The 118,462-nt window shown below is 42.6% G+C and overlaps 2 protein-coding genes and 1 pseudogene across 2 annotated transcripts; all 3 read left to right on the top strand.

The window, feature by feature from the left end:
- Window positions 1-14,383: 14,383 nt before the first annotated feature.
- Window positions 14,384-15,380, top strand: LOC138788106 (ribosome biogenesis protein NSA2 homolog pseudogene; annotated as a pseudogene).
- Window positions 15,381-37,209: 21,829 nt separating this feature from the next.
- On the top strand, window positions 37,210-67,289 carry LOC138789267 (mucin-5AC-like). Its single transcript, XM_069967871.1, has 34 exons — window positions 37,210-37,282; window positions 38,918-38,995; window positions 41,731-41,793; window positions 42,789-42,908; window positions 43,336-43,395; window positions 43,684-43,945; window positions 44,060-44,174; window positions 47,159-47,249; window positions 47,338-47,444; window positions 48,151-48,367; window positions 49,207-49,332; window positions 49,721-49,838; window positions 50,249-50,387; window positions 52,006-52,116; window positions 52,205-52,278; window positions 53,157-53,290; window positions 54,587-54,751; window positions 54,904-54,998; window positions 55,930-56,056; window positions 56,184-56,439; window positions 56,559-56,611; window positions 57,126-57,226; window positions 58,218-58,369; window positions 58,461-58,599; window positions 58,717-58,827; window positions 58,927-59,106; window positions 59,887-60,126; window positions 62,141-62,297; window positions 62,445-62,576; window positions 64,100-64,253; window positions 64,300-64,371; window positions 65,319-65,356; window positions 65,873-66,370; window positions 67,273-67,289. The coding sequence occupies exons 1-34, from the start codon at window positions 37,210-37,212 to the stop codon at window positions 67,287-67,289; spliced, it is 4,575 nt and encodes a 1,524-aa protein (XP_069823972.1).
- A 584-nt stretch (window positions 67,290-67,873) lies between these two features.
- On the top strand, window positions 67,874-91,757 carry LOC138789266 (mucin-5AC-like). Its single transcript, XM_069967870.1, has 11 exons — window positions 67,874-67,916; window positions 68,805-79,085; window positions 82,863-83,201; window positions 83,873-83,971; window positions 84,473-84,513; window positions 85,350-85,478; window positions 86,535-86,633; window positions 87,121-87,249; window positions 89,004-89,070; window positions 89,672-90,638; window positions 91,366-91,757. The coding sequence occupies exons 1-11, from the start codon at window positions 67,874-67,876 to the stop codon at window positions 91,535-91,537; spliced, it is 12,366 nt and encodes a 4,121-aa protein (XP_069823971.1). The 3' UTR covers window positions 91,538-91,757.
- The last annotated feature ends 26,705 nt before the right edge of the window (window positions 91,758-118,462 follow it).

The following is a 118,462-nucleotide window of genomic DNA, read 5'->3' as shown; positions in this document are numbered from 1 at the left end:
GGACTCCATAGACTTACATTATGAGCCCGATTTATCACATGACACGAAGGGTTCTTCTCCCACCTTGTTCTCACGAATTAATGACAGTGACAGTTTAAACTGTAGCTGTATAGTGTGAGTTAGGGGTCAGAAGTTCTATGTCACTGATCTGTCACTTTCCCTAGATATGATTCTAGATAGCAAGTGCAGTATGAGAGTCTCCACCCCTTCTGCAAAGCCAGAGGCATTATGGGAAATGTAGGCTGCATTAGGAAACTATATGAAAATGGAAAAAGCAATCAAGGATACAGACAGCCCGCTACATCAAATAGAAGTTATATCCAAGGCATACAGAAGAGCCTCTAAATCTTCTTTATATACCCAGTATTACATAATATAAAGCCTATGCTGCAATCAGAAAACAAGCCCTCCTGGACTGCTTCTGTCGATCAGTGCCAGGTAACTGCTACCAAATTAAAAACATTTTTATATCAAGAGAGACATAGAAGCTCTTTACCAGAACATAGTTTTGCCTCTACAGAAATCACTAGTTACACCACATGTAATATTGTGTACAATTTTGGGCATCTGTATAAGAAGAACATGGATGAACCCTGAACTGGAGTGAGTGCTACTCAGGGTGACCAAGGGGTTAAAGTGAATGTACCATCAGGCCCAGGCTTATACACTGGAGGCGGGTCGACCCACCCCCAGTGGGAGGAAACCTCCGCTCCTCTATGATACAACTCCATTGATTCTAATAAAGCTGTGTCATAGAGGGGCAGGGGTTTTCTCCCACTAGGGGTGGGTCCGCCCACCTCCAGTGCTTCAGCCCAGGCCTGATGGTACATTCCCTTTAAAGAAATGGGTGAACTGCTACCCAGAAAGGTTATGAAACTCTGGGTTATTCAGTTTGGTTTCCAAAAAGTTTTATTGAGTTTTAGGTTTTTACCGCAAACAGTTAGATATAAGAACAAAGTTTGCCCATAATCGGCAATGTGTAGCCATAGATCAAATAAATTACTTTTAACACCATGGTTTTGTGTCTAACATTGTATAAATAAACATCATAACAGAAATCACTAATTTACTGAAAATAGACCATCGGCAGAACTAAAGGGCAGACCTAAACATTGTCTGCCTAAATCAACTAACCAGGGTCCCTGGGTTCCATCACCTGGTGGACCCAAGGCGGAAAAAACAACACAAAAAGAGCAGAAGAGAGAGAGAGAGAGAAAGAATGAATAAAAAGGACAAACAAAAAGGAAAAGAAGTAGGAATAGCAAAAGGGGGGGGGGCAAAAAAGGAGAGGGGTCGGTATAGATCCTCGCACCACCCGAGCCCATACAACTCCCGGGGCATCCAAACACGACAACCTTACGTAGAAGGTTGTCACTGACCATAATCCTATTGAATTTAACTCTCACCAACCCCTTTTTCCATGAGGTGGCAATTGCTATTTTAGCCGCTAAGAACAGAAATGATGCAAACTGTTGTACGGCCTTCGACACTCCTGGAACCCTCACAGCAGGGCATGAGAGGGGGACATACGCACATTGCACTGTGTTAAAGAGAATAATAAATTGAAAATTCTTCTCCAAAACCATTTGACTTTCGGGCAGTCCCACCAAATATGGCTCATGCTGCCGATTCCTCCACATTGTCTCAAACATAATGGGGAATAATTGGGAACCATTTTGGCAATGCACACCGGGACTAGATATCATTGGAGTAGAATTTTATAGTTAGCCTCCACCAAAGCCATGTTAATGGAGACCTAGGCAGTGTTGATTGCAATATGTTGCCATTCCCGAGTGGAGTGGGAAATGGAAAGATCTCTTTCCCACTGCGCCATATAGCTCAATTTGTCAGGGGTGTGGTAAAATGGGCATACAGCAGTGACAGATAGTTTTTCCCTAACGGGGTGTTAATGCATAAACCTTCAAAAAATGTGCTAACAGTTACATCTGCACATTTATCTTTCAGAGAAGTTAGAAAATGAACAATCTGGTTGTATCTAAAATGCTCAGCTTCAGGTAATTTATGGATAGTGACAAAGAAATCTCTAGGGCGAATGCCCTGTCTATAAAAAAAAGTTGCCAATCCAGTATAAACCTTTATCTGACCACCATTTAAAGGCAGAGGAGCATAAACCTGGGGCAAATTCAGGATTGGCAAAGAGGGGAGCGTCTGGAGTGTGATCCGATCCCAAAGCAAAGGAACGTTTAAGACTATCCCAAAGAGACAATGTAGAAGAAAGGAGTGGGCACAAAATAGTTGGCCGTTTCTTCATAGGGAGCCAAGGTAACAAGTCCAACGGAAAGGTTGGACAAGCGAATTGTTGTATAGCAACCCAGCCGGGACGGGCAGAGGTACGATGCAGGGAGACGATTGGGGCGAGGTGGGCAGCGTAGTAGTATTTAGTTATGTTAGGTAGGCAACAACGGCGGGGACCCCACACGAAGGCCAAGATCTCCTTTTGTAGACCACGAAGGAAAGAAAGAGGGACATCAATAGGGATGGTATGAAATAGGTAAAACAGTTTAAGAAGCAGGGTCATTTTTATGGCTGCAATACCACCTAACCACGAGAGATTAAGCGTGGACCACAGCTTCAAGTCATCAGTCAGTTTCTTTCTAAAAGGGACGAAATTTGAAGAAAAGAGAGAGGAGAGGAAGGGGGTAAGGGCAATACCAAGATAACCTAGTTTATCTTCTCTCCATCGCATCTCAAAGTTCAACTGAATTAGTTTAGCCGCCACGTGTGGAATATTAATATTCAATATTTCTGACTTACCATGATTAACCCCCAGTCCCAACACTTTGGCAGATCAAGGAGACTGTAGACATTTGGAAGAGAGGTCAAGGGGGAAGTGACTAATAACAAAATATCATCTGCATAGAGCGCGCATTTATGTTGTTCACTATTCACTTCTATTCCCTTGATACTCCCATGTGCCCTAATCAGGCGAGCCAACGGCTCTATCGCAAGGATAAACAAAACGGGGGACAGAGGACATCCTTGTCTAGTTCCTCTTTCTACCGCTATGGCGGGAGAGATGTGACCCTTGATGTTTACCCGGGCTGTAGGGTGGTAATACAGACCTCGCAAGAGAGTAAAAAAGTTAGGTCCGAAACCCCATTTTTCCAGAATGTAAAACAAGCATTCCCAGTTAAAGGGAACCATTCACCCCGTGGCCCCCGTTAGAAACAGACAAACAGTTACATAAAGGTCAATATACTTACCATATCGCTCCCGGTCCCGTCCCGGATCTCGTTGTTGACACGGAGAAATCACCGATTCTTCTTCTCCCGCCCATTATGGTAATGAGCTGAGATGAGTCCAACGTCCATAGGAAACGACGGACGAGTCCAACTTATTCATGAGGTCCTCTTCTCGTCGCCGCCCATCCACGCCTCCTGGAACTTGATTGACGTCTTCAGTCTTCAGTCTCCTCACGAATTCCCGCGCAGGCGCCGTTGCGAAGGTCTCGTCATCTCTTCTGCGCCTGCGCGGTAAACAGGATACGTGCTTGTGACGTTCCTGTGTACCGCGCATGCGCGAAGTCCAACACGTCACTTCAGCTCTGACAATCGGCGCACGCGCAGTAAACATTGAAGCTGTGGAGCGGCTTCAACTGTGAACTGCGCATGCGCCGAAAACGACCGTCACGGCGCCTGCGCGGGATCCGGCGAGAAGAAAGAAGACGAGGAGGAAGAAGACCCGGCGTCAATCAAGTGTCGGAGGCGGGGAGAAGGCTGGACTTCGGGCCGGCGGCGCTCATTACCATAATGGGCGCGAGAAGAAGAATCGGCGATTTCTCCGTGTCAACAACGAGATCCGGGACGGGACCGGGAGCGATATGGTAAGTATATTGACCTTTATGTAACTGTTTGTCTGTTTCTAACGGGGGCCACGGGGTGAATGGTTCCCTTTAAGGAAGTGAAAAGCTTTATGCAAACCTAGGGACAAACATAAAGCTTGTTTGGAGGAGGTCAGAGCCCACTGCGATTGCACCAGGGATATGAGATCTAACACCCTTCTAGTTTAATCTGTCGCCTGCCTGTTAGGGACAAACCCCATTGATCTACGTGAATATACTGTTCTATAAAGGAGTTAAGGCGTGTGGCCATAATTTTAGTGAGAATTTTAACGTCAACGTTAATAAGCGAGATAGGCCCATAGTTCTCGCAAAATAAATTCTCTCAGAAAATTAAACAGTAGAACTAAGTGTGGGGCCAGGACGTCCGCAAATTTTTTAAAATAAAGGCTAGAAAAGCCTTTAGGCCCTAGTGCCGAACCACGTTTAAGCCCTCTAATGGCGCTTTTCACCTCCTCCAGCGAGACAGGGTCCTTCATGATATCTTTATGTTCTGTCGTTAAGTTTGGCAGGGCCAAATCTGCAAATAGGGAATCCGCGATTGGCTTTTGAAAAGCACAATCCCTTTTATAAGGTTTAGCATAAAATTCATGAAAGGCCTTGGGTTATTCAGTTTGTAAAAAAGATTTCTTAATGGTGATTGGATTGCAGTGTACAAATATCTATCCATCTATCTATCACTGCGTCTCTGCAGAACAACTGCGCATGTCCATGTGGCTAGCCAATCAAGTCGCTCTGTATACGTCACAGGGTAACTCGGAAAGTTCATTGGTGGAGCCAACATGTGTTGATAAACAATACTACATGTGTTGCTGTAAAAACTGTTGCTACATTGAAAAAGCCATATACAGATAAATGGACATATACTCAGTCAAGATCGCATTCACACCTCACTCACAGCCTGGCACTCCGATTAACATGGGGGACAAATCCAGCCCGCCAGCACGTAGCCAGCCGAAGGTCAGCCACATACCGGTACGGCTGGACTAAAGAACGTGACAGTGAAGACCGCATGAGCGCCAGCGCCGGAACACCATGTGATCCACTTGACATTCACCCCATGAGGGCCAAGGCTTTGGAGAAACCAAACACACCACCGAGTCGGGAGTGTAGCGTATAAATAAATAATAGTGATGAAAAAGGCGCAACAGTGTGTACAGCAACCAAGTTCTCACAGTCAGATTTTAATGCCACCGTCATCCTGGGTCTTGTTAACCCCATGTGTCCCATAAAAAGATTGCTTGATACTTTACATCAAAATAAAAAAGAAAATAGAATTAGATATACAAATATAAATATATACAGAGCATCATGTCTATACAATGGTCCAATTAACCCTCGAGTATGCAACAACAGAGTACCACAAAGGCAGGAGTAGGGAGACTATCTCAGATACCTCGGTATAATTTTATAGTGAACATTGAGACTCTTTGGCTTAAGGGAATCAAGTTCGTGGATCCAGCGCAATTCTTTCCTCTTAAGTGTGGCTAGCCTATCACCACCCTAGTGGGCATAGGGACCTGATCGATGATCATCACTCTCAGGTCACTTTCATGATGATGCATCTCAGTAAAATGCTTTGGCACAGGGAGATCTATCCGTTGAGTACGGATGGTATACCTGTGCTGATTAAGTCGCGTCTTGGCATCGTGTGCGGTCTCGCCAATATAAAGAAGAGGGCAAGGACACCAGAGTGCGTAAATAATCCATGACGAGTTACAGCTAAGATGTCCCTTAATCTGAGTTGGGGTGGATGAACATATCACCTTTTACAACATGTTTGCAGTTAACGCACCTCTTACATGGGAAGCAGCCATCTTTGAGTGGACCCAGTAAAGGTTGTGTTGAGGGTCTATCCAAATATATACTGGCTTTAACAAGTTTGTCTCTCAAACTAGGTGGCCTTTTGTATGACAATAAAGGTTTATTCTGAAATTCTTCGATATTAGGGAAGCTTCTTGTGAGAATGAACCAATGTTTATGCAGAATCTGTGCTACCTGGCCACTGATACCACTGAACTCTGATACGAAGAGAATTCGCTTAATGTTGGCACGTTTCTGGCTTTTCTGTAGGAGACTGCTACGCTCAATGGGCATAATCTCATCTTTATACTTGGAGGTGATTTTCTTAGGGTACCCACGTGTATGGAATTGTGCAGCTTTTAAATCAATGGCAATACGGGCTTTGTCAGGGTCCTCAACAATGCGTTTTATACGAATGAATTGGCTCTTATACCGAGGTATCTGAGATGGTCGCCCTATTCCCGCTTTGTGGTATTCTGTTGTTGCATACTCGAGGGATAATTGGACCATTGTATAGACATGATGCTCTGTATATATTTATATTTGTATATCTAATTCTATTTTCTCTTTTATTTAGATGTAAAGTATTAAGCAATCTTTTTATGGGACACATGGGGTTAACAAGACCCAGGATGATGGTGGCATGAAAATCTGACTGTGAGAACTTGGTTGCTGTACACACTGTTGCGCCTTTTTCATCACCATTATTTATTTATACGCTACACTCCCGACTCGGTGGTGTGTTTGGTTTCTCCAAAGCCTTGGCCCCCATGGGGTGAATGTCAAGTGGATCGCATGGTGTTCCGGCGCTGGCGCTCCTGCGGTCTTCACTGTCACGTTCTTTAGTCCAGCCGTACCGGTATGTGGCTGACCTTCGGCTGCCTACGTGCCGGCGGGCTGGATTTGTTCTCCATGTTAATCGGAGTGCCAGGCTGCGGAGGTGTGAGTGTGATCTTGACCGAGTATATGTCCATTTATCTGTATATGGCTTTTTCAATGTAGCAACAGTTTTTACAGCAACACATGTAGTATTGTTTATCAAAACATGTTGGCTCCACCAATGAACTTTCCGAGTTACCCTGTGACGTATACAGAGCGACTTGATTGGCTAGCCACATGGACATGCGCAGTTGTTCTGCAGAGACGCCGTGACTGGCGGAAGATACAATCGCCATGCTTTTTTACGTATCTTGTTATGATCGTACTTTATTGCCACACCTGTTAACGTCTCCTTGGTGAGTGACCCCCCGCTGTGTACCCAATTGATGTATTATGAATATATTGGTTATGTACGTTATTATATTACACTAAAGTGGATTTACACTATTGCCACATATGCACATTGAGATAGATATAATCATGGTTTATTTTGAAAATCACTGTCACTATAGTCTATATGGATTTTATACTTTTATTCACTTGATTTATTGATTGTTTGTCAATCATCCTATTTGTATGTGAACACATTTATACTTTGACTTGAGCACATGTTGTTACACTGCTTGATAAAGCTCTCAGTGAGAGCGAAACGTCGCAAGTTTTTTGGGTGAAAATAAAAACCACTTTCTTTTGAATTATCCTGAGTGCTGCGGTTTTCTACCTCTTTATACGTCTGGCACGACTGGTCCCTTGTGCTTACCGCTTGGCACCACTTGTACTATATTTGTGGAGTGCTGCAGGACTTTGCTACTTTATCTATCTATCTATCTATCTATCTATCTATCTATCTATCTAATCTTATAGGTATGGGTACTTAATTAGTTCTAGAGGACATTAATCCAGGGATTTATTCTAAATGTTAAATTTGGAGTTGGGAATGATCTTTTTTTTCCTAATATGAGGAATTGGCTTCTGTCCTAATTTAGTTTTTTTAGTTTTTGCCTTTTTCATCAACATGATAGGATTATATAGGAGGTTGTACATGACAGACCTGTGTTTTTTAACCTTGTCAAGTATGTGACAATGGTAAACATTTTATAAATGTATAATTCATATACATACTATATATTACCCCCTAAGAGTTTAATGTAATTCCTTTTTATAAAGTAGGTCCTTAAAGGACAAATAATTACTCTAGATATCCATCTAAGGGTATAAAAACACACACCGTATACGCAGCGTATTTTACTGCTGCGATACAGCAAATACGCAACAAATACGCAACAAATACGCAGCAAATTTCAGTAATACCTCGGTTTTCGAACGCTTTGGAACTCGAACTGCTTGGTATTCGAACGAAAATGTACCCAGAAGTGTTTGGAATTCGAACTTTGCTCGGTTTTTGAACGTTTTTCGAACGTTTTTGCGAGCGTGGATGGTGGGTTGTACCTGGCGAGTTAAGCAGTAGTGAGGCTTCACATAAAGTACAGTGCTGTATAAGACTGCTGGAGTGCATATACAGTGCAGTAGTAGTACAGGCAGTGCACCACCATCTCCCATACATTACAGTGCTTGGATGGGGGGGGACTATACAGTAAAGGATGGGTGAGGAGTTGGTAACTACTGTACTATAATTGCTGATTCTGATGAACATTTCTTATGTTTAATGTCCTGTACAGTATAGTGCTGTACTGTACTGTACTGTAGTGATTATACTGAGCACTTATCAGTGTAATAAATGAGTATTGTAGGTAATTATTGGTGGCTGCTGGAACCAATTAATCACATTTACATTATTTCCTATGGGAAGACACTGCTTGGTTTTCAAACTGCCTTCCGGAACCAGTTAAGTTCGAGAACCGAGGTACCACTGTAGATCTAAATAACTGAACACAGCATCAAATCTGCACCATCAAATCTGCTGCGTATTTGCTGCGTATCTGCTGCGTATACGGTGTGTGTGTTTGTACCCTTAGGGGGACATTTATTAAGTCTGGCGTTTTTTCTGCCTTATTTTTTTTTTTTTTACGACTTATAAATGTCCCCGCATCGGCGGACTGCCTCTACATAAATCCCGTGCGCTCTGGTGCGCACCGCCGAAAACCTACGCCAGCTGAGGACCGGAGTAGGTTTTCGGCGTATCTTTTGGCGGAACGGATGGTGAATCGCGCGGACTCTGAGTCCGCGCCCTCCGTTCCGCCCCCTTCACACCCCCTCCCCGCCCCCCGGCGTATTTGTCAGAAAGTGCCGATTTGCTAATATTTTATTTGAAAATCGGCCATTTGCGAATAAAAAAATGCGCAAATTGGCACTTTCCGACGAAAATCATCCGTACGCCGGATGATACATGTCCCCCTAAGGGTAAAAACACACACACCGTATACGCAGCAGATCTGCAGCAGATTTGATGGTGCAGATTTGATGCTTTGTTCAGTTATTTAGATCTAATCAGCTGCGTATCTGCTGCGTATCGCAGCAGAAAATACGCTGCGTATACGGGGTGTGTGTTTGTACCCTAAAGGACAACTCCGGCGGGACCTAAAAAAAAAAAAAAACACAGACACACACAGTTCATACTCACCAACCCTGCGGTGACGATTGGCACTTGAATCTCCCGCCGCCAGCGACTCCGTCACCTCCAGCCGCCGTCTTCCGAACTCCCTCACTTCCGGGTCCTTGTAAAGTGAATGGGAGAGAAAAGGCTGCCGGTGCTTTTTCTTTGGCAGGACTGAGCAAGCTGAAAGCCATGTGATGCGGTCAAGCCAATGAAAAGGCTGCTCGTGCGCAAGTGCACGAAAGGGGGGATGGGGTCAGACCGCTTATTTAGACACATTACAAAGTTATATACCTTTGTAATGTGTGTTAAATAAGCTAAAAAAGAAAAACGCTGGAGTTGTCCTTTAACCCCTTAACGACGCATGACGGGTATACCCGTCAGGCGGCCGTTAAGGGTAAACAGAGAGGGCTCCCGGCATGAGCCCTCTCTGTAGCCCGTGGTCCCCGGTTGCTATGTGCAGCCAGGGATGGCAGGTCTTAGCCGCCGCGGCCGGCTAATTAACTATTCAAATGCAGCTGTCAAAGCTGTCAGCTGCATTTGGATAGCATATGTGCCCCCTGTTCCTGGTGTCTAGTGGGGGATCTCCCCCCCTCGCGATACGGTCTCGAAGGGGAGATCCGTTCCCGATCCCGGGAATATGCGGCCAGGATATTCCAGGAAATCGATCTGGAATTCCCTGTTATATCCTGGCCGCATATTCCTGGGATAGCAACTATGCACCCGGGATCACAGGCACCATGATTGAGCGCAGATGCCGTCGGACGAAAAGTCCGACGGTCCGTGCATCTCTACTTATAAGGTGACTGGGCGTATAAGACGTATGTACGCCGGAAAATGTTAACCCCTGCCTGACTGCCCTGCTGTGGTCAGGCAAGGGTTAGGTGCAGCTAAATTAATAAAACAACAAACAGTTAACTCACCTGGGCCCGTTCCCAGCCTCCGCACGTCTTTTTCTCCGCTTCCGTTCCTGGCGCAGTCAGCGTTGCCTGAAGCTCTCCCTAGCAGCCAAACGTCTAATCGGAGACGCTCTGCTCTGCTCCCACTTCACCACTAGAAGTGTGGATCAGGTGCTCTGCTATATTCAAGTCTTCGGCTGTATCTGCCTACTCAAGTGTCCGGAGTTCCTTTTCTCATCTGGGTGTCATTCTGTTATCTCTCCTCATCGCTGCAAGGATTCACAGCAAGTATTACTCTCAAGCTAATCCACCCAGCAACGCTATTTCTCTCATACTCCTACTCCCATCATCCGGCACGTATTCTCACAGCCTATGCAGCACCACTCCTGCTTTATTTGTCAAAGCCTGCTATATACCCGGTTGAATCCGGAGAGACTGTTGCTACTAGTTACCTCATCTATAATAAAACCGCTGTTACTGAACCCTGGCATTGGTGTCCACTAACTGGTGCCCTGACTAGGTGCAGCGAGGAATCGCATGCCCATCATCACCCGCAGATTCCACAGACCGGCCCTACAGCTGTGCTGCCCTCAGGCCTATACCGTGACAAGTATAACCCCAGCAGCTGCCCCGGTCATTGCCCGCTCATAACACCAGCACTGCGGAAGTGGCCCCCAGGGGCCAGGGCATCGCATATTCATTATCCTTCTTCCTCCAAACACAGAGAGTGGAATTGATACTAAAAAGTTATATTTTGGTCTTATCTGACCACATGACCTTCTCGCATGCCTCCTCTGGATCATCTAGATGAGCACTGATGAACTTCAAATGGGCCTGGGAATGTGCTGGTGTGAACAGGGGGACCTTGCATACCCTACAGGATTTTAATACATGAAGGCGTAGCGTGTTACTAATACTAATATTTAATACTGTGGGCCCAGCTTTCTTTAGGTCACTCACCAAGTCTTTCCATGTAGTTCTGGAATGATTCCTGACCTTTTTCGGAATCCCCCTTACCCCAGAAGGGAGATCTTGAATGAAGCCCCAGATAATCATCTTGTTTTTTCTTCCATTTTCTTATAAATGCGTCAACAGTTGTTGCCTTCTCTCCAAGCTGCTTAAAGGGATTGGCCACTTTATAGTAAAATAGGTCAGTACAAAGTATTAGTAAGTATACTCACTGTATATACTGACAGCAGCTCCCTGTGTACCTCAGAGATGCTAAAATCACTATCCCCTCATCCAGGCTGTACTGCCCTGCTCTGTTTTGTTTTAGTCCATAAAATGACCGACATGGAGGAGCATGTGACCAGGCCCTGTCCACTGTGTGCTCCATAGACACATACTGGCTCAGTGGTGGACACTGGGGGGCGGGGCCTGGTCACATGCTCCTCCATGTAAGCAATCTTATGAACCAAAACACCACAGAGCAGGGCAGCTCAGCCTGGAGGAGGGGAGTCTGATGTAAGCTCTATGAGGTACACAGGGAGCTGCTGTCAGTATATACAGTGAGTACACTTACTAATACTGTACTCTGAGCAATTTTTCTATAAAGTGGCCAACCCCTTTAGTTATTGTTCTGTAGCCCATCCCGGCCTTGTGCAGGTCCACAATTGTGTCTCTTGGCCATGTTGGAGAAGTTGGAGTGTGTATGATTGATTATGTGGACAAGTGTATATTATACAGATAACAAGTTTAAACAGGTGCAATTAATACAAGTAATGAGTGCAGAGTAGGAGGAGCTTCTTAACGAAAAACTAACATGTCTGTGAGACCCAGAATTCTTGTTTGTTGGTAGGTAATCAAATACAGTTATACCAAATATTAGGTTTTTGTATTGTATCAAATACTTATTTCATGCAATAAAATGTATATGAAGTCAAAAATGTCCTTTTCTGGAAAAAAGTTAAAGTGTACCTGCGAAAACTGTTATAGACCTCTCCATGCTTTATAGGTGAAATACTTATTTTCAACACTGTACAGTATGTCTGTTTTGTTAGTACGATATTTTAGTTTTGTTAGTACGACATTACTTAAAACCATATCTGCTAGTGGGCACTTGTGGCTGACATTCTTCTATAAGGTGCATAAAATGTTTGAAAATGGTATGGAATAATCAACGTGAATCCTAAAACTTCTGCAAAAGCCTGCCGTAATAAAACTGAACACAAGATGTCAGCAAGACATTACATAAAAAATTACCTTCTTTCAAGGAACTAAACCTACTAAAGCCTATTTGGCTTGTTAAAGTTCAAATCAGTAACCTTTGGCATAAATTAGTTTCTTTCACAATTCTAAATTTATTTAGAGACCAAAATAATGAAAACAATTTGGCTTTCATGAGATGGGGTGAGTTTATATCTAGCTAAAAAAGTCATCCATCTCAGTCTTTACTAGGTGCGTCACTATATGATGTGGCCAGTAGGACTGAATTACATGGTAAAGGTGAGGTGGAAGTATTTATGAGAAGAACAAAGGGGTTTGGCTTCAAATTCTTCCCAGAGGAAGGCCGCACCCCTTTGTTCTCAGGATAAGTTTTGAAATAAACAGCTGGGGGGGGGGGGAGCCAGGGGAGAAACATCAAAATAATGTGTAATACAGAGCTTTCACCGAGGAATCAATGTGCATAAAAAGTCTTGGAAAACAATTTTTTAAAAATAAAGGTACATGCGAAGGCTGGGTTCACACAGTGTAAGACAGCAGCCATTCTGTGACACGGCTGCTGCCTGTGAAGTTCATCCCATCTGGTGCTGCAGTACCGTCTGGATGAACTTCATTTCTTTTTTATTGGAATATCGGCACATACGGGTGTGCCCACATTCCAATTAACCATAGCAAACAATGTAAAGTACAGCCGGAGCCGCACTTTACATTGTCTGCACTGTCAGTTTTCTGTCTGGCCACATGGAATCCCGGCCGGAGTGTACACACGGCCAGTGTTGCAATCTTCAACAACGGCTATTATTAATTGAAAAAATATGTTGTCTGAACTTAGCCTTACACTGTTTAAATTGTAAGGGACCTACATAGTGTTTAATATCCCTTTAAAAATATTGTATCATGTTGGTCAAATCTTTGGATATGATAATACATGTACACTACCTAATGATATAATGTTTACTCATTTATTCCACTAATAGACATGATAACATCTGCAAAAATACATCTCTCTAGACGTGATAAATTATAAATGAGATTGGGAATGTTGGGAATTAAATGTCTGCTTTCCTTAGTTGCTGTGTTTAGTGGAACAAAATCCCCTATGGAAGCTCCCCCTATTAACTAAAACCTAAAGACCCGATTCGAATCACACATCCGTAGAGCTGTCCTCAGATGCACAGATGTGCGTCTGTAATAGTACGCATTAGCATGAATTTATTCATTGGGAATAAGTGATTCGGCAACTACACTGAATGGCTTGTCCGTTTTTTGTTTTTTTCTGCAGCATGGATCATGGCTCCAACACGGCCCTTAACACCTTTCAGTGTGTGTATAGGACCCCTTGAAAAGAATGGGTCTGCATTCTGTCCATGTAAAAGGGGGCTAAGAATGATGCTCAACAATAGAGTCCATTCTCAGCAATAGAGTCCATTAATAGCAGAATTCCATTTAAAAGTTTAGCAAAAGTATTGAAAAAAAAGATGAGAAAATAAAAACTTTTCCTTTTTACATGACTGTGTTGATGAGCCAAGCAACAGACAAAAGACTTAAGATGCTTATGTAAGATGCTGGCCAATGCTGCCTAACAATACTGTAATGTATGATATTTTCCCAGATTTAAAAAAGTGTTCATAGTAGAAAGTGGTGTAAACTGCCTAGAGCAACCAATCACAGCTCAGCTAACAGTAAAAAAGGCACAAATGTTAAAGGGAATGTGTCACCTAGATTTTCTTTCGCTGATTAGAGTCTTATCTGTTTTTTTAATGTGTTTCTATTTTCAGATTGTAATTATTTTATTTCACTTTTTGTACATTGTTATGGGGGCTGCCATATTGCCTGAGCTGTTTTTAACAGAAATGAGTGACATGCTTTACAGCAAGACTCCTGGACATAGACAGCATCTGTCCCATTGTGACGAATGTAAGGCTTTACTGAGCGTACTCTGTGACCATTGAGAAGGTCATTTCACAGGGAGCTTCCACTGTTTTGTATTGATGCTATCAATCTATCGTCACATGTCACTGTAATGCAGTACAGGTCACTTCGCAGCAGCCTCCTCTTATCACCACAGACAGAACAGGAAGTCTCCGCTTGATTTTAGTCCCAGTGGTAAGAATGAAAACTGCAATATTGCAGGATTATTTTATAATATAAATAGACTAATGAAAAATAGAAAAGTCACCAAAAATTCTTAAAAAAATATGTAAAACATTATTTATGCTTTTCCACTACCATCTTGCTCGGTGGCTGTGGTCCCGGCCTCCGGGTTCATAAGTTACCATCTACTGAGCCTACCCGGGATATAGAGACCGCACCAAGGCCGTACGGGAACCGGGGCAGCCTAGAAGAACCGAGCCGCAATGCCTCAGAACGACTACATCGAATTACACCGTAAGTGGTATGGATATCGCTTGGATTACCATGAGAAGAAGAGGAAGAAGGAGAGCCGTGAGGCTCATGAGCGGTCACAGAAAGCTAAGAAACTTATCGGTCTGAAGGCCAAACTGTACCACAAGCAGCGCCATGCCGAGAAGGTACAGATGAAGAAAACAATTAAAATGCATGAAAAGAGGAACAACAAGCAGAAGAATGAGAAGACACCAGAAGGAGCTGTTCCAGCTTATCTGCTGGACAGAGAAGGACAAAGTCGTGCCAAAGTTCTCTCCAATATGATCAAACAAAAGCGAAAAGAGAAAGCAGGTAAATGGGAAGTTCCTCTCCCTAAAGTCCGGCCCCAAGGTGAAACAGAGGTGCTTAAAGTTATCCGCACAGGAAAGCGGAAGAAGAAGGCTTGAAAGTGAATGGTCACCAAAGTTTGCTTTGTTGGAGATGGATTCACACGAAAACCTTCTAAATATGAAAGATTTATTAGACCAATGGGCTTACGTTTTAAAAAGACTCACGTGACTCATCCAGAACTCAAAGCCACATTCTGCTTACCTATCCTGGGTGTAAAGAAGAACCCATCATCACCACTTTACACAACTTTAGGTGTCATCACAAAGGGAATGTCAGCGAGCTTGGTCTCGTCACGCAAGGAGGCAAAGTTATATGGGGAAAATATGCCCAAGTTACAAATAATCCTGAGAATGACGGCTGCATCAATGCAGTTTTACTCGTATAATGTTCTCTTTGGTTGAACATGGACTGGATTCTGCTCTTAACAAGGCCCATATTGGGAGATCACCTACTGCTGAATTTGCTAATAAAGTTTGTGTTGATAAAACATTATTTATATAAGTCATTTTTGATGACACACTCCCTTTAACAGAAGAGTACGTTTTTATGGGTTTGTTCCTCGCCTGGTTCTTCTTGTGGGATAGAGGATCCTCTCAGATATGAGGGCCCTATGTGCATCTGCTGCCTTAATATTGCTATCCAAAACAGTTTCCAATGATGATCTTACTTGGTTAGTGATATTTCTTGAGCTCATTTCCATAGAGAGTAACCATTTTGGCATTCCTGCATATGATTAGACCTACTGTACTCCACCTACTCTAAACCAGAAATTATTTTTGCAAAACTAAGATTTTGCCACATTCCAAATCCATAAAATGCAAGATTCCAAAAAGCAGAAAAAAGAGAAAGAAGCGGCACTCACCAAAAAGTGTTCTTTTTTTATACTTTATTTTTTCAATAATCTTAAAAAGAGATAGAATATAACAAGCAACTTATAAATAATAATATTGCACAAAACAGATTATTTAACAATTTTCCTTTTCCTTTCCCTTTTTCCCACTCCCTATCCCTCCTAAGACCCCACCCCACCCACTTTATCCCACCCTTGGAGAGAGAGAGAGAGAGAGAGAGAGAGAGAGAGAAAGACAGAGGGGAAAAAAAAGAAAGAGTTCCTCTTCCCTCTTTTCTCCTTCCATTAGCTATACACCCTCTCCAATACATGAGCCCCACTGTCTGAAATGTCTATTTAGGACTTTCTGTGACTTTTGCCTTGTGAGTTACTCCTCAAAGTTTTTCATCTTCTCAACTAAGTTCTTCCATTCCTCAATGGAAGGGGCTACCTCTCCGAACCATTTTCTGCATAGAACTACCCTAGGTAAACATATTAGTTTATTTACCAATGAACCACAATTACCATCATTCTTATATCCCCCAAGGAGGAGTATGGGAACTTCTGATCCGAGTGCAGGCCCTAGAACTGCTTCGATATGTCTTCTAACTGAGCACCAGAATAATTGGACGACAGGACAATCCCATAATAAATGAAAAAAATCTAAGTCCTCAAGACGACATTTGGGACACTCCGAGTTAGTACGACACCCCCTTCTGTATAGATCCCTCGGGGAGAGATAGAGTGCCAGAAGAACTTTCAACTGTATTAACCAATGGGCAGGGCTAATCAGCACGTAAAATACATTGCTGACAGCCTTTGCCCAGAAAAGTGCTCTTTAATTCACAAACATTGCATATACAGGCAGGGGGGTAGCGCGAACAGCGTTGCAACACTCTCTATTCTATCCCCTGCCTCTATATGCCATTTTTGTAATTTAAGGACACTTCATGGTGAGTGCCGCTCTTTTTTCTTTTCTTTTTTTCTATTTGGAATGTTGCATAAACCTTTGCTTTTATTACTAATATTTTCTTTAAAATGGTATCCCCGTCTCAAACAATATAGTTAAACTTGTTGGAATTTTTTGCACATACATTTATTTAGCAAACTTGCCTCCTTCTCCTGATACGCTGCTCTTTCCCTCCCATTATTGAGAGATCATTGTTTAGGTTACTGACCACCACTCTGCTATAAATGTAGTGGTCAGACTGATATATCTTCCAGGCTGCTGCTTTTAGAGCAGAGTGGGGGTCGGTAACCTAGACAATAATCTCTTAATAATGGGAGGGAAAGAGCAGCATATCAGAAGAAGAAAAGTTTGCAAAATGAATGCAAAAATATTTAAATTGTTGAGCCCTACAAGTATAACTATATTAGCTGAGACAGGAATCCCCCTTTCAAAGGAAAAATTAAACAAAGATACATATGAGATCCTCCATTCTATACTACAGTAAAACAGAATTAATTGAACAATATACTGCTATAATTACCAGCGAAATAATTATGGGTGTACATAAGCACACCTACACACGTATATGATACATAGAGCACAACATATAAGTGAAGTCTAAAACTGAAAGGAAGCCATTTGCTATGAAGGCATGCACATATCTAATTGACTTTATGGGCTAGGTGCCCACTATGTAAAGATGATTAACGTCTTTCATAATAACGGCCATCAGTGTGCAAATAATTTCTGTTATTCTTGAAATAATGGGCGTTATTTGCACAATGATGGCCGTTGTTATAAAAGATGTACGTCATTTTAACATAGAGTGAACCTAGCAATAAGGCGTATAATTTCAGTTCCATCAGCCATGTAGAGATACTGCAGTATCTTATTCATACCTCAGAAGATGAATACCCGGATTAAGTAACCTTGCTGTTTCACATGTTTTCCTCTGGTCAATGCATAGTATAGATACCTAAAGTAACAAAGTGTTGAAAGTGATGTGACACTGGAACAAGTGGTTGGAGACACTCCCATGATATCCAGGCATGGACAGTGTACCACCTCTTTCTTACTTCACATACAGCAAACAGATCACTGATCTCAGGGAGACAAGACAAAGAAAACACTGTCGGCTGCCGGTTAAAGTGCTCAATACAGTAAAATCCTAGGTACAGTCAACAGTGCCTTCTTCAGCTTCTCTCTCTGAGATCAGTGATCTGTTTGCTATATTGGTCTACTAGGCATTGCTCCATCCTAGTTAGTTTTATTCTCCTTCTCTCCATGTCGCATTTTATGTTTTTCTCCCTTTTTCTGAGCAGCTGGCACTCCCCATCATAAGACCCATGTGACCCAAATTAGCAGGATATACCTGTGCTCACATGTCAGTACCTCCATGTTTTTCCCATTCTGTCTGCAGCAGTGGTGGTGAGTGTAATACCATATTCATACTTGTGTTGTTTGGGGGCAGCCTTCTTCGCCGGTGGTGCTGGCTGGGAATTGGTGGGGCATTTTGGGTTTGGTCCTGTGACATTGGGGTTGCAGGGCCATTTCATGGCGTCCCTTCCCTGCATGTGCACGGTTTGCGGGGTTGGCAGTCGCTGACCGACACGGTGTGGAGTTAGCGTAGGGACCCGTGTGAACCAGGAGACCTGCACGTGGTAGACGGGGCAGTATGGCTTGATCAAATTATATACCAACATCCTGGTGTTGGTTTTTAAAATTAGCCGAGCGGAATTAGTATCTTGCGCGGTAAATGGTGTAAGCGCAAAAAAATCCCAAAGTGCAAAATTGCGCATTTTTGTTTGCATCAAATCCAGAAAAATTGTAATAAAAAGTGATCAAAAAGTCGCATATGCACAATCAAGGTACCAATAAAAAGAACACTTCATGGCGCAAAAAATGACAACCAACACAGCCCCATAGACCAAAGGATAAAAGCGCTATAAGCCTGGGAATGGAGCGATTTTTAGGAACATATATTTGTTAACAATGTTTTTTTACAGGCCATCATATACAGTGAAAGTTATACATGTTATATATCGTTGTAATCATAACGACCTGAGGAACATATATAACAAGTCAGTTTTACCCCAGGGCGAACGGCGTAAAAACAAAACAAAAAAAAAATTAAAAGAAATTCTTTTTTTTTTTTTCAATTTCACCACACTTTGAATTTTTTCCTGTTTTCGCAGTGTACTTTATGAAAAAGTTCAGCCTGTCATTGCAAAGTACAATTAGTGGCGCAAAAAATAAGGGCTCATGTGGGTTTCTAGGTGAAAAAAATGCAAGTGATATGGCCTTTTAAGCACTAGGAGGAAAAAAACGAAAACGCTAAAATTGAAATTGGCCCGGTCCTCTAAGGGTTAAAGTGTCCCTGTCGTTATACCTTTCAAAATCTAAATCAACAGTGGATGTGAAATGAAGCAAGTTTGCAATATGCATTCATTATTATTATTATTATTATTTTTTTTTGTTATCATGCTGTAAAACAAAGCTGAATTTATCAGAAATCCAGGTCCAGTCTCCTGGAGGCAGATTTTTTGTCTTGTGCTGGTTGAAAAAAAGAGACTAAGCACAGGAATTCCGGCCAGTACAGTCACGACTCAATGTGTCCATCAATCACATGACTGCCTTCTCTGTGAGCGTGTTTCACATGGCCTGCGAAACACTGGACTTCCTGTTTGCTGACTCTTTGAGAAAAAAAAGGAAAAAAGTCAGCAAAAAGACAGCGTCCGGAGCCGCATGCTCCATTGTGTGCACTGACATGTACCCTGTGGCCGCTATTCAATGAATAGCAGCTGCAGAAAACTGACATGTCAGTTCTTTGCGGCGCCGCTAGGGGTCCCGGAGTGTATACAATGTGTATACACTCCAGTTGGGAATCCCTCAGCTGCAGCACAATGTAAGTTCCATAGTAATTGCGGCCGTTGTTGCAGATTTTCAACAATGGCAGTGATTACTACGGAACTTACGCTGCAATTTATCATGATTTTATGCTTACAATAAAAGACATAGGGGGAGATTTATCAAAGGGTGTAAAATTTTGAGTGGTGCAAACTGGCCACAACAACCAATCACAGCTCAGCTCACCTTTCACCAGAGCTGAAAGCTGAGCTGTGATTGGTTGCTGTGGGCAGTTTGCACCAGTCTAAATTTTACACCCTTTGATAAATCTCCCCCATAGAGCTTCACAGTAATACAATACTAATAATTGTTGTGTTCTCATCCTCTGTAAAGTACACTATTTTTATATCTTGAACTGAATCAGTAATTTTAATGGAAAAGCACCTGGTAAATTGCCTGGAAAAGCAACTGGTATGCTCTGCCATTGACATTTCTTAAACAAATACAAAGGTCCTGTTCTAAAATTTCCACTGGAAACTACTTTCAAATACCATGAAACAAAGATGGGCTTACATTAAAGGGGTAGTCCAGGGACTAAGTGAAAGACAATGTTTTTTTTTTTTTTTTTTTCCCCTTGGCTAATAGCTTTAATAAAGTTATAGTACATTGTAACATATATATATATATATATATATATATATATATATATATGAATTGTTGCATACTTTGCTACATACATACTCACTTCTATTTAGTTGCAGCAGTAAGGGGGGGCAAGGCCCCCTCGACTGCCTTCAATGTTTGTGTGGTAAACTGCAGGGCTTTGTGATATTTTGGGCAATTATGCATGTGACAAAAGCAAATATTATTTTTTTTAGTTATAACGTGGGAAAAGGGGGCTGATTTAAACTTTTGATATGGAAAGGTTTGTTTTTTGTAGGGCCCTTGGGGGACGCCTATAAGAAATATCATGGTTGCTTATAAGGATCAATGCAGTGATCAATGTTGTCTATGCTTGATTACTAAGGGAGGCTGAAGCCCCTAGTAATCAGGCCCCAAGCCGGGACCAGCGTCATTACTTCGCCAAGACCCGATCCCGTAAGTTTGAGGTATCGGCTTTTCAAGATTGCATCGTGGGAAGCCAATACCTCCACAGGTCACGTTGCTGAGAAATCCCCAATTCTTTTCTTTGCACTCGTTATGCTAATGAGCAGAGATGAGCCTGATGTCCATAGGAAATCACAGATGAGTAATTTCCTAAATAAAAGAAGCAGGAATTTCTTGACAAATTGTCACTGGGATAGAGAGAGTAAGTATAAAAATCTTTATGATGGGGTAGGGTGCTTTTTGCCCTGGTCCCCAACATCCCTTCAAGGTTTGCAATGTGATGCACCTTTCATAACATATAAAAACATTTTTAGTAAATTATAGTACCGGATGACTTAGGCAGCAATCTGAATATAGGCACTGCACTTTATATTCTAGAGACAAATTTATGTTCTCCAACACTGCTTCACAATATTATTAGTTTTCTTTTGTTTTACCTCAGTGCACTAAACCAAGCAATACACATTTACTGGATCGGTTATACTGTGTAAATTTACAAAACCTAAAATAAAAACAAAGTGGAGAAAGAATGGTTATACTTTGCAAGGGTCACTAACTCTTTAAACACTTTTTCATTGGTTTGCAGACAGTTATGTTGAAAACTTGCATACAGTGTGTCAGATAAATTACTAAACAGCATAGAAAGTGTTTGTTTTCTGTACATTACATAAAGCAAAAATCAAACATCTGAAAAAAAAAACAAGAAAAACATCTGAACTTAACCTCTATTTTAACCATATAAAAAGCCAACCTTGGCACAGCACCAACACATGAAAATACTTTGTGGTAGGGGGAGAAAAAAAAAAAAAAAGAGGTACATTGGTTTTGGGGTATCTAGGGCTAACCCTATTCCACCCTAAAATGCTTTGTCTACCCTAGCAGGAGACCCTCTCTGATAGGGAACCTAACCAAATTATTTTTCTTGCATACCCACACAGAGAAAAGAAAAATGAGATGAGTCAGAGGACCATAAGTCTGTACCATTTGCTAAACATTCAATAGGAACTAACAGAAAAAGCTGTAAGCCTTATTGGTGATCCTGTAGGTTATTAAACACACAATGGTACCCGAGTACTTAATACAGCGGGTTTGGACATTGCATTGTTTTGTACAGCTATCCTCTTGGACATTATTGTGCTGCTGTGATATTCCGTTCTGTGTGAAGAATTATTTTTGACTCCATTGTAACTACTTTTTATCATTGGTTTAATTATTGAATAAAGCATTGTATTTTGATTCCATTCATTCCCTAGCCTTTTTGTAGGATATATGCTGTTTAGCCTGGGCGGGCTTGTGGTAGTATAGGAATATATTTATCTTTCCAGTACATTTCGCTTTGAGGTATAGTGCTCACATTTCCTGAGGGAAAATGATGTGAGTATGTGAGATAAATTGTGCACATATAGATCATAGATAATCTTCTGTATAGCCAATTTGTAGCTGAAACTAAAATCATGATATAAGACATGCATATCCAAGATATACAGAAGTGATAGTGTCGGTGTAGCCACTATGTTACTGGTACACAAATATGGCAGATAGAGATTAGAATTAGGGTATATTTGCTGAAAACTATGGTAGGCTGCTCTTTTTCATCCCCGAAGAAAAAAGTATGGGAAAGTATAGATGACAATATAGAGATCAACGTATACATTTCTGCACTTCAGTTTGTCAATGCAAGTCTATGGATACATAGAGCAATACCTTTTTTACCCTAAAAAAGCATATGCTTGACATATAGAAAAACTGTGATATGAATGCACCTATAGGTAACTTGTCTGTGTATTGTCAGCAAACAGGTGAAGCAAGTAATTCCAATAGGCCTAGATCAATAAGGGTTGGTGTATGGTGCAAATCCAATGCCTATAACATTTATACATAATATATCAACCACGAAGTACAGGCATAGAGGCCCTTCTGATATCTGTGAAGAGATCAAGCCATTTGTTTGATACTATGTTACTTATGTGTTTACTAGGTACTACTCCATATCTTGTCGTCGCTGCTAGTAGACTACATGGAACACACAAGGTTTTATAATCTGCAGGGTCACAATGCACCTTGTAGTTTTTCTTCATCGTGAATGTTGTTTTCATGGTACTGATTCATATGGTATTGTACTGGAGTTTACTTATCATGTATAATCCTCTGACTAACCTCCCTTTTCTTTTCTCTATTTTATCAGAGAAAATAAAAGTTATAGCTTAAGTTTCTGTGTGAGATAATGGAGGTAGAAGCAGAGGTCAGCACATCCAGTAAAATCTTTGTCTTTATTTTTCAATCCATTAACCCCTAGACGACCCAGGGCGTACCTGTACGTCCTGGGCCGCCAAGGGAACTTCAGAGCGGCGATCCTTGCTTCTCACCTGGGCCGGGGTTTGCGCCAAAAGCAATTGAGTGCGATCTCATGGATCTATGCAGTATAACTATACTGCATAGATCTCAATCAGAGATCAGTGTACTTATACTAGAAGTCCCCCAGGGGGACTTCTAGTATAAGTGTAAAAAAAAGCCCCCTCCCCTAATAAAAGTTTGAATCAATCCCCTTTCCCCATGTTATAAATAAAAATAAATAAATAAATAAACATGTTTGGTATTGCCGGGTGCGTAATCGACCAAAATATTAATTTATCCCATTCCTGATCTCGCACGATAATCTTCGTAAGCGCAAAAAATCCCAAAGTGCAAAATTTGGCATTTTTTGGTCGCATCAAATTCAGAAAAATTGTAATAAAAAGCGATCAAAAAGTCACATATGCGCAATCAAGATACCGATAGAAAGAACACATCATGGCACAAAAAATGACTCCTCACAAAGCCCCATAGACCAAAGGATAAAAGCGCTATAAGCCTGGGAATAGAGTAATTTTAAGAAACATATATTTGTTAACAATGGTTTGAATTTTTTACAAGCCATCAAATAAAATAAAAGTTATACATGTTACATATCGTTGTAATCGTAACGACTTGAGGAACATATATAACAAGACAGTTTTACCCCAGAGTGATCGGTGTAAAAACAAACAAACAAAATAAATAAATAAAAAAAATGTGTTTGTTTTTTTTCAATTTTACCACACATTTAATTTTTTCTGGTTTCGGAGTGTACTTTATAAAAAAAATACAGCCTGTAATTGTATTAGTGGCACAAAAAATAAGGGCTCATGTAGGTTTCTAGGTGAAAAAAATGCAAGTGCTATGGCCTTTTAAGGAGCAAAAAACAAAAACGCAAAATTTTAAATTGGACCGTTGGCCCAGTCCTCTTAGGGTTAAAAATAGTATAAGGCACATACAAAAATAGTGTGTTTTTCCTATTTTTGTATCTGTCTTATACGATTTTTAATGGATTGAAAAATAAAGACGAAGATTTTATTTGATGTGCTGACCTCTGCTTCTACCTCCATTATCCACTCTTTACTTTAGCCCTAGTTCTTAGCAACTCCACATTTAGGGTGCCTTCACACACAACGGATCCGCAGCAGATTTCACACTGTGGATTCACAGCGAAATCCTCTGTGGATCCAGTTTCAATGCATCCCTATGAGAATGACATCCCACTGTGTGTATGTAAGTTAACCCCCCGGCGGCCGGCGCATACATTACCTCCTCCCCGTTCTGGCTTGCTTCGGGGGTTCCCGGCATCTGTTTGTCCCACTTAGCCAATCAGTGCCCTGCCACGCCGCAGCCACTGATTGGCTGAGTGGGACGTCCTGCCGAGAATCCCCAAAACAAGCCAGAGTGGGGAGGAGGTCATGTATGCTCTGACCGCCGGGGGGTTAAATTACATACATGCAGCGGGATTTAAATCCCGCTGCGAGTATGTATTTTCATATGGATGCACTGACACTGGATCCGCAGCGGATTTCACTGCAAATCCGTAGAGTGAAATCCGCTGCGGACCTGGTGTGTGTGATGGCACCCTAAAGTGTTATTGCCTCCCCCAATCGATATAAGAAGTTCTCAGCACAATTCTTAAGCTTATATTCTGGACATTTCATATCTTGCTGTATAAAGGATTCCTTGGTGGTCTTTCCCCTCAAAAATGCATGTTATTGTTGGTGAACAGTAGTGTAGGGTCAGGACTTAACAGCAGTGGTGTCCCATATCTCTGCCCACATTGGTGACATAGGCCCCACCCCTCCATGAAATCATTGCCATCTAGGCCCCACCCCTTCAGTGGCCATTGAAATGGACTGGCCAAGAGGGGGCAGGGCCTAGGACTCTAGGTAGGCTCATTCCAATGGATGCGGAGGGGGGAGGTACAGACGCTGATGACACCATGGAGGGGTGGGTGCTGATGTGCGCGAAGATATGGGGCACCACGGCTGTTAGGCCTTCCCCCTCCACTGTCCATCAACAACAACGTGCAACACTTACACTTGGTGGGTGGTGAGTTCTAAAAAGACAATGCCCACAGAAATATGAGCTCAGGTTCGCTTCTATTCCTCTGGTTAGACAAATACTTCTTCCACTTCTAGTATATAGAAACATACAAAAAAGAGTGAACTATTTGATCCAAGAATAAGAAACAAATAGGGGATTATCAAGTGGGTACAGTGCAAGCAGCAGCCCGATACTTGGTGATCCTTTGAGATGTATTTAGAAAGTATACTGGGCCCTGACTTGATGAATAAAACAATAATTTATTTATTTTTTGTTTTTCCATGTTAATAACTTAATAAAACAAATTCTCAGTCTCATAGTTTTGGTGCAGATTTACAGGGAAATTTATGGGAAACTTTTTAGTTTTGTTTTAGAACAAGGCTGCAAAATACTGTAACCAAACAAATCTTTGAATGCATTGCACATCCAGTGTTCCTTCTCTGAGTGAATCACAGATGACATTTTCATTTCCAGATCATCATAAAGATTTTTCCCAGCCATGAGTATTGTCTGCAGAAGCTACTAGATAATTCATTTTAGGTTTCTCTATCGAAGATTCTATATAAACTCCCCATCTGTATTGCTTCACACAGAATTAGTGCCCACTTTGATCCCCACAAAGTATGAAGGTCCACTTTTCCCCCATATAGTAGTTAGGCTCCATCTGTGCCCCCAAATAGTAGGCCTTTCTTTGCTTTCATATAGTAGTTTGCCCCCTCCCTTAACACACGTAGTAGTTTGGCACTCTATGGCTTCCCACATAGTAGCTAGGCCCACTCTGCATTTCCACATAGTAATTAGGAACCTCTGTGTTACCATATACTAGTTTTTCCCCTCTGTGCCCTGTATAGTAGACTTGCCACTTTGTGCACCCATATAGCACATTGCATACTCCAGGTCCGTATATAGTGTTTTTCCTTCTATGTGCCCCCATATTGTAGTAAGGCCCACTCTTTGCCCTATATATTACTTAGGCCCCCTCTGTGCCCCCAAACAGTAGTTTGCCCCCTCTTTGTCTCATATAGTACTCTTTCAACTCTATGCACCCCTATGGTAGTATGTTTTTAAAAAACATACTGTATACACTCCGTCCAGGATTTCCTCAGGTGCAGCACTACGTAAGTACCGTAGAAATCACAGCCATTGTTACAACGTCCGTGATAAGTACGGTACTTACGAAGTGTGAACATTGCCTTAAAATGTAACATTATTGTTCCCGCAAACACCAGGATTGCAGATTTTTAAAAAAATATATATCAGAAAAAATTTATAAAAAGCTATCCAAATTTTTCTTTTACACCAATATGATAGTAATAAAAACTAGAGATTATGGCTCAAAAAAAATGACACCCCAACCAGCCCTGTAGGTGGAAAAATAAATGTCGAAACACCCAAAATATTATTTATGGCTGGAAATTGGGGAAAAAAATCCCACAATTTTTTTTTTTTTTTTTTTTTTTGGGAGGGGGTCTGTGTCTATGTAACGCACTTTACAGCAAAACTGACATGATATATTTATTCTATAGGTCAGTCTGAATACAGCGATTTTCAATGTTTACATAGCTTCTCTAATGTTTTACTATTTTTTTTTTAACAGGACAACTTTTTTTTGGCAAAAAGGTCCCAAGACGTACCTCTATCAGCTTCTATCAGCAGCAGGGGGGTGCCTCTATTAGCTGACGCAGTCCCGTTGCTGCGGCGGTTAATTTAACATTTAAATGCATCTGTCAAATGCAGCTTACTGTATTGAGCACTTTAACCAGTAGCCAACAGTGTTTTCTTTTGATTGTCTCCCTGAGATCAGTGATCTGTTTCCTATTGTGTTCAATAGGATTTCTCCTCTGTTGTTCATATGGCAGAATTTACACACAGAATGTTCCGCCGCAGATCCGCTTTCCGCAGATTCTGCTAGAGTAATCCTATAGAAGTCATTGGGGCTTTGAATTTCTGCACGAATTCTGCACCAATTTTCCTCAGGAAAATTTCTTCTTTAATTCCTTGCCTATTCCTCAGTGTGAACATACCCTTACATAGAAGAGTCTTTCTCAAATCAGTTTTTTTAAGTGACAGGGACACTTTAAGTACAATGACCTTCTCACAGTTTTCCATCGGACGGACCTATGCTACTGTATGTTGCAGTTTCCTGCACAGTCTATGGATGGGACCTTTCAGAGAATCTGTCAAAGGGGCTTCTGCATTCACAAGGGGAGTGTACAACTCCAAATCTTCTGCGTATTTTTGTATCATCTTATGCAATTCATACAATGTTTTGAAAACTTTGCTCTTTACATTTGATCTATATCCACATAGGTCAGTTGTGCATAAAGTAAATTTAAACAAACAAGCCACAGACCAAACATCCCATGTCAGTACTATATTCTCATTGTCATCATGATGTATACACCAGCAACATAATCTATCAGCAAATACAACATGGTAAATTGCAAGTGACGTCAATGATGTCTACCTTGGAAATGCAAAGTTGACTTACAGTAGGTGTGAAAAACATAAAAATAGCTTCATCTTTTTAAATTGTTTATTTAAAACATAAAACCTTATTTCACAGATAATACGTCTGGAGATAAGCTTTTAGTACTTCATATGAAAAAGTTAACAGTCTGTAAGTCCATTGATGACACTGTATGAGTATCCTATAGAAGTAAACATAATACATAGAAAACAGAGTATGGTAACTTAAAGGGAAGAAGTATCTAACCTGCTGATAATTCTATATAGGGCATGGGGTGTTGAGAATGAAGGTAAGTTTCTTACCTTCATCCTCTGTACTGTTTCAAATAAATTCAGGGTTTAATCCTTATGCAAATAGGGTGTTTTGGTGCACCGGGGGATGGACTACCTCTATCAGTGCACCGATCTGCCAGGGACTACATGGGAGGGGTCAGCTTGTTAAGGTGGGACATAGAGCAGTTTAGATCCTGATGTGTCTAAATAACAAACATGCCTGGTTCTCTCAGCTGGACAGCTTTTTTAAATGGAAAAGCATAGGCTGTGAAAGAACCTGCCGCACCACTCCTGCTGCGTTCCCGATGCCAGGTACAGATTTCTTCCAGCAGTGCTTTTGATTGTATTGATTGCAATGCAATCAAAGGCACTGCTGGAAGAAATCTGTACCTGACATCGGGAGTGTGGCAGGAGTGGTGCGGCAGGTTTTTTCACGGTGTATCCTGCTGCCTGTGAAACATTATAGTTACTCTTTAAGGCACAGTATTTTTGCTCAGTATTTTTCAACCAAAACCAGGAGCGGTTTGAAAACATAGAAAAGCTTTGTTCACACAGTATTGAAATTTAGTGGATGGCTGTCATTTAATGGCAAATAATTACTGTTATTTCAAAAGAAGGATAGTTGTTTTAAAATACAATGGTGATTACAAGCATAATTCGTTCCGGGACCGCGCTTGTAATCCAAATGTACTCTTAAACCAAAGCAAATTTTCCCATTAGAGATCATAGAAATGCAGACAATTGGTTCTACACCCCAAAAATAATGATTTATTATCCTGAATAACATGTAAAACAAATGAAACAAACATTCAGAAACAGCAGAATATGTGATATTATAAGTTACTGTACAATAATGGAGAGGATGGGAAACACAATGGCTGACAGAGACTGCAGGAAGCATGAAGGAATGAGCAGGACAGATGTGGGCACATACATGCAGCACTCTCTGTCCGTGGAGAGAGGGGTTACAGCTATGAAGAGATTACCTCCACAGTCCTGTCCCCTGATGCAAGCCCTAGCCTGAAGGGGATCTGCTATGATTTGGAAGGTGAGGGAGACTTCCTGGGTCAGAGTACAGGGCTGTAGACCACGCTATGCAGACCGTGCCCCTCCCCCACTCGTGCTCCCCCCCAGTACAGGGAGCTCTTAAACCAAGTTACTCTTAAACCAAGGTACCACTGTAAAGGCAATTATTCGCCATTAAATGGCAGGCATCTACTAAATTTTAACAGTGTGTGACCTTAGCCTTTCTGTGTTTTCAATGTACTCCTGGTTTTAGTTGCAAAATACTGAGCAAAAATACTGTGTGGGAGCATAGTCTGAGATTGTTTATCTGTGCTTGTAGGAGAGACATGTTTGGAGGGTTGTTAAAGGGGTATTCCAGCGGGGGGGGCACTTTTGTTCTGGGACCGGGCGGCGGCTCCCGCATCGCGGCGCTCCGGTGCCGGTTCTTGGCCGCTTCCGGGTGTATGACGCGGGCCCGAGACGTGATGTCTCAGGTCCGCTCAGCCACTCAGTGAAGGAGGCGGGATCAAGTCCGCTCAGATCCCGCCTCCTTCACTGATTGGCTGAGCAGACCTGAACTGGGCACTGGAGCGCCGTGATGCGGGACCCACCACTGGAACCGAGGAGGTGAGTGGATGTCTTTTCCCTCGCCCACCTCCTCCTCGGTCCCAGAACAAAAGTGCCCCCCCATTGGAGTACCCCTTTAATATGCTAATAGCCTAGAAATAAGGCTTCTAAAATTTATTTTGCTGAAAATAAAGATCAACAGTACCACCACATGTGTGATAGGACGCGATGTGAGTGTGGCACTTATTAATCAAGACAATGCAGTAACTGAGGGGTTAAACTTGTGAAAAAGCTCATATACAATTTCTTGGCACTAGATGCACTTAAAGTATGTGAGTGGGCTCATATACTGTAAACTTGGTGTTTGGAAAGAAAGAGGTGTTTGCAATGAATTTTTACCCTCCAAAAAAAAAAAAAAGAAAAAGCAGAGTTTCTTACAGTACATGGGTAATAGGTAAAATTAACTTACCATCAAGTCATCAATGTTTCTTTCCTCTAAGCTATTCTCCTAAGGTTATCTGCCTTACAGTATTAGGCAATGTTCACATGGCGTAAGACACTAGCCGTTCCGTGACCTGGCCAGGTCACGGAACGGCCGGTGTCAGAGAAGATCATTCACTCTCATGATCTTTACTCTTGATGAATTGGGATGCGGGCGCATCCGTGCGCGCCTGCATCCCAATTCGTCACTACACACAATGGAGCATGTGGACGGAGCCGCACGCTCCATTGTGTGAATTGACAGGTTTTTCTGCGGCCGCTATTCAGTGACTAGCAGCCACAGAAAACTGACATGTCAGTTTTTTGCTGTGCCGCTAGGGATCCCGGCCAGAGTGTATACTATGGGGGACATTTATTAGGACATTTATTAAGTCCATTTATTAAGTCCGCCGGACTGCCTCTACATAAATCCCGTGCGCACCAGTGCGCGCAGCAGGAACCTACGCCAGCTCAGAGCTGGAGTTACGTTTCCTGCTTATTTTTCCGCCAAAAAAATGATTAATTAAGCGGACCTTTAATCCGGTGGTGCTTTCATTGGAATTTTTCCAGGATTTTAAGACATTGTGAAGCCAGCCTAAGAGAAGTGTTATGAAATATTGACGGAATGCCTTATCATGAAACCAAATTCTGTAAATAAGGGAGGTCGTGTTACCAGAACATTTAATTTGACAAGGGGTTGCCCACATTTTCCTACAAAGGGACATCACACAAAAAAGAGCAGTTTTTTGTAAAATAGGAGCACTAGCAGCTTCAGTTTTTCTCTTTGGTAAAAAGAATTACAGGGAACAGCCATATTAGATTTTTCTTTTGCTGGTTTGCAGTTATGCTTAGAACTTTATATAAATTTATATAAATTGTAACGAATATTTAATAAATTTCACTCTTACTTCACACAGTTAAAAAAATTTAATTGGATGAAATTAATATTGTAAGAATGTGAGACATCCAGGAATATCTGAGAAACATTCATCAAGGCAAATTAGCTACATTTCCCCAGTTTACAACAATTTTACAATTTCTCATTTTTTGTGTGAGGAGTGGGCATGATTTCAGATTAGCTACTTTTTAGATAATTTATCATGTGCAATTTCTTTTATATTTTTGCTCAAAAAAAGTGCAGCTGTACGCCACAGCTACCCTACTTTTTTACCCAAACTGCTTAAGGAAAAAAATTGTGCAAAACAATTGCACAAGAATTATCAATGCATGTGCACATGATAGTATATTTTGCAGAAGGAGAGCAAGAATATACACAGTGTGTAATAATTGGCACTTGTACAAAAAAATTGCACAGATAATACCTTCCCCCTTAAGTTTATACGGCAATAGCCGTAGCAACCATGGCAAAATAAACTCCATCTGAATGATGCTGCCTGACGAATTAAGATATAATACAAAAGAATATATTAGAAGAAAAAAAATAATCGGATGTCTGTCTTTTGGGCTGTAAAATTATGGCTTAAAAATGGTTCATAAAAATAGTCGCAGATCAACTAAAATGGTCCAAAAACTCCTAATATAATATTAATGGCTCAACTACACATACATACACCAACAATTACAGATCCTATATATACCAAATAGCATAACAAACTAACATAAACCAAAAGAAACTAAAATGCCAGGAAAGCTAGTGCAAAAGAGCAACAGTAATATATGCATGTGGTATATAGGGTACAGTATATCAGTATACAAAATACTGTACCAGAAAAAGTAAAATAATTATTGTCCACACGCAGTCAAATTAAGTATAAATAAGGCCATAATAAGTCCAGCTGCCACTCAAGTCCTTAGCATAGTATCTGTAAAAGCCAATGTAAAGTAAAGTGTGATATGCTGTCTTTTCCCCCGTGAAAATCCTGAGGGAAATTATGTTTTTTTATTACTAATAAAATCCTGAATTTAAAGTAGATAATTCTGTACTGTATAATATTTCTGTGACAGAGAGGAAACCTCCTCATATAAGTAGATTGATTGCAAATCATATCTGTTCCTGTTGGGGAATTAGTGTTATTATGTTCTAAGTGGCCATCAATTCATTGGATAAATGTATTACATTGGTGACGACAGATGATTTCTGGGAGTTTCAGAAGTCTGGTCTGGGGTGATCAGTCAACTGCTACAAGTGTTGTCCTGTATGAAGAGGTTGTATAATAATAATAATAATAATAATAATAATAATAATAATAATATATAAATATATAAATATATATATATATATATATATATATATATATATACAAACTCATCTATTACAGGTGTGTATTGAAACTTAATTAAACTTTTAATAATTTAAAAAAATATTCTGAATATGACAATAATACTGGTTATCACCAGTGATTTTCTGTTACGAATATAATAGTGTGTCCAATGCCCAATATTAATACTATCTATAATCCATCAAGTTTAAAACCATGTTTAACAACTTAGTCCTGCTGGTCAATGACATTATTGTGTCTGTTTCTTAATTCTTCATCTGTGGATGAAGAATTACCTGTGCAATCTGTATTTTTACATAGAGATCCATGTTGAGAAATAAGACCCTGTGTGGGAAATCCTCCACTCCATTTAAACCCTATTTCCATTTACGTATTTGCCTACAATGGAACAAAGTAACGCTAAATTATACCCAGAAAGAGAAGGGAGGCATTTCTACTGTTTGTGGAAAAATGCATGCATAGCAAGATGCACTAGTAAAACCTAATATTTTAACCCTTTTTTTCTGGCAGGTGAGTTTTAAGATTTTACCTTGCTGGTAACAGGGACATATATTTTACCACTCCTAACATGTAGAGATAAAATTTGAGTAAGGGTACAAACCCACTTGACGTATTTGCTGCGTGAATCAGTCTTAAAAATAAGCAGGCAAAACGCAGGTTGGCTTTATACGATTGTTCTGCGTTAAAATACGCAATTGCGTATTTTTGAAGCATGAAGCTTGTTGTTAGCAAAGCATCAGTTGTTAAAGTACGCAATTGCGTATTTTTGAAGCTTGAAGCTACATGCGTTTTTCGCACAGGTTGTTAACAACTGATGCTTTGCTAACAACAAGCTTCACGCTTCAAAAATACGCAATTGCTTATTTTAACGCAGAACAATCGTATAAAGCCAACCTGCGTTTTGCCTGCTTATTTTTAAGACTGATTCACGCAGCAAATACGTCAAGTGGGTTTGTACCCTAAAACATAAAAACAAATAAAAAAGAGCAACCAATCAAGTTCCCATTAAGTTCCCAGTGCTATGGCTACCAATGAATAAATGCCTTTGCGGCTTCGCCCTCATGCCTACTTACTGGGTGCTCAGATGGACAATTAAAGATTAAGATTTTGAATTTGCCACACTGCCAGAGACTGCTGGGCACAGTGTCAGAGAACTGTGTCCGGCAGCTGTGAGGTACCAGGGACAACTTAATCTCCCTTATTGGAGGTGATTGGTCCTCTTTAAGGCTTCCCCGTTGACTTAACCAAAGCCTTTCACAACATTATAGAGACTTGGCTACCAGGGGTCCAGTTTGTGTCTTCAAAGGGTGAAGAGCTTTTAGGGCTCTACTGTAAAACTGTTTTAGGACTATTGGTGACGTTCAGGTTTGGATAGAAGTAGTTAAACTGGATTTCCAGGAGAATACAATTGATAGGATAGGCTCAATGTGTCTATCAGTCACATAACTGCCTTCTCTCTGTGAGTGCTCAGATGGCCTGGGATACACATGACTTCCTGTCTTCTGACTGTTTCCTGTTATTTGAGAAAAAAACGTCAGAAAACAGGAAGTGCAGTGTTCTCCATGATAACTAAAAAAAATAATGAATGTAAATTGCAAACTTGCTTTAAATGACATCTTGTCAGCGACTCACATAGGGATGCAGGAGAGACACAGACAGTGAACCTAAGCTTAGCCCCGCCCACTGTCCCTGCCTACTTGCTCCTATCTGCCCTAAAAGTGGCAGCGGGCAACTGGGCGGCGGTCCCTGGCCTGTATACGTGAAACAAAAAGACAAGACGAACAAACACAATAAGAATAGTCAGCAATCCAGGCAGTGGCGGATTATAATGTGGGCGGTTTGGGCGGCCGCCCGGGGCCCGAGGCTTTGGGGGGGCCCACGCCAAGCCACCCACATTATAATCCGCCACTGACTCTCTGATGTGCGGCTGCCGGGGGTGTCCTCCCGTCCTATCCCCGGCAGCTCTCTGATGCGCGCGCTGCCGGGGATAGAACGGGACACCTTCGGCAGCCGCACATCAGCTGGAGGCTGGAGAAGGAGAGAGGCTCGACGGGGGAACGGACGGCAGGTGAGTTGTGTTGTTTTTTGTTTTTTTTTGTGTTATCTGCTGGTAAAAGGGGGACCATCTATAAGGGTGGGGGGAAGGGGGACCATCTATAGGGGGGGAAGAGGGGGGACCAGCTATAGGGGGGGAGAGGGGGGACCAGCTATAGGGGGGGAAAGGCGGGAGCAGCTATAAGGGGGGGGAGGGGGACCAGCTATAAGGGTGGGAAGGGGGACCAGCTATAAGGGGGGAAGGGGGACCAGCTATAAGGGGGGGAGGGGGACAATCTATGAGGGGGGGAGAGGGTGACCATCTATAAGGGGGAAGAGGGGGACCATCTATAAGGGGGGTGGAAGGGGGACCATCTATAAGGGGGAGAAGAGGGGGAACCAGCTATAGGGGGGGGCAGCTATAGGGGGGAGAGGGGGGACCAGCTATAGGGGGAGAGGGGGGACCAGCTATAAGGGGGGGAAGGGGGACCAGCTATAAGGGGGGAAGGGGGACCAGCTATAAGGGAGGGAAGGGGGACCAGCTATAAGGGGGGGAGGGGGACCAGCTATGGGGGGGAAGAGGGGGGGCCAGCTATAAGGGGGGGAAAAGGGGGGGAACAGCTATAAGGGGGGGGACAGGGGGACCATCTATAAGGTGGGGGAGAGGGGGACCATCTATAAGGGGGGAAGAGGGGGACCATCTATAAGGGGGAAGAGGGAAGAGGTGGACCATCTATAAGGAGGGAAGAGGGGGACCACCTATAAGGGGGGAAAATGGGGACCATCTATAAGGGGGGTGGAAGGGGGACCATCTATAAGGGGGGGAAGAGGGGGAACCAGCTTTAGGGGGGGGGGACCAGCTATAGGGGGGAGAGGGGGGACCAGCTATAGGGGGAGAGGGGGGACCAGCTATAAGGGGGGGAAGGGGGACCAGCTATAAGGGGGGAAGGGGGACCAGCTATAAGGGAGGGAAGGGGGACCAGCTATAAGGGGGGGAGGGGGACCAGCTATGGGGGGGGGGAAGAGGGGGGAACAGCTATAAGGGGGGGAAGAGGGGGGAACAGCTATAAGGGGGGGACAGGGGAACCATCTATAAGGTGGGGGAGAGGGGGACCATCTATAAGGGGGGAAGAGGGGGACCATCTATAAGGAGGGAAAATGGGGACCATCTATAAGGGGGGTGGAAGGGGGACCATCTATAAGGGGGGGAAGAGGGGGAACCAGCTATAGGGGGGGGGACCAGCTATAGGGGGGAGAGGGGGGACCAGCTATAGGGGGAGAGGGGGGACCAGCTATAAGGGGGGGAAGGGGGACCAGCTATAAGGGAGGGAAGGGGGACCAGCTATAAGGGGGGAGGGGGACCAGCTATGGGGGGGAAGAGGGGGAACAGCTATAAAGGGGGGGAGCAGGGGGACCATCTATAAGGTGGGGGAGAGGGGGACCATCTATAAGGGGGGAAGAGGGGGACCATCTATAAGGGGGAAGAGGGAAGAGGTGGACCATCTATAAGGAGGGAAGAGGGGGACGATCTATAAGGGGGGGAAGAGGGGGACCATCTATAAGGGGGGGAAGAGGGGGACCATCTATAAAAGGGGGACCATCTATAAGGGGGGAAGAGGGGGTCCATCTATAAGGGGGGAAGAGGGGGACCATCTATAAGGGGGGGAAAGAGGGGGACCATCTCCTATAGGATTAGCACCCTCCTCTCCTGACATCCTCTGTGCTGCTGTGACCTCCCCTATAAGATCAGCACCCTCCTCTCCTGACATCCTCTGTGCTGCTGGGACACTGGGACCTCCCCTATAAGATCAGCACCCTCCTTTCCTGACATGCTCTGTGCTGCTGGGACCCTGCGACCTCCCCTATAAGATCAACACCCTCCTCTCCTGACATCCTCTGTGCTGCTGTGACCTCTCCTATAAGATCAGCACCCTCCTCTCCTGACATCCTCTGTGCTGCTGCCCGGGGCCCAGGGTACATTTAATCCGCCACTGAATCCAGGTCACAACGGTCGGGCAGCAAAAGTACAAAATCAGGATCCAATAGACGTAGCCAAAAAACAGGCGATAAGGTCAGGGATAGGCAGCAAGCAGGGATGGTCAGAAATACAAAGCAGAAGGGTCAGAATAAACACAATATAGCAGAGACAAACTCAATAACCAGCAAAGAGTACACAGACTGGGGATGTTATATAGAAGGCCAGGGTTCTGGTCTAGAATACAATTGGACTATCCCCTTGATCTCCAACCACAGGCACCTGACCACAAAACACATCTACTGGCCATCTGTCAGTCACAGAAAGAACCAAAACAAGATTAACCATGAAGTTCAGGAAAGAAACCCAACATGTATTACACAGTAGTGGAGTGCGACCATTGATTATGTTAGGCGCCCGCTCAATTAACTGATCCCAATAAATTGGTATAACTCAATAGGAGTTTACAGAAGTGTACAGTGCCCAGTGCATGACTAATATTGACTGTGTCTTCACTGGTCCCACTGAATTCCTATAGACACCCAGTTAATTGGTAAACTGGACACTTGGTTGGCAGCTAAAACAAACAATCATCCACAATCAGCCCTCCTATCCTATCCTATGCTCTCCTCTGTGGTGACAAAAAATATATGTTACATTGATTGGAAAATGAAAGTTTACACAAATCACATGATCTATAAATTGACTTCTCTTTGGGCAAGCCAACATAAAAAAGTAACCTATGCATGTGTTAAAGTTTCTTGAAAAGTGTAAGGAAAATTAAAAGACCTACAAAATCCTATTTTAAACAAACATTTGCGCTTCATCTCATACTATAGTTTGAGGAAAATATATATTTACCAAGTAAACTATGTATTTATCAAACATTTAGGACTTTCTTCCATCAACTTCTCATCACTTCTCAGAATTATTTAAAAAATATACATATATAATTTTTCATCCAACTGCCAGAACACAAACATCCTGGATCCACAGAAAAACAGCTTAGCATTTGACGTCAATAGCCATGTCCAGTCACTTGGCCCTGCCACTGTCACGTGAGTAGAGGCAGGGCTTTTCTCCTATAAGTAGCCCAGCTGAAGTGCAGAAACAGTGCCAGCTCTGGACAGCCAGCTCAAGACTAGAGCTGAGGAAAGCATGGGGATCTCCAGAGGCCTGTGGGCATTGATATGTGCCCTCCTCATAATAAACGTCTGCCTTCAGGCACAAGGTAAGTAGCTTAACTCACTTGCACATATAGGGGGAGATTTATCAAACATGGTGTAAAGTGAAACTGGCTCAGTTGCCCCTAGCAACCAATCAGATTCCACCTTCATTCATCACAGGTTCTTTGGAAAATGAAAGGTGGAATCTGATTGGTTTCTAGGGGCAACTAAGACAATTCTACTTTACAACAGTTTGATAAATCCCCCCCCCCCTAATCTTTTTTAATTATTAAGGCCCTAGCAACCAGTCTGTAGAGATTTCTTATAATCCAGGTTTAGAGACCCCCGACAGATATTAATATTGAGAAAATATGCCAATAACAGATTTCTTCCCTTTTTTTAATCACATAGATTTATTATTATACAAAAATAGAACATATTTATTTTAAATAAGAATGTATTGTCATAGATATTTAGAACGTCATCGAGCAATAGACCGGGGATGGGGAACCTTTGGCCATGCGGCTGTTGCAAAACTACAATTCCCATCATGCCTGTCCAGGCATGATGGGAATAGTAGTTTTGCAACAGCTGGAGGGCCAAAGGTTTCCCATCCCTGCAATAGACTGTTCAACACTAGTATTGTACAGGACTCCCTAGGGCTGCCTCCAACTTCTGCAGTCACAGGGAGTCAATGCCTCTCTGCTCAACACTAGTGAATGAGTGTGTAATATCTGTGTAGCCATTTTGTTAATGTTATTGATTCTCTTTTCCCCCCTTCCCCTTTAAAAAGAGAAACATTATTCACTATTTCACAGACATACAGAGTTAAGGTAGCTTCACATGAACCGGATTCGCAGCAGATTTCACGATGCGAGCTTGCAGCGAAATCCTCTGCGAATCCTGGTACTGTGATTTTCAATGGGGTTACACACCCGTAGCGAAATGTTCATCCCGCTGAGAGAATGTAACGCCGGCCCCTTTATTCCCCCACCGCCTGCAGGATACGTTACCTGCTCAGCGCCGCAGCTGCATCTTAGGGCCCTATTCCACCAGACGTTTATCATTCAGATTATCGTTAAATCGTTCGAATCTAAACAATAATCATTCGGTTGAAATGCAGTAAACGTTTAACGACCAAACGAGAAAGCGTTATTTTTATCGTTGCTCGTTTGCAAAACGTTCACATTGAATAAGACATCGTTTGGTTGTTCGCAGTAGATACGAACGCAATAGCGAAGAAATAGTGAAGAAAAAACTATTGCAAACACGGTCATAAGTAACGATTATCATTCCATGGAAATGAGTGAACGTTTTCAGGTCTTTTGCAATAGCGGTCGTTTGAGATTGTTAATCGTTAACGATAATGCGAACGATATTCGTCCGGTGGAATAGGGCCCTAAAGCTCCCGGCTCCTGTTGGTCCCACTCAGCCAGGTCAGCCATTCAGAGGCTGTGTATCCTGTCTAAATTGCTGAGCGGGCCAGCTACTGTATTTCATTTCTGAAGGCCAGGAGGTTGCCGCACTGGCTGACTGTAGCAACAGAATCTGGGCAACAGTGCTGGAGCCAGGAAGGTAAGTGAATGTAATTGTTTCCGCCCACGCCCTTCCTGGGCATTGCCAAAAAGGGGTCCCGGTCAGAATACCCCTTTAACATTTGTAAATATTGTCATAAATTGTATTTTATTTATTTTAAACAGCATCAAAGCAAATGTCTTCAGATGTAAAAGACTCCAAAGGATCACAACACTACAGTTCTGTCAACCAAGATGCATCAGGTGAGATAATAATCGTCTACATAGAGTTATAGAAAGAGTGAAAAGCTAATAATTCTGCTAGATCTGCCAGATCAGCGCTCGTTTACTGGGCCGATAATCCTTTAGCAAGGGCTGCATGGAAATCATTAGCGATGTTCGTGCAGCCTTTGACCAAACAGTTTACATTACTTCCATTTTTTAAAACGCCAACCCGGGTTCCGCAATTGACGCCAATTTCTTTAAGTGCACTTTGGCTAGCTCTATGCAGTGGAGGGGTGCCCACTGCCCTCAGTGTTATGATATCCCCCCTGTGACGTGGCCAAACTCCATCTAAGGGAGGCATGTCACCGAGGACATATTGTTACACTGGGGATGCTGGGCAATGGACGGCGCCACCGTGATTCTCCAGCCAGCAAGGAGGTGTAATTATATTAATTGAGATTGCGTTTTATACCTATTTTATGTCCATATTTTGTTTTTATTTTACTGTGTGTAAAAATAGTTTACACACCTCTACTTCACATCCTTCTGTTTTCTCATCTAATAATGAGATACCTTAATGTCTATGGAAAGACAGCCGTCTGTGCACACATTGTAGAAGATGTTTGTTTTTACAATGTGTGCACACATAGGCTACAGTATGTTCACACATTTTTTCAGTAAAGAACGGACACTGATTGCAATGGAATGGACGGCATTGTATTAAAGTCAATGCAATGCCGCCCGCTGTGTTGACACAGCGTCATGTTAAGATATGTTAAAATAACGTACCTGCCTATTATTTCCAGATGCTATTCAGTGAACAGCGTCCGGAAATAATAGCTGTTCACACAATGTGCGGTGACCGCACATTACATTGAAGTGAATGGCTAATTGATTTGTGTGCACACCTGACCCAAATCAATAGTAAAAGAAGAATGTTCTTGCAGCCAATACAGAGGTATCGGCTGCAGGAACGTCCTGAATGCAGCCCTGGTGGCTGGCAGTTGTACAGCGTCCGTTGCTATGCAACAGACGCTGTTGAACATAGTGTGAACATAGCCATGCACATTTTTCCAATAGACTTTAATCAAGCATATTATTAGAAAAACTGAAGTATTTTTTCCTTATTTTATGGCCATATTTTGCTTTTATTTTACTGTATGAACCAAGTCTTTCTGCACTTCACATTTTATGCATATTCTACAGGTATATGCCGGCAGGCTGTCAGAAAGCTTTACCTATGTATACCCGATGTTGCAAGTGTCATTGTCAGGATATGTTCACACTACGTAAAACTACGGCCGTTGTTGCCGTAGTTTTTAGTGCAGTGGAACACAGCCTATTAAGCTATTGGATCTCGGTCAGAGCGTACACACATTGTACACGCTCCGGCCGGGATCCCATACGCCGCTGCAAACAAGTGACATGTCAGTTTTCTCCGGCCTTATTCAGTGAATTCCGGCCGCAGAAAGACCTGTCAGTTCACACAGCTTCACTGTGTGCTATGGGAGGTTCTGATGCGGGCGCGCGCTGATGCACCCGCATCAGAACCCTGCGGCCGAAAGATCATCTGGCCGGCACTCAAGTACCGGTCGGGATGATCTGGCAGAGACCGTGGGGTCACGGAACGGCCGGTCTCCATACATAGTGGGAACATAGCCTAAGGCTGCGTTCACACGTTCCGGGAAGTTGTCCGTGCTCACAGATCCGTGCGCACGGACATTTTTAAAGCCCATTGCTTTCTATTGGGCTATTCAGATGATCCGTGATTTCACGGATCCGTGATACGGTCCGTTTAAAAATAGGAAATGTCATAACTCGGAACGGAAGCACGGAACGGATTCTCCATAGAAATCAATGAGATCCATGTTTTTCACGGATGTACACGGATGTCACATCTGTGTTCATCCGTGAAAAACACGGATGTGATGTAATCAATGTAATTTAAAACGCTGTAAAACAGATCCGTGAAAAAAAAACGGACACGGATGAAAAACGGACTGTTTTGCACCGATCACGGAGGTAGCTACTGGACCACAATCACTGAACGTGTGAATACAGCCTAAGTAAGAATAAGAGAAAAGGCATCCGTTTTGCAGCATTTTAATTTACATCAATGCAATGCACTGAAGTCAATGGAATGACGGCCACCCAATGCACAAAGTGTACTATATAACGGATGTTGTTTGCGCAGACATCAAAATAATGATCATGACAATTATTTTAGGATGTCTTTTGGGAAGACTTAAAAATGTATACATAGAAGTAAATTACAAATTTATATAGCTTTCTGAAACCAGTTGATTTGAAGGAAAAAGATTTTCGCTGGATAACCCCTATAAATGCAGTTCTGCTCCGTTACCAGTTACCAGACATGCAGCCCTTTCTTAGAGTCAATATTTGGCTAATACTGACAGTCCTCTGATATATTTCCTTCAGACAATCCTGAGAGATTAGACACCTTTTATCCACCTGCATTACCAGGAAGGAACTGTCTGCATTTTACTATAAAGTATATAGACAAACATGACAAAATAGTCAATAAATATGGAAACATAGCAATTACCATGTAATGTCAAAGACCAAACACTACTGGGTAATGTACAGCTTCTCACTTCTTGTAAATAATGATGATACTATATTACTTATAATAGGTTTTATGACCACCTAGTCCTCTATGAAAAAAAAACTTGCATAATAATAACAATAATAATAATAAAAAAATAATCACAGTTTTTTTTATCTTAATAAAATACTGTATTCCTTCTTAACAGATGAACAATATGATCAGTTCAATCGGGATTATGACTCTCCTGATCTGGATGATGATTTCTCTGGTTTGTGAATTTAATTTATACCAGCATTAGATGTCATATGCACCTATATGAATTTAATTAAAGAGTTTGCAGGGTTGGGGTTGCAGGGCCATTCCAAGGCCCCCCTTCCCTGCTTGCGCACGCTTTGCGGGGTTTGCGTCCACTGACTGACACAGTGTTGTTTGGTTAGGGACTCATGTATATCAGAAGACCTGCACGTGGTACATGAGGCAATATGGTTTGATCAAATTATATACTAACTTCTGATGTTGGTTTATAATGTAGCTGAACAAGCTTTCGTGTCAATCATGGGTGCGATGTGCAGCCATTTCTGTCCTTTAGGCTTGTGTGAATTTAATTAAGTATTGCCCTATTTAAAAAAAAAATGCCTTTTTTTGGCCACGTCACATCTCTATGTTTAGACGGCTGTTATTTTGAGACAAAAATACAACCATGTTTTCGCTTCAAAGCGGCAGCCATTCAAAAAGACTGACTTTTTTGGGCCACTTTACAGCTGTATTTTTGGTCGGCCAATATTTTGAGATGAAAATACGGCAGTATTTTTGCTTTAAAATGGCAGCCGTCCAAAAAGACAGCTAAAAAAAATAATAATTTGTGAACATAGTCTTACGGAATATCTGTCATTATAAATACTAACCCAATTGGTGTGAATTAGAACATTTTTCTCTGGCATATATGTAATTGATGGTACCACCCGTTTAACAGTCAAACATTTGTTCTAAGAATATATTTCAGCTATATACTTTAGGTATCCCCATTCCACTTATTATTTGAGCAGACGCAATAGGCTATGTTGTATTGTCACTGTAAATAGGGTTATTTTCAGAGATAAAAAGCTAAATATTATACACAAACACATATTAATCAGCCTATTCATCTGCATTTAGTTAAAGAAGACTATTTTGCTATGTATTACTCAACATTATTTTGATGGAAAAGGTGTCATTTTTATGTAACACATAGATAAGTATGGCGATCAAATGTTCTTCCTGCAGATGAGGGAACCAGCAAACAATCTGTTGGTGTCCAGCAGCAGAGAAATGATAATTCCAAACAGGATTCCAGTGTTGCAGACAAGACCTGGTACTACAATCAAAGGAATGACTATGATAAGAGTAAGTCATTAACTCAGTAAGTCTATGTTACACTGTGTTACTGTGGGCATCACTCATACTGGCTATAAAATGAAGAACACCTGAAAATAACGATGCATTTCCATAGTGAAATAGTGTTTTAGTAGTGTTTTTTTTTTTTTAGTTATCTTATGCTACGTTTACACAAAGCGATAATTCGCCCAATCGATCGTTTAACGATTTTGAAGCAACAATTTGTTTTTTTTAACAATCAGCTGATGGTTGCCTTCTATTCCACGGGATGATTATCAGCTGTAATGGCTGATATCGGCCGGACACGGCCGATAATCGTTCCGTGGAATAGGGTCTTAACATGCAGCATACTAGGTTTGACGCACTGATGTCTATGTGTTACATTTGTCCCATTATTATACTTAACAGTACAAAAATGTATAATTATCTTATTCAGGTGCTGAGAAAACATCAATGTTCACCTTCATTGCTCCAACAGCCACTCCAGTTCTAAAAAGTAAGCTTTTTAAAAAATATATATTAAAAAATAGTTAACTTTTTGATTTATAGGGTATGTGTATACACCTTTTTAAGATACCTTTTTAATAAGGGCCGTTATTTCATATTGACACCAATGATTATACTAATAACGGCTATTATGAAATAACAGCCTTTATTTGACCTCAAAATGACGTCCGTCCTGAAAGACATGCATTAAAGGGCCAAAAAAGGTGGTGTGTGAACATAGCCATAAGATGTCTATAGACATGGAGAACAGGCTCTGTTATATTGTCTTCTTTCGCAGGTATTGTCTCTGCTCATAATGGTCAAGTCTGTAGTACCTGGGGTAACTATTACTTTAAGACCTTTGATGGAGACGTCTTCTACTATCCTGGAAGATGCAACTATGTGTTTGCTTCCAACTGTAAGAGCAATTTTGAGGAATTTAACATCCAGATCAGACGTTCAGACGTGAGGGGTCTGCCCACAATCAGCCACATAATTATGAAGATTGATGGAGTCTCCATTGAACTTTCCAATGGAAATGTTGTATTTAATGGGCAACAGTAAGTTATTCTTTTCATGATATTTCAATCAATTCTCCATAACTTAAAAAAAAAATAATTATGTAATCAATTTTATGATTTTAAACTATTTGTATGTTTTTTTTTTATTGCAAGGGTTGATCTACCTTACGGTTTCTCAGGAATCCAGATTCTTAGAAGTGGTGTCTACATCAGAGTCACTGCCAAACTTGGTCTACAATTCATGTGGAATGAGGATGATGCAGTTTTGGTAATGTTAAAAAACAATCCTGTGAAGGGCGAGATATTCCCCAAAAAGCTTGTTAGTAAACTTTAAGGGGCCCTCCTGCTCAATCTTCATTTCTGTGGGTCACCACAGACGTAATGATTACCTGGGTATGTGTCACTGTAAGGGTTCATTCACATGTACAGGATCCGCATCAGATACGCATCAGATCTGCAGCAGATTTCATGGTGCAGATTTGATGCTGTGTTCAGTTATTTAGATCAAATCTGCTGCGGATCCGCAGCAGAAAATCTGCTGTGGTACGGTGTGTGTGAAGCTACCCTAAAAGGGGTTTCCAGGCCCTATCCAGAGGCATGGAAAGGGAGCATTAAAAAAAGACCATCCCCTATATGTTTGCAGTCCAAAGGAGGAGCCCCCTTCCTTAAAGTCTACACCGACCTGCTACAGTAATTTGCTGGCCTCAAAAGTCATGCCGCACTTCTCTTGCTCACAACTGGTGAGGCCAGTGATTGGAACTTTCTTTAAAGGAGAAGTTTGCCCCCAAAAAATAAATAAATAATACATTGCAGACAGGGGGACACGGGAACATAATAAACAATCAATACTTACCTATCTCCATGCACCTGTAGCACTGCATGACCAGTTCCCTGACCGTCACCAGCTCCATTTCGTCCCAGGTTTTGGTGTCATCATGACCCAGAAGAAGCCCCCAGTCAGTGACTGCAGCAGTTATGTAGTAGAGAAGACCTGGCACTCAACAAGTTAGTTCTGCTGTTTAATTAAAGTGCAGGAAACATCAGGTACATACAGGACAAGCATGGCCTTCATCAGCCTAGAGGTAGTAGTGACTGCAGCAGTGTCCCAGTCACTGACTGGTTTAGTGGGCATTCCTGAGCCAGGTCATGACTTGGCAGGAGTGGGAGCTGCAGGAGGCTGATGGGGGCTGGGAGTGGTGATGCAGCATTGTGAGGGCACGGGGAGAGGTAAGTATTGATTATTTATCATGTTCTCGCACCCCCATGCCTTCTGTGCATTTTTTATTTTGGTCAGACTTCTCTTTTAAATCGTACCTGAGCCTTTAACAAAAATGCCAGGGTTTTATTTGATTAAAGGGGTATTATAGGCAGAGAAAACTCCTTAACCCCTTCAAGACAGAGCCCTTTGATGCACAAAAGTCCAGGTCAGATTAATGCAATGTTCCTCCCCTTCTTCTAAGAGCCATAGCGGTTTAATTTTTCCACCTACAAGGCTTATTGGGGTGTCATTGTTTGCGCCATGATCTCTAGTTTTTACTAATATCATATTGGTGTAACAGAAAATTTTTTATTGCTTTTTATTCATTTTTTTGTGATATAAAATGTAATAAAATCAGCAATCCTGGTGCGTTCTTTTTATATTTTTTTTCTGTTTACAGCGTTCACCGTGCGGGAACAATAATGTTATATTTTAATAGATCGAACAATTCCGCACGCTATCATATGTAATATGATTATTTTTTTTTTATATTTTTATTTTTATAATGGGCAAGGGGGGAGGGGGTTTATAAGGGGTTTTTAAGGTTTTTTTTAATACTTTTAAAAACTTTTTTTATTACATGTTTGTTTTTTTACACTTTTATTTACTGTAAAACATGCAATCATTAGATTGCATATACTGATCTATGCTATGCTATGCCATGGATCAGTGTTATCGGCGATCTATGTATAGAGCCTGCCTGAGAGCAGACTCTATACATGGATCGCTCATCCGACAGGACAGAGGTAAGGAGCTTACCCCCGCCTGGCGGCACATGCAATCGGGACCCCCGCAGTCCCAATCACTCAGTGACAGATGCTTGATCTGTCACTGAGCACCTTACGGCTGGGTTCACACTACGTATATTTCAGTCAGAATTGTGGTCCTCATATTGCAACCAAAACCAGGAGTGGATTGAAAACACAGAAAGGCTCTGTTCACACAATGGTGAAATTGAGTGGATGGCCGCCATTTGATGGCAAATATTTGCTGTTATTTTAAAACAACGGCTGTTACATTGAAATAATGGCCGTTATTTACTGTTATATGGCCATCCACTCAATCTCAACATTGTGTGGACAGAGCCTTTCTGGGTTTTTAATCCACTCCTGGTTTTGGTTGCAATATGAGGACCACAATACTGACTGAAATATACGTAGTGTGAACCCAGCCTCAACGTTGTCATCGCTGTAGAATGCGGCGTTTGAGGGGTTAATGACAGTCAGCTGCAGGATTGCAGCTGACTCTCATTCCCTTCGTCCCCAGACACTGATGTGAGCGGGATCGCTCTCACTGCATCGGTCCCGCTCACATCAGGAATCCCCAGCAGTGCAGTAACGTATATATACATTCCTACTGCACAGGGTATGTGCAGTAGGAACCTATATATACAGATTGCTGAGGGGAAGGGGTTAATGTTAGTTGCATGTAATAAACAAATTAAAATCTGCCTACACCAAACATCTGGGGAATTTGCGCCAAAACAGATTATAAGACTTGCAAGAAAGTGGGAGTGGACTCACTGGAAGGGGGGGGGGGGTTGAATGTGCAAAACTGCACTACCTTTAAACTAATAGAAGGAGCACTAGATTTTCAAAAAACCTGAAACGCTGTTAGGCTATGTTCCCACAATGTAAAAATTAGGGCAAGTAACGACTGTTGTTGCAAAACAACGACTGTTATTACTGTTCATGGTCATTGCAACAACGGCCATTATTTGCCCTTATTTTTACATTGTGGGAACATAGCCTTAAGGATTTGGTGTAGTGTTGGATTGTCTAGTCTATGGGGGACATTTATGTCGCTGGTCTTAAATTGGGCCCTGCCTGATAAAAAACTTAATTTGATTGACAGTTCAGATTTCCTTGCGCTATCTTTTATAAATGCCCCACATTGGGATGTCTTATTCATACAAATGATTTCATCGTCAAGGTATACTGCTTTGTGGTGACGCCTTTGATTTTACTCACAGAACATTTCTTTTCTTTCACCAGTTGGAGCTTGACAACAAATTTAACAATCAGACTTGTGGTCTCTGTGGGGACTTTAATGGCATTCCTATTTACAATGAGTTTATTTCCAACAGTAAGAAACATTTATATTCTATCCTACAAGTATCATGCAGGCATTTGGTCATGTATTAGATGCATTGAATTGTCTTTTTATTACCTAGATGCTAAAATGACTCCAGTTCAGTTTGGAAACATGCAAAAGTTAAATGGACCCACAGAACTGTGTCAGGACCTAACAATTCAGCCCCAGAACAACTGTACTGACTCTGTAAGTTCTAGTTCAGGCATGACGGGTCATCGGCAAATGCTGGCCCATGAGTCAATCATGTCTATCTATCTCCTATCTCTATCTATCATCTATCTATCTATCTATCTATCTATCTATCTTACTAACATTCTTTACAGAACAATATTAAAACACATTATAAACCCATTATTATATATTAATGTGTCTGCACCAGACTTTTATCTTTTAGTAAGTGTTAATTTTGGTGCATATTTTTTTTAATTGCCTTAACTATTTATATTTCATAAGCTTTCCCTTTTATTTTTTTGCCATATGGGGGAATGCTCTATGTCACTTAAAAGTCAGGATACTAAAACTAATGTGCCAGACTGTGGTGCATAAATCTGCCCCAGCATGTACCACCTTGAGGCTATGTTCCCACTAAGGAATCTTAGCGCAGAATGATGGACGTCTTTTGATAATGACAGCTGCAAATAATGTTAATGATCATCTTAGCAAAATCTTAGCAAAATCAGACAGGTACAGTAGCATCAAAATTACTATAGCACATGCACCACAATAGTAAGTACACCAATCTAAACTATAGCAAAGCATTCTTACTGTTAGACTCCAATAGTAAATCAGGGACATTGTGTACAGGTATCTAATACATATAAAGACACATGTACATACAGATAATATCCACTATGATATCAAATACTATTTGGTATTTTGATTTTATTTGCAGAGGAGACTTTGTGAAGTGATCTTGACCGGTTCTGCATTTTCATCTTGCAACCGTCTGGTGGATCCTACATTATATATTGACGCTTGTGTACAGGATCTGTGCCGATGTGCACAAAATGCAACTGGCTTCTGCCTCTGTAACACCTTTACTGAATATTCCCGTCAGTGTGCTCATGCTGGAGGAACTCCCAACAACTGGAGAACTGCCAAGCTGTGTCGTGAGTTCACTTACATATCATAAAAGTGCTGCTGAATATGGCTAGATAAGATTACAATTTATATAAAAATTAAAGGGACTCTGTACCCACAATCTGCCCCGCCAAACTGCTTTTACTCCAACAACTTTTAAACTTGCAGCCCTGTGTCAAATTGGCGTGGCCTAGAGTACCCTTGCCCTAGGCCTGCAACGCCCCTCTGTCCCTCCTCCCCGTCCTCTTCATTATTAGGAACGCCCCAGGCAGGATTTCTCCTATGCAACACTTGTGTAAACACTGCACATGTGCCTTAACTATCCAGCACCTGTTCAGTGTTCAGGCAAGTGATAAATAGGAGAAATCCTTCTAGAGATCCTAATGATGAAGAAGGCAGGGAGGATGCACAGAGAGGCGGTGCAGGCCTAGGGCAAGGGTTCTCTAGGCCATGCCAATTTGACACAGGGCTGCAAGTTTAAAAGTTGTTTTTCAGCACAATAACTGCATCATTTGCAGAACGGACTCCAGGACAGATCTTGGATTAAAAGCAGCTATCCGAAGGTATAAGCAGTAAGGAAGGGGGGGGGGGGAGGGGGCAGATTGTGGGTATAAGTTGCTTTAACATAGAAACAATATCATATTAAGGAGATATGACTTGTATTTTGAAGCAGTGGCTTGAAATTTAATATATTCAGTATACCATAGATGGTATATATCTATATGCTTCAGACGCTTACACGTGAGAGATGTACTGTAGCTGCTTTGGACTGACCAAATATCTACAAAAATACATGGGCCATTGTTTGTTTGTTTCTTGCTATAGGACAAAAACTAATATTTTTTTATACTATGTTTTTCAATTGCAGCCCTTCAATGTAACTACAATCTTGAATACAAGGAATGTGGAAGTCCATGCCCCAACACTTGTTCCAACCCTGACCGTGCATCAGTTTGTGACAACCATTGCATTGATGGGTGCTTTTGCCCTGCAGGTATATATGATTTTTTGTGATAGTTTATACTGTTACTGTAATGTTGCATAGCTATAAAATCAGTATAAAAACAGTAGTTCAACAATATTTATATTACTTTGGGCTACATAAAAGCGAGTAAAATTTCCTTAATGCTAAAGTGGATCTGTACAGTATGCTGTATATACCAAGAAATGGGAGCTATGGGAGCACCTCTATCCTGGACAGTGGGGTACAATATATTTTTGTTCTATTTCAACTAAAAGGAGAGGTGGTCTGTCTATATGAACTGAGTGATCTTTTTCATTTATATTTCCATCCATGTATATTTTCATCATACATCATCCATATGATCAGACACTAGTGCTATCATTACACACCAATCATATTTCTTTCTTTGTTTGGTAAGGAACTGTTTTTGATGACATCAACAATGCCGGCTGTATTCCCAAGCAGCAGTGCTCCTGTACTTACAATGGACAGGTCTATGCATCAGGCACTGGGTACTCAGTTAAATGTCAATCTTGGTAAGTGCTCTCCATCATACTAGTCTAATAAATTTGATTTTTGTTGTGTATAGGGGCTCCAATACTCAGCTTCTGCTCTACTCTTATAAAGTGGCTCATGCAATTGACATAAATTACTTACATATTGGAAATGATATCAGTAAACAGTGTCGGACTGGCCCACCATAGGACCGGAGAATCCTCTGGTGGGCCCCCAGCTTTAGAACCTGCAAAAACACTGACTGACATGTTGTTTCTCACTGGTTCTTCATTGGTGGGCCCCCAGGATCATTTCCTCTGGTGGGCCCCAGATACCCCAGTCCAGTCCGATACTGTCAGGGAGTATACTGAAATGTTTGTGAAACTTTGTGGCAATGAGCAAGAAAACAAAAGTTTTGTTAACTTACACAAACTTTTTGTCACTTTGTTAGCACTTGTAATGAAGGAAAATGGAAATGTGTAGAAAACAACTGCCCTGGATCTTGTTCCATTGAAGGAGGATCTCATATCACATCCTTTGATAGCACGCATTATGATTTCCATGGTGATTGCTCTTATGTCCTCTCTAAGGTAGGTTAAAGGCTAACAGGGAAGCTGTGATGGTTTAAACTGTAGATACATTTCAATGGCTTTTTTTCAGTAGGAGTTGCTGTAGCTGTTCGCTGCTAACAGTATACACCTTGTATAGTAGTTATGGTTTCTTCCTACTGCTTTCCTTATGTAATAATATGGCAGCAGACAGTATTGTAGTTTTTGCTATCACCTACAATAAACATCAGTGCAGTTTATGTGAACGGAGTGGGAACGCACAGCCAGGGGCGTTACTACCACTATAGCAGCCATAGCGGCTGCTATGGGGCCCCGCCGCAACAGGGGGCCCCATGGCCTGCTCCTGCAATACACTGGGCCCCTTGAGCCGTCATCATTTGCAGCACCGGGTGGCCCTGCTGGTCTCCTGGGTTTTGCAAATGTCCCTTTAACTGCAAGCACTCCTGACCAGAGCTCGCAGTTATGTAGTTATGACTTCACTTGACCGTCAGTCGGGGGGAGGGCAATCAAAGGTTTGCTATGGGGCCCAGCCATGTCGAGTTACGCCCCTGCGCACAGCTGATGGTATAACTTACCAGCATCTGCCCACCATGCACGCTCAAGATGACCAGGGCTTACACCCATCCCATCACGTCTCGGAGGGTATACTTGAAACATGGTAAGCACTGGGGAGGAGAAGACATCAATCGTTCTCTTCTCCCTGTACCACCCCTTTAAATGAACTCATTTATCTTTCTGAAAAATATGACATGTATGACTCTGAAACACATACTATAGAGTTTGCCACTGGTTTTGAATAGATTTAAGATGACTTACCTAGTATTGCTTTGCTTAAAGGGGTACTCTGGTGAAAATATTTTTCTTTCAAATAAACAGGTTTCAGAAAGTTATATAGATTTGTGATTTACTTCTGTCTTACAGTACTTATCAGCTGCTGTATGTCCTGCAGGAAGTGGTGTATTCTCTCCAGTCTGACACAGTGTTCTCTGCTGCCATCTCTGTCCATATCAGGAACTGTCCAGAGCAGTAGCAAATCCCCATAGAAAACCTCTGCTACTCTAAACAGTTTCTGACATGGAGAGAGGTGGCAGCAGAGAGCATTGTGTTGAGCCCTCCTCCTGATGATGCCCATGTGTGGGTGAAACTAGTTGAAGGGCTTTAATGTACTCTCCTATCTGTCCTCATAACAGAGACTATTAGTAATGAATCAGGTTTAGACTGCAGTCAACTGATTACACTGTATCCCAATTAGGGACGTACATATGTATTTTGTAGGGACAGCCGGCATAGGTTTTTAGCTGAGCAACTATACATAACAGATTTATTTTTTAGAGAAAGCTGATTAAAAGTTACTTTTTAGAATATGGGAACCACTTAGGTGCGAGTTTGGGCCCTCTGGCCCTTCTGTGGGTGTCCCTTAGACTGGAGGGAATACACCATTTCCTGCAGAACATACAGAAGCTGATAAGTACTGAAAGACTGGATTTTTAAATAGAATCTGTATAACTTTCTGAAACCAGTTGATCTGAAAGGAAATGATTTTCGCCGGAGTACCCTTTTAACCTCAGGTAATATTTTGTCCTTTTAACACTGTATGAAAACTGCAGCTTATTTTGCATGTTCTAATCTCTCATTGTAGACATGTGGAAGCAACGCATTCAGTGTACTGGGAGAAATTGTGAATTGTGGTCTGACCAGCAGTGAGACTTGCATGAAGAGTGTTACCCTCAGTCTTGATAATGGAAAAGATGTAAGTTACGTAGGTAAATATGGTTATTACACAAACCGTTCACTTGGTCACATACTAATTTTTGTTATATGTTCTATCTGTCTCCCAGTTCATCTACATTAAACCATGCGGCAGTGTCTATGTGAATTCATTATACACACAACTACCCATCTCATCCGGTAAGTTGCATGCTCTAATTAGAAAAGGTGAAAGGATTGCAAAATGTATGAGGGGACATTGCAATCTATTTGATGATTTATCACAAATATATGGGGGGGGGGGGATCCCCCAAACTCAAATGAGTTTACGGCCAGAAAATGCCTTTACTTTTTATACAGTCCTTAGTCCAAAGTAACAAAGTCAATTTTTATGATGTAGTGTAACTATGTTAGAATGTGAATCTAATATAAATGTAGAGGATACCCCCTTGTCATGGTTACCTGGGTCTGTAACCCTGACAAGCGGGCATTGTCTATGTCTAGAGGAAAGAGGGTCTCACTATCATCACACACTGGGATTCTCTACTGTAAGAGCAGTGAGACTACAGAACTCTCTGCCACACAAATAAGTTTAAAGAGGGGCCTGGATGCTTTTCTTGAAAAACATATTACCAGCTGTAGGTACTAGATGTCAATAGGATGTTGAATCAGGGATTTATTCTGATTTCCATATTGAGAGATCGAAAAGATTTATTTTTTTTTTGCTTTTTTCTGGATCAACACAGTAAGGCTTTAGGTGGAACCTCATGGACTTATCAACTATGTCATATGGTTCTATGATAAATGCAGATTTTACTGCAGATTCACTGTACACTCATATGCCCCTTGACCTTTTATTAATCAATGTGATAGTAGCTTCCATGCTCTCATAAAAGATGTCAGTGTTGCACTCTCTCTCTCTCTCTCTCTCTCTCTCTGCCCATGCCGCTACAGAGACCTGGCATCTAGCTACCTTTACAAGTCAACTGGGTGTTGAGGAAAAGCTATGCAGGACAGCAAATGAATCAGCATGCATCTTGTTAATAAGGTCTAGATATATGTTTGTGTTTTCACCACAGCCAGTCTCACCATTTTCAAGCCATCAACGTTTTACATCATTGTGCAAACTAAGATCGGAGTTCAACTTCAGATCCAGCTCATCCCCACCATGCAACTGTACATCAGACTGGACCCATCCTTCAGAAGCCAAGTGTGTGGTAAGTGATGGTGGTGCTAAAGTACCAAAATGAGAACCACTATACAGTGTATTTTAAGGTATACTACTCAGAAACTCAATATCATTGGAAAATACATTTTTATTTTTACTACTGCTATTATGCAATTAACAACAGCAGCGTGTACACAAGTCAAAATAGGCAAATTAAGGTTTTTATCACAAAACTGTGTAGATTGGAAACATTAAGTAGGCACAGTCACTTCTCAAGGCTTTTTAATGTTTTAAGTGGATGGGGTCTCAACAAGTTTGCTTGTGTAATATTTTGTGACTTTTACCGTCTCTGTGCTCGCCCGCATCAGAACTCCCCACTACACACAATAGAGCGTGCGGTGGGAGCTGCACGCTCCATTGTGTGAACCGGCAGGGTTTTTTGCGGCCACTATTCAGTGAATAGCGGCCACAGAAAACTGACATGTCAGTTTTTCGTGGCACCGCTAGGGATCCCGACCATGTGTATACACTCCGGCCGGGATTCCCTCAGCCTGCAGCACTACGTAAGTACCGCAGAAATCATGGCTGTTGTAACAACGGCCGTGATTTCTGCGGAACTTACATAGTGTTAACATAGCCTTAGGATATGTTCACACTACGTAAAAGTAGAAGTTTCCATCCCCAACAACGGCCGTACTTTGTACGGTGTGGAACTGCCTTTTCTTGTATGGGATCCCGGCCGGAGCGTATACACATCATGATCTGTGATACTCTTTTTTTCCTTACCTGTATGCTTTAGGTCTTTAGTGCTATTAGGACAGCATACTGTAGGTGATAAGGAGTAAATGTTTAGCTCAAAGATATATACGTTTGGATTCAGTATTCTCATATACAAAACGCTGTTTTAATGCTGCAACAGCTAAAGCCCATGGGTTCTGCCCACACAGTGATTAATACAGACTCATACATATAAAGCAGCAAAGGTGGGCCAATGGTGGTCTTACTGGTTTACCCAACATTACAGAAGCTTTTTACTCCCCCAATAAGCTAGTTTTACTTTGGGTTGAAGATGTGGCATAGAAATAATGTTCTTCATAAGCAAACCTGAGCCCAGAATAACACTAGAGGTCACTAAATGACTATAGATATGACTAATATGTAAAATCTAAATTATGAAATTGATACGTCTTCCATGCTTGGAAGGGTCTTTTAGTGAAATTTAAGCAAATGTAGTGAGAAGTTTTCACACAAACACTTTTAGGCACATGTTGGAATAACAATGACATTTTGTGCATATCTACTGTTGCATTTTATTACTAATAAATAACCTTTTAAATGAATGCAGGTCTTTGTGGCAACTTCAACAGTGTTCAGGCTGATGATTTCCAAGTACTGAGTGGTGTCATTGAAGGAACTGGCTCATCATTTGCTAACACCTGGAAGACTCAAGCTAGTTGTCCTAATGTAATCCCAACCTTTGAAAATCCATGTTCCCTCAGCATTGAAAATGGTAAGCCGCTCTTTACATTATACAAGCAATCTATGAAAATAGATAATTTCATAACTTGTCAATCAATCTAACAATTTATTGGAGGTGTTTGTTCAAGGCTAGTAAATCTCTCTTGACATCACCATTTAATTATTATTATTATTTTTTTACAGAGAACTATGCTACACACTGGTGCTCAATGATAAGTGACCCTAACGGACCTTTTGCAGACTGCCATGCCAATGTTAATCCAGCCACCTACCAGGCGGTATGTCATTTTATTCATTGTAATTAAAGGTGGCCTTTTTAATTGGAAAAAAACATTTTCAAACACTTCTTAATATTAAATGTCTAAATATTAAATGGATAGCCCCATTAAATTTGATAGGGACTATGCAATGTTTTATTTCCCCAACATATTAAAGCTATGTTCACACATAAAAGAAAATAAAAGGAAGACACAGCTGTAATGTTAAGGTTAAAATATTGCTGTATTTTCAGTATAAGGCTAAGTTCACACAACATATTTATTCAATTAATAACAGCCGCTGTTGCAGATTGCAACACTGGCCATTATTAATTAAATAAATACATTGAATTTACTCTGTATACACTCCGTCCAGGATTCCTCGCGGCTGCACTGAAAACTGACATGTCAGTTTTGTGCGGCTACTATTCGTTGAATAGAGGTTGCACAAGACTGACAGAGCAGACAATGTAAAGTGTGGCTCCGGCTGCACTTTACACTGTGTGCTATGGGTAATTGGAATGTGGGCACACACGAATGTGCCCGCATTCCAATGCGAAAGAAATAAAGTTCATCCGGCCAGTACAGCTGGGATGAACTTCCCTGACACCGGGCACTCTGTGACACGTTAATGTCATACATAGTTGGAATCCAACCTAATAATGTGCTACATTGAAGTCAATGGGAAATTGGACAGCAGTACACACACCGTATAAAATAATGTCCATAATTCATTATTACCATGCAAATAATTTACATTATTTACCACCTGCTTTTGTGCCCTAGCAGTACGATTATCTTCAGTTGTTTGGCTTGGTTCTCTCCATCTACTTTTTGGAAAATCTGATGTAGCCTTAGGTCACACTTTCAAGCACCACTGTATATTATGACCTTGCCAATGTGGCATTCTATTCTACAGTATAGATCTATAATATTGCTTTTTTCCTTACAGAACTGTATGTATGACTCATGTAACTGTGCCAAGAGTGAGCAGTGCATGTGTGCCGCCCTGTCCTCCTATGTAACTGCATGTGCCAAAGATGGAATTTATTTGAAAGGATGGAGAAACAATGTCTGCCGTAAGTTTTTTTTTTTTTTTTTTATATTAAAATCTACTTTTTGTAATTTTACTATTTACACAAGTAAGAAATACAATATACTGTACAATATATTTCAAATGCCATTTTTTTTCTTTGGAACCCACAGAACTGTATACAACTTCATGTCCCAAAACCATGTCCTACAGCTACTTTGTCACTACATGCCAAACCACCTGCCGTTCACTTAGTGAGCCCGACATTACCTGTGACATCTCCTTTGTCCCGGTTGATGGATGTGTTTGTCAAAATGGAACCTACCTGGATGACAGTGGTAGATGTGTTCTTCAATCTTCTTGTCCTTGTTATTACAAGGGTACCGCAGTGCCACCAGGCGAAGTAGTCCATGACAATGGAGCTATATGGTAAGAAGGAACTTATCAGTTCTATCATTTTTTTTTTTTTTAACTCATCAACTCTTAGATAACACAATAATCCTTTGCTTTGCATTTACTAATGTAATAATTCTGGATTTATTTACTAGTACCTGCTCAAATGGAAAACTAGACTGTATTGGACAGAAAACTCCACAGACAGGTAAGAAATCTACAGATTGTCTTACAAAATCACCCCCCCCCCCCTTTCAAAAAATCTTAAAGGAAATCGTAAGTTGTTAAATAACAACAATTTTATGCAAATGTCACAAATTATCTTCTTTAGTTATTCCTAAAACAATCTTCTAACATGGAGGGAGTGTACTAAAGCTCCTATTATACAGGGTGATCAGTAGGAGTAGGCGAGCGCTAACCTGTCGGCTGTAATGGACGAAAATCTGCCAAATATGGCCGAAAATCCCTTTGTGTAATAGGGCCTTAAGATCAGAGTTTCATATGACTGCAAATATAATATGCAAAAACTTTATTAAGTGGTATAGGTCTCCTAATAAAGTTGCCACATGTTGAGCAAAGTAAGAACGTTCTGAATTCAATATTAGAGAAATTCTCAAAACATGAACTGGTAAAGGTTGCAGGGCTACCGTTAAGAAACCATGCTCTAATATGCCACAGATATAAACAATGATCACATTTTAATACATTTCTCTTCCCTATAGCCTGTGCAGCCCCCATGGTGTACTTTGACTGTAATAACACAGCTGCAGGCACAAAGGGATCTGAGTGCCAAAAGAGTTGCCATACACTGGACATGAATTGCGTAAGTAGACTTGTACATTCGAACATTATGACAGGTCACAAATACTGTACACCATTTGTGAATTACAATCATACAATTTTTATTGATCCCTTAAATGGGTTGTTCACCAATTTTATTCCTTCAAATCAACTGGTGCCAGAAAGTGCCAGAGATTTGTAATTTACTTATATAAAAAAAATTCAAGTCTTCCAATACTTATCAGCTGCTGTATGGCCTGCAGGAAGTGGTGGATTATCTCCAGTCTGACACAGTGCTCTCTGCTGCCAACTCTGTCCATGTCAGGAACTATCTAGAGAAGTAGCAAATCCCCATAGAAAACCTCTCCTGCTCTCCAAACTGGAAAGAATATGACTTCCTGCAGGACAGACAGCAGCCGATAAGGACCTGAAGGAGTTTTTTTATAGCAGTAAATTACAAATCTCTGGCACTTTCTGGCACCAGTTAATTTGAAAGTAAAAATATTTGGTGAACAACTCCTTTAAGGACTTATAATGTCTTTTACTTGATGGTTTACAACGTGAACTACTGTATGTGTACTGTAGGTCAGTGTCAAGTAATCCTACAGATAATTGAAGGAGATCGTAAACCATATACATTCAACACTAACACTCAATTAGAATAATTTTTAAAACAGAATACAGAATGTTAATTGACTGTAGCAAAGGGAAATATTATCTATTCATATAAGAAAGGGCAGAGCTGTAGTGCCAGGTACCACCTAAGGATGTGTTTACACATGTTGCAGTTTCATTGAAGTACTTGCAAAAAAATAATTGCAGTACCACAACGACATGACATAGCACCGCAATATAAAATACAGTGTGTGAACACAGCCTTGAGTGTGGGGGATTTGCTGTGTCTAGTTAAACAGCTTTTGAATTCTGATAATTTGTGGGGGACCAGGGAGGCGAGACCCTACGTCCACCAATCAAACCCAGTGATAACCTATAACTGCCTTCTTGACCATATCTATTGGTTTTGTATATTACAGTACAGTGCACAGTGTGTGTCTGGCTGCGTGTGTCCAAATGGCCTGATAGCTGATGGAAATGGAGGTTGTGTGAGAGAAGATCAGTGTCCATGTATACACAATAACAATCTCTATATGCCAGGAGAAACCATCAAGGTCACATGTAACACCTGGTAAGTGGAAAACAATTGTCACGTATAATTGGGAATCACATGTATTTTTTGCACGTGTATTTTTTTAACAATTGTTTTTTCTTGCTGTCAGCACTTGCAAAAACAGAAACTGGGAATGCTCCGATGAACTCTGTATGGGCACCTGTGCTGTGTATGGAGATGGCCATTACTATACCTTTGACAGCAAATCCTATGTCTTTAATGGAGACTGTGAATATACCCTAGCTCAGGTAAGTAGCTCATTTACATTTTAGCCTTGGATCCCACAAGTTGCTTACATTTTGCTGTACTAGGACCCCAGTGTATAATTCTGCTCATTTTCTTCATCTTTTATATATTATACATAGGACTACTGCAGTAGTGACTCCAAAAATGGAACTTTCCGTGTTATAATTGAGAACATCCCGTGTGGTACCACAGGAACCACTTGTTCTAAAGCCATCAAAGTTTTCCTTGGGGTGAGTCTTACAACTTTACAAAACATAGATATTGTGCATATTAGGACAGCATCATCGATAAATCTGCTTTGAAATGTGATTTTCGTTTCCATTTTGCAGAACTATGAACTGATACTGAACGAAGATAAATTTGAGGTTGTCCAACAAAATCAAGGAACATATATACCTTACAAAGTGCACCAGATGGGTATGTACATGGTGATTGAAGCCCTCAATGGACTGGTACTGGTCTGGGACAAGAAAACCAGTATATACATTAAGCTCGAACCAAGTTTCCAGGTAATCTAAATATTAGAGCAATGATGTTACTATGAATAATAGAACATAAAATATGCGAACCAAAAAATAGCACATCGAATCAACCTGAATTAAAGCAGATATCCCAAGATTATAAGGTATTTCATATCGACAGGATGGCGACGACTAGTTGATCACAAGAAGGAAGGTTTAAGGTGTTATCCAGCATTAGAAAAACATGGCCAATTTCTTCCAGAGACAACACAATTCTTGTCTCCAGTTTGGGTGGGGTTTTGCAATCAATTCTATTGAAGTGAATGGAGCTTAATTGCAAACCCCACCTGAACTGGAGAAAAGAGTCATGTTTTTTCTGGAAGAAAGTGGCCATATTTTTTATGCCACATAACCCCTTTAAAGCGAATGTACCATCAGGTGTATTGGCACCGACTTCCCCGCGCCAGCGCTGTTCTATTGATATGCTACGCTTAAAGAGAATGTACCTAATGGTACATTCGCTTTAAATGAATAGAATAGTAGTGTGCTTGCTTGACTGCAGCTCTGTTCTATACTCTGCCTTTGAAACTTCTTAACTAAGCTAAGTTTAGCACTTAGCAGTGTTCAGAATTTCCATACAGAGCGAATGGGGCATTCATGCTGATGTTCCATTTACTTGGGGTACAATTGACCTCACAACCTATAGTCTTGGTATAATCTTTTAAATCCTTACTATTGTTGGAAATAAAGAAAAAAAGAATTGTAATAATAATAAAAACAAATATATCTTTTGTTTTTTTGCCTAAATGAAGTTCATTTTCTGCACAGGGAAAAGTTTGCGGTCTTTGTGGTAATTACGATGGAAATTTTGTCAATGACTACACAACCAGAAGCCTGGCTGTGGTTGGAGACGTTTTGGAATTCGCTAACAGCTGGAAACTATCCCCCAGTTGCTTGGATGCTGTAGGTGTGGGAGACTCCTGTTCATCAAATCCTTACAGGAAGGCATGGTCTCAGAAACAGTGTAGTATCATCACCAGCGATACATTCTCAAACTGTCACTCACTGGTATGTGCAATTTTTTTACGATACCAAATAAATTATTTATGTTTAAAATTGTTTTATTTCTCCCCAACTACAACAGAACTATTAAAAACTGAACAAGAAAGTAGAAATTGGTCTTTCTTGTGTTCAGCCACAACCAGGGCCCTAGGCACTAAACCTGAAGACGCCCCATCTTGGGAAACATGGGGGAGTGTGGTTTTGGCCACATGCATTTCTCTACATGTAGAAACATTGTCTGAATCCCGTTTTTCATGGTTTTTTTAACTGCTTAAAACATAAACAAATTTCCACATTGAATTAATGATTAGAGCAGCCTGCATCTGCTATTGTCTAGATTGGTAGGTAATAGCTAAAGGCATCACATTTAACATCCCCCCCCCCCCCACACCCCCTCGAAAAGTCACCAGACTTAAAGGTAAGTCTGAACAGCAGGTGGGAGACAAAAAAAAATAAAAACCAAAAAAGTTGTTTCCTTCCCCCTGCTCCCTGGTGCTGCCCCCCTGCAAGGGGCTGCCCTAGGCACCGGACCACGGGTGCCTATTGGTAAATACGGCCCTGGCCATAACACAAGAACCTCAGGCCTAGTACTGCGTTGACCCCTCTCTCTTGACAAAACATCTCTGAGCCATTGAACCATGGAATCCACAAGACCTCTGAAGATGTCTAGTAGTATCTGCCACTTAGACATTAACAAAAGATTCTTTTAGTTCTATAAGTTACAGAGTTGGGTCTCCATGGATCTGACATGTTTTTTTCTAACACATACTACAGAAACTCAATCAGATTGAGATCTGGAGATTTTGGTGGGCAAGTCAACCACTTGAACTCATCCAACACATCGTGTTTTACAAACCATTCTTGAACAATTTTTCCCAGTGTAACAGGGTGTGCTATCCTTTTGAAAGAGGCCACTGCCATTAGGGAATATTGTTGCAATGAATCAGGTGTACTTGGTCAAAAACCATGTTTAGGTTAATGATTTGTGTCCAAATAACATCCAAATGAATGCCGGAAGCCAAGGTTTCCCAGCAGAACAGTACAGTAGCATATTGCCTACACAAACTTGCCTTCTTTCCAAAGTGCATCCAGGTCCCCCCAGGGTCACATACAGTTAGAGCTACCTCTTTTTTGTCTGGCGATTTTCACCACATTCCGCAACTCTGGTGCCCAGATATTTCCCACGTCTCCTTGCTCACCTATTTGGCATTCACTCTCAAGGGCAAAGTGGTGTACTCATTAAATGAGTACGTATCCTGTCTGCAGCAGCTGAACAGGCTACATCTCTCACTTACCCCTACACATGCCAAGGGCCAGTGAGCTGCATCCCAGCCTGTATTGCAATCCCCTCTGTGTGCAGATGGTTTTCCAGTGCAGAGAGGATGACAATACAGCATGAGATTCAATAATAATATTAACCTCCCCCCCCCCCACCCCGCGGCCGGTACAGCGTCTGGTAAGACCCGTCCCCACCAATACACCTTTCGACCTGCTGGTAAGCCCCACCCTTTGCAGAAACAAGTCCCCCCCCCCCCCCCACCCCCCCCCCTTACACACACTCTGACCGGTTTCCTCTGGTCTGTGAAAGTTCTTCTGCTCCGGCACCTGCAATTCACAGACTGGGAGTCAAATGTGTGCTGGTCAGGGCTGTCAACGCCTGCCTTGCTCGGGCCCACACATGCGGTCAGGACTTTCTGTGTCTCAACTCTTTTTTTCTGATGAAGAAAGGTTGAGATTTTGTCCAGTATAACAGTGAATAAGACAAAATGCAAACAGCGCCCCCTGGTGTTAAAAAGTATAGACTAGGTTTAAAACACATACGTAATTACAAGATTGTCAGTAAGTCCAGAATCTATTGTTTAAAAAAAAATTATAACGACTCTTTAAGAAACTTTTTGGAAACTTAGTGTCGTAGTCATATGTCAGAAGATTTGATTGATTGATTACACTAAAAAGTGATCATGAATTATTCTGCCATTTTAATGTATTAGGAGCTAAATAAATGTTCTGACTCTTGTAGGTAAACCCACTGAAGTATTACGATGCTTGTGTCAATGATGCTTGTGCCTGTGATACCGGTGGAGACTGTGAGTGTTTCTGTACCGCAGTAGCTGCTTATGCTCAAGCTTGTAGTGAAGCAGGATCATGTGTAAGCTGGAGAACCCCAACAATGTGCCGTGAGTATATTGTTCATTCTGACTCCATTCCCAGAATAGCCTGTATGCCTATAAATAAATTGCATTAGTTACTTATCTTATCCTCATTTCACTAATTATTTTTGTAACTTAGATGTAACACATTTTTTATTCTATTATCCACAACAGCCATTTTCTGTGATTATTACAATCGCCAAGGACACTGTGAGTGGCATTACAAAGCATGTGGTGGTGCCCAATGCATGAAGACCTGCAGGAACCCACGGGGAATCTGTTATCATAACTTGCCAGGCTTGGAAGGTACATGTTTAATAAGGGTCAATGAATTACAGTCTTGGTACTCTACTTTCTATATTTCTATAGCTGTATAGTACTAAAACCTAACAGAAAATTTTTAGATCTCTCAACAACTAAAGGGTTTGTTCTAACGGAGCAGTTTCTGTCCGTCTCACACACCATCTCACACACCGGTCTTAACTGATCCCAAATCAGCGCACAGGCATGCTAGATTTATGTAGAGTTGCATGCCTCTACATAAATCCAAGAACATCTAAGCCACCTGTGCTATGTGTACTGAAAGCTATGTCACCTTGGAGCTGGTGTACATTTCAGCTATAATTTATAGCAACATGACTGACACCAACCAACAAAGCAGAATATTCGCTGCATAATCCTACTGCTAAAATTCTATTTTCCTCTAAGTAACTACATCCATTATATACCAAAAAAGATGACAACAGAATGATACATTTAATAATGTTCTTCATTACATCCCATCAAAATGACATCTTATGCCTCCATAAAACACATATACTAGAGATGAGCGAACCGGGTTCGGGTTCGAGTCCATGTCTATATCCATGTTTTCCACATAGCCTTAGGGCTTTATCCAACTTCAGCAGCCACCGCTAATCAATTGCCAAAAGTTCGGGGTCGGATGGACTTGAGCATGCTCGAAGTTCGCTCAGGCATGATGGGAATTGTAGATTTGTAACAGCTGGAGGGCCTGAGTTTGAGACGCGTGCATTAGATAATAAAAAAAACATACAAGGAGAGGAATCAGGGACCACTTGATAAGTTAAAAAATTATATCACCTATTAGCACAAAATAAAAAAGACACCACGCCAGCGTTGGTCTGTTCACGAAAAAAACCAAAGCGATGTACCAAGTGGTACATTCTAGGGATGGTCCGAACCTGGTTCGGTTCGGGTTCGTACGAACCCGAACTCTCGGAAATGATTCCTGCTATCTGCCCGCTCCGTGGAGAGGGCGGATACAGCGGGAGGACCACCTGGAAAACTGGGATACAGCCATAGCCATAGGCTGTATCCCAGTTTTCCACGCGGTCCTCCCGCTGTATACACCCGCTGCATGGAGAGGGCAGACAGCGGGATTCGGACCATCCCTAGTACATTTGCTTTAACAAATGCCCAGTGTCAAAATAAACGGACCCAGGAACTAGGAATGTAAGCAGATAATATATACAGTGGGGTCTTAATCCTCTCCCCCAGCACTCATTGTATTTTGCTTCTTGATTCTTCAAATAAGCTAATAAGTGATATTGTTGTTGATGTAATATACAAGACACATAAGGGCAGGCACATACATTTATGGTGTAATGTTCTCTATCCCAGAGCTATCTAGAGAAGAAAACTAAATAGCTGACAAAAGACTGTGTTCGCATGCCAACAATTTTGTAGACTTTCAGAAACTGTGGCACAACACAAAAAAAAGTAATTTATGAATACAGGCTAATCTGGTGGCAATCAAAAATTAAAGCCTAAATCAGAATGTGATCTGTTATTGATGTGTATATTTGCAGGATGCTACCCCCAGTGCCCACCTGAAAGGCCCTATTTTGATGAAGAAAACATGGCATGTATAGAAACATGCCCTTGCTATTCACTCAATGGAACAGAATATGCTATTGGTCAGAAGATGCCTCCAGAAGATAATGAAAACATCTGCACAACTTGGTAAGAAAAAATACAGCTGCTGTGCGTAAAGCATAAGTACATCCAGTGCCCCTCTGGCACTTTTCAAAAGTTCAGTTCGCCAAAGTTTGACGCAAAGTTCGTCCGAACATGTTAACAGGTAATAGATTGCAGGTGTTTAGCTGTTTTAGCCGTTCACAAAGTTTGCTCATCAATATTTACTTGTCCACACTTGCTCAATGTCCTCCTTCTCCAGTCTGTGGTGTCCCCTGCAGTCACCACAAAGTCCACTCAGCCAATCACTAACTGAGATGGGACAGTGCTGAAGCCAGTGATTAGCTGGGAGGGCTGTCAGTCCCGATATGAGAGTGACAGCCTGCTCAGCCAATCACTGGCCGATTGAGATGGGACAGCACAGCAGCCAGTGATTGGCCAAGCAGGGCGTCACTCTTCTCACTCTCAGTCCTTGATTGGCTGAGCGGGCTGGGAATGGCTGAGCATCACAATATGCTGTGCATGGGATGCTGTAGCAAATCATCAATCTCTGTAGCGATGTGCCGAGGTTTGTTCCCCTGCCGAGACTGATTTCACATATGTCCAGCATCTCTATGCTATTCTGGCTTTAGACATAGCTGCCAATATTCAAGCTGGTTAGAATGTTAATATAATTTGACAATTTCTGTAGCAATAATAACACATAATAATGAGGCTATTTTCACTCACAATAAAAAAAAATCGTAATTTTAAGTGAAAACTAAAATAAAACAATGCGTAAACAGGCAAAAAAAGTTCTAAAAATAAAAACGGTGTGTAAAGTGTAGGCCAATTTCCCATTAACTTCAATGCAGAACAGTTTTACATTAAAAATACAGTTGTATTTTACTTTTTATTTTACTGTGTGTAAACACAACCTAAATGTCTTTATCTTAATGTCTTTATGTTAATGTTAGCGGTGGCTAGACATCTCCACCACTAATTAATTTCTAGAAGAACATTGGAAGTATGTCTTTTGCAGTACATGTGGCAAAAATTATGGGAGTTTAAAAAAAAAAAAAACTGTATTGTAGAAATATACAAATATATGATGTTTGCCCTTTTCTTTTTCAGCAAGTGTACTCCTAATGGCAGAGTATGTACTTATGAAGGTAAATGCATGTATGAACTTATCAGATGTTAAATGATCTAAGACTAAGTAGAGGAATTGTTTGCTGATTGTCCGACATGCCGACTGCACTCAAAAAGGTTTTTCAATGATTTAAAAAAAAAAAAAACACAACAAAATAAAGTGAAATAAGGCACACAATAATCTAAATGTCGAACAACCTGGAAATTTTGTTTAATTCATAAATTCAATTTTGGCATTCTCTCTGAAATGAAAATTCTCTATACTACTATCACTGGTAATTAATCTAGAACTTATCAAGTTACATTCATAATATAAGGAGATTGAAATGTCTTAAGTCTACAAAAGAATATAAATGACAGTACTAAGAAACAATACACGTTGTAACGAATGATATAAAGGCAAAAGGAGAAATAATATACATCTCCACCTCTGCTTTTACTCTTGAGTCCCATTTTCCACTTATAAATGTAAATGTAGCTGTACTATTTGTTTACATTTGGATGTGCAAAATAATATATTGGCCTTTCTTTTGCAGCATGTTGTGTGTATGAAGGGAAGATATACAGAACATCAGAACTTATTTACAATACAACTGATGGCATTGGGGGATGCATTGTGGCATACTGTATTAACGGAACAATCAAAGGAACCAACAGTCCATGCACTTCGCCTACAACTTCACCTACAACTGTTTTCAGCTTTTCTACTACAACTCCCGTAACAACACCAACAACAGGAACATTAACAACACCAATAACAAAAATACCAACAACACCAACCAAAGGAACCACAACAACACCATTAACAGAAACACCAAAAGGGACAACAACAACACCAACAACAGGAACAACAACAAAACCAACAACAGGAACAACTACTACCACTACAGGAACAACAACAAAGCCTACAACAGGAACAACAACAACAACAACAACTACTACTACTACTACTACAGGAACAACAACAAAGCCAACAACAGGAACAACCACAACAACAACCTCCACCTTTACTACCATTAGCAGCAGTACTCGAGGTAACATTACTTTTTATTTTTGGTTTAGTGCAACATTATGTGGTGCTGATATTATTTTATTAATATTTATGTAGTGTATTCATCCTCTCTGGCACTGTCCCTAAAAGGGTATTCTAGAGAATGTTTTCAGGAAGCAGTTAAAGGGGTATTCCCATCTCAGGAATTGCCTCCCCAAAAAATTCCATGGGCCACAATAATGATTTTCCCAATAAGCATCAATTATCTGAGCTAAACTAGTTCAGAGATATCACTTTCTGAGATGCATAGTGGGCTCCTTGTTTCTATTGGTTATGACCCGTACTGCGATCCAGCAACCCCGGCCATACTTGTGCAGTGTGTGCTGTCATAGAGGACTGCGCGTGGGGGGGGGGGGGGGGGCCACGACAGGGGGGTATACCAGATGATTGCCACAAAAGCCCTTGCTTTGTTGTGATGATCGATAAGAATGAAACAGCTGATGCTTGAAGCTTTTGTGGGTCCTGATGCTGCTAGGAGTGATTTTTAATAGCAGCTATGGGAGTGTGAGTGACCAGACCAGCAGCACTGATGTCACCATCAATTTTGGTTGCAAAATTCTGACCAAAAATACTGTATGGGAACATAGCCTAGGGGTACCTTCACACGTACTGGATTTGCAGTGGATATTATGCTACGAGTTTACAGCAAAATCAGCTGCAAATCCTGGTAGTGTGAAGTTATATGTGGTTACATATCAGCAGCAAAATTTTCATTCTGCTTCAGATATGTAACCCGACCGCTTTAACCCCCCGCTGCCCGCAGCCCCCCCCCCGCTGGCTCTCATTGGTCCCCATCAGTCAATCAGTGCACGGCAGCGTGAAATCCGATGCAAATCCGGTATGTGTGAAGATACCCTAAAAGTTGTTTTACATGGTCATCCTTAGATTCTGTTATGTCATAGAGGAAAGCGAGATATCTACGATGTTAAAGGGGTGCTCCGGGCAAAATTTATTTTTAAATATGTTATTACATAAGAAAAGTTATACAAATCCCTAATACACACTTAATACACACATTATAGGAAATGCACATATAGTGCTATTTCCCTCAATTTAGTAGATCAGGCAGGCTCACTTCCTTAAAAAAATTGTGATGTCACGTCTCAAGTGTAGCTTCCGGCAGGGGGCGCATGTAGAAGTATAGAATTAGAATACATGCCTTCTCCCTCCCTCCCTTTGTCCCATCCCACTGCCTATCTCCCTCCCCTGTCCGGTTCCAGGCAGTGGGGTGAGCGCTCCTTATCTGACCCTCACCCCGCGGCAGAGGCCCCTCCTGCACCTCTTGTCCTCTGAGCCTGTCTCCCCCCTGGGCCTCACCTTCCCCCTGTCCCACATCTAAGCCTGTCCCATGAAGGAGCGCTCACCCGCTACCCAGTCCCGGTGGGGTGAGCGCTCCTGTACCTCCCCCCTGCCCCACATCTAAGCTTGTCCCATGGAGGAGCGTTCACCCGCCACCCAGTCCTGGAGGACACAGTGCCTCCACAGGATGGAGGACACAGTGCCTCCATCTTCGCTGCACCTCAGCGCAGGTTAGCTGAGGGAAGAGCTAAGGGGATCTGCTTGGGAGAAGTAGCGCTCACCCACCCGGTACCGGGCGGCAGGTGAGCGCTCCAGCCCAGGACCGGGCGTCAGTGAGCCCAGTGTGGAGGGGACATGCTTTGATGTGGGGCAGGTACAGGAGAGCTAACCCCGGTGGGACCGGGTGGCGGGTGAGCGCTTCTCCATGGGACAGGCTTAGATGTGGGGCAGGGGAAAGGTGCTGGAGTGCTTACTCCCCCGGGACCAGGCGGCGGGGTAAGCGCTGAGGCCCAGAGGGGAGACGGGCTCAGAGGACGGGAGGTGCAGGAGGGGCCTCTGCAGCGGGGTGAGCGTCAGATAAGGAGCACTCACCCCACTGCCTTAAACCGGGCAGGAGGTGTAATAGGACAGGGGAGGGAGATAGGCAGCGGGATGGGACAGAGGGAGGGAGGGAGAAGGCGCCTTTCTAATTCTTTACTTCTACATGCGCCCCCTGCCGAAAGCTACAATTGAGACGTGACTTCACAATTTTTTTAAGGAAGTGAGCCTGCCTGATCTACTATATTGAGGGAAATAGCACTATATGTGCATTTCCTATAATAAGTGTATATTAGGGATTTGTATAATTTTCCTTATATAATAACATATTTAAAAATACATTTTGCCCGGAGTACCCCTTTAACATGTCTGTTGTTAGGGTTTTTAAGGCCATATTACATTATATATAGCAGTAAGCCGTCATACATACAATAATAATATTATAATATATAATAATAATAATACTTGTCATAGGACTATAGTAATTAAAATTGTGTTTTCGCTAAATGGTATGTCAATAATGTGAAAATCAAGCATCAAATATTTTTCACTAAAATGCATTTTTTACTCTTTAATTTTAGTATGTACAGTCACTGCAGAACAAGCAGGATGCACTTGGTCAAACTGGTTTGATGTGGACTACCCTACGTATGGCATTGATAAAGGAGATTTTGAAACTTTTGACAACATAAGGAAAAAGGGATTTAAAATTTGTGATGCACCTCAAAATGTGGAATGCAGAGCAAAAGCTTTCCCTGATGATCTACTAGAAGACCTTGGTCAACAAGTAACATGCAACAAATATGTAGGCTTAATTTGTCTTAACAGTCAACAACCTCAGAGAATATGTTACAATTACCAAATTAGAGTTCAATGTTGTTCACCATTAGCTGATTGCATAAGTGTATCAACACCATTAACAACAGTTGAAACCTCTACATCTACCTCTACATCTACAAAATCAACAAGTTCAACAACGTCAACTCCAACCACAACATCTAAAACAACTTCTTCAGTTTTCACTACAACCACAACAAGTGGAACAACAACATCAACATTAACAACTACCTCAACAAAAATACCATCAACTACCTCTGTTCCTTTAACATCCACAAAAACACCATTTACATCTACAGTTGTGTCTACTACAACCACAACCACTTCAATTCCACCTACCACATCAACACGCACAACATCTTCGCCTGTGTCTACAACAACAAAGAGTACAAGTGGAACAACTGTTTCTACAAGACCACCCACTCATTCATCCACTAGTGTCTCAACTACATCTTCAACAACTTGTCCATATGCATATTCCATGAAATGCTCTTGGTCATCATGGATGCAAGACAACAACACACCAACAAAGTCTAGTAAAGAAGGAAAGAATAATCCATCAGGAAGTGACTCCAGTGAAGAAAACGGTAAATTCTTTGATAGCCACTCTAATGAAAAATATGGTAGCTCTGGAAACACATATTCCAAGGAAAAGGATGCAAAGCCCAAGAAGGGATTTTTCAGTGAACTCATCAAAAAAATTTTCAAGGGCTCCTCAAGTGATGAAGACCAAAGCCATTCTAAACAAGCAGATAGCAAGTCCAGTAAAGGGTTTTTCAGTGATTTAATCAACAAATTTTTCAAGGGTTCCTCAAGTGATGAAGACCAAAAGCAGCCCTCTGGACAAAAAGGGTCTAAAGAAAGTGTCGGCAAAACCAATAACGCATTTTTGAATGAAATAGTCCACAAAGTGATTAAAGAACATTCAAGTGAGGAAGATGACTTACCTCCCAACTTTGCTGGTGATGAAATTAATAGCTCAGAAGTTTTAAAGGTTGCTAGTTATGAAATGTGTTCAACACTGGAAATGGCCAGTGACATTGAGTGTGACATAAGACCAGACCTGAGCACCAAAGACAGTAAAGCAGTATCACAGTGCAGCAGGGAAACTGGCATTGCTTGTCTATTAGCCAAACAAGGAGGAATTGAAGCCCCAGTATGTGACTATTACAGAATAAGGGTGCAATGTTGTGCCAAAGTCTGTGGTGAAACAACAACATCAACTCCAACTGGAACATCAACCACCTCTATATCAACTAGAACACCTTCAATCCATTCTCTTTCCACAACTCAAAGTACAACAACCACTTCTACTACTTTGACAACCACAAGCAAGACACCCACAACACCCAGAGCATCAACCACCTCTATCTCACCTAAAACACCTTCAGTATATTCCCTTCCCACAACTGAAAGTACAACAACCACCTCTACTTCTACAACCACAAGCAAGACACCCACAGCATCAACCACCTCTATCTCGCCTAAAACACCTTCAGTATATTCCCTTCCCACAACTGAAAGTACAACCACTTCTACTTCTTCTACAACCACAAGCAAGACACCCACAACACCCTCAGCATCAACCACCTCTATCTCACCTAAAACACCTTCAGTATATTCCCTTCCCACAACAGAAAGTACAACAACCACTTCTACTTCTGCTACAACTTCAAGTAAGTCACCCACAACATCAGGCTATATTTCTACTACATCTACAGGCACAACCACCTCAACTCCCCCTACGACATCAACACGTTCAACTCCAAAATCTACTCCTGTGTCTACAACAAAGAGTACAAGTGGAACAACTGTTTCTACAAGACCACCCACTCATTCATCCACTAGTGTCTCAACTACATCTTCAACAACTTGTCCATATGCATATTCCATGAAATGCTCTTGGTCATCATGGATGCAAGACAACAACACACCAACAAAGTCTAGTAAAGAAGGAAAAAATAATCCAGCAGGAAGTGACTCCAGTGAAGAAAATGGTAAATTCTTTGATAGCCACTCTAATGAAAAATATGGTAGCTCTGAAAACACATATTCCAAGGAAAAGGATGCAAAGCCCAAGAAAGGATTTTTCAGTGAACTCATCAAAAAGATTTTCAGGGGCTCCTCAAGTGATGAAGACCAAAGCCATTCTAAACAAGAAGATAGCAAGTCCAGTAAAGGGTTTTTCAGTGATTTAATCAACAAATTTTTTAAGGGTTCCTCAAGCGATGAAGACCAAAAGCACCCCTCTGGACAAAAAGGGTCTAAAGAAAGTGTCGGCAAAACCAATAACGCATTTTTGAATGAAATAGTCCACAAAGTGATTAAAGAGCATTCAAGTGAGGAAGACGATTTACCTCCAAACTTCGCTGGTGATGAAATTAATAGCTCAGAAGTTTTAAAGGTTGCTAGTAATGAAATGTGTTCAACACTGGAAATGGCTAGTGACATTGAGTGTGACATAAGACCAGACCTGAGCGCCAAAGACAGTAAAGCAGTATCACAGTGCAACAGGGAAACTGGCATTGCTTGCCTATTAGCCAAACAAGGAGGAATCGATGCCCCATTATGTGACTATTACAGAATAAGGGTGCAATGCTGTGCCAAAATCTGTGGTGAAACAACAACATCAACTTCAACTGGAACATCAACCACCTCTATATCAACTAGAACACCTTCAATCCATTCTCTTTCCACAACTCAAAGTACAACAACCACTTCTACTACTTTGACAACCACAAGCAAGACACCCACAACACCCACAGCATCAACCACTTCTATCTCACCTAAAACACCTTCAGTATATTCCCTTCCCACAACTGAAAGCACAACAACCACTTCTACTTCTTCTACAACCACAAGCAAGACACCAACAACACCCACAGCATCAACCACCTCTATCTCACCTAAAACGCCTTCAGTATATTCCCTTCCCACAACTGAAAGTACAACCACCTCTACTTCTACAACCACAAGCAAGACACCCACAGCATCAACCACCTCTATCTCGCCTAAAACACCTTCAGTATATTCCCTTCCCACAACTGAAAGTACAACAACCACCTCTACTTCTACAAGCACAAGCAAGACACCCACAGCATCAACCACCTCTATCTCGCCTAAAACACCTTCAGTATATTCCCTTCCCACAACTGAAAGTACAACCACTTCTACTTTTTCTACAACCACAAGCAAGACAACCACAACACCTTCAGCATCAACCACCTCTATCTCACCTAAAACACCTTCAGTATATTCCCTTCCCACAACTGAAAGTACAACAACCACTTCTACTTCTTCTACCACCACAAGCAAGACACCCACAACACCCACAGCATCAACCACCTCTATCTCACCTAAAACACCTTCAGTATATTCCCTTCCTACAACTGAAAGTACAACAACCACTTCTACTTCTGCTACAACTTCAAGTAAGTCACCCACAACATCAGGCTATATTTCTACTACATCTACAGGCACAACCACCTCAACTCCCCCTACGACATCAACACGTTCAACTCCAAAATCTACTCCTGTGTCTACAACAACAAAGAGTACAAGTGGAACAACTGTTTCTACAAGACCACCCACTCATTCATCCACTAGTGTCTCAACTACATCTTCAACAACTTGTCCATATGCATATTCAATGAAATGCTCTTGGTCATCATGGATGCAAGACAACAACACACCAACAAAGTCTAGTAAAGAAGGAAAAAATAATCCAGCAGGAAGTGACTCCAGTGAAGAAAATGGTAAATTCTCTGATAGCCACTCTAATGAAAAATATGGTAGCTCTGGAAACACATATTCCAAGGAAAAGGATGCAAAGCCCAAGAAGGGATTTTTCAGTGAACTCATCAAAAAGATTTTCAGGGGCTCCTCAAGTGATGAAGATCAAAGCCATTCTAAACAAGCAGATAGCAAGTCCAGTAAAGGGTTTTTCAGTGATTTAATCAAAAAATTTTTCAAGGGTTCCTCAAGCGATGAAGACCAAAAGCAGCCCTCTGGACAAAAAGGGTCTAAAGAAAGTGTCGGCAAAACCAATAACGCATTTTTGAATGAGATAGTCCACAAAGTGATTAAAGAGCATTCAAGTGAGGAAGACGATTTACCTCCCAACTTCGCTGGTGATGAAATTAATAGCTCAGAAGTTTTAAAGGTAGCTAGTTATGAAATGTGTTCAACACTGGAAATGGCCAGTGACATTGAGTGTGACATAAGACCAGACCTGAGCGCCAAAGACAGTAAAGCAGTATCACAGTGCAACAGGGAAACTGGCATTGCTTGTCTATTAGCCAAACAAGGAGGAATTGATGCCCCAGTATGTGACTATTACAGAATAAGGGTGCAATGCTGTGCCAAAATCTGTGGTGAAACAACAACATCAACTCCAACTGGAACATCAACCACCTCTATATCAACTAGAACACCTTCAATCCATTCTCTTTCCACAACTCAAAGTACAACAACCACTTCTACTACTTTGACAACCACAAGCAAGACACCCACAACACCCACAGCATCAACCACCTCTATCTCACCTAAAACACCTTCAGTATATTCCCTTCCCACAACTGAAAGTACAACAACCACCTCTACTTCTACAACCACAAGTAAGAAACCCACAGCATCAACCACCTCTATCTCACCTAAAACACCTTCAGTATATTCCCTTCCCACAACTGAAAGTACAACAACCACTTCTACTTCTTCTACAACCACAAGCAAGACACCAACAACACCCACAGCTTCAACCACCTCTATCTCACCTAAAACACCTTCAGTATATTCCCCTCCCACAACTGAAAGTACAACCACCTCTACTTCTACCACCACAAGCAAGACACCCACAACACCCACAGCATCAACCACCTCTATCTCACCTAAAACACCTTCAGTATATTCCCTTCCTACAACTGAAAGTACAACAACCACTTCTACTTCTGCTACAACTTCAAGTAAGTCACCCACAACATCAGGCTATATTTCTACTACATCTACAGGCACAACCACCTCAACTCCCCCTACGACATCAACACGTTCAACTCCAAAATCTACTCCTGTGTCTACAACAACAAAGAGTACAAGTGGAACAACTGTTTCTACAAGACCACCCACTCATTCATCCACTAGTGTCTCAACTACATCTTCAACAACTTGTCCATATGCATATTCAATGAAATGCTCTTGGTCATCATGGATGCAAGACAACAACACACCAACAAAGTCTAGTAAAGAAGGAAAAAATAATCCAGCAGGAAGTGACTCCAGTGAAGAAAATGGTAAATTCTCTGATAGCCACTCTAATGAAAAATATGGTAGCTCTGAAAACACATATTCCAAGGAAAAGGATGCAAAGCCCAAGAAAGGATTTTTCAGTGAACTCATCAAAAAGATTTTCAGGGGCTCCTCAAGTGATGAAGACCAAAGCCATTCTAAACAAGCAGATAGCAAGTCCAGTAAAGGGTTTTTCAGTGATTTAATCAACAAATTTTTCAAGGGTTCCTCAAGCGATGAAGACCAAAAGCAGCCCTCTGGACAAAAAGGGTCTAAAGAAAGTGTCGGCAAAACCAATAACGCATTTTTGAATGAAATAGTCCACAAAGTGATTAAAGAGCATTCAAGTGAGGAAGACGATTTACCTCCCAACTTCGCTGGTGATGAAATTAATAGCTCAGAAGTTTTAAAGGTTGCTAGTTATGAAATGTGTTCAACACTGGAAATGGCCAGTGACATTGAGTGTGACATAAGACCAGACCTGAGCGCCAAAGACAGTAAAGCAGTATCACAGTGCAACAGGGAAACTGGCATTGCTTGTCTATTAGCCAAACAAGGAGGAATTGATGCCCCAGTATGTGACTATTACAGAATAAGGGTGCAATGCTGTGCCAAAATCTGTGGTGAAACAACAACATCAACTCCAACTGGAACATCAACCACCTCTATATCAACTAGAACACCTTCAATCCATTCTCTTTCCACAACTCAAAGTACAACAACCACTTCTACTACTTTGACAACCACAAGCAAGAGACCCACAACACCCACAGCATCAACCACCTCTATCTCACCTAAAACACCTTCAGTATATTCCCTTCCCACAACTGAAAGTACAACCACCTCTACTTCTACAACCACAAGTAAGACACCCACAACATCAACCACCTCTATCTCACCTAAAACACCTTCAGTATATTCCCTTCCCACAACTGAAAGTACAACAACCACTTCTACTTCTTCTACAACCACAAGCAAGACACCAACAACACCCACAGCTTCAACCACCTCTATCTCACCTAAAACACCTTCAGTATATTCCCCTCCCACAACTGAAAGTACAACCACCTCTACTTCTACCACCACAAGCAAGACACCCACAACACCCACAGCATCAACCACCTCTATCTCACCTAAAACACCTTCAGTATATTCCCTTCCTACAACTGAAAGTACAACAACCACTTCTACTTCTGCTACAACTTCAAGTAAGTCACCCACAACATCAGGCTATATTTCTACTACATCTACAGGCACAACCACCTCAACTCCCCCTACGACATCAACACGTTCAACTCCAAAATCTACTCCTGTGTCTACAACAACAAAGAGTACAAGTGGAACAACTGTTTCTACAAGACCACCCACTCATTCATCCACTAGTGTCTCAACTACATCTTCAACAACTTGTCCATATGCATATTCAATGAAATGCTCTTGGTCATCATGGATGCAAGACAACAACACACCAACAAAGTCTAGTAAAGAAGGAAAAAATAATCCAGCAGGAAGTGACTCCAGTGAAGAAAATGGTAAATTCTCTGATAGCCACTCTAATGAAAAATATGGTAGCTCTGGAAACACATATTCCAAGGAAAAGGATGCAAAGCCCAAGAAGGGATTTTTCAGTGAACTCATCAAAAAGATTTTCAGGGGCTCCTCAAGTGATGAAGACCAAAGCCATTCTAAACAAGCAGATAGCAAGTCCAGTAAAGGGTTTTTCAGTGATTTAATCCAAAAATTTTTCAAGGGTTCCTCAAGCGATGAAGACCAAAAGCAGCCCTCTGGACAAAAAGGGTCTAAAGAAAGTGTCGGCAAAACCAATAACGCATTTTTGAATGAAATAGTCCACAAAGTGATTAAAGAGCATTCAAGTGAGGAAGACGATTTACCTCCCAAATTCGCTGGTGATGAAATTAATAGCTCAGAAGTTTTAAAGGTTGCTAGTTATGAAATGTGTTCAACACTGGAAATGGCCAGTGACATTGAGTGTGACATAAGACCAGACCTGAGCGCCAAAGACAGTAAAGCAGTATCACAGTGCAACAGGGAAACTGGCATTGCTTGTCTATTAGCCAAACAAGGAGGAATTGATGCCCCAGTATGTGACTATTACAGAATAAGGGTGCAATGCTGTGCCAAAATCTGTGGTGAAACAACAACATCAACTCCAACTGGAACATCAACCACCTCTATATCAACTAGAACACCTTCAATCCATTCTCTTTCCACAACTCAAAGTACAACAACCACTTCTACTACTTTGACAACAACAAGCAAGACACCCACAACACCCACAGCGTCAACCACCTCTATCTCACCTAAAACACCTTCAGTATATTCCCTTCCCACAACTGAAAGTACAACAACCACTTCTACTTCTACACCCACAACACCCACAGCATCAACCACCTCTATCTCACCTAAAACACCTTCAGTATATTCCCTTCCCACAACTGAAAGTACAACAACCACCTCTACTTCTACCACCATAAGCAATACATCCACAGCATCAACCACCTCTATCTCACCTAAAACACCTTCAGTATATTCCCTTCCCACAACTGAAAGTACAACAACCACTTCTACTTCTTCTACAACCACAAGCAAGACACCCACAACACCCACAGCTTCAACCACCTCTATCTCACCTAAAACACCTTCAGTATATTCCCCTCCCACAACTGAAAGTACAACAACCACCTCTACTTCTACCACCACAAGCAAGACACCCACAGCAACAACCACCTCTATCTCGCCTAAAACACCTTCAGTATATTCCCTTCCCACAACTGAAAGTACAACCACTTCTACTTCTTCTACAACCACAAGCAAGACACCCACAACACCCTCAGCATCAACCACCTCTATCTCACCTAAAACACCTTCAGTATATTCCCTTCCCACAACTGAAAGTACAACAACCACCTCTACTTCTACAACCACAAGTAAGACACCCACAGCATCAACCACCTCTATCTCACCTAAAACACCTTCAGTATATTCCCTTCCCACAACTGAAAGTACAACAACCACTTCTACTTCTTCTACAACCACAAGCAAGACACCCACAACACCCACAGCTTCAACCACCTCTATCTCACCTAAAACACCTTCAGTATATTCCCCTCCCACAACTGAAAGTACAACAACCACCTCTACTTCTACCACCACAAGCAAGACACCCACAACACCCACAGCATCAACCACCTCTATCTCACCTAAAACACCTTCAGTTTATTCCCTTCCCACAACTGAAAGTACAACAACCACTTCTACTTCTGCTACAACTTCAAGTAAGTCACCCACAACATCAGGCTATATTTCTACTACATCTACAGGCACAACCACCTCAACTCCCCCTACGACATCAACACGATCAACTCCAAAATCTACTCCTGTGTCTACAACAACAAAGGGTACAAGTGGAACAACTGTTTCTACAAGACCACCCACTCATTCATCCACTAGTGTCTCAACTACATCTTCAACAACTTGTCCATATGCATATTCAATGAAATGCTCTTGGTCATCATGGATGCAAGACAACAACACACCAACAAAGTCTAGTAAAGAAGGAAAAAATAATCCAGCAGGAGGTGACTCCAGTGAAGAAAATGGTAAATTCTTTGATAGCCACTCTAATGAAAAATATGGTAGCTCTGAAAACACATATTCCAAGGAAAAGGATGCAAAGCCCAAGAAGGGATTTTTTAGTGATCTCATCAAAAAAATTTTCAAGGGCTCCTCAAGTGATGAAGACCAAAGCCATTCTAAACAAGCAGATAGCAAGTCCAGTAAAGGGTTTTTCAGTGATTTAATCAACAAATTTTTCAAGGGTTCCTCAAGCGATGAAGACCAAAAGCAGCCCTCTGGACAAAAAGGGTCTAAAGAAAGTGTCGGCAAAACCAATAACGCATTTTTGAATGAAATAGTCCACAAAGTGATTAAAGAACATTCAAGTGAGGAAGACGACTTACCTCCCAACTTCGCTGGTGATGAAATTAATAGCTCAGAAGTTTTAAAGGTTGCTAGTTATGAAATGTGTTCAACACTGGAAATGGCCAGTGACATTGAGTGTGACATAAGACCAGACCTGAGCGCCAAAGACAGTAAAGCAGTATCACAGTGCAGCAGGGAAACTGGCATTGCTTGTCTATTAGCCAAACAAGGAGGAATTGATGCCCCAGTATGTGACTATTACAGAATAAGGGTGCAATGCTGTGCCAAAATCTGTGGTGAAACTTCACCTTCATCTTCATTGTCTACATCCTCAACGTCACATTCTACAACCAGCAAATCAACAACTGGTTCCTCTTCATCTACAACCACAAGCAAGACACCTACAACTGTTACAACCACGTCACCTACAACATCAACTAGGACAACTCCCACATCTACTACTATTTCCACGTCAACTTCTTTCAAGTCAAGCACATCATCCTCAACTCCATCATCATTTTCCCTGACCTCCTCAACTACTACAAGTTCAAGCTCTCAATCCACCACATCAACAACTGTTACATCAAGTTCCACATATACTATTACGTCCACTTCTGGAACTACAACCACACCAAAATCAACTACATCTTTTACCACCTCATCAACATCATCTACTTCTTTAACTACTCCTTTATCCACAAGTACAGGAACTAGCACGCTGTCTCAGACAACGTCACCAACAACTACATCACGCTCAACAACAAAATGCTTTTGCCAAGTCAATAGTTCACTTTTTTCACCTGGTAAGTAAATATGTTTGTCATATAAATTGTATTTTTTATTGAACTTTAAAGCGTACCTGTTGTTAGAATTAAACCTTTTACACATGTCACAGGTAAATTACTAAGACCCCCACCAATAAGGAGATCAAGTGGGGAGAAATACATTCTAGCTCAATTTTTTTCAGGACTTTTTAAAATTTGAACTTTTATGACCAAAAAATTATACCAACAATGTAGTTAGCTAAATTTTACTATAAAGTTGCCAACCCCTTTCCGAATGGTTCACATGAATTGTTTGGCTAGGCAAGAGAAGGGCTGTATGGAGATGGTCTGAGAAGCTGAGCTCACTCCATACACAGTGGGTTTCTACTGCTATGTACAGCAGATACCTTCTGCTATTAACTGAAAACAGTGATCCCGCTCGTATAAGTCCTTTAATCATTTAACCCCCTTCATGACCAAAGGTCATTGATGCATGGGTGGCCGGGTCACAATGAAGCAATATTCTCCTTCTCGCCTTCTAAAAATCATAACACTTTTTTTTCACCTACGGAGCAGGTAAGAGGTAATTTTTTTGCACCACGATCTTCAGGTTTATTTGGTATCATATTGGGAGTTTTGGATCACTTTTTATAAAAAAAATTTTGATATATAATTCAAATTATAAATTTATAATTAAAAAGATCAGCAATCCTGTTTCCATTTCTCGTTTATGCTGTTTCATTGCGTGGAGACAATATTGTTAAATTTAAATAGACTATATATTTTAATAGACTGGACTTTTTTTTTTACATATTTCTATTTGTAAAATGTTAAAAAGAGGATTTAAACTTTTATTTGGGGAGGGTTTTTGCCATGTTTTTAAAAACTTGCATTAGTAGATTGCATATCCTGATCAATGCCATTGCATGGAATTGATCACTATTATTGGCAATTTTCCCATAGAGTCTGCCTGATGAAAACTCTATAAGAAGACCACTGATCCGACAGGACAGCATTAAATACTGTACCTCTGCCTGTCAGCGACAGTGATCAGGACCCAAGCGGTCACTCTGTAGGCTTCTGATCAGTCAATGATAGGTTCTTCTCCTGTCACTAACTCCCTTAAACGACGAAATTGCTATAGATCATGGTGTTTAAGGGGTTAGTGACAGGCAGCAGCGTGATCGCTGCTGCCTGTTAATATGCCCGGCTCCTAGGACAATAGTGTGTGTGCAGGCTGTTCACATTGAAGCCGGCGCTGCTCACACTGGAGCGGCCCTGCACACATTAAAACCCCTTTACAGTAAGGAATCTATATATACATTCCTAATGCATGGGGTATCATCAGTAAGAACATATATATATATACTGATTGTGGATGTGAAGGTATTAAATGTTGCAACTAATAGCCATTGTGTCATTTAAATGTCCGGATGACAAGTGCTATACCTGTTGGATGTCAGATTAGCACCCCGCAACATAATTGTGCATCTTCCCAATTGTTCCATGCAATGCTACACACTATTAGCAATCTAATAATTGCTTATGAAAGTTAAGGAAAATGTTAGCATTTTTTTATCTCATATAAAATGGATTAAAAAATCATTTTAAAAAAGTGATTGTTCACTCACTCATATATCCATAAGTCTATACATATCTTCCATGCTTGTTCAAGTGTCTCTGGTAACAGAGTTAGCAGAGCAACAATCTAACTGTTCTATGCAGTGCTATACTTTATTAGTAGTCTAATGAATACGTATGAAGGTTTCCTGGGAGTGAATATTGTAAATAAAAAAAAGCTAGAATGTTTTTTGGTCATATCACATCTTAGATAAAAAAAAAAAATCATATCACTATGGTAAAGAAAAACATAACTCATCATGACACAAAAAAATTATCCCTAAACAGCATTGTAGACAGAAAAATAAAAAAGTTTTTAAACATAGTAAAACATAGCTATAGCTATAAAACATGGGGATCATTGCAATCAATACTTGTAACTAGGGATGAGCAAATTTACAGTAATAACAAAGTGAATCGCTTTGTTATCTTGGCAATCAGCTCATCAGGCTGCGGGCTATGAAGTCTGCTCCGCTCCGTGCCGCTCCTTCCCAGGCGTCTGGAAAAGCTAGCTCCAGTCCTGGGAAACATCTCTTAGTTTCCTAGGACTGGATCCAACTTTTCCCAGCACCAAGAGCAGAGAGGCAGAGAGGTAAAAGGCAGCTATATGATGAGCAGATTGCAGAGACAACAAAGCGTTTCTCTTCATTATTATGGTAAATTTGCTCATCTCTACTTGTAACATGTCAGTTTTACCACGTAGAGAACAGCGTAAAAACAAGTCCAACCCAAATGTGCAATAGCGCAAGGTCTGTTTTAATTTTGTTTGGCAAAATGTTGGCTGTTGTTACAAAGTACTATTGGCACAGCAAAAAACAAGTCCTTATATGGTTCTATAGATGAATACAAATAAAAGGGTTGCCTATAGAATGGGAAGAGAAAAAATGAAAATCTGTACAGTCCTGAAGGGGTTAACTAGTAGGCAAAATTTCTACTGTGATTGTATTGATGCCTGCAGTTGTTAGCAGGCAATTTGGCTAATCATGTAGGAGCGTGGCCAGGGGCGTAGCTAGGATTCATGGGGCCCCATAGCAAAAAACTGTACTGGGCCCCATGAATCCTGTACGCCCCCCCCCCCCCCTCCGCCAAACACAGACAATGACGCACATATACACACACAGAGGCACCATTAACGTATATACAGATACGCTACTGACATATACACATATATACGTGTGTAATGTGATTACACTATTGCAGATGTATACACCATGAGTAGACTGTACACAGGGAAATCATCTGAGTGTAATACGAAATACTCAACCAGAAATAAAAGAAAATGCAGCAGATATTAGTGGTGGGTTCTTTTATTAGACCCCAGCATTAATAGAAGCTGCTGCAGAACATCTTTGGGAGCAAACCTGTCAATCACTTGAGACACTACTGACATACACAAACACACACACACATATACACCATTGCTACAGACATTGCTGACATACACACACACACACACACACACACATACACCAGTGCTACAGACATTGCTGACATACACACACACATATATAGCCACAGATTCATACACATACTGACATATAAATATATAAACAGATACATATATACACACACTGACATATACATATACCCACAGATACATATATACACTCACTGACACACATACACAGCACTTACAGCTCCCAGGCTTCCCCCCTCCTCCTCCTGTAGTCCGGGCTGATCTTCACATAGAAGTATTGAGGACCTTTGGGTCATGTGACCCAAAGGTCCTTTATCCCTCTCCTGTGCCGTCTGGCAGGTCCTGCTCCTCTGTTCAGCCCGCTCACCCGGCACTACAGTGAGGGGGCTGAACAGTGCAGTGGGGGTCCATTTTCCTCTTTGGACCCCTGGGGGAGCGGGGTACCTACCATGAAGGCAGGGCAGGCTTCCTCAGGCCCCCTTCCTGCAGGGGCCCCATAGCAGTCGCCTTCCCTGCCTTCACTGTAGCTACGCCACTGAGCGTGGCATGTATATCCAAATCAGTAGCTTATATCTCTATTTAGACCCACATTCAGATGAAGAACTATGTTACAGAAAATGCTATCACAATGTCAACAATATCAGCTTATGCTGTCATTTCTTGTTTTTGTCAATGCTGTTACTGTCAATACTATATACATGATATTTTAAGCATTAGATGCATTTCCTTTTTCCTTTAATTTTTTTCTAATGTTTTTTAATAATATTTACAATTATTAGGTGATACCATCTATAGAATGCCGGATAAAAATGGCTGTGAATATTCAGCAAAATGTACCCTTGACTGTACGCTGGAAAGATATGGTGTGGACTGCCCCTCAACAACAACAACTAGCGGCCCAACAACTCCAAAATCAACAGGATCTACTACTCCTATATCTAGCTCAACAACCACCACTGTGTCAACAACACCTTCAGTGATATCAACATCCTCATCTCCACCAACTCTATCACGTACAACACCACCTGTATCAACACCCGCCAATGTATCAACAACTGGTTCAACCATTTTATCATCAACAACCTTGTTGACCTCTATGGTATCCACACCCAACAAAAGTGAGTAGATTTTACTAAGCACTAATGTTAAAGGGGTTGTCTGGAAAACAAAATAGATATTATCTATATACTTGTTCTCCAGATCTGATTGCCTGCTATCTTTGAGATGAGGGGGCGATCAATATGCTGGTCAATTAACTTTTAAAATTTTACTTTCTGACAATATGGACATTTTAATACTGTAGTTTAACCTCTACAGTTTTTCTAGTTTTACATTTTTTTACCCTCTACACTAAGGTAGCATATACCGATACTGAAACTTCCAATGATCAGCTAGTATCAGAGGTATCAGTCCCACTTATTGAAATAGTTTGACCATCTGTGTAATACAAGGATGTGTTGGATTATTCAAAGTGAGGACTACTTTTTCGTAGTCAGCTTTGACTAATGGGGGGGGGGGGAGTCATATTTTTCTTTTTTCTGACCAGTAGCCATAGCAGAGTACACACTCTAGGGGACATTTATTATAAATGACTTATAAATGTCCCCGCATCTCCGGTGCTACGGAGATTTATGTAGAGGCTTGAATTCAATCACAATCACTCTTGAATCTCTGCCCATCCCATAGACTCTATTCTATGCTCAGGTGGATTCCGCTGTCTGCCTAAAGAATTGACATATCAATTCCACAGAAAACATAAAAACACTAAATTAACGTCTCTGTTTTACAGCTTGTGGTGAATGTGTATGTCTAATGCCAAAATGCGGATCTGGCTACAAAATAGTTTCTTTCCTGCCACCTGGTGCCTGTTGTGTCAACATTACATGTGGTATGTATTATATTGCTGACCCATTTCTTTGTAATTTTAGCTACTTTAAATGGAATTGTTTTAATACAAAAACGATTAGATATGATTTACATACTGCTACATAGTACAGTTATTGCTCGTTATTGCTTGGGAGCTACAGTATGTACATTAATGTCTCCCGATAAGCCAGTAATGTGCCTATAGACTCATATAAGGAAAATGAGGGTCTCTTTGGCATATTGTATATCAACTGCATAGAGCTATCCTTTTTTCAATACCTTATAAATATATATATATATATATATGTACCATGCAGTATGCATTTATTGGATATATGCAACTCTACAGGATTTCAGCTAAATAAATCTGAGGCATAAGTCTGGCAGCACTTTTAGAATAGTTAAGCAGAACGCAATGTGATACTAGGCTATAAAATCCCCAAAGGATTCTATAAATTACATGAATATTTGTTCTTATATATAAGACATTGAGTACATTGCATCACCTCTTTTTTTTTTCCAGTGCCTGACTCCGTCTGTGTATATGGAACTGATGTATATCAGGTAAAATTTGCAATATTGTTTATAATTTACTCTATTGAACATAATGTTTAGACTAAAGGCCGTGTTACACGGGGCAATTATATGTCAAGTAAGGCAGATAGCTCTCTGTGTAATGGAGACTACGATCAGCCAAGAGTCAACATGACAGAAAATGATTGCCAACAGCCGCACATCTCTCTGTGTAATAGGTAATGTGCAGCCGACGGGTGATTAAAGCAAGGGTGTCTCTCTAGACCTGTCAGCTCAAATGAGAGGCTAGGTAAGCGAATGCCGAGGGGCAGGTTGGGGCCATCTAATATCTTAAGAGCCCAATGAAACCGAGAACATTACACGGCTTTGTAATTATGCTGTGTTTTGCTGCTATCCGCTGCACATTTTCTATTACACAATGAGTAGTATGAACAATGGGTAATAATTTTTAACACACAATGGCTCACAATACTGCTCAATGACTTTTCTAAAACTATATAGCTATACAATACCATGTGCAGATATCACAAGGCCACTAATATGGCATAACTTCCCAATGTACCCTATTACACACGGCAATTTCAGCATTATTGCCACATATAATGGTGTCCTAAGCAAAGTAAATGACTTACATTTCCAGTTGGACCTATTCTGTCAACGTCTTTATTGCTTCTCTTTGGTGTATTTATGTATATTGTTCTCTTGTACTATCATTTTATCTAGCATTCTATTCAAAGTAAATTGCACTACATTTATCAGGCAGTATGCATCATTTCGATACATTAAAAACTAATCATAAATGTACACATCTATGCCAATATCATAAACTTTTATTAACTATAATGTTTTTGGTTCTTTTTCTTCAGAGAGGATCTTACATTCCGCAGCCAAAAGACTCATGCGAAACATGCCAATGTTCCTATGATAAAGACAGTGATTCCGGATTCTATGCTATAAAATGTGCCCGAACTAAGTGTGACACTACTTGCAGTACTGTAAGAATATGCTTAAGTGTCTTTTAGTTTTTTTATATCATTATTACCTTATTTCTACTTATATGGTTATGTCCACTAGAGTGTTAGGTAAGGGAAGCAAAATGGTGTATTCTGTGAAAGTCAAATATATTGGCTTAGGAATATCTTAGTTACTTCCTTTTGCTATCTGCCTTTATTTTAAAGTGTCCAGATCCATGCTCTTATGGTGCCAGCCATGGTATCCTGGTATTGAACTTAAAGGCCTTATTCAGAATTTCTGTGTAACAAATTTTTCATTCACAGCACAGAATAGGGAGTCTGTTCAAGTGGACCTGTCACTAAAAAAACCCTTCTCCCATCTTGTTTTCCTGAACAGTTACAGTCACACTCATACCCTGACCTATCAAAATGTTTTATATGTCTTTCTGACATATAAACAAAAAACAAAAACAGTGGAGCAGCAACCTAAAGGTGCAAGTGCTTACCGTACATACCCCCCCCCCCCCCCCCCCCCCCCGGCATACACACAATAAAACCTGCTCTATAGATATTTAAAAAATGAGGATCTTAGCAAACCATTTGATCAAACAGAGTATACTATGTCACCACATTAAGGTGTCCACAGAGACATGGTCCTACCCTAGCATTTTCACATAAGTCACATGTCTTTCTGTCAAAAGATTTTATTTTTGTGGAAGTGCCAATTTAGGCTATGCTCCCACTCTGTACACATGAGCACAAACAATGATTGTTGTTATAAAGCTACAGCTGAAGTTAATGTTCATGATCATTAATTTTGGCCGAAGTTTTACAACAACAGCCGTAGCGTTAAATAGTGACCATTATTAGTGATCGGACTGTCTAGTTTTTGCTACTAAACGCTTTAATGGCCATATTGTAATATGCATCATATCTAGATTTATTATTCATGATAAGTCCTATTCCTCCAGAAGCAGCATCTATAAACAACCTTCTAGGGTACAACCAATTACTGTATAGCTAAGTTCCTATAATTCCCATAATAATAATCTCTGTATATATTACTCATTACTTTGCCTGTTCTGTATTGTATCCTAGGGCTATGAATACAAAATAAAGGATGGACAGTGCTGCGGAGAGTGTGTGGCAAAACAATGTACTATGAAGAGTGATGACAATGCTAATGTTTACATTGAGGTAACAAAAAAAAAAAAATACTGCTCAATGACTTTTCTAATAACTATATAGCTATACAATACCATGTGCAGATTATCACAAGGCCACTAATATGACATAACTTCCCATGTATGCCAGCTAAGAGACATATAAATACTTTCCATCACCCAGTTACTGTATTTCATTTCTTGTAAGCTTTTGTCATCCACCTCCCCAATTTGTCATCCACCTCCCCTTTAGGCCAAACTCCACTTGGCATACTTCAGTAAGCGGTCTGTTGGCTCCATCTCTTTACCCCTGTCCCAAATAGCTGAGAGCTAAAGGCTGCCCCAAGCTCTGTAGTGCCTGAACATACCACCCCAGACACCTGCCCTTAGTCCTGACCAGGCAAAAAAATTTTTTAGCTCCATGCTAACCTAGTTTACCCTAATCGTGTCCTTATTTTCCTCATAATATGCATGTCATCCTTGGAATTTGAATATAATATGTTCTCTTATTTGTGCATTAGGTTGGGCAGACGTACAGCAGCCCTAACAGTAAATGCAGCTACTATGAATGCAATGAAGAAGATGGCCAGCCCATCCTTACCAGAGTGAAGAAGGTTTGCCAGGAATTAGACATCAGTAGATGCGATCTGGTAGGTTAACAAATATTTTACAGATTGGTTTTAAAGAATCGTTATGTAAAATGTTATGTTTACCCTTCAAGGACGGGTTTGCTTTTCCTTTTATGTTATCATTTTTTACATCTCACCCTCTAAAAGCCATAACTCTACAGAGCCGTATGAGGGCTGTTTTTTTTTTTTGCTGGGCTAACTGTACTCAGGACTTCTCTCATTTTACCCTATAATGTATGACAAAAATGACCCAAAATTATTAGTGAGGTGAAATTGAAATATAAACAGTAATTTAGCCAATTTTTTTTTGTTCCTTTTATACCTTGAAAGTTACAGTAAAATTGACACATTACTTGTATTCTGTGATTCAGTGCGATACCCAATTTATATACAGTAGTTTGTTTCATTTCAATACTTTTACAAGATGTAAACTTTTTTTTATTATCAATATGCTCAAAAAGCTTGGTTCTGATCCCTGTAACTTTTTTATTTTATTTTATCTATGGTATCTAATTTTTGCAGCATGATACATGGTTTTTATTGGTATTATTTTGGTTGGATAAGACTTTTTGATCACTTTGTTATTTATTTTATTATGATGTTATATGATAATTAAGTAATTCTGGCTTCAGCATTTTTTCTTATTAAGGCTATGTTCTCACAACGTATATTTTCGTAAAACCATGGCCGTTGTACAACAGCCGTGAGTTATATGGAAATATACGTGCCATCGCTGCCTATGGGATCCCGGCCGGAGCGTATACACATAGTATACGCTCTGTCCGGGATCCCTAACGGCGCCGCAAACAACTGACATGTCAGTTTTATGCGGCTGCTATTCATTGAATAGTGGCCGCAGAAAACCCTGTTTTTTCAGAGAGTCTCTTACTATGTATGAACATAGCCTGACACTGTTTACTGTGCAGGGTCTGTAACAAAATTTTTTAATAGTTTAGACAATTCTGCATGCAAGGATACTATTTTGTTTACTTAAAAAATGGGGTTAAAGGGTGGGATTCTAGATTGCTGATGTCAGTCATTAGCATCAATCTGATGCACGTAACAGCAGGAAGCCACTGTGCTTCAAGCAGGTTCAGCTCCTGAACCTGCTCTATAAAACTGATTAATTCTCTTTAGGAATTTGGGGAAATTGTTTTATTGTATAACGCTGAGAAGAAGCCAAGATGAGAAGACATTTAACCTCAACAAAAGTTGGATACAGAGACAGTAGGTATATTTAATTTAAAGCAAATGTACCATCAGGTTCATTTTTTTTTGTTTTTTACCTCTGTCGCTACGCAGCGTTAAAGGGATCCTAGTGGTTTTTTTAAATGCTGCCCAGTTCCCGTCCTTGATGCTGGTCTTTTTCTGAGCATTGGCCTGGCTTGGGGCACTGAGGCAGGCCTGCTGTACCCCCAGTGGGACCATATCTCCTCCCCTCTGTGACGTGGCTCTAGTCATTCTAATTGAGCCGCGTCACAAAGGGGAGGGGGTATTGTCACACTGGGGGGGGGCCTCAGGATTGCCCCCAGTACTCCAAACCAGACTGGTGCTTGGGAAAATACTGGCGCTGAGCATGGGAACCAGGCGGCATTTCAAAAAAAAAGTCAGTGCCACCGGGGGGATCCCAGCACCAGTGCCGAGCGGCTAAGGTAAGAAAAAAAGCAATGTATGGTAGATTTGCTTCAAGATTGTAAATGATGTACCCATTAACTAAGATAACACATAGTTGCTTTAGAAAATGTTTTACTAAGTGATTCCCTTTTGTACTGTAGAGTACCATACGGTATGATGCAGAGGGTTGCTGCAGAACATGTGATCTATTACCACCACCAAGTAAAGGTAATATTTTGGGACATTTATTTTAAGAAGTAACACTAAGCAGTAATTCCATAAACTTATTACAAGCAATTCAGAGATACATTTTTGATAGAATGGATTAAGGTCTTGTTTCATGATGAATTGTGCAACGTTTTACTCCACACTCCAATTTGCTTTAAAGTGTTGTCTCCTCTCTATTGTTATTATTTTTCAAGCCATTTTGGCATTGTAATCATATAACTTTGGGAAATATTCTAGGGCCATAGAAAAGTTGGGAAGGGGAAACATATATCAGGCCCCTTTTCCTTGATAGGATCTGGGAACATAGTGGTTTGTTCTTTTTATAAAAGCCAGTGGAAGCCCTTAAAAAAAACCTGACATGTTAGTTTTGTGCGGCCGCAATTCATTGAATAGCGGCTGCAGAGAACCTGTCAGTTCACACAATGGAGCGTCCAGGTCTGGCAGACTGGTGCGCCCGCATCTGAATTCATTAGTAGTGAAGATCATCTGGCCAGTACTGCAGTACCAGCCGGGATGATCATCAGTAACTAAAAATCATGATATTTTGCCTGTATAGTTTACAAACCTTTAAATGAAACGTAACCTATCTTTTTTCTAACAGACTTTACTACAGCTGTTCCCGAATCAACCTTAAACAAAGTTACTCCAGCATCAGACTTAAGCAACACTACACCAAGATCAGACATACACAAAACTACTCCAGAATCAGGCTTAGACAACACCACTCCAGGATCAAAATTACAAAACACTACTCCAGGATCAGGCTCAGATAACACTACCCCAGGATCAGGCTCAGACAACACTACCCCAGGATCAGGCTTAGTTAAGACTACTCCAGGATCAGGCTCAGATAACACTACTCCAGGATCAGGCTCAGATAACACTACCGCAGGATCAAAATTACATAACACTACTCCAGGATCAGGCTCAGACAACACTACTCCAGGATTAGGCTTAGAGCAACCTACTACAAGATCAGGCTCAGACATCTCTACTCCAGGATCAGGCTCAGACAACTCTACTCCAGGATCTAAATTACACGAGACTACTCCAGGATTAGGCTTAGAGCAAACTACTCCAAGATCAGGCTCAGACATCTCTACTCCAGGATCAGGCTCAGACAACTCTACTCCAGGATCTAAATTACACGAAACTACTCCAGGATTAGGCTTAGAGCAAACTACTCCAAGATCAGGCTCAGACAACTCTACTCCAGGATTAGGCTTTGAGCAAACTACTCCAGGATCAGGCTCAGACAACTCTACTCCAGGATCAAAATTACATGAGACTACTCCAGGATTAGGCTTAGAGCAAACTACTCCAAGATCAGGCTCAAATAACACTACTCCAAGATCAGGCTCAGACAACACTTCTCCAGGATCTAATCTAAGCAAAGTTACTTCACGGTCGAATGTTACTGATACTACTCCAGGAGAATCAGTGACCAGCACACCAAAGGTTCCGGAAGACTGTGGTGTACGCAAAAACGTTACTGTTCTGCAAGAAGATGACTGTGTGGCGACAATAGAGCTCACATTTTGTGGAGGCCCCTGCATGGGAACTTCTGTGTAAGTCTTTGTCAAGTATACATTTCTTTGAAAACAAAATAACAGTTATAAATTACAATTTCTTGTGATAATTAACTGGACACATAGCAAATTAAACTGAGCTGGGACATACTAGAACTTCACTTATATGTTTACCTTGAAACACAAGTTTGTATATCTAGCTAAAAGTTTAGTACTATTTTATATTGGTTACTATTTTCTCGCTAATCTGAGTTATAGAGCTGAAGTATTTTTTAGTATTTAGTAGGCTGTTATGCTAATCCTACCTACAGGTTTTCTTACAGCCTTAAAGTCTGTACAGAGCCTGTTGCAGTTATCTGCCTTCCAACATTGTATAGTATTAGAGTTTTGATAATCCATTTTATATATTACATAATTTCATGATATAAATTAAGAGTATCTATGTATTAAACCACAATCTGTTCTGGAAGGCTGGGTGAATACCGAGCAGCTTTTTCCCTCCATAAGAAATAATGTAAATGTGTTTCATTGGTTTTAGCATATACCAGTACTTAGTTATCAAGAAAAAATTTTGGCTGACCCAACCTTTCTACAAATGTAGTATCCACTGTAAGGTTTACCAGATCGAGAGACACTCCTTCAACGGTTAAAACCACATACATGATATACCTAATGTAATGTAATTATAGGCTGCTATTGTATGAGAAGACAATGTTTTTTTCATGAATTTGTTTTGGTCATTTTTTTTCTTTTGTTTATTTTTCAGTTATTCAATGGAGACCAGAAGCATGAAACACACGTGTTCTTGCTGCACAGAGCTTGAAGTAGGCAAGAAGAGTGTCCAGCTAGTTTGCGGTGATGGAAGACGCAAGGTCTACACTTACACAGATGTTCTCAGATGTGGTTGTGTTGGTGCCTTCTGTTCACCTTTTCAATAAATACTCCAAAAAAGCTGGAACAGGCCCAATACCCACAGTGATAAATCCTGGACATGACATACTGAAGTCATCAGGATAATTGTTGTTTACTATCTAAGCCTTTTTCATTGTTTAGAAAGAATTTAGCTGTAGTCTTCTAGAATGTAAATGTAAAATAACTGAAATATTCTTATAACAGTGTGCATCACAAAAAGAAAAAGGCTCAATTCTGTTATATAAAGTGTAATATTTAAGTGCAAAAATAATTAAAAAAAACATGCAAATAACACATTGTTCTTTATTTTGTTAATAAGTTTAGTTATTGTGTTTACAAGATCAAAATTATATATATATATATATGTATATATAAAGACTTTGCAATATCTGTCATCAGGGCTAAGCTTCAGTATAAGATACATTCACACAGGTACAGTATGTTGCAAATACTATAATGAAGAGCGAGGTCTTGCTGCTCCAATACTTGGGATTGGCCATCAGTTTGATCTGTTGTGATTTGACTGGTGGGATATTGGTCATCACTGTAAGGCGGATTGCAATGGAATCAGCATCTGTTCTTTACTGCAGGGGCGGCATTGCATTGCCGTAATGGCCGATAATCGGCCAAATAAAGCCAATAATCACTTTGTGTAATAGATTGCTGAACCAGTAAATAAAATGAGAGGAACATTGTGCTACTCTGGCAATACCAGCTACTACAATATTACATCATCCACAAGCTTATTCTTGAAATGTTAAGATGGTTGTTTCATCATTTAAATAAAAGTGTATCTCCAGCAAAAAATAAAAACTTCTTAGTGCTCCTGAATCCTCAGGTGCCATAACTATATTAAAAACTTTCTTCAGAAATTCACTTTCTATCATACAACCTACGAAGCAGGAACATTTCAGGTTTAAAAACAGCTTCAGCTTTAAAAAAAAAAATAATGCAGGATTTTTATTAAACAACGACGTCACTTCAGGGGCCATAACATTAGAGAGTCCGAAGTCATGTGCCAAACTTTTGAATGGGCTTCTGTCACGGCTGCGGTGGCGTCCCGTGCCCTGTGCCGTCGCCGCATGGCTCCCCCACCTCCTGCTGCAGGCGCCGGTCCCCATGTGCTGGGGCCAGGCGCTGCTTACACTTCAGCCCGGCGGGGAGACTTAGCTCGCTGCGCTCCTGGTCCCTGCTGTCCCAGCTAGGGTGCGCGCGTACCGGCTGTCACAGATTAAAAGGGACAGTACGTCCCTAATTGGTTAAGTTGCACCAATCACTCCTCTATATATAGTTCTCCTGCCCATTGTATCTGCCCGTTGTTCCTGCCCGTGCTTCCAGCCCGTGTTTCTGCTGTTCGTGCTTCCAGTCGTGAGCCCTGCTGCTGTCCTGCTGTCTATCCATGTGTCTCCTGCTGCACCTTGCCTGCTGCCGTTAGCAAGCCTAGCCAGGGGTAGCGACCTGGAGGTCGCCTGCCGCAGCAAGTCCATTCCACCTTGCGGCGGGCACTGGTGAAGACCAGCGGCCCCTTGGACTCCACTCCCTGGTGCGGCTACGTCATCGCTAGCGGTGGTACAGCGGACTCCAGTTGTTACAGCTTCCCGAGAATGGCCCCCCAGATCAGACCCATATATCAGAATCCAAATCAGCCCAGCACACACACACAATGTCCCGACCCTGGGACACATTAAGCAGTAAGTTGTGGAAAAGGTGCAGATTTTTGCACAAACCGCATGGTTTGTGCATAAATCTGTGCTTTGTCCTGGGCATACGCCAGGAGTGCTAATGATAAATTCCTCCCAATATTCTGTTGTTAGACTATGCTGCTGGATCCCAATAGTGACCTGCTATGTCACTGTGTCACAAATCTCGGTGTTCTCTTCTTACAGTCCCTGAATGTTTGCTTTAGTAAAGATTCCCTGCCACAGCACTATAACATAGCTGCTTAACAAACTACATAAAACACTACTTTAAAGGAGAAGTCCGTCCAAAACAATTTTTTAATATGTTATTACTTATGGAAAGTTAAACAAATTTCTAATGTACATTAATTATGGGAAATGCACATATAGGGCTATTTTCCTTAATTTAGTAGATCAGGGAGACTTCAGATTCTCTGAAATACTGTGACGTCACGAACCGGGGGTGTAATTACAATGGGGTGTCCAGCAGGGGGCGCACTATATATAGAAGTCAATGAGTACATAATTTATAATATAATGCGCCCCTGCTGGACACTCCATTGAAATAACAATGCATGTGTATGTAAATATGTAATATACAGTATGTTTTTGATTGAATACATTTATGGAATACTTTGGGGAGCAAGTGTCCTTGCTCCCCAAAGTAATCCATAAATGTATTTAACCAGTACATTTGGAGGGCACCGAGCAGGGAGGCAGAGATGTGCATCTACCTCCCCCCTCCCTCCCTGCTCGGTGCTGCTGCCACATATACACAGTACTACTACTCCCATTATCTGCTCATAGTATGAGCAGATAATGGGGGAGTAGTACCTGTGCTATCCCCATAACGAACGCCGCCGCACAGCTGCTCCCCACAAGGGCTTCAGCATGCCCCCTCTGCCGCTCCCCTCCTCCTCCCAGCTAACAAGTTCTAACTATCCCGCCGCTCTTTGTCGCCGATGGCCGCCACTCACCGCCTCCACTCTCTGCTCTCATATACCGCCTTCCGGTCCGCACTGAATGCTGGCCGGGGACAGGAAGCACCGGGAGCGCCGTGCTCCCTGCGGGGTGGGGGTGCTTCCTGCCCCTGGCCGGCATGCAGTGTGGACCGGGAGGCGGTATATGGGAGCAGAGAGCAGCGGCGGTGAACAGCGGTGAGAGGCGGTGAACGGTGGCGGAAAGCAGTGGGATAGTTAGAACTTGTTAGCTGGGAGGAGGAGGGGGAGCAGCGGAGGGGGCATGCTGAAGCCCTTGTGAGGAGCAGCTGTGCGGCGGAGGCATTCGTTATGGGGATAGCACAGGTACTACTCCCCCATTATCTGCTCATACTATGAGCAGATAATGAGAGTAGTAGTACTGTGTATATGTGGCAGCAGCAGCACCGAGCAGGGAGGGAGGGAGGGGGGAGGTAGATGCACATCTCTGCCTCCCTGCTCGGTGCCCTCCAAATGTACTGGTTAAATACATTTATGGATTACTTTGGGGAACAAGGACACTTGCTCCCCAAAGTATTCCATAAATGTATTCAATCAAAAACATACTGTATATTACATTTACATACACATCCATTGTAATTCCAATGGAGTGTCCATCAGGGGCGCACTATATATAGAAGTCAATGGTACTCATTGACTTCTATATATAGTGCGCCCCCTGCTGGACACTCCATTGTGATTACACCCCCGGTTCGTGACGTTACTGTTTCTGAGAGAATCTGAAGTCTCCCTGATTTACTAAATTAAGGGATACAGCCCTATATGTGCATTTCCCATAATTAACCCCTTAGTGACCGCAGATACGGCTTCTTACGGCGGTCACTAAGGGTCCTTATTCTGCTGCCATCAGCTTTTTACGGTGATGGCAGAGAATAAGATAGCGGGGCCGCCCCCCCGTACCGATCGCCGCTATTAACGTTATAGCGGCTGTCGGTAATGGGGATTACCGGTGCTGCCGCCGCCTTTCATCTCCCCCCACCGTGAATCCACAGCGGGGGGAGATGAAATAAGTGTCCATCAGACCCCAGATCAGACCCCCCTAGTGCCCCGATAACTAACCCCCCTCCCCGCGGTTCACAGCGATGGAAAATAAAAAATGAATCAAACTCCCATGCTCTCCGCCATCGGAGGTAGCGGAGAGCATGGGGCAGTGATCGGGGACCCCCCTGAGGGGTCCCGGTACAAGCGATCAGCGGTATATACTATATACCTCTGATCGCTTGTGCCATGTGCTTCCCAACACTTTTTATCCCCTGTCACCATAAATGATTGTTGACAGGGGATAAAAAGTGATTTGATCTGTCCCCCAAGTTGCCCGTAACAACCGCAAGTTGCCCGTAACAACCGCACGTTGCCCGTAACCACCGCACGTTGCCCGTAACAACCGCACGTTGCCCATAACAACCGCACATTGCCCGTAACCACCGAACATTGCCTGTAACCACCGCACGTTGAACGTAACCACCCCAAATTGCCAGTGACCCCCTCCAGATTGTCCATAATCACCCCAGATTGCCCGTAACCACCCCAAATTACATGCACCCACCCCAGATTACCTATAAGCACTTCACTTTATCCGTAACAATCCCAGATTGTCTGTATCCCCCCCAGGTTGCACATAACCCCCCCAGGTTGCCCGTAACCACTGTTGCCTCTGACCACGCCACGTTGCCTCTTACCACCGCAGGTCGCCTCTGACCACAGCAGGTCGTCTCTTACCACCGCACGTCGCCTCTGACCACCGCACGTCGCCTCTGAACACCGCACGTAGCCCAGTGGCGGATTAAATGTACCCTGGGCCCCGGGCTGTCCACCCAACCTGGGCCCCCCCCCCAGTCAATTCGCCCACATTATAATCTGCTACTGCGTCCCCCCCCCCCACACTGTCCCCAATAAACACTGCCTGCCTGCCTCCCCTCCCTGCTGGCCCCAATAAACATAATGTTTGGTCCCTTGCTGCTACCCCCAGTAAGCATTGCCCACCCCACCTCCACTGCCCCCAATAAACATATCGCCACCTCACCTGGTCCCCTGATGTTGCCCCCCCCCCAAGGTCACAGCAGCACAGAGGATGTCAGGAGAGGAGGGTGCTGATCTTATAGGAGAGGTCCAAGCAGCACAGAGGATGTCAGGAGAAGAGGGTGCTGATCTTATAGGAGAGGTCCGAGCAGCACAGAGGATGTCAGGAGAGGAGGGTGCTAATCCTATAGGAGATAGTCCCCCTTTATAGATGGTCTCCCTCTTTCCCCCCTTATAGATGGTCCCCCTCTTTCCCCCCTTATAGATGGTCCCCCTCTTTCCCCCCTTATAGATGGTCCCCCTCTTTCCCTCTTTATAGCTGGTCCCCCTCTTTCCCCCTCTATAGCTGGTCCCCCTCTTTCCCCCCTTATAGCTGGTCCCCCTCTTTCCCCCTTATAGCTGGTCCCCCTCTTCCCTCTCCCCCCTTATAGCTGGTCCTCCTTTCCCCCCTTATAGCTGGTCCCCCTCTTCCCTCTCCCCCCTTATAGCTGGTCCTCCTTTTCCCCCTTATAGATGGTCCCCCTCTCCCCCCTCCCTTATAGATGGTCCCCCTCTCCCCCCTCCCTTATAGATGGTCCCCCTCTCCCCCCCCCTTTATAGATGGTCCCCCTCTTTCCCCCCCTTATAGATGGTCCCCCTCTCCGCCCTCCCTTATAGATGGTCCCCTCTCCCCCCTCGCTTATAGATGGTCCCCCTCTCCCCCCTCCCTTTATAGATGGTCCCCTTCTCCCCCCTCCCTTTATAGATGGTCCCCCTCTTTCCCCCCCTTATAGCTGGTCCTCCTTTCCCCCCCTTATAGATGGTCCCCCTCTCCCCCCCTCCCTTATAGATAGTCCCCCTCTCCCCCCTCATGGATAGTCCCCCTCTCCCCCCTCCCTTATAGATGGTCCCCCTCTCCCCCCTCCCTTATAGATGGTCCCCCTCTCCCCCCTCCCTTATAGATGGTCCCCCTCTCCCCCCTCCCTTATAGATGGTCCCCCTCTCCCCCCCCTTTATAGATGGTCCTCCTTTTCTCCCTTATAGATGGTCCCCCTCTCCCCCCTCCCTTATAGATGGTCCCCCTCTCCCCCTCCCTTATAGATGGTCCCCCTCTCCCCCCTCCCTTATAGATGGTCCCCCTCTCCCCCCCCCTTTATAGATGGTCCTCCTTTTCCCCCTTATAGATGGTCCCCCTCTCCCCCCTCCCTTATAGATGGTCCCCCTCTCCCCCCTCCCTTTATAGATGGTCCCCCTCTCCCCCTCCCTTTATAGATGGTCCCCCTCTCCCCCTCCCTTTATAGATGGTCCCCCTCTTTCCCCCCCTTATAGCTGGTCCTCCTTTCCCCCCTCTTATAGATAGTCCCCCTCTCCCCCCCTCCCTTATAGATAGTCCCCCTCTCCCCCCTCCCTTATAGATGGTCCCCCTTTCCCCCCTCCCTTATAGATGGTCCTCCTCTTCCCCCCCTTATAGCTGGTCCTCCTTTCCCCCCTTATAGATGCCCCCCAGTGAGTAAATAACACAAAAATAACAAAATACAACTCACCTACCCTGCGTTCCCCCGTCGATCCTCTCTCCGGCGGATGCGCGGCTGCCGGGGGTGTCCCGTCCTCTCCCCGGCAGCGCCGCATCACACAGCTCCTAGTGCCGCCTGGGCCCTGACTTCCGGTACGTGCGCTCCCAGTACCAGAAGTCAGGGCCCCAGGCGGCACTAGGAGCTGTGTGATGCGCGCTGCCGGGGAGAGGACCGGACATCCCCGGCAGCCGTGCATCAGACGGAGGCAGCCGGAGACTCTTGTGACCGCAAGCGAAACAATGCTTGCGGTCACAAGAGTGCAGTGGCGAGGGGGCCTCCCGGGCGGCATTATAATGTGGGCGGCAAGGCATGGGCCCCCCCGGAGCCTCGGGCCCCGGGCGGCCACCCAAACCGCCTACATTATAATCCGCCATTGACGTAGCCTCTAACCACCGCACGTTGCCTCTGACCATCGCATGTCGCCTCTGACCACCGCACGTCGCCTCTGACCACCGCACGTCTCCTCTCACCACCGTACTTTGCCTCTGGCCACGCCTCGTTGCCTCTGACCACCGCACGTTGCCTCTGACCACCCCAAATTGCCAATGACCCCCTCCAGATTGCGGTAACCACGCCAGATTACAGGTACCCACCCCAGATTACCTATAAGCACTTTAGTTTATCCGTAACCACCCCACATTGCCCGTAACCACCCCACATTGTCCGTAACCACCCTAGATTGCCCGTAACAACCCCACGTTGCCCGTAACCACCCCACATTGCCCGTAACCACAGCAGGTTGCCCGTGACCACCCCATGTTGTCCGTATCCACCCCAGATTACCTGTAACTACCTCAGGTTGCCCGTAACCACCTCCAGACTGTCCGTAACCACCCCAGACTGTCCGTAACCACCCCACATTACCTGTAATCTCATTTTTTTTATTTAATTTTAGTAACTGCGCTATTCTTATAACTATTACTAGCTGCGGTTTTGCTCCAGTAAATTGGCACTCCCTTCCTTCTGAGCCCCACTGTGTGCCCATATAGTGGTTTATGCCCACATATGGGGACCCGTTTTACTCAGGAGAACCTGCGTTACAGATTTTGGGGTACGTTTTCTCTCCCATTCCTCATGAAATTGAGAAATTTCAAACTAAACCAACATATTATTGGAAAAATTCGAGTTTTTTAATTTTTACTGTCTACTTTTGAATACTTTCCTCTAATACCTGTGGGGTCAAAATGCTCACAACATCCCAAAATGAATTCTTTAACCCCTTAAGGACGGAGCCCAAAATGGCCTTAAGGACCGGACCAAATTTCAGGAATATGACCAGTGTCACTTTATCTATTAATAACTTTGGGGTGCTTTTACCTATCCGGTTGATACTGAGATTGTTTTCTTGTGACATGTTATACTTAATTTTTTTGGTAAAGTTGAGTCGATACTTGTAGCTTATCTTTATGAAAAACCCCAAAATAACGTGAAAAATTTAAAAAAAATTGCATTTTTCTAACTTTGAAATGTTGTGCTTGTAAGGAAAATGGTTATGTCACATAAATTAGATATGAAATAGCATTAGCAACATGTCTACTTTATGTTGGCAGCATTTATTAAACTTGCGTTCAATTGTTTAAGACAATAGAAAGCTTCAAAGTTTAGCAGCGTTTTTTGAAAATTTCGCAAGAATTGAAAAATCAGATTTTTCAAGGGACCAGTTCACATTTGAAGGGGATTTGAGGGGGCTGTATATCATGAAGCCCCACAAAGCACCCCATTTCAGAAACTGCACCCCCCAAACTGTTCAAAATCAATTCCAGAAAGTTTTTTAACCCTTTAGGTGAGTCACAGAAATAAAAGCTAAGTGTGTGAGAAAATTGAAAATTTCAATTTTCTTTGCAGAAATTATATTGTAATCAGATATCTCTCATAATAGAAAACCTATTTCCAGAGAAATGCACCACAATTTGTATTGCCCCATGTCTGCAGTTTATAGAAATATACGATATGTGGCCCTATTGTGCTCTTTGACACAACCACAAGCCTCAGATACAAAGGAGCGCCTAGTGAACAAACACCCCTAAAGGGACACCATTTAGGAAACTAGTCCCCTGGGGGAACGTAACAAGGGGTATAGTGAGCACATTGACCCCACTAGTGACAGACACAATGTGCCGTGAAATTGAAAAATGAAATTTTTTTTACACTAAAACTTGGTCTAGCCTTAAATTTTTCAGGCTGACAAGGGGTTAAAAGGGAAAAAAACCCATAAAACTTGTAGAGAAATTTCCCCCAAGTACAAAAATACCCTGCATGGGGACATAATGTATCATGCGGGTGCAGGACACGCCTTAAAAAAGTAGGAGCACCATTTGGCTTTTGGAAGCTGGATTTGGCCAAAATGGAGGACGAAGGCCATGTTGGGTTCGCACCCCGTGCTGCCAAAACAGTGGAAACCCCCCACAAGTGACCCCATTATGGAAACTGCACCCCTCAAGGAATTTAAAAAGAAGTATAGTGAGCACATGGACCCCACTGGTGACAGACACAAATGTGGAACAATGTGGCGTGAAAATGAAAAATTAAATTTTTTACACTAAAACGTTGGTGTAACTTTGAATTTTTCATGTTCACAAGGGGTTAAAAGAAAAAATAAACCACTAATCATGTAGAGCAATTTCCCCCGATTACAGGAGTACCCCACATGTGGACACAAAGTGCAAAGTCGGCGCACGGAAAGCCTCCAAAGGGAAAGAGCGCAATTTGGATTTTGGAAGCTGGATTTGGCCAGAATGGAGGACGGAGGCCATGTCGGGTTCGCAGAGCCCCCGTGCTGCCAAATCATTGTAAACCCCCCACAAGTGACCCAGTTATGGAAACTACACCCCTCAAGGAATGTAACAAGGGGTATAGTGGGCATATGGACCCCACTGGTGACAGGCACAATGTGCCGTGAAAATGAAAAATTTTATTTTTTACACTAAAATGTTGGTGTAACTTAGAATTTTTTCATGTTCACAAGGGGTTAAAAGAAAAAATAAACCACTAATCATGTAGATCAATTTCCCCCGATTACAGGGGTACCCCACATGTGGACACGAAGTGCAAAGCCGGCGCACGGAAAGCCTCCAAAGGGAAGGAGCGCAATTTGGATTTTGGAAGCTGGATTTGGCCAGAATGGAGGACGAAGGGCTCTCAGAGCCCCCGTGCTGCCAAAACAGAGGAAACCCCCCACAAGTGACCCCAACGAACTCAGGAATCTGTGGCTCGTACGGGGTGGGGTCACTTGAGGGGGCTTTTGGGGCTTCCTGGGGCGGCGCATTGGGGGCTTATCATCACTAAATGATGATGATGATGAGGAGGAAGAAGAGGAAGGAAGAAGTAACTAGGGATCTTCCTCTTCTCCCTCATTGGTTGTCTCAGTATCGGAGGCAATCCAGGCGAATGCCTCCTCAGCCGAGAACAACCTGTGGCCATTTTTATGTTTTTTTCTTTAGGGTGCCTTCACAAACACCGGATCCGCTGCGGATCCAGTGTCAGTGCATCCCTATGAGAATACATACTCACAGCGGCAATGGCATTCTGCTGTGTGTATGTAAGTTAACCCTCTGCTGGCCGGAGCATACATCACCTCCTCCCCGCTCCGGCTTCAGGGATCCCCACGTCTGCTTATCCCGCGCAGCCAATCAGTGTGCTGTCCCGCCACAGCCACTGATTGGCTGAGCGGGATGTCCAGCTGAGAACCCCCGAAGCAAGCCGGAGTGGGGAACAGGTGATGTATGCTCCGGCCAGCGGGGGGTTAACTTACATACATGCAGCGGGATGTCATTCCCGCTGCATGTAAGTATTGTCATAGGGATAAATTGACACTGGATCCGCAGCGGATTTCCCTGCAAATCCATTGTGTGAAATCCGCAGCGGATACGGTGTGTGTGAAGGCATCCTTAGAGGGGGTGTGTAAGTGTTATGCTTTTACACGTGTAAGTGTTAGTGTGTGTTTTATGTACTGTTTTTACATTTTATTTGTGTGTTGAGGGTGGCAGCGGAGAGGGTAAGGGAAGAGGGTGGCAGGATGGAGGGAAGAGGGTGACAGGAGAGGGGCGGCAGGACAGAGGGGAGAGGGTGGCAGAAGAGAAGTGAAGGTAAGAGGAGAGGGTGGCAGCGGAGAGGGTAAGAGGAGAGGGTGGTAGAAGAGAAGAGAAGGTAAGAGGAGAGGGTGGCAGCGGAGAGGGTAAGAGGAGAGGGTGGCAGCGGAGAGGGTAAGAGGAGAAGGTGGCAGGATGTAGGGGAGAGGGTAAGAGGAGAGAGGAGAGGGTGGCAGAGGATGGGAAGAGGGTGGCAGAGGATGGGAAGAGGGTGGCAGAGGAGGGGAGAGGGTAAGACGAGAGAAGAGGGGGTGGCAGGACGGAGGGGTAGGGTAAGAGGAGGGAGGAGAGGGTGGCAGGATGGAGGGAAGAGGGTAAGAGGAGGGAGGAGAGGGTGGCAGGACACAGGGGGTAGCAGGATGCAGGGGGTGGGGTGGCAGGACGCTGGGGGTGGGGTGGCAAGACACGGGGTGGCAGGACGCAGAGGCTGGCGGGACGCAGAGGGTGGGGTGACAGGACACTGGCTGGCAGGACGCTGTGGGTGGGGTAACAGGACGCAGAGGCTGACGGGACGCAGGGGTGGGTAGTAGGACGCAGAGGGTGGGGTGGCAGGACGCTGGGGGTGGGGTGGCAAGACGCAGAGGCTGGCGGGACGCAGGGGTGGGTAGTAGGACACAGGGGGTGGTGTGGCAGGACGCAGGGGGTGGTGTGGCAGGACGCAGGGGGGATGGCAGGGCGCAGGGGGGATGGTGGCAGGATGCAGGGGGGGTGGCAGGATTGAGGGGGGATGGTGGCAGGGCGCAGGGGGGATGGTGGCAGGACGCAGAGGCTGGCATGACGCAGGGGTGGGTAGTAGGACGCAGGGGGTGGTGTGGCAGGACGCAGGGGGTGGTGTGTCAGGACGCAGGGGGTATGGCAGGGCGCAGGGGGGATGGTGGCAGGACGCAGGGGGGGTGGCAGGACGCGGGGGGGTGGCAGGGCGCAAGGGGGGGTGGCACGATTGAGGGGGGGTGGTGGCAGGACGCAGGGGGGGTGGCAGGGCGCAGGGGGGATGGTGGCAGGACGCAGGGGGGGTGGCAGGGCGCAGGGGGGATGGTGGCAGGACGCAGGGGGGATGGCAGGGCTGGACGCAGGGCGGATTAGCAGGGCGCACGGAGGGTGGCAGGACGCGGGGGGGGGCTGGCAGGACTGAAGGGGGGGTGGTGGCAGCGGTGCAGAAGTAGGGAGGAGGAGATCGCCCATAGGAGCGGCGGAGGAGGAGAGAGGAGGACACAGCCGGTACCGGACGGCACCGGAAGGCGTCAGAGGGAGAGGAGGACGCAGCCGGCACCGGCCGGCACCCGAGGGTGAGGGGGAGGAGGCGATCCGCCACCAGGGAGGAGGAGGAGGAGGCAGAACAGGGAGATCAGCTAGCTAGCTGATCTCCCTGCAACGGAGGTAGTTGGGGGTGGGGGGGTGGACACAGGAGGAGGAGGAGGATGCACCATGGGGGAGGAGGCACCCGGCGCCCGGCACCCTCCAGGACGGCGCCGGGCACAGGACACACAACCCCCATCATCACCTTTGCTGCTGCTGATTCTCAGCAAGCAGAGAAGGTGATGATGGGGGTAGTAGTGTGGATCGCCCGTGATTGGCCGGCTGGCGGCAGCCGGCCAATCACGGGCAATCGGGGGGCCGGATCCACGGACAGGTGATGTCCGGGCACTGCTGTGATTGGTGCTGTCTCTGACAGCACCAATTACAGCTATGTGCCGGGATCCGGTCCCGAAAACAGAGCAAATCGCTGTAATTGGCCGATGAGAAGTAATCGGCCAATTACAGCGATCGCCGTCACGGGGGGCAGGGAAACTGCCCCCTACATGACACATGGAGATGGCTGCTGATAGAATCAGCAGCCATCTTTACCGGAGCGCCGCGCGATTTCGCGCGGCACCCGTTTAAAGGGCCGGCGTACCGGTACGTCATGGGTCCTTAAGTGACAGTGATCCATGACCTACCGGCACGTCATGGATCCTTAAGAGGTTAAGGGGTGTACTTTCCAAAATGGGGTGACTTTTTGGGAGATTTTACACGGCTGGCACTACAGGGGCTCTGCAAACGCACCTGGAGGTCAGAAACTTCTTCAGCAAAATCTGCATTGGAAAAGCTAATTGGCGCTCCCTTCCTTCTGAGCCCAGCTGTGTGCCCATACAGTGGTTTACGCCCACATATGGGGTACCGTTGTACTCAAGAGAACCTGCGTTACAAGTTTTGGGGTGCTTTTTCTCTCATGTTCCTTTTGAAAATGAGAAACTTTAATCTAAACGTTTATATTATTGGAAATTTTAAATTTTCTTTTACGGCCTAATTGTGAATACTTTCCTCAAGCCCCTGTAGGGTCAAAATGCTCATTATACCCCTAGATTAATTCTTTAAGGTGTCTAGTTTCCAAAATGGGGTCACTTATGGGGGTTTTCAGGATACCAGACTTCTAAATCCATTTAAAAAAAGAACTTGACCCTAAAAAAAAATCAGTTTTGGAAACTTTCACGAAAATGTGATAATTTGCTGATAAATTTCTAACCCCCGTAACACCCTATAAAAGTAAAATATGTTTACCAAATTATGCCAGAATAAAGAAGACATATTGGTAATGTGACTTAGTAACTAATTTATGTGCTACGGCTTTCTATTTTTAGAAGCAGAGAATTTCAAAGTTCATAAAATGCTAATTTTTTTAATTTTTCATGATATTTTGATGTTTTTCACAAAAAAACACACGAAATAGTGACCAAATTTTGCCACTAATATAAAGTGCCATATGTGACGAAAAAACAATGTCAGAATCGGTAGCATACATTAAAGCATCACTGAGCTATAAGCGCATAAAGTGAGACAGGTCAGATTTTGAAAAATTAGCCTGGTCATTAAGGCTGGGGGGAAGCTATAGCAGAGCTCGTTCCCTACCCTCCCGTCCCCTCTGCTTGACTCTGCAGCCATTGCCCTTGCTGATCGCCAGCCCCCAGGCCCAGCAAATGGCAGCCTCAAGCCCCCAAACCTCCACCCCACTGATCGCAGCGGCATCCGCCCGCCCTGCCAAGTGACTCCCGCCCCCACACACACTGCTGCTGCTATCTGGTACTCACTCACTGAGTGCCAGGTATGTGAGGCTCTGTCCCCTTCCTCCTGTCAGCAGTGGACACCCCCCTCCTTGACTCACCCTGAGCTCCGGGATCCGGAGATGGCCTCCTGCATGTACTATCGTCTGTCTAAGGACGTTGGTAAATGCTTTTACATACTGTGATTGGCAGCTCTGTCCACACATTGTGCAGTGGACAGCAATAAATTTAATGGGTCACGCAAACTATTCAGTGATTCTTTGTTCGTCCCAGATGCATGATGAGCCTTGTAAAGACTCTAAAAACAGGTTCGGCAAGATCAGTGCTCAGTTTGTGCATGCAAAGGGTTCCTTAAGGCCCTATTACACGGAACGATTATCGGCCGTTATGGCCAATAATCATCCTGTGTAATAGAACACAACGATCAGCTGACATGAACGATGTCGGCTGATTGTTGTAGTTGTTTGTCTTTCAACAAGTTGAAAGACAAATGACTCATACAGCAACAATCTGCTGCCATCGCTCCGTGGAATAGGAGTGGTAGCAGCAGACCGCTGCTATATGCTATGGGCTGCCCGGACAATCAAGCGATTATGATTAGAGATGATCGAACGGGGTTCGGGTTCGAGTCCATCCAAACCCGACCGTTCGGCATTTGATTAGCTGGGGCTGCTGAACTTGGATAAAGCTCTAAGGTTGTCTGGAAAACATGGATACAGCCAATGACTATATCCATGTTTTCCATGTAGCCACGTATCCAACTTCAGCAGCTACCGCTACTCAAATGCCGAAAGTTCAGGTTCGGATGGACTCGAGCGTGCTCGAGGTTCGCTCATCTCTATTTATGATTCTTTGTGGTCTCTCCCTCTGTACCAGTGTTTCTTTTTGTTAAAATATATGTTATGTATGTTAACCTCTTATCATATGTAAAAAAAAGGATATCGATAAAATAGAACAGGTCCAAAGATGGGCTACAAAAATGGTGGAGAATGTCAGGCATAAAACATATCAGGAAAGACTTAGGGTACAAACACACACACCAGATACGCAGCAGATCTGCAGCAGATTTGATGGTGAAGACTTGATGCTGTGTTCAGTTATTTAGATCTAATCTGCTGCATATCTGCTGCGTATCTGCTGCGTATTTGCTGCGTATCGCAGCAGTAAATACGCTGCTTATACGGTGTGTGTGTTTATACCCTTAAGGATTTGAATTTGTATAGTCTGGAAGAAAGAAGGGAAGGGGGGGCATAATTAAAACGTTGAAGTATGTTAAAGGACTAAATAAGGTTCAATAGGGAAATGTTGTAAGAACAAGAGGAGAGGGGAGAGGGACAGGGAGAGGTTAGTTGGGGGAAAGATCAGAAGCAACATGGGAAAATATTACTTTGCTGAAAGAGTAGTAGCTGCCTGGAAAAAATTTCCAGCAGATGTAGTTGGTAAATCTACAATAACTAAATTTAAACCTGCCTGGGGTAAACATATACCTATCCTAAGAAAAAAAAAGAAGGGAAATACTAAAAGGGCAGTCTAGATAGACCTGCTGACAATCTTCTATGTTTCTACAGAAACCTGGAACAAATGGCTCTATCAAATGAAAACTAATGATTATATTGGAGATGATGAACCCTGAGGTTGAGACTATAAAGCAAAAATAGATGTTAACAGTCTTACAACTTGACAACCAGATACGATGAACTTTATATAAAAACCTTTAATTATGACACATTAACTCTGAACATAACATAGAAAACTAAAACCTCCTATATTGTTATAAGTCTTAGAATAATGCTATGTAGTTTTATTTAATGACATATTGGTTAAGAGGTCAAGTAGTTCTACTATTTACACCTTGTCATGTAAAGATATTGAGAGGTTTACAGTGCAAATACAGCTGAGACGCTATTATACTTATTAGTATTATATTTCTTATCAGCATGTTTCATCTGACACATTGGGTTTCTGTACAGGACACTCCTTTCAGATTCATCCTGATTATAACAATAGGTTCAACTGGCTGGACACACTGCTATTGTTCTCAAGGCTGGATACTAGGATCATGTGACCTTTAGCAGTCAGGACGGGCTGAGCTCCTTTGCTTTGTGATCCTTGACGTCCTGTACATGGGGGTTTATCAGTGACGACCTGTACCTGGGGTCTTAATACCTTGCATTAGTTTTACAAGAGGAAATTAATCATGGAATTGTTGGTAGCGTTGTTGTATAGCGCTAGCTGCAGTTGGTTTCTTTATAGCTACACATATTACCAGATCTACTATGAAAATATGAGCTATATATTCAATAGAAGTATATATAAGAAGGGTGAAATGACTCATTTTACATACTGCACTGTACTCTTTTTTTTAATTGTTGCCAAATATAAGATTCACACAAATAAACCATTATTATTTCTATGTTTTTTATTTTATACAGAAATAGCAAAGAAGCTGATAGATTAATGCATATTCTTGTATTGTTCTAACAATACAGATGCAAATATATATATATATATATATATATATATATATATATATATATATATATATATAATATTAGAATGTTGCTATGCACTTTGCTATGCACAGTGTTGGCTGTGTTGTCATTAAGCTGCAAGGTCCACAATTGGAGATAGCAACTGAGCTATTTAAAGGGGTTATCCAGTGTTAGAAAAACATGGCCACTTCTTCCAGGACCACTCTTGTCTCCAGTTTGGGTATAGGTTTTGCTACTCAGTTACATTGAAGTGAATAGAGCTTAATTGCAAACCACAGCTGAACTGGAGATAAGAGTGGTGCTGTCTCTGGAAGATCATGTTTTTCTAATGCTGGATAACCCCTTTAGGCCATGTTCCCACAGCGTGAGGTCACGGAACGGCCGATGTCAGAGAAGATCATCCTGGCTGGTACTGCGATGATCTTTACTGCCGCTGTATTCGGATGCAGGCGCATCAGTGTGCGTCCGCATCCGAATTCCCCGCTGCACACAATAGAGTGTGCGGCCGGAGCCGCACGCTCCATTGTGTGCACTGACATGTCTCCTCCTTCAATGAACAGCGCCCGCAGAAAACTGACATATCAGTTTTTTGTGGTGACACTAGCGATCCCGGTCGGAGTGTATACAATGTCTCTACACTACGGCCGGGATTCCCTTAGCTGCAGCACAATGTAAATTCCGAGTAATCACGGCCGTTAATGCCGATTTTCAACAACGGCCGTGATTACTACAGAACTTACGTTGTGTGAACATAGGCTTAAAGTGATACTTGAATATTTGGAACTCCTTCATAATATTCTATATTTCTGCATAAAATACATCAGGTTTTCACACAAGTCCGAACGGTAGGTATAGAACAAATGAGTCAAAAAATGTAGATTCATTTATTTATTGAAGAAAATGATCCAATTTCAAATGTACATGGATAAAATATGTGAACCTTTGCTTTTAGTGTTGGGTGTGACCCCCTTGTGCAGCAACTACATTGGCTTACAGGAATTTTAATTCATTCCTCCATATAAGACTGTTTCAACTTAAAGTTATGTTATGTAGGTGGGCTTCCACTAACAAAAAGATGAGATCCTTAAAGGAATATTCTACAGAAATGAAACTTTTAATATGATGCAGCCCTGGCACAGAACCTAATAAACAGGTTATTCCTACCTCTCAGTGCTCCCCCAGGGTCCTTCTGCATCAATTTTGGGCTCTGGCTGAACAATCCTGCCCCCAATTTCCAGACATCTTAGTGTATGGCTGAGGACACTGTCAGTGCCGAGATATGTAAGTCTCGGAAGTGAGGTGGGAATGTTCAGCCGGGACCTGAAGATGACATAGGGGTATCGCAGAGAGGTTAGAAAAGCCTATTTGTTATGCACTGTGCCAAGGCAGCAACATACTAGATATTTAATTTGAGCAGAATACCACTTTAAACAATGTTTCTATTGGATTAAAGCAAATGTACCAATAGGTACATCATTTTTTTCTTTTTACATTTTGGCATTTTCAGATCACCACACCAGCATGAAGCACTGGAGGAGGTTCGACGGCCCCCTGTGTGACAAAACCCCCTCCCCTCTGTGACATGGCATGTCACACTGGGGGCCTGTTGGGCTTGCCTCTAGTGCTTCATGCCGGGGTGTTTACCGGGCAAAGACAGGCACCATCCGCAGGAACCGGGCGGGGGTTCTGTTCATGAAAAAAAGAAAGAAATGTGCCTAGTGGACAGGCCTTTGATTTGCATTCTTTATCCATTCTTTGATAATATGAATTGATGCTTAGGGCTGTTGTCTTGCTACATATATTACTAAGATGGGCTACAAAAATGGTGGAGGGTGTAAGGCATAAAACAAATCACAGAGGGGAAGGATGAATGTCACTCTGGGGGCCGTTGGACTTGCCTCTGGTGCTTCATGCTGTGCCATGTGTGGGAATTATTAATCTAGATCTGCCGTAGCGGACAAAAACCTTTATTCCCATAGGGATAAAAACTTAACTTTTATTGATTACTTAGTTCAAACGATAGGATGCAATTTTTATGTGCAGTGCTATTGTAAAAACTTGTCTCTTGGTGACTGCAAATTTTCTCTTTATGGAAAAAAGACAGGTGTGTCGTGATGTAGGATTGATTACAGTGTTCAATTTATTGTGAAGAGCAGGGTATATGAAATCCCTGTTAGTTATACACTGTATATATCTGTAATCACGCAGTTGCCAGTTTATTCTTAATCATCAGAGCAGTATATGCCTGCTGTGAGGAAGTTATGGCTCAGCTGCCGGCTGAGCTGAGTCTGTCTCTCTCTGAATACTGTATGTCAGATTTAGGACTAACGGTAATGACGCTATATATATCGCTTAATCCAGGGATGACGGGGGTGAAATCACAATGACAAGATCATAAAAGAGACACATAGCTCCACCCCCTCTCAGATGCCTCCTTTGAGAAAGCCAGAGTTTACTGGCGAAACTAGTTAGGTCTTAAAGGCACGTATTTTTAACAATAGTTCTCGATCGTGATAGCCTTCATTAATCTTCAAAATGTAAAAGCAATATAAGAATACAGGTAGTGCGTTGAATTGATCAAGTTGCTAAATCAGCGGTAGGGCACGCAGCCCATAACCTTCAGAGCAGATCGCTCCGCTAAATTTCAAAGTTAGGGTTATTGTCTGGGGCGAGTACGGCAAGTCTTTTTCCGCTGCTGACCACCCACACAGACCCCTATCAATCATTTCAAACAACGCTGATCCAGTACACCCAATGACATAGACGGGAGATTAGCCTTTCGCAACTAATCTACAGAGCATACAGCCGTAGGTTACCGAGCGATACATCCCGCTAAGTCCTTTTCTAGCGCTACTGTTTTGGGTTTAGTGTAAGCAGGTGGTTCTACCATTGACTACCCATACAGTAGTAATTAATACGCTGAATTCACACAATAATTGAATAAGTATAAGTGCACTGACTCATTGACCTGCTAACTTTATTTTGAGCGATATATATAGCGTCATTACCGTTAGTCCTAAATCTGACATACAGTATTCAGAGAGAGACAGACTCAGCTCAGCCGGCAGCTGAGCCATAACTTCCTCACAGCAGGCATATACTGCTCTGATGATTAAGAATAAACTGGCAACTGCGTGATTACAGATATATACAGTGTATAACTAACAGGGATTTCATATACCCTGTTCTTCACAATAAATTGAACACTGTAATCAATCCTACATCACGACACACCTGTCTTTTTTCCATAAAGAGAAAATTTGCAGTCACCAAGAGACAAGTTTTTACAATAGCACTGTACATAAAAATTGCACCCTATCGTTTGAACTAAGTAATCAATAAAAGTTAAGTTTTAATCCCTATGGGGAAAAAGGTTTTTGTCTGCTACGGCAGATCTAGATTAATAGTTCCCACACATGGCACAGCATGAAGCACCGGAGGCAAGTCCAACGGCCCCCAGAGTGACATTCTCCCTTCCCCTCTGTGATTTGTTTTATGCCTTACACCCTCCACCATTTTTGTAGCCCATCTTAGTAATATATGTAGCAGGTTTTTGTCTGCTACGGCAGATCTAGATTAACAGTAAATTATTACCTCCCAATAGGTGACGGATCAAATATCCTCATGTGTGGGAACTATGCGGCGGTTCAAAAAAAGAACCGCAGCACCGGCATCCCCATCTGTTCGTGGAAAAAAAAATGCAATGTGGTAAATTTGCTTTAACAAAGACCATGCCTTTGACTTTGAATTCTATATTCATTATTTGATAGTATGACTTGATGCTTTGTCCTCTTTATGGTGGATTCATGAACATTCATAACATTTGCAGACCTGAGAAAGGCATTTAGTTGCTTTGAGGTTACCCTGGGTTCCTTTGTGAACCTACGGACTATTGTATGCCATGCTTTTGGTGTGATCTTTCTTGGCTGACCACTCCTGGGGAGAGTAATGATGGTTGTGAATTGCCTACATTTGTACAAACTCTGTGAACTGGTGAAGTCAAGCCTGATGAGTGTAAACAACTTTAAAGTCCTCAGAAATCTCACAAACATGATCAGATTTTGATCCTGCTCTTACAGACCATGTTCACACAACGCATAATTTAGTAAAAGTGCGTCCGATTGCAACAACGGGCATGATTAATACGAAAATATACGTTACCTGGCCTCTATGAAATCCTGGCCAAAGCGTATACACATAGTATACGCTCCATCCGGGATCTCTCACGGCGCCGTATAAAACTGACATGTCAGTTTTCTGCGTCTGCTATTCATTGAATAGCGGCCGCAGAAAACCCTGTCAGTGCACACTATGGAGCGTGCAGTTCTGACTGCTCGCTCCATAGTGTGCAGTGGGGAGTTATAATGCGGGCGCGCACGGATGCGCCCACATCAGAACTCTGCAGCCCTAAAGATCATCCGTTCGGTGCTGCAGTACCAGCCAGGATGAACTTTAATGAGACCGGCCGTTCCATGACCTGGCTGGGTCACAGAACGGCCGGTCTCATACTGTGTATGAACATAGCCACACAGTGCAATTTTCTTCTGTTTTTGTTGTAGTGTTTGCAAAGGCTTTGAAGTCAAAACCAGGCATGGATCATAATGAATTAGATGATGTTAAAATAAGATGCTACTTTTCTTTTCTTTTTTTTTAATCCATGCCACAAGATTGGTTTCCAAAAAAGAGAGAAAGTTGAGAAAGCATCTGTTCTTTATGTTATCTTATTATGACCCATACCTTATTTTCATGTCCAGCTGCTGTAAAAACTACTACTACTGCTGCTGCCTGGCTGAGCGGACCTGGAACACCACATCCCAGGTCTCCACTTAGACCAGGGAGTGTACGGGGATCAAAGGACCAGAGCATGGAGCCAGCGCTGGAGTCGGGGAGGTAAGACCATGTTAGTTCTTTCAACCTCCACCTCCCCGGCAGTTCTGCAAAAAGCCCCCCTGCCCAGAATTGTCCTTTGAATAAAAGAAATGGCCAAACTTAAGATTTGAGACTCATTTGTGTGATATGGCTCTCTTATCAACTTTGTGACATGAAAATCTGATGTAGTTTTAAGTTGAATATGTCAGGGGCAGAAATATATAAAAAAATTAGAAGGGGTCACAAATGTTGAAGCACCTCTGTATGTGTGCAGCTTTATCTGACCATGTGAAGGGTTTTCTGACATTCTGTTAAAGGCAATCCTTTGGTAATGGAAAAAAAAGTCCTGACAAACAAATGTCTTGACTGATGTGTCTCCCACCATTGTGTAATGAATTATGTGATATGCCCCTTGACTGGCATTGGAATGGTCCATCCAAAAATAAATGGGCATTTGGCTGACTGACTCAATCACCCATATGATGCCTGGTAAGTATGGGTAACAACTATATGTGCATAAAGGCTCACACAACGTCAAAAAAAGGAAAAAGGTGTTGATCTTTTTTTGTTTTAAAAAAGACATCCGCTATTGCCGCATTTTAATTGACTTCAATAAATTGCATTGAAGTCTATGGAATAAGGGACGTCTTTTTCACACAGTGTATTAAATGACAGATGTCTTTGGAGGCGAACGTCAATTAATGTTCATGACAATTATTTTAGGATGTCTTTTGCAAACAAGGGACGTTATCTTTAGGTTGTTCACACATAGGGGGAGATTTATCAAAGGGTGTAAAATTTAGACTGGTGCAAACTTGCCACAGCAACCAATCACAGCTCCTCTTACAGGAACTTACCTGACCGCGCTCCAGCAACGTCTGTCCTGGCTGGAGCGCAGCGCCGCTTTCCTCTCCAGGGCCGGGTGACATCACAGAGACCCGACGGCGTCCCTGGTTACCAAGGACACCGCGGGCTCAGATGACGTGCGGTGGCTCAGCTGAGCGTTGGCTTGTTTACTATTCTTATTGTGTTTGTCTGTTTGCCTCGTTCTGTGTTCCACGTATTCAGTACAGGGAACGCCTTCATGGTTTTCCACAGCCGCCTAGGGCCGGTTGAGGCAAGTAGGTAGGGACAGTGGGGTGGGTGCAGACCTAGGGCCCACTGTCTCGTCCTGTTCATATTCCACAATCCTGACATCCTCTTTTCTTTTACTAGAGCTGGAAGCTGAGCTGTGATTGGTTGCAGTGGGCAGTGCACCAGTCTAAATTTTACACCCTTTGATAAATCTCCCCCATAGTTTTTCTTTTTTCACCGTTCTTTGATAGTTTTTACTATCAAATTCAATGGACTTTTCAATTAAAGACACACCCAAAGGGCAATCCGTCCAGCTAAAGAATAATGTACCAAAATCCGTCATTGCACTGACGGGCGGCAAAACAGAAAAATAACAGATGTCATTTTGGCCTTAAAATTACAGACATCATTTTAAATAATTATAAACGTACAAGAGAAAATGTTGTGTGAACATAGCTAAAGGGTGGATTACCTTCATCTCTATGACTGCTAATGTGATAGCAACGGTTTAGAGGTTAGGTATAGAATGTGAATACCTAAATGAACAACAATGAACTTGTCATTCCAGCAAAGTTAAAGATACCAACAAGGAAACTCAACATACAGAATATGTATGCTGGAACTGACACAACGCAACATCCATCCTGAACAACTGGATAATCAGGATAAACGATGCAACCAAGGGCCAATGAAAACAGAACTAAAGCCTCTGTAACATGTCAAGAAACCCCTTCAGGACACCCTTCGGGATTTTATAGAATTATCATCTGGAATTTCATCACGGATGCCCCCATAGAAGTCTATGGGAGCGTCCGGAATTCTAGAGGCTTGCCTAATTAGCATCCAGAAAGCATCCGGAATGCTACAATACTTTTTTTTTTCCTGATCAGGAAATCCTAAAGCTCCTGAAGACCTTCTGATTAGGATTTGTTGATAATATAAACTGACATGAATGTGTAAGGGGTGTCTAAGACTAAGGGTACTATTACACGGAACGATAATCGGCCGAATTGGCCCGATTCGGCCGATTATCGCTCCGTGTAATAAATGCAACGATCAGCCGATGACAACGATCATCGGCTGATCGTTGATATAGGTTAGACCCTATTTTTGTCGGGCGCCGACCGCGCACCGCTACGTGTAATAGCGGTGCGTGGCCGGCGACTAACGATATACATTACCCATCCACGTTCCAGGGCTGCTCCTGCCGTCCTCTTCTCCCGGGGTCCCGCGCGCGCTCTAGCTTCACAGCGGCCTGTCAGCTGATAGGCCGCTCAGCCAATCACAGGCCGCGGCGGTCCCGGCCTGTGATTGGCTGAGCGGCCTACCAGCTGACAGGCCGCTGTGAAGCTAGAGATCGTACGGGACCCCGGGAGAAGCGGACAGCAGGAGCAGCCCTGGAACGTGGATGGGTAATGTATGCCAGTTTAGCATGGGCTGCAAGGACATCAGTAACGATGTCCTTGCAGCTCTTGTCAAATGATTATCGGGCCGTGTAATAGGCCCAGTAAACGAGCAACAATCTAGCAGATCGGCGCTCGTTTACAGGTATTATCGGGCCCTGCTCGGCCCGTGTAATACCACCCTAACACTCATACATAGGTCAGAGAGAATTGTCACAATGGAGGTCCAATCGTGCAGACAATCAGGGATATACTGGTGCTGATCTGCAAATTGGCTGATGGTCCTGATGAAGAGGTTATACCTTGAAACGTGCTGTCCGATTAAAGTCTTATTTTATTACGTCTAGCATCATCTTTGATGCTATAACCTCTAACTTGCCAATCAGCGCCTTTATACCCCAGATCTTCAGCAAGATTGGACCTCCAGTGTGCCAATTCTCTCTGATCTCCTAAACAAGTCTGTCAGCAGATTTTGGTTTTGGTTGCTATGAGGACCTGACATGAGGACCAAATACTGCCTGAAATATACTGTGTGTGTACCCAGCCATACGCTATTTGCGCCTGTCGGTGTTCCTTTTATTTCTAGAACATAACAGTCATACAAAGTAATAACAGAAGATAATGTTATTAAATAAAACAAAAAAAAATAAAAATACATATATAAGCAAATGTGACAAATTCACTTTGAAAAAAGTAAAGAAACCTAAAAAATACCAATGGAAAAATGTGTACTGTTTATTAATGTAGTTTATAATGATTCATGTGGTGAGCACCCGAAGCGTGTTATAGCGGTGAGACGGCCGGTCACTTGCTAGATGGAAGTGTGGTGGCACTCCTGTGGTGGATGGCCGAGATAAAGCTGGACCTTAGGGTTTTGTCAAGTGACGCCAGTGCCTGGTGAGCACACAGGTGTGATGGAACTCCTGCTTTTAAGATTTAAGGCCAGTTGTACCCATTTCCCCTGTGGTCGGTGTCCTTTTGAGTTGCTACTGGGTCCCTTAGGATAATGTAGTCACAGATGGCCAGAGCGGTGTAATGACCCTCCCGGATAGTAGGACCCGCCACCCACAGAAAGGGGAGATGTCCTAAGGTTGCGGTGTATATGCTGTGCAGGTGGTAGTGAATAATCACTGACTCTGTAGATAACATTGACTTGATACAGGTAATACAACAGATCTTGATATACACTTGATACAGTTGCGATAAATACCCGAACATAGAACCACCAGATCTGTGTAAGTGCTGAATAGGATATAATAGATTTATTAGAGTTGTACTGAGGTAGCGTAGTAGAGAGGAGGGTGCCGTGAGAGTCTTAACCCATGTAGAAATGTGCTCTGCCGGGATGTTGGAGGATATACTTGTAGAAGAAGAAAAAGAACCCCTGTGCCTGCGTATTGACCTTTTTATAGTCTTCACCCCACCTTATGCCCACTAGCATTGGCTGAACTGTACTAATGGGTGACACAGGCCCCAGATCTTGTTACCTGGGATGAGCAGAGTGCTGAGGGTTCCCTGGCTGACACTCACGCTGCGAGATGGAGTTCCTAGACTTTCACTTTAACTTTGCTCCACCCGGATCAGTTCCTAGCTCTTTGGCTCTTTTGTGGATACTGTCCTGCACTGTTGTTTCTCCTAGTCCATGGCGTGGGTTGAGATGATCTGTTGGCTAATCCTCTCCTGAGGAGTTTAACACTGCATCATGCAGGGTAGAGGCACTAAGGGAGAAGTTTGTAAGTGAGCACTGTCCTGTGTCCTGACTAAGACCGCTCCTCTTCTTTACGGGGGACCTGACAGAGGGCCGGGGCCCAGGTAGGACCACCGTGGAGAGCTATATGGTTTGCATCCTTTCTCCACAGAGGCTCAACTCCTCCTTTACCCAATGGACTAACTTACTATCCAGCGAGTAAGACGCACTGTGGTTGGGTGGAAAGAGTGCAACAGAAGAGCAGAAAGGGAATAGGTGTTAGGACAGAAGAAAATAAAGATCCTACTGGTTCACAGATTCTGGTACATGCTGCTTTGGCTGCAATAAGACCACAAAAAGTACAGATTTTGCGAAGGGTGTGAACAACAGTATCACCCCTAGTGGGACACCACATACACACCATATTACAAAGCACATAGCATGTGAGCATACAGCTTGACATGCCACATGATTGCTTATAGTGGGCAAAAGAAAAAAACATGGATAACCTCTGTGGTGAGAAAGCAAAATTGTGACAGAAAAACAATATATATACAGTTTTTACCCCTTTACAGTTCCCCTCACACACTGAAACTAGCTTCCCCAGTACATACATATGTGGTGAATGCAAGTAAGGCGTATCTGGTCACAGAGGAGGAGAATTACAGCAGGCTGCAGTCTGAAGCCGCTGCCCGCTTCCTTCCCAGTCAGGCCTGATTGATAATTTAGAGGTACTGGCATTGTGACTGTAAGCTGCTGCATCTCCTTCTCTGTGACTGGACACATCTCACTTGCTTACCACCTAAGCATCAAAAGTAGATTTACTGTAGATTGTGACATTGGCTAGCACATTCATAGAATGCCATTTTGTGTGTGAAATCAATTGTTATTAGAGACGAGCGAACCTTGAGAATGCTCGAGTCGATCTGAATCCGAACTGTTAGGATCAGGACAGAGAGACACAAGGACAGGTGAGCCCTGAAGCTGGCACCCGCCCCACTGCCCCTACCTGCTTGCCTCAGATGCTCTAATTAGCAAACGGACAACTAGATGGCAGTCCCTGATCTCACTACAGTGAATACACAAAACAAGACAATACACAACACAATAAAGGGAAGGTCAGAAGTCAAAACCAGCCGAGCAACAAAGTACCAAATCGTGTCCAAAAGAATAGTCAAGTAGTCAAAGCTAAAGTCAGGTAACCAGAATATGAATGCAGGAACGCTAGATCAAGTAACACCAGGCAAGCCAGGGACTTTCACAGGCGAAGCATAGTAGTCTAGGGAGGATACTTATAGGTCCCAGACTCAAGATTACTGACAGCTGGTTGGCAAAGTCAGCTGTCAATCTACAATCAGTTCAACACACAAAACAGCTATGCTGATCAGCCAAAGGAGTGAAACCCTGGCCTCTGCTACAACACGGAGTAGCAGAGCAGAGTAGGTAAAAAACATGAGAAGCAGTCCGGCTGCTATGGACGACGACGCCGTCATGCCCCTAGCAACCGGCCTGAGCGGTTATGTATGCTTTGGCTGCATGCATTGGCGACGCCGGGAGCCGAATGCACGGTCCAAGTCCTAACAGAACCCCCCCCTGAGGAGGGGCCTCCGGACCCTCACTAGGACCCTCAGGCTTATCAGGGTATGACTGATGAAATTCTCTGATTAAATCAGAGGCATGGAGATCCCGAGCAGATACCCATGTGCGCTCCTCTGGACCATACCCCTTCCAGTGTACCAGATACTGAATGGTCCTGCGGATCTTTCTTGAGTCTAGAATTCTTTCTATCTCATACTCTAACTCACCCTGGACCACAACTGGAAGGGGAGGAGGACAAGTGACTGTAGGAGGAGTATATTTCTTGATGAGGCTTTTATGGAATACCGGATGGACTCTTAATGACCGGGGTAGCTGTAACTTAAAGGAGACTGGATTGATAATTTATATAATGGGGAACGGACCAATATATCGGAGAGCAAATTTGGCTGAAGTGAAATGTGACTCCTGATTGGGGACTGCAGAAAACCGGGGATGATAACCATAGTTACAAT

The sequence above is a fragment of the Dendropsophus ebraccatus genome, chromosome 4 (assembly GCF_027789765.1).
Source record: "Dendropsophus ebraccatus isolate aDenEbr1 chromosome 4, aDenEbr1.pat, whole genome shotgun sequence".
In the NCBI taxonomy this organism is placed as follows: Eukaryota; Metazoa; Chordata; class Amphibia; order Anura; family Hylidae; genus Dendropsophus; species Dendropsophus ebraccatus.
The sequence above is the reverse complement of the archived record's forward strand: the minus strand, read 5'-3'. Positions and strand labels throughout refer to the sequence as shown.

What these genes read in the sequence shown, in the direction of transcription:
- LOC138789267 (XM_069967871.1), top strand. Translation starts at nt 37,210, where the DNA reads ATGGGGATCTCCAGAGGCCTGTGGGCATTGATATGTGCCCTCCTCATA. An exon ending in GAGAACTGCCAAGCTGTGTC is followed by an intron (nt 48,368 to 49,206) that starts GTGAGTTCACTT and finishes TTTCAATTGCAG; the next exon opens with CCCTTCAATGTAACTACAAT. An exon ending in CATGACAATGGAGCTATATG is followed by an intron (nt 56,440 to 56,558) that starts GTAAGAAGGAAC and finishes TTTATTTACTAG; the next exon opens with TACCTGCTCAAATGGAAAAC.
- LOC138789266 (XM_069967870.1), top strand. Translation starts at nt 67,874, where the DNA reads ATGGAGGACACAGTGCCTCCATCTTCGCTGCACCTCAGCGCAG. An exon ending in ACATCAGTAGATGCGATCTG is followed by an intron (nt 87,250 to 89,003) that starts GTAGGTTAACAA and finishes TTTGTACTGTAG; the next exon opens with AGTACCATACGGTATGATGC. An exon ending in ATTACCACCACCAAGTAAAG is followed by an intron (nt 89,071 to 89,671) that starts GTAATATTTTGG and finishes TTTTTCTAACAG; the next exon opens with ACTTTACTACAGCTGTTCCC.